The sequence below is a fragment of the Lytechinus pictus genome, chromosome 18, assembly GCF_037042905.1.
Source record: "Lytechinus pictus isolate F3 Inbred chromosome 18, Lp3.0, whole genome shotgun sequence".
NCBI lineage: Eukaryota > Metazoa > Echinodermata > Echinoidea > Temnopleuroida > Toxopneustidae > Lytechinus > Lytechinus pictus.
In genome coordinates, this window is record NC_087262.1 from 23,403,775 (window position 1) to 23,547,953 (window position 144,179).

The 144,179-nt window shown below is 36.5% G+C and overlaps 3 protein-coding genes and 1 long non-coding RNA gene across 5 annotated transcripts; 1 reads left to right on the forward strand and 3 right to left on the reverse strand.

Moving 5' to 3' along the window:
- Positions 1–18,053: 18,053 nt before the first annotated feature.
- Positions 18,054–27,474, reverse strand: LOC135157527 (FK506-binding protein 5-like). The gene is made up of 7 exons (XM_064113422.1): positions 27,297–27,474; positions 26,889–26,953; positions 25,576–25,762; positions 25,152–25,334; positions 24,865–24,906; positions 24,120–24,241; positions 18,054–21,647 (listed from the first exon to the last, which is right to left on the reverse strand). The coding sequence occupies exons 1-7, from the start codon at positions 27,429–27,431 to the stop codon at positions 20,348–20,350; spliced, it is 2,034 nt and encodes a 677-aa protein (XP_063969492.1). The 5' UTR covers positions 27,432–27,474; the 3' UTR covers positions 18,054–20,347.
- Positions 27,475–27,647: 173 nt separating this feature from the next.
- Positions 27,648–34,177, forward strand: LOC129283078 (uncharacterized). The gene is made up of 4 exons (XR_010296530.1): positions 27,648–27,843; positions 29,978–30,234; positions 30,732–31,032; positions 32,729–34,177. It is a non-coding gene; the product is annotated as an uncharacterized LOC129283078 (long non-coding RNA).
- Positions 34,178–40,667: 6,490 nt separating this feature from the next.
- On the reverse strand, positions 40,668–69,681 carry LOC129282076 (transient-receptor-potential-like protein). Its single transcript, XM_054918012.2, has 12 exons — positions 69,480–69,681; positions 59,946–60,082; positions 52,920–53,025; positions 52,087–52,211; positions 51,327–51,431; positions 47,098–47,198; positions 46,215–46,404; positions 44,923–45,012; positions 43,831–44,006; positions 42,515–42,642; positions 41,239–41,378; positions 40,668–40,847 (listed from the first exon to the last, which is right to left on the reverse strand). Exons 2-12 carry the CDS (start codon positions 60,072–60,074, stop codon positions 40,668–40,670), a joined length of 1,470 nt encoding a protein of 489 aa, XP_054773987.2. The 5' UTR covers positions 60,075–60,082; positions 69,480–69,681.
- Positions 69,682–82,259: 12,578 nt separating this feature from the next.
- Positions 82,260–110,684, reverse strand: LOC129282075 (transient-receptor-potential-like protein). 2 transcript variants are annotated; one of them, XM_064113176.1, is made up of 19 exons: positions 110,310–110,684; positions 107,121–107,257; positions 105,509–105,614; positions 104,666–104,790; positions 103,890–103,994; positions 102,823–102,923; positions 101,554–101,743; positions 99,790–99,879; positions 99,308–99,483; positions 98,576–98,703; positions 92,295–92,434; positions 91,740–91,911; positions 89,712–89,893; positions 89,289–89,353; positions 88,410–88,596; positions 87,981–88,165; positions 87,681–87,720; positions 86,964–87,085; positions 82,260–86,013 (listed from the first exon to the last, which is right to left on the reverse strand). In XM_064113176.1, the coding sequence occupies exons 2-19, from the start codon at positions 107,247–107,249 to the stop codon at positions 84,720–84,722; spliced, it is 3,537 nt and encodes a 1,178-aa protein (XP_063969246.1). In that variant the 5' UTR covers positions 107,250–107,257; positions 110,310–110,684; the 3' UTR covers positions 82,260–84,719. The 2 variants fall into 2 exon arrangements, with proteins under 2 accessions (XP_063969246.1, XP_063969247.1); XM_064113177.1 differs by having other exon boundaries at positions 110,327–110,418.
- Between the last annotated feature and the right edge of the window lie 33,495 nt (positions 110,685–144,179).

Sequence of the window (144,179 nt, forward strand, 5' to 3'; positions counted from 1 at the left end):
CTTTATATGCAGACGATACATGTATTTACTTTGCATCTAAAGAGCCCAATAATTTAGAAATGACTATTAACAGAGATTTAAAGTTAATTTCTAGATGGTTTTCTAATAATGAACTATTAATCAACATCGATAAGTGTCAATTTATGTTATTAGGATCTAAAGCAAAGCTCCGTCTATTTGATAATATAAAAATACAAATGCAAAATTATGAATTGCAAAGAGTAATCCAATGTAAATATCTTGGTGTAATAATAAACAGCTCCCTAACCTGGACCCCCCAAATTGACAGTGTTCGGAAAAAAGTTTTACAGACACTCTATTCTTTAAAACGCATTCGATGTTATATACCAAAAAACACAGCTCTTATGATGTATAAGGCTTTAATCCAACCGATATTTGACTATTGTTGTACAATCTGGAGAAATGGCAATAAAAGCCAACTAAATCGTCTCCAAGTTCTACAAAACAGGGCACTGAAATCTGTCTTAGAAGTAAACAGTAGATTTAGTACAGCGAATATATATGCCATTTTAAAGGTTGATCAACTCAACAAGAGATGGAACAATCAGTCAATTTTTACCATTTTTAAATTGGTCAATAATCTAGCTCCATCTGTCATTTGTACTCGAATCACACTTAAATCACGAGAATATCTTTTAAGAAACATAGACCGACAAATTCAATTGCCGAAGCCTCAATCTAATTATCTAAAAAACAGTCCCCTTTATTCAGCATCTAAATTATTCAATAACCTACCTGCAACAACCCGATCAGAAAAAAACCCGACTACATTTGCACGTCTCATATCACTTTCTTAATTTAATTGATACCGCATTATATACCTTCATTTTTTAATGTTTAATTTTGACTTAACTTTGTATATTATTTTAGTCTATTTATTTTTCATTTTTGTTTACTCCAATTTTACTTTTGCCAATTGCATTTTACCCATGCTTTGATATATTTTGTTTTTCGTTCTTATTTTTGTATGCTTATTTTATGTTGATATTATTTGTTATTATCATTTGTCCACGGCCTTGCTGAAAAGCAGCTCCTAGCTGAAAGCGGGCTTTTTAACCGTGATTAAATGAATAAAATACAAATACAAAATAGTATAATCTCTATTATTCAGATCTTATTGTACACCAGAAAAAGCTTCTGACTATAATCTTCATATTTTTCACTGATATAAGGATTTCTTCATCATTATGTAATGATGTTTGTGTTTAATAGATAACTCGTTTTTTTATCTTTATTGATATAGGTAATTATTTGAAATTGATATACGTAAAATTAAAACAAATTGGCAGTATACTAGCCGAATTATTAACACATACGCTACCCGCGTACATGCATGAATCATATAGTTTTATTTTATAATCTTTTATCATTTTATGTTTTCGTCATTTGAAATACCTTTTGCCAATTTGTTTAATGCTTCCGTTGATTTGTTAATTATTTCCGATTTTATTATTATATAGTTAATACTACAAAGGCATACACACTAGTCATTTCTAAGACACACAATTTACTTTCAGTTATCATTTCTTTCTAGAATTCCACAAAACAAGTAGTTTCAATACCATACGATATCCGTATTATTTCTTTTTTGATTATCTGTGTTATTGTTTGAACATTTTTTGTGTCATTATTATCATGTAAATACATCGAAATTCGGCCTTAGCCGCGATGTCTTGATTTTGATTGCTTGTTTTATTCTTTCTTTATCTGATTTTCTTATTCATGTCATCGTTTGGTAATTAAAATGATTTTACCTTCACGGTAATGTTTCTAATCCTGTTTTTCACGCTTTTCCTTCTCTCAGTTGTCCTTATTTTGTTACGTTATGTGAGGAATAGCCCTATCCCCCCTCTATCCCTCGTTTTCTCTATCTATCTATCTATCTATCTATTTACATATACATGTATTTATCTATCTATTTACCTATCTATATATCTACCTATCTATCTATCTATCTACCTACCTATACCTATCTATCTAATACGAAAATATTAAATGATTATGATTTTATGTAACAACATAAGAAAAAAGGAAAGTGGGGTGTGACATCATCAGCCCATCTAATGAATATTCATAACGACGCGCAAATAATTGTTTTCATGAAATATTTACAAACTTTAAAATTCAATTGCTTCGTTATTTGTTGTCAGATATCGATGAAATGTTTAGCATTTTGTCCAGTGAATTTTACTCTACTTATTTAGATATAATTATTTTCAGCCCTGAGTACTCCTATAAGATGTCTCCATGCATTACTGAACATCAGACATTTCGCATCAGGAGGCCGAACAAAGTCCTGAATTTTATTTAGGCTTGACAGCCCGTTTCACATAACTGGTGCCATTTTACTGAATATTCGACTATTCAATAGGACGATTCAATGAACGCATACAATTGAATTCGTCTTAAAGACCCCAACAAAAGGTAAAAAGTGAAATGACAAATTGAAACCTATAAGCTGCAAAGCACTGCCATGCAATATTTATCCATTTTCAAAACTTGTCAGCGTAGTAGTATATAGTATTTTGCCTTAAAAAAACCCTACATAATTAAGGACAAGTCCATCCCATTAAAAAGTTGATTTGAATAAAAAGAGAAAAATACAACAAGCATAACACTGAAAATTTTATAAAAATCGGATAAAAAAAAGAGAAAGGTATGACATTTGAAAGTTAAGCTGGATTTCACAAAACATAATGCACGTCCTGGTCAGTATGCAAATGGGGGAGCTGATGACATCACACACACTATTCATTTTGTATTTTATCATATGAAATATGGAATTTTTCAATTTTCTCCTCATTGTCATGTGAACAAAGTTTTATTCTCCCTGACCATTGGGTAGGTATTTGTATTACCATTGTTTTGGCATTTTGTCATTCAGTTAAGTTGGCCCTTATTGTCAAATCTGGAAATATTATATATTCTATGTTTCGAACAATAAAAACACAAGAACTATAGTGAGTGAAGGACATCATCGACTTTCTCATTTGCATAATCACTGAGATTTCCTAACTCTTTTGTGAAAAATAAGCGACACTTTGAAAAGTCGGAACTTTCTTATTTAACTACCGATTTTCTGATAAAATGTTCAGCTTTATGCTTGTTTGATTTTCTATATTCATTCAAACCAACACTTTTCTGGGGTGGACTTCACCTTTAACGGGTTTAGTTCAATACAATATATGTGTTTTACAGAGCTTCTCAACGGTCTGAATGATGTGACATTTGTCTTGAGTTTGGGGGAGGGGTTGCGATTTTATAGATTTGTCTTTAGAAGAGAATTATTTTCTTCATTTCAAGATTAAGAATATGGTTTCTTTTACTTTTTGCAGAGGAAAAAAAGACACCGGCATTATTTAGTCCTCAACGACTTACAGTTCTTGACCATGCTTTTAAAATTTCTTAGTTTGCTCTATTTTGCCAAGAATGCGATGTTAGGAAAAACTATTAATCTGAATGTGGATATATGCATGTATAGATATAAAGTTGACCCAAACGACAAATAAAACATCGTGGCAAAACTAGTCCAAAGCGGAGGACCGATCAAAAGAAATACTTTCCATGATATGACTCCATTTAATAATATTGAACAAAAATATTCAATTGAGTACTTTAGAACATGAAACATAATTCAGTACTTGGTAAATGTATGAGAATCCCACAAAGGTGTGTTTCCAGGGGAGGGGAGTATACGGGTTGGTACGCGATAAAAGAGGGATAAGAATGAAAAGAATAATTACGTTTTCAAGGTTTGCCTGCCTCCTGTAGTTATGGCATTTACAATGCGCAATGCTTAGCTGATTGGCAACAAAACATCATTTGGTAAACATAGTAAGTCCGACAGCAAGACCGGAAAAAAAAAACACGATTTACTAAAATAATTTAAATTAAAGCATTATTTTAAAGATAGGCCTACAAAACTACCTTGATTATTTTCATTGATTGAGGTATCTAATAGCAGATATTGAACTTTTGTAGAAATGTGATTTTCTTCTTAAAGGTCAAGTCAACTCGAGTAAAATGTTGACTTGAATAAAAATCAAACCAGCATAACACTGAAAATTTCATCAAAATCGGATGTAAAATAAGAAAGTTATGGCATTTTAAGGTATCACTTATTTTTCACAAAAAAGTGTTATTTTCAGTGTTATGCTTGTTTGATTTTTCTCTTTTTATTTAAATCAATTTTTTGTTTTGGTGGACTTCGTCCTTTAAGTTTTTTAAAATTCAGATAACGCCTGCCAAAATGACTGTATGAAATCCCGTCTTTCCAATGGTTTTGCTAAGTTATATTACATAATGACGGGTCATTTGTACATTATATTTGTAATTAAGTTACGATAAATCGATAATTTTCGGTTTCGTTTTTTATGGGGCGCACTGTATATATATATATATATATATATATATATATATATATATATATATATATATATATACATATGTGTGAAGTTATACATGTACTACAGCTTTGGCAACTCTTTTATATTTAAATATTGTGTGAAAGAAATGGATGAAGAGAACAATGGTAGGCGTAGCTTAAATCAAGGTTCCCCAGAGCTATCTACCCTTTTTGGAAAAATTGGTGATGCCGAAAAAATGTCTCTGCCGGGAATCGAACCCGGGCCCCCAGCTTTGAACGCCGGTGCCTTAACCAATAGACCACAAAGACGGGTTAGTGGCTAGGGCGACCCCGATCCAATTGACCGTCAGATCTGGGGAACCTTGATTTAAGCTACGCCTACCATTGTTCTCTTCATCCATTTCTTTCACACAATATTTAAATATAAAAGAGTTGCCAAAGCTGTAGTACATGTATAACTTCACACATTTGTATACTTTCTCCCATACGTGTACTGTATCAAAGCAATAGCTTTGATCCAGCTGAGGCATGGCGGCTTGTCATTGTTCAAAACCCTCCTTCACCCGACAAAGGAAATTATAATTGGTATGGTGTCGAAAATCTGTCTATCTGACGGTCAATTGGATCGGGGTCGCCCTAGCCACTAACCCGTCTCTGTGGTCTAGTGGTTAAGGCACCGGCGTTCAAAGCTGGGGCCCCGGGTTCGATTCCTGGCAGAGACATTTTTTCGGCATCACCAATTTTTCCAAAAAGGGTAGATAGCTCTGGGGAACCTTGATTTAAGCTACGCCTACCATTGTTCTCTTCATCCATTTCTTTCACACAATATATATATATATACATATATATATATATATATATATATATATATATATATATATATATATATATATATGTATATATATATATATATATACACATATACATATATATATAATATATAAATATATATATGTATATATATATAAAAAATGATATATAAAGTGATGAACTGCATAAGTAATCGCCATTTATCTGTTAAAAAAATTAATATGCCAATAATAAAATAAGCCATCCTTATTGATTAGTGGACCAAAGTCGTTCATATACTGATAACTCATTGTTTTTTAATGCAGCAATACTATACCTCTTTATGAAGCAAAATATTAATTGATATTTTTCTTTATTCTACTTCTAGATACATAGATATATAGTTATCTAATTTATTTTTCCAGTTCCAGAAAATTAATACAAATCAGAAAAAATACAAATCAATAGGAAACAAAATAGAAATGAACTTACAGTAATAAAGAATGATAATACCGACACAAACGAAACGATTAATTCATATCATCATTCTTCAAATAGAAAATTAAAGATATTGCAAAAAAAAACATGATGAGGGACAAGTCAAACCGAGCAGCAATTATATTTGAATAAATGAAGATAAGGTAAACCAACGCCACACTGATAATGATATAAAAAAAAACGGATGTAATATTGTTGATTCTCACAAAGCAAGATGTACGTAAAACATCGTCGATTAGTGAGAGTCGATGAGGTCATATATTATACGAAATATGTAAAATTCCAATTATAATACAGATTTCATAATAGATATTAATTATTAACCTTGGTTAAGATTTCGTTTTTAGTTCCCCCATCATAATCTAAAATCATTTACCCTAAATGACCATTGTTCTCAGTTATGTGACCTGAAACTCAGGCAGGGCGTTCAGTAATATTTGCTTACCCCTATGTCCAAGTTTCATGAACCAGATCCATAAACTTTAAGTTATGATGGATATTTACAAATATCCCAACATGGCCAAAGTTCATTGACCCTAAATGACATTTGACCTTGGTCATGTAACCTGGAAACTCGGGCAGGGAGTTTAGTAATACATGTACTTGATAACCATTATGTCCAATTTTCATGAACTAGGCCCATATGCATGTACTTTCTAAGTTATGATGGCTATATAAAAACTTAATCTTCGGATAAGATTTGATGTTGACGACGCCGCGGCTATAAGTCTCGCTCTACTATAGTGGTAGTGTGACTGAGTATTATTGAAAGGCATCGTCTGCAGGCACAGACCCTGATTGGAACTTTTTTTGTGTGTGTAAAATAACCATTGCTGGTCTTCTTTATTCATCAAACAAAATATATTCACAGTGCTAACATTTTGCCTCCATTTCTGGAGGGAAATACATGGTTTTCTGGATTTCACATTTTCTTCCATCTGTAAACGATATCTTAATAGGTAAAACAAAATATTAAGCAGCCTTTGAATCGTTATTTTCCTTTTAGATTCTTTTCCAGCGAAACATTTATAAATGGTATACAAAGCATAATTCAAATTATATCTACATCATTTTTTTCTTTTGATCTAAATGAAATTCCTGATAATATATGACATGGCTGGAAATGAAAATTTGGCAAAATATATTTCTGTACATTTTCTTCAAATATTATCATTATGTTACAAGAGAAAAACATATGACTGCAATCACCTTTTTGATCACAGTAAAAACATTGGTCATTTTATTTTAATTTCCATTTAAAAAGGTTAGCTGGTGTTGCCAAAATATTATACAGGAACTTAAAATTGAAATTGACCAATACATTGTCCCTAACAAACTTTAACTTAAATAACAAAAAATCTGTCCAAACTGGTAAACAATCAAATACTAAGGTATTACACCAACATTCCTCTGCTCTAGATTCTTCGGTTTTTACTTGGATCAATTCATAATATATTTTCCTAACTGTCAATTTACTTAATGAAATAATACTATCAACCAATCTAATATCATTATATACATTAACATTGGATCTAAATTCCGAATACTTCTTTGATAATTGTAACTTTGATCAACAAGTCAGTGTGCCTCCACGCAAAGACTAGCACATACAAAACTTGCTGAGAGAGCCTTCAGTACACAAGGAATGAGTAGGCTGCACATTCAGAACCTTAACTCGAGTGAAGGGTTTGCCCAGCAGAAGTCAGACCAGTGAGTGATGACAAAACAAGATTTAGAGTGTACTTTATATCCGATTGTGATGGGTTTTTGATTTTCTCTATTTTAATCAAATCATTTCGCTGTACTGTTGTATGGAGAAATCATAGCCATTGACTACGTTAATTACATACACATTCCATCGTGATGCATGGAATTCACATACTGCCTCCCTGATATCATGCATATTACAAAATATAACTCAAAGGCCCATATTCGGAACTCGGTTTTAATTCAAACTCTGGTCTAAAGTTGTGGTTTAACTATGGGGAACCAATTGTGACATCAATCTCTAACAGTAGAGGTTCAATGCAGGCGCGGATCCATGGGGGGGGGGGGGGGCCGAGGGGGCCTTGCCCCCCCCCCCTTTGGCAAAACAAAGAAGAGAGGGAAAGAAAGAGAAAAAAGAGGGGAAGAGGGGAAAGAAAAGAAGAAAAAGAAGAAAGGAAGAGGGGGAAGAAGGGAAGAAAAAAGAGAGAGGAAAAGGGGGGAAAGAAAAGAGGAAAGGAGAGAGGGAGAGGGGGAAGGAAAAGGAGGGAAAAAGAGAGATGAAGAAGGAGGAAAGAGGAGAAGAGAGAGAGAGGGGAAAAGAAGAGGGGAAAAGAGAGAGGAAGAGGGGGAAGGAAGAAGAGGAGAAAAAAGAGAGAGGAAAGGGGGAAAGAAAAGAAGAAAAAGGGAAGAGGGGGAAGGAATGGAAGGAAAAGGGAGAGGAAAAGGGGAAAGAAAGAAAAGGAAAAAAAAGAGAGAGAGGGGAAGAGGGGAAAGGAAGAGAAGAAAAAGAGAGAGAGGAAAAAGAGGAGAGAAAAGGGGAAAAAAAGAGGAAGAGAAGAAAAGGGAGGGGGGAGAGGGTTAAGAAAAAAAGAAGAAGAGGGGAAAGAAAAGGAGAGAGAGGAAGAGGGAGGAAAGAAGAGAATAAAAAGAGAGGGGAAAGAAAAGAAGAAAAAAGAAGAGGGGAAAAAAAAAGAAAAAAAGGAGAAGAAGAGGGGAAAGAAAGAGAAAAAAGAGGAAGAGGGGGAAGGAAGAGAAGGAAAGGGAGGGGGAGGGGGGATAAAAAAGAGGAAGAGGGGGGAAAGAGAGAGGAAGAGGGAAAAAGAAAAGGAGAAAAAAGGAGAAATAGGAAGAGGGAAGAAAGAAGAGAAGAAAAAAGAGAGAGATAGGGGGAAAGAAAAGAAGAAAAGGGGAGAGGAAGAGGGGGAAGGACGAGAAAAAAAAAGAGGAAGAGGAGGAAAGAAAATGATGTTGGAACTAGGGGGCGCCAAATTGATGTTGGAACTAGGGGGCGCCAAATTGATACTCGAGCTAGGGGCCGAAATGATATTCGAACTAGGGGCGCCGAATTGATGTTGGACCTACATGTAGGGGCGCCGAATTGATATTCGAACTAGGAGGGCGCCGAAATGATGTTCGAAGGGATGTTAAAATGATGTTCGAACTGCGGGCGCCAGATTGATACTCGAACTAGGGGGGCTCAGAATTGATATTAGAACTTGGGGGCGCCGAATTGATACTCGAACTATGGGGCGCCAAATTGATGTTGGACCTACATGTAGGGGCGCCGAATTGATATTCGATCTAGGAGGGCGCCACAATGATGTTCGAAGGGATGTTAAAATGATGTTCGAACTGGGGGCGCCAAATTGATACTCGAACTAGGGGGGCTCAGAATTGATGTTGGAACTTGGGGGCGCCAAATTGATACTCGAACTATGGGGCGCCAAATTGATGTTGGACCTACATGTAGGGGCGCCGAATTGATATTCGATCTAGGAGGGCGCCACAATGATGTTCGAAGGGATGTTAAAATGATGTTCGAACTGGGGGCGCCAAATTGATACTCGAACTAGGGGGGCGAAATGATATTCGAACTAGGGAAGCCAATTTGAGTTCGAAGGGATGCCAAAATGATGTTCGAACTAAGGGTCGAATTGATGTTCGAACGGGGAGGGGGGCGAATTGATGATCGACCTACATGTAGGGGCGCCGAATTGATACTCGAACCAGGGGGGGGGGGGAGGGGGGGGCGCCGAATTGATGTTCGAACTAGGGGCACCACATTGATGTTTGAACTAGGGGGCGCCGAATTGAACTAGGGGCGCCAATTTGATGTTCCAACTGGGGGTGCCAAATTGATGTTCGACCTAGGGAGGCCAAATAGATGTTCGACGTACGGGGGGGGGGGGTGCGCCGAATCGATGTTCGACGTAGGGGCGCAAACGTAGGGGCGCAACATTTATGTAAGACATCGGGGGCGCCGATTGAATGTTCGAACTAGGGGCGCCAAATTGATGTTCGAACTAGGGGGCGCCGAATTGCTATTCGAACTAGGGGGGGGGGGCGAATTGATGTTCGAGCTAGGGGGGCGCCAAACTGATACTCAAACTAGGGGGGCGCCGAATTGATGTTCGATGTAGGGGGCGCCAAATTGATACTCGAGCTAGGGCGGCGAAATGATATTCGAAATAGGGAAGCCAATTTGAGTTCGAAGGGATGCCAAAATGATGTTCGAACTGGGGGTCGAATTAATGTTCGAACGGGGGGGGGCGAATTGATCGACCTACATGTAGGGGCGCCGAATTGATACTCGAACTAGGGGGGGGGGCGCCGAATTGATGTTCGAACTAGGGGCACCACATTGATGTTTGAACTAGGGTGCGCCGAATTGATATTCGAACTAGGGGCGCCAATTTGATGTTCCAACTGGGGGCGCCAAATTGATGTTCGACCTAGGGAGGCCAAATAGATGTTCGGCGTAGGGGGGGTGCGCCGAATCGATGTTCGACGTAGGGGCGCAAAATTTATGTTCGACATCGGGGGCGCCGATTGAATGTTCGAACTAGGGGCGCAAAATTGATGTTCGAACTAGGGGGCGCCGAATTGCTATTCGAACTAGGGGAGCGCTAATTTTATGTTTGACCATAAGGCGACAAATACATGTTTCAGAAGGGGGAGGGCAAAGTGATATTTCACATGGCGACAAATTCATGTTCAACCGAGGGCACCAAATTGACCTTGAACTTAGGGGGCTCCATGCAAATTCATGTTCGACCGGGGGCGCAACATTGCTCGTATTGCCTGTTTATAGTGAAATTTATTTCCTGCCCAAAAAGGTTAAATTAATGCGGCTGATTTAAAATATCCCGTTTTTACGATAATAAACAAAAATCAATGTGCTCGAGTTTGAAGTTTGTTTGGCGAGATAGGTATCCTGTTCAGGGTCAGAAAAGGGGTTGATATCAAATTTAGCTGGCGCTACGCGCTCGCAATATTTGATTAGTGAGGTGTGTATCCTCTCCATTGATCACACGTACATAAGTCCTTGAAATGTTAGTGTTTTTCAAGTCAATATACATAGGCCGATCCAAGGGGCAAAGTCCCCCCCCCCCCCCCCATGGTGGCGCAAAAAAAAGGAAAGAAAAAAAAAGACGAAGAGAAAAAGTAAAAACTTTTAGAATAGGAATTACACCTTAAAAGAGTCCTTCTTAAGTCAGTTTATAAAATAATTGAGCTCGCATCACTGTTTAGTTATATACGCATCCCGACCTCACAGTTTTTTTTATGCGAACGAGAAGCACAAGCTGAAAATATTGTATATTCTAATCTAACTGAAAATGTCCTTTTCATTTCATCATTAAAAAAGTTTTCAGCTAGCGCTTCGCGCTCGCATTCATTTCTTAAAGGACAAGTCCACCCCCAAAAAAAATGTTGATTTGAATAAATAGAGAAAAATCAAACAAGCATTATGCTAAAAATTTCATCAAAATCGGATGTAAAATAAGAAAATTACGACATTTTAAAATTTTGATTATTTTTCACAAAACAGTGATATGCACAATTCAGTGACATGCAAATGAGACAGTCGATGATGTCCCTCACTCACTAATTCCTTTGTTTTTTATTGTTAGAATTATACAATATTTCATTTTTACAGATTTTACAATATGGACCAACTTGATTGAACCATTTAGTATTAAACAATGCTAATTGCTCATGTTCAGGGAGGAATTATTCATTGTTTCACACGACAACGGAGAAAAATTGAATATTTCATATTTCATATACTAAAATACAAAAAGAAGTAGTGAGTGAGTGATGTCATCAGTCTCCTCATTTGCATACCGACAAGGATGTGAATATAACTGGTTTGTGAAATTAAGCGAAACTTTAAAATGTTGTAGGCCTACCTATTATCTTTGTGTATTTCATATATAAGATTCTCAAAATATTCCTTTTCAGGTGTCTCGATTGTCAAAATTGAAGGCCTATGAGCTAGCGCTGTGCGCTCGCATTTTGATTGGTGAGTTCTGTATACCTATACAGTGGCGTAACTACCAGGGGGCATGGGGGGCACGTGCCCCCCCCCATCGGCTGCCCCCCCCCAAAAAAAAAAAAAGGAAGAGAAGCGTAATGGGGAAAGAAGAAATCATTGTTTATTATAATGTTATATTATATCATAATTATGTTACATAAGAAGCATTTTTTTTCATGACTTTATGAAACAGTTTGTTCAGGGCCTATGTCTTCATTGTCCCTGGTGCTCGCATAGACTGTTTAACGAGATATATAATCCTGTTGTACTAAAACCTCCCGTTTTCAAATCAATATACACCAAATATATTTACTCGCAATTCGAGTTATTATTGTTTTATGTAGTGACATTTGCTTCTTTTTCATGACTACTTAAAGTGATTGCCCAATTTTAAGGTCTTAATATAAAAAATTTCCTGTCCGTGCTAACGTTCGCATTAGTTGATTGGTGAGATGTCTGCTCTTCATGAAATCCTAAAATCAGTCCTTAAATTGTCAATTTTTCTGATCTGAATATCAAAAATCTTTAGCTCGCGCTTCGCGCTCGCATCATTTGGTTAGTGAAATACGTAAGGACTTGGTGAATTCCTACAAACAAGCCTTAGTATGCCCCTCTTCAGGTCTGAATTTCATTAATTTTCAGCTCGCACTTCGCGCTCGCAGTATTTGATTAGTGAGATGCGTATGATAATCATGATTACAATGACTACAAAAAGTGCTTAATTTGTTCAGATGTAATTCTAACAAAATCAGCAAAGGATTAAAGAAAAGTAATGTAAAGACAAGGAAGACGAGGAGACCTTTGGAAGCCAGGCTTGTTATACGGTCCCTCAGTATTGAAACAATACATTATTTGTTTAAAGCAAAACTTGATTCTAGCTAAACTGGTTGATAATACTAAAAAAAAAAGAAATACGTTGTACTAAGGTTATACAAGGATACATATGTGGTTAAAAACTATTTACAGATGAATAATGGATATGTTGTAAAAAAAAAGTAGGTATAAAAAACCCCAGATAGATAGATAGAATAACGGGGGGAGCACGAAGTTACAAGATAGAAAATGGCAAGAGATAAGAGATTTGTAACAAAAACTATAATTTCTCTATTAACAACCTTTTCTAAGCTTCTGGAAAAGCTAGTATACGTACGAACTGTAAAGTTTTTGAATGAGAGTAATGTGTTCTCTCAATTCCAATTCGGTTTCAGAGAAAAACATACCACAAGCCATGCTGTTTTGCATTTGGTTAATAAAATTGCAAATGCCCTTGATAACCACACCCACAGACCCATTTAACAAAGACAGGTTAAAGATGTGAATGAAACAATATAAAATATCCAGTTTTTCAGGCCTCATGCACTGTCAACAAATATTACGCACTCATTAGGCTTATTAGATTAATAAATATGAAATAATGTTTTTTTCATGAATTCATAACTAAATTGTCCCTTTTTCAGAAAAAAATATTGACAAGTTTTAGGAAGAGGAATAATAGGCATAATTTTTGTATAATGACAAAATGTCCTTAGGCCTAAAATGTCTCGATCCTAGTTTAAAATAATAATAAAATATCAGCTCGCGCTTCGCGCTCGCATCATTTATTAAGTGCTTTCCACATCCACTTCACAATTCACACTTCACAATTCCACATCCACTTCACTGTGTATATAGATACACAGTGCTTTAAATCATTGCTTAAATTGACCCATTTCATATCGGAATTTCAAATATTATTTCCAGCTCGCGATCCGCACTCGCATTATTGATTTTCATGATGAAAAATGAAATGTATTCAGAATGCCCAGATTCTGTCTAACTCTAAAACACGTGCACGCATGTTTATTGAGATAAGCATCTTGATCTTATTAAAACCGTGCTAAAATTATCCAGTTTCAGATCAGGATATCAATAATGTTCTGCTCGCGCTTTGCGCTCGCATTATTAATGTAGGAAGATACCAAAAACTACCCATCTTTTTTCATGAGTGACAAAACATGAATCGAGTGTCCCGTTGGGGTTTGAAATCTAATTTTTTAGGTTGGAATATCAAAAAGGTTCAGCTCGCGCTTCACGCTCAAATTATTAAATCGTTGAAATGTGTATCGTCTTAATGGCTAATTGCAAAACTTCCTTAACAGGTCCCTTTTCGACCAGGCCAGAACGCACATTAAAAATTTCTGCTCGCGCTTCGCGCTCGTAGTAATTATCTAGTTACATACGCATCTTGTTCAGGTTCACAAACATTGCCCAGAATGTTCAATTTTCAGGTCAAAATACATGAAATTTTATTATTTTTTTATCTCGCATAGTGCTTATGAGATTATTGCACATTAATGTTGTTTATAAAGTAAAGCTAGGAAATGACTGTTAGGACATGGGTGTTTCCCCCCCCCCCCAGAAAAAACAACAACATTATTTTCCAAATATTATGTCAAATATATCGCGCTTCGCGTTATCATTTTTTATTTAGGCCTTGTGAGATACCTCAATGTGTTTTTAAGAATAAAATTTCGGAATTTCTTTAACTTCTACCCCCCCCCCCATTTTATTATTATTTTTTTATCTTGGTGCCCTCTACAAAAGTTCAACAAGCCCCCCCCCCCCCCCCCCGTGCAACCCTGCTGAATAAATCACAGCTTCGCCTCTGATGAGGAGATTGAGTCGATTGCTTCGAGATTGCATTATTCCCAAGAGGTTATCATTGATATTATGGAAGGCTATTCTAAACAACTAGTAAAGAAACTACAGCTCCCGTTCACACAGTATTCTAGTAGGGCCTACTCTGGTGAAAAGTTAATAATAATGATAATAATAAACAGTTCTTTTTAGCGCATATCACAATTATGAATAATGTCTCTATGCGCTTCCAAAGGACTTGGATATTATTACCAAATTGAGACCCCCAAAAATCGCTCGCACTTCGCGCTCCCATTGCTATTACATTATATATTCATTGATTTTTTTTTCAAGAACACATTAAAAAAGTGGTCTTTAATTGCCTTTTTTATGTGATAATGTAATAAGATAATTCAAAATACATTTAAGTTACATTTAAGTTAGCCTGGCTGGGAGGGAGGGGGTGCCATTTTTAGAAAAGTACACATGGGCGCCAAAAATCAGGTCAAATTTGGGCCCCCCTCCCCACGAAATCTTGGATCCGCGCCTGGTTCAATGTATCAGCTCTTTTGACTCTCAAATCATTCTTCACTGTCTGGGAAAGATATCATCAAACAATTTGGAGAGAGCATAGTAGACATCAGAAACATACAATGTCGAAAGATTTTGACATAGCTGGCTTCCCATAATTTTATCACAGACTCGGATAATAGTCTAATTTAAACCCGACTTCAAAATACGGACCAAAGACTCTATACGTGAAATTCATGAATTTATTGTATGTATTGTGAAAACTATTGTTATTATCAGATTCTCTATCATTTTTTCCTTCATAAATTCTACAGTCCATAAAATTCATTAGACTTAAAGCAAAATGTTATAATGTATAAAAATTAGATGATTGTTAATAACCATGGCGGTTGGAAGTGGGGGTGTGAAGCACCCCACCATATTTCTGGAGATGCGCAGCACCCTTTGAAACTTAGTTAGTATTCATTCATTCATTCATTTATTTATTCATTTTTCCAACGAAATTTATAATGCAATAATTACAATAAATGAAACATAACGTCAGAAAATATAAATTACATAAATATTCAAATGTACCAAATATAAAGAGTATACACCTGATACAGAAGATAATATTTCCAATTTGATAATAACAATATGCAAGACATGTTGGAAAAATGGAGTGGCCCACTAAAAAGCAAAGCTTGTAAAGTGTGGACCACTCAAGAAAAACAAAAGTATAACACTTAAATCTATATGGGCCAAAAGCAAACAGCAATACAAAATAGTTAATGAAATAAAGATATAAAAAAATAATTATAATCAAGGAAATTAATATTAAAAGGTGAGCAGAGACAAAAAAAGACATGAAGACACAACCAAACAAAACAACAACAACAAAAAGTAAGACACACAACACAACAGAGTAAAAATAAACAAACATTGCTGCACAAACTGCGAAAATCAGAAGAAGGGAGAAATGGAGGAAGAGAAAGGCAAAGAGAGAGGGAGAGAGAGAGAGAGAATGAGAGAAGTGTAGTCAATCTAACACAATCACCGAGGGTAACCTGCGAAAGGTAAACAATAAATAAAGAAAGAGGTAAAGGAATCAATGTGAGGTTTTGTAAGACTGCAACAAAATGAATTTTAATTTTCTTTTAAATGAATTAGGAGAAGGGGAAAACTGGATATCAGGGTGAAGAGAGTTCCAAATTATTATATTCACTCGCGTCGCGTTGGTAATCACACGCGTTTTTTATTTTTGGCGATTTTTTTTTTTTCATTTCGGTGCGATTTTTTTTCTAACGGTGTCTTCAATGGGACAAACACGCTTGGAAAATAAAATGAAATTGAAATTCGAGTTTCGTTTTAAGCCGGCAAGTGCCTTAAATAAGATGTATTCGACTACTGTTTTAACATAACAAACAAGCAAATCAGCCATGTGGCTCAACTAACTTAGAATAGATCCGGACTTCTACTGTGTCTTATACGAGGACTCCGAGTCGGAACTTGCCATATCTGCCACATCGATATTACATCGTATCATTCCCATATGCGGACATGCCTGCATGCAATGGCCCCAAGGCGGCCGGACCCGGCCGCGGTCGGACACGACGTGCATCGGTAGCATGGAGCAAGCTAACGTGAGTCGAGCTGAGTTAGATCCCACGTTACATATGAGAGGCCGATTGTACCAATATTATATAGAACAATTACAATTATTTGTTACATAATCATTATTCATTAAATAATGAATATTATTTATATATAATTTACATTCAATTTGTAAATAATTACTATTATATAAAATAACATTTCTAATTATTTATATATAATTCCAAGTAATACTTCATTATTTGTAAATAATAATAGTTCGACATTCTATTATTTATAAATAATGATTATTTATAAATAATGGGAAACTCAACAAATTATTTATAAATAAAGAAATGTGCACTGGAATTGTTAATAGATAATTATCATTTACAAATAATAGAAAACTCGACAAACTTATTTATAAATAATAAAAAAACGAATTGCAATTATTCATAAATAATGAAGTATGCAGTGTCATTATTTATAAATAATGAAACACAAAAATTATTATTTATAGATAATGAAAAACAAATAATCATTATTTATAAATAATGGAATGTCGAACTATTATTATTTACAAGTAATGAAGTATTACTTGGAATTATATATAAATAATTAGAAATGTTATTTTATATAAGAGTAATTATTTACAAATAGAATGTAAATTATATATAAATAATTATATAATATTGACTGGTCTTGAGGGGAACATCAAATATATTGCCAGCAAAATAATCATATTGGCCCGAGTCTTTAGACGAGGGCAATATGGGTCTTTTAAGGGCAATATATTTGATGTTCCCCGAAAGAAGGGCAGTCAATATTTTTATTATCATCCAAATCAGATATCTAGAGCAAAAATCATGATAACAGTGATATCTTTTAAGAATAGAGTTCTGTTGTGTCATGATAATATCAGTGTCTAGGCTCTGCACTTTACCATTATGACGTACTTGCAAGCGCCCAGATCCAGCGTTGTCTTTATTATGACGTAGATCGTTGGTGCGCGGAACATTATGAAGCGTATCACTTCATTCGCATCCCCAAAGGCCCGGATGTGAGACCAGGGAAAATACAAAGGTATATTTTGCGTCGTCTATGCATGCAAAGTCAATACGCGCATTGAGACCGAGGAAAATACAAACAATATACCTATCCCTTCCTGATAACAATAAAATACAGGGAAATACGGTTTTGTAAAAGACCAGCTCAGATGTATGATACGGGTGATAATAGTTATTATTTAATGAATAATGATTATATAACAAATAATTGTTCTATATAATATTGGTACAATCGGCGTCTCATATATAACGTGGCATCTAACTCAGCTCGACTCACGTTAGCTTGCTCCATGCTATCGATGCACGTCGTGTCCGACCGCGGCCGGGTCCGGCCGCCTTGGGGCCATTGCACACAGGCATGTCCGCATATGGGAATGATACGATGTAATATCGATGTGGCAGATATGGCAAGTTCCGACTCGGAGTCCTCGTATAAGACACAGTAGAAGTCCGGATCTATTCTAAGTTAGTTGAGCCACATGGCTGATTTGCTTGTTTGTTATGTTAAAACAGTAGTCGTGTACATTTTATTTTAAGGCACTTAATTGCCGGCTTAAAACGAAACTCGAATTTCAATTTCATTTTATTTTCCCTGCATGTCTGTCCCATTGAAGACACCGTTAAAAAAAAATCGCACCGAAATAAAAAAATTCGCAAAAAATTCAAAACGCGAGTGATTACGAACCCGCACGCGACGCGAGTGATTATAAACTGCCTATATGAATGTATTTTGGGCGTTCTAAGCATAGGCAAATGAAGATCAACGCGACGTCTAGTAGGGTAATTGTGTGAGGAGCTGTTTTTTAAAAACATGTCATGAAAAATAAAAGGAAGCATATTATTATTGTATTGGTACATAAATTTGCCAAGCTGGAGTAGGTAAAGATCACTGATCTTCAAAATTTTGTTTTCGAAAAAATAGGATCAGTGTGGATACGTACGTGAGAAGAAAAAGCAATTCGAAGTGCTTTCTTTTGCAGCAATAAAATCCTGTTAAGTAAAGTTTGATGTGTGTTTCCCCATATAAGAAGACCGTAGTGAAGATATGGTAATACTAAAGAAGAGTAGAGTGTGAGTAAGGAAGTCGACGGGAGGAACATTCTTAATTTATTCATTCAGTATGATTAGGCTTCGTCACATAAGCCAGATTCACATATCTCTTTCGGGGAGGGGTTAACAAAAAAATACCTTCATTTGGTAGTGTAAACCTTGTGGGGTTTTTTTTGTGGGTGTCTTTTTTTGCTAGTCAAATTTCTCTTTAAAAAACTCCTTCACTCGGGAGCGAGAACGGTTCTGTTAGCATGGACCTATGAAGAGATGGACGATTAACGCGAGCATTTCTTTGATCCAATGATATTTATCGTCACCTGGTTATGTGCATCTTTACAAGAACATATAGATGTTGCGACAATAGTATGACTACCAAGACGTATCTGGTCACTTAAAGACGGATCAGTTTCCCCGCTGGTCTTAGTTTTGTTGACTGATACCCTGTTTCAGCACGTGCCTTTTAATCAACATGCTTCATATTTGGAGCAGCAAACTTGAGAAGCAGACGATTTCTGTGATATAAAATATGATATTATTCGATCCAGACACTTCTGGACGCAGGTAAGGTTTATTTCCAATGTCACTAATGCCAACTCGTCTACTATCATTTGGTCCACCATCAGTTCGCAGTTCGTCCACTCACCGCATGGTCTTCTTTCATTTAGTCTAATGCCATATTGTCTAATAACCAGTTGGTCCAATAGCTATTTAATTTAGTCCATATACCATTTTGGCTAATTAAACTAAAGTATTAATTGTGCAAAATGAATAAAAAGAAAATGGGTATTAGACCAACTGGTTATTAGACGAAATGGTAATAGGCGAACTGGTGATTAGACGAAGTGATGATTGGACCAAATGGTTATTGGACCAAATGGTTGTTAGACGAAATGTTGATGGACAGATTGGCATTAGACTAAATGAAGGTAGACCATGAGGTGAGTGGATGAGTTGGCAGCGGACGAATTGGCAATTTACAGCAGGTAAGGACCTCAATAACATTGAGAGATACACGATCTATATACATTATGTGCCACGTATATCTGGAATATTAGTGGAGAAACTTGTGGAAATGGAATTTTAAATGGTTAACAAGTAATGACAAATTTGCCTCCATATTAAAATATGCAGACATTTTCCCAGATAAAACTCAAGGAACTAAGATTAACAAAGGTAGACAAGAACTGCACATCGATTTTCCATGATTTAAGTGATTTGTTACTAACTGCGCATACAATCTGTGAAATATAAACTCGGTATAAACTTCCAATTACGAACTGCTTCAGGCCCTTCTCGCGATCATAGGACCAAAGTAGCCAAGTATGAAGAGAATGTTAATAAGATGACACCGACAGTCATCTGTTTGTAGTGAATTCATTATCTAAGCGATAAATCTCCATTTCTCCATAGGTCCATGCTTTTAGCTTGTCAAATTTTCCATGAAAATCAAAATCATTTGGGAGTGAAGACCTCCTTGTTGGTTTTTTTCTTTGTTTTCTTATCAAACAAACCAGCACCCCTCTAAGAAAGCATTCCCAGTCCCCAAAAGGTTTTAAGGAATGCTTGTTCCATTTATCTCCTAAAATTTGGGATAACACACAAGCGCAGGAAATCACAAGTCATGCCAGTCGTGCGTAAATTACAGACACAAAACACCCCATTGGCTTTTTTCGAAGTTTCGACGAATTTCGCTATCATTCCCTCTGATGAACCTTTGTATTTTAAATAATGTATTATGAAAATCACAGTTAATTGCTTTGATGGATGGAATTAAAAAGCTAAGCTGCTATTTTCACCCCGGTAACACTTCTTTGTTCACGTCTTGGTTTGATCCGAATTGAATATACTCGCAAACCTTCGGATTATAGATGGACTTCTTTCCCTTCCGGGAAATGGGCTCGCCGAGGCGTCAGGAAGGTATTCTTCGTCTATGCTCACTGTACTCGGATCTGGAGGTACCTCTGGATGATTGGTCTTTTCCTCAGCAACAGCCCTTGGACCCACTCCAATGAACCTTTGGATCTTAGTCAAGACATCCAAAGATTCCTCTGATGAAGTACGCCTAGGTTCTTCCCCTATTATGTTCGGTGAACTCTCTTCAAAACGTTTCTCGACTGGGATGTTATCGTAGTCATCAATGATCGCTGAACTCGGATCTGGAGGAACCTCTGGGGGGTTGGTCTTTTCCTCAGCAACTGCCATTTGACCCACTCCGATGAACCTTTGGATCGTAGTCACGACATTTAGAGATTCCTCTGATGAAGTACGCCTAGGTTCTTCCCCGTGTATGTTTGGTGGACTCGCTTCCAAACGTTCCCCAATTGGAATGTTCTCGTCTCCATCAATTATACATGGATTCGGCTGCAGGGGCACTTCTGGTGGATTTCTCTCTCCCTCAGTAACGTCATCTGAACTCACCCCAATAAACCTTTTAAATCTAGTAATTATATTCAAAGATTCCTCAGATGGAGTGCTCTCTTCGTTGGCAGTGATTGCTGGTCTCATTTCCCCGGTTGGAATATTCTCTTCTTCAGGATTAATCTCTGGATTCGGTTCCAGAGGCTCCTCGGGTACATTGATCTCTTCCTCGTTCAACCCAAGGAACCTTTGAATTCGAACCCACAAATCCATGTATTCCTCTGGTGGAACTACCACTTCCTCCTCCTCCTCCTCATCGGAAATTATCTCAAGACTCGAATCGAAATATTCTTCTTCATCAGAACTCGACTCGGGTGGGATGATCTCTTCCTCGACCGGCTCAGGACTTGTTGCGGAAAGTTCATCGGGTAGAATGACCTCTTTTTCGACAGGCTCCGGACTAGGTTCCGGATGTGGCTGGACAAGAACCGGAGGCTTCTTCAGCTCGAGCTCTGGAGTAGCATCGGGACGGTTGAGAATTCCTTCCACATATTTGACTACTGTCTGAATATTTTCAACATCGACATCGATGAGCGAGTAGTCATATCGATAGAGATCACCAAACTGTGATCCTGTAAAAGGTACCTTATCATTAAAAACGTCCATTCTAGGGTAGGTGTTCTTAATATTCTCAATGATCTTCCAGGAAGCGTTTATCGCCTTGTTGACTATCTGGAGATTGGTTTGCACGTTGAATCTGGGTTGGGTGAAAAGGAAAACGGGTGATGAAAACAAATTAAATAAGATAAAATTCGTTCTCTTCTAGTATTGATAAATTAGGGAGTATTTCCCCGCGATGCAGAACGATTTCAAGAACAAAGAAAATACATTGTCAAATCCCTTCATGACAAAGATCAACCAAGAAGTCTTTGACGAAAATAATTAAATCAAAACTGCAGTTTCGTCCTGGACTCTAAACAAACGACATACATGTATTTGCAATATTTCGTCAGCTTCTAAGCTTAGGACAAAACTGCTGTCCCTGTTCACCAATTTTCGACAAAGACCTTCCAGCTTTTCATTGTCATTCAACTTGCATTTTCATTACAGTTACTGTGTTGTTGAATTCGTTTTACATCACGGTGTTAACGCTCCCCAGTTTCATTCATCAAATGTATACATTGTGATGAAACTCAAAAGACGTGATAATGGCTATGAGTTTAATGAAACTTAAATGAATGGTACATGTATTGTATTTTGAGGTGCGAGTTTTCATCCATCAGAGCTCGCGGGAAATATATACTAGGGAACAGGTTATCTCCATTGCATATAGACATACATGTTAAAGGTCATCTAACATTTTGCTCAGGAATTCTGTCGAATTTCCTTATTGCACTTTTTTAAAATACACGTGTCTTTTCCAATATGGAAGCCCTACAGGTCAAGCTTGATTAATGCTATGAAAATTAGAGTCATATTTAAGCGAGTGTGATCTCTCAATGCTCATAAGGTACTTCACCTGTCTATAGGCCCTTATGAAATTAATTCTGGACATTAACTGCCATAAACGAGATTATTATTCACCCTTATTCACCTCCCGTTTGTTTCATCATTTATCTTTGCGCTAAAAATGAAAAAAAAAAAACTCCAGGGAGAGATTTCCTTTGTTTCGCGAAATATTAAAGCCATAAACGTAACTGTATAGCTCAGGAAAATTGGAACATAGATGAGACAGAGGTACCTGAAATAAAATACAGGGAGGTGGAAGTAGCCATCCACGAGATGAACAAAAATAGACCCCGGAACAGATGGCATCATAAGTGATAAAACTCGGTGGGGATGAAGTGATTCGGCAAATATCGACACTCGACAATCAAGTACTGAAGAAGAAAAAATACCAACGAGTTGGAAAGAGGCAAAAGATATTCTTCAGACATCAAGAATTATAGACCTATCAGCTTGCTTTCTCATATGTACATGATTTTCATAAGAATTTTGTTAAGGAGGATCAAAGACATATTGAACAAGAACCATCCAAGGGAGTAGGCAGGTTTCAGAAGTGACTTCTCAACAAGAGACCATCTTCAAGCACCATATCAAATAATTGAACAGGCAGATGAGTACAATATGAATCTCTGTGTAGGCTTCATCGACTATGTCGTGATCATCGAGGACAAAAACGCCACAGCCAGAATTCACCTAGAAAAGGATGTATCTTAGGTGGTAAAAATTGATAGAGGTGCAAGACAAGGAGACATGCTATCACCAAAGATATTTACAGCAGCAATTGAGGAAGCATTCCAAAATGCAAGCAGAATAGCAGAGGGGATAAATATTGATAGAGAACAGTTGACATATTTAATATTTGCCGATGTTGTAGCTCTCTTCTCGACATGAGTAAGGGACATGGATAAACAACTAAATAACCTGGACACAGAGAGTATTAAGAGTGGACTCAATCAACACAAGGGAAAAACAAAATACATGACAAACTTCAAGTCATACGAGAGGGTGATGACTGGTGGGGACACCATTGAAAGAATCAGCTAATAAAAATACTTGAGACGAACGTGGCAATTTCGGGGGACGAGCAAGTGGCGGGAAATATTTTCCAGAATTTAAAGCAGGGTGGAACTGCTTCGGGAGAAATAATCATACATGTATGCCATTGATGAAAAAATGCCTATTGGTACTGAGAAAGGCACTATTCGATTCCTGCACTATCCCAACAGTGAAATACGGATCGGAAACGTGGACAGCAACAAAATAACTAGAACGAAATATAAGTTCAGCACAGAGGACAATGGAGAGAAAAATGATGAACATCACACTAAGGTACAAAATAAGAAACATCGAAATTCGAAGACAAACACTAACCAGTGATATCAAGGAAAAGGTGAAAGAAGCAGTAGGAAAGATGATAGGTGGTCAAAAAGGGCCACAGAATGGATCCCAAGAGACAGGATAAGATCAAGAGGAAGACAGAAACGTCATTGGCGGGAACATAATCACAAAAGGCAGCACCTGGACTAGTTGGCTGAGAAAAGAAAGTCATGGAAGGCTCATGGAGTTGAGAGGAGAAGGATCATGAAGAGGGCTACATCCAATGATCCAAACTCCCTGATCCAACTGTTGATCGATGAACCAATCCTCGTGAGGTGAGGTAAACTCCAATATTAGGCTCTATTAGAGGTCTAAGTTTTAATGGTTTTGATAGCTTTAATCTTACTTGACTGCAACAAAATCTTCTTTGAGTTGACGGATGTCATCAATGTCGATTGATTCTTCCTGCTCTTCCGGTTTCTCTGTCTGTGATAGGTTGTATCGCTCCACCAACCTTTTAATTACTTTCTGCAAAAGGAACGGTAAAGAGGTATCACACAATGGCGTACTGATGGGGAGGGGGGGGGGGGGCTTTGGGCGCTTGCCCTCCCCCAAAAAAAGAAAGAGAGGAAATGAAATGAAAGAGAGAAGGATGAAATATATTTTTTTCTGAATATCATGTAACAATCTATGACAAAATTTGTTTTTTGTCAATATTGCCCGATACGCCAAAATGCGCCACCTTATTATTATCATTATTGTTATTTATATATATATATATATATATATATATATAATATTTTCCCCCTCTTTTTTTTTTTTTGGGGGGGGGGCTCATTACGCCACTGGTATATCACAATAGCAACGTCCAATCTTCATCAACAGTCATCAATATTGTGGTGTAAACTGCTGTGAATAAAATATATATGACTTGGCATATTCCGTTGTCTTAAATGTCGTAGAATCAAGGACCATAGATAACTATACACAAAGCTGTGGAAGAATACAGAGGCCGGAGAAGATCAAGGTACACTCTAACTTGGAGATCTGAAATAAAATTATACGGCCGTGCTGATGGGTAGTGTATGGCTGCTTTATCGACGGTCCAACACAGACTATACCAAGCAAAAGTGACCAAGCATGATACATACCTTTGCAGCACTTGCATCCTTTTTCGCTTTGTATTCTTTCTCCTATAGAAAAAAAATTGGAGGGAACATTGATCAACACTTGTCACCCACACACATTCCATTTGCCTGGATTGTGCGTATATCACCCCCCCCCCTTCTTTCTGTATCTCCCCCATCTTTTGTGCTGATTGGGCTACCCTTTTGTGAATAGATTAAATGAAAGAATGAATAAAGAAAGAAATACATACATAATATACATAAATAATCTCTATAGCTCTCTCTCTCTCTAAAAAGAAGGAAAAACTTACCTCGGACTGTCTTTGGTTCGTCTGTGTACATCCTGTACAAAACAAAGAACATTTCTTGAAGAGTCGGATAATGAACCCAGTTGTCGGTACGAGGTTGAATGGAGGTGGTAGATCGATATCGGTTCGGATAAACCGAAGCCACATCTTAGTTCGTCCGAACTTCCACTCGGTATCCGAATTTTCCTATATATAAAAAATGAAGAAAAAAGTTGATTTTTTTAAATCTATCGATTCTATAACAAAACAGCGGTGGAGGAGAATTGTTTATACTCTTTCGGATATTTACTGAACAATGAAGAAACCCTTTCTTCAGTATAATTTCTTCCTATGAACTTTTTGCACAGCTTTCCCCCAAATTGCAATGCTAGAACATTACCAAACATCTTCTTTTAATCAAATAGAAAATTGTTTTCCACACACAAACCTCGACTGCGTTGAATCGTGAACCTAGCATTGCGATAAGCGTGTTGATCAGGACCAGTACTCCAATATTGTAGAGACCCACAGCTAGGATGTAAACTACGTTGACGAAGCTTGTCGGATCGTCTATGATGGCCGGATCACCGAGTCCATTAAACGCCCACCACAGGGTCAGCAATGCAACCGGAAACCTATCCGGGTGAGAGTTGGAATCCGACACGATAGGGGAAAACCGATAAGGGTGTGTGTGTGTGGGGGGGGGGGGGGTCAACGTGAGAATTAGAGAAGAAATGATATTAGAAGGGGAGAAAGATAGATAGATAGAAGGGGGAACAGGAGCAATGTGAATGGAAAAGGAGGTGGTGAAAGCAGGAAAAATATATACAAAGAGGACAGGATAGATAGAATGAAAGAAAAACGGGAGATTGACAGTGGAGGGGGGGGGGGGACAAAATATAGGGGAGAGTGGGGGTAATCCCGAACGCGGGGTAATCCCGAACACCTTAATATCTATAGGAGATGTGAGGTTCTGCTGTCACGGCATAATAGCCGTAACACAGAATGTTGTCTGACTTCCCATGTAGGGATCTGTTGACTTGTCTTTTCCGATTAAAGAATAATCGAAAAGAATCAAAATTACATATCTTCACGTGTTTATGTTTCCACGAATGACGTTCGCGATTACCCTGTGGCCCGGAAGTGCGGGGTAATCCAGAAAATCTGCGTTTTGTACTATACATTCTAAAGGAATGCTTGGTGTTGAATAAAGACGTTGTTACAGTCAATATATGGTGTGTTTTTATCAAATTATGTACTAGTTTTGGAATAAGGCTCATTTTGATTCTTGCTATCGCTCTGATAAGAAAGGTGTTTGTCATTACCCCACTTCCCCCTAAGCACATTTCATTGAGATTTCAACCAGCTGGAAAGATGCAGCACATCCTTTCAAAGAGTACGGATGCAGTAAGTTTTTTTTTAATGTCCAATAACTAGTTACATCTAAAAACATAGATTACCGTTGTTGAAAATGATGAACAAACTATATCATTTCCGAAGCGATTAGGTTTAGCGATCTTCCCAAAGCAAAGCCGAGGAAGAATAACATTTTTATCGACTGTTTTGAATATTATCTCTCATTGATCTATCAGCAGTCTTTTTGTGTTTTGATTATTTTGTTCAAATATATTATCAATATACAATACATTTTATGATTTTCACTGACCGAATCCAGTATGCCACAGATAGCTAGATTAAAATCAAGAAAAATAAAACGTAACTGCATTCTAAAAGTGTACATATCAGGATTATTTTACTTACGTTCGATACCCCTCTTCAGGTAAATCACAATCCACGTCATGACATTCTTCTGATTGAATAAGTTTCTGGATTATTAAAATTAAAAAAAAAAAATTGTCAAATTGCGATTACGGGAAGTTTCTCCTGGCCCTGACATAGTCTAAGCTACTAATAAATCGTATAAGTTGTAAATCTGAAGTGGGGGCTTATCAACACAGAAAGTGAATTAAATTCTATATTGCCCCTGTTGTTCAACAAATATGACGTCACATTTTGCCCCATGCCCCATTAAAATATCCCGACACCGCCCCTACATTATAATTAGCTGTTAAAAATACCGAACGTAGAGGGCGTCAACACTTTGCAGTGTTATGCTGCCTTTGCTGCCCTCTACGTTCGCTATGTAATTATAAGAAAGTCGATTCTCACTTGAGGATAATGAAGACTCGACAACCCAAGAGCAAAGGAGAAATGAAAGATGGCGTAGATAGTCAAAAACCTGAGTATATCACTGACAGCGCCGACTGTTGATTCCCAAATAGCGTACAGCTCGAGGAATGTCATTAGGACCGTGTTGAAAGCGTGTATGACAACAAAGAGAATCACGAATGCTGCCATAAAGAAAATAAATATTGGTGATATTAGGATTAAAAGGTCAAAAGGTCATGCGTGCACAAAGATACACATTTTTTTCCTATTGCATGTGTGTGCGTGCACGCATCGCGCGTGGAGTACTTTACGCATTGGTATCACGGCTGTTTCACAGTGAAAATAAGCTTAGCGCCCCCTTGCGGCCCGAGTACGCATATGCATTTAACTTTGTTGTACCACGATCTCTTCAGATGCGATGAAAAAAACTTTGGCGAATGTTGTGGCATCTGGCGCTTATACGACCAACTCTCTCTGTCTATCCTCAACAGTTTCTTTATTTCGCAAAAATTCCGTGGAGAAAACATTTTTGTCCATGTTTAAAGTCGTAAGTATGGCAATGTGATTATATTTTTTCTGTTTTTTTCCATTTTGTCATGATGTGTGCGTTTGCATAATCCAATGTAAACTCGCGAATTTGGTCCTAATTATGGAACTTTTTAAAGTCCAAAATTTAAAAAGTCCGGTTTGTCAGTATTTCATATTTATTGTAGTTTTGTTTTCAAAGCACTGAAGATTCATCTGGCGCAATTTTTCGTTGGACCCATCAGTAGAATTTATTTTAGGTTGATTTTTCGATACTGCATATTCTGTTTGTATAGGATGTGCGTGCCGCTACCGCGGGTGAAGCCGGGCAGGGCCGGGGCGCGGGCCGCCTGGCTGTGTGGTCAGGCACCGCTCACAGTCAGCAGCTCAGCTGCGCTTGGTATGAGCTGAGCTAGCTGAGTGAGAGAGCATACCGCCTTACCGGTATGCTGCGCCTGCTGAGTGCTGCATACCGGTAGGCTAGTATACCGTATCTAACTTTGACTCGTGCATAAAGGTATTTCACGGTCTGTAGAGCTAGATCTAGACTCTATTGAAGTCTAACTAAGTCTAATTTTGACTATCATTATGACAACACTTGCAATGTGTTTTTTTTTCATACAAATTTACAATGTATCTGTGTTTAATAAGGGCTACACCACACTAGATTATATTTAAGTAGGCCCTATACATTCTACATACATCTGATTGAGGTTTATTTTCAGATACAATTGGGGGGGGGGGGGGGGATTGCATTAAAATTATGCTGTACTGCATAGAGTCTATATGGTGGGGCCAGGGGAGGGAAGGATTGGGTCTGAAATGAAGAAGGATTTTGGGTGTGGAAGTTTTTTTTCTTTCTTTATTTTCTCTATCATGTAATGATGTATTTCTAAATCTTCCAGTTTCAGTGAATCAATATTAATAATATCATGTATTGCTACATTTATGTACAACAATTTACTGTATCGTACTATGCATACATAGGTCAGGTAAATTCAAATTTTCTATTATATCAGACCAAAATATTCATTTATAATTATAATTCATACATAAATATATGATGGTTTATCTCTGCACTCGCTTCTTTGGTGGCATTTTGACTAGTGTCGCCATTAACATAATCTAAAAAATCTAATTTCTCACATAATGACATTATTACCAATATATTATAAGTTTTTTATTTTATGTATCCTTTCAACTAGTTCCACTAGTCTCAAAAATTGAAGGAAAAAAACATGTATGTTACATCAGAGGTTAAATCTGAATCATGCCTATATCACATCAGATACAACATCTATTTCACTTTTTATATATATGGCAAAAAGAAGCTGCTGAAAACTGCTCATTTTGCCTCCGAAGAAGATTCTGCTAGGATCGAAAGCTTAGGCCCCTTTTGACTTTCTAACTTTTTATATATGAAATATTAAAGGAGAATGAAACCCTTGAAACTAGCTCAATCCATATCAAAGAGAAAAATCAAAGAAACATATTGTTGAAAGTTTGAGGAAGATTGAATGAATAATAAGAAAGTTATGAGCATTTGAATATTGAGATCACTAGTGCCATGTAGATCCCCCCATCGGCAATGCGACCAAGATCTGTGATATCACACACGTACAACTCCCTCATTACTTTAGTACTTATTTCACTTATATTCTCACTTTTATAGAGTCAATCACAAGGTTAGGTGTTTTCTTTATGAGATGACAAGTACAGAGGTTTCACAACATTATATCATTGATGAATCGTTTGTCATATGATTAGAATGAGCAAAAAGAGATGTTTTGGGGTATATTTTCAGTGTCCGAATGGGAGAGTTGTACGTGTGTGACATCACAGATCTTGGTCGCATTGCCAATGGGAGGATCTCCATAGCATTAGTGATCTCGACATTCAAATGCTCATAACTCTTTTATTGCTAGTCCTATTTTACTCAAAGTTTTGTTGATCTTATTCTTTGATTTTTCTGCTTTCACAAAAGCTAACTTGCTCCAAGAGTTTCATTCTCCTTTAAAAAAAATAAAAATTTATGTCACACAATTTTCATTAATGATCTACACATGATACACATCTGTGATGTTACAAAATATAATAATTCGAAATTTATATCTCCAATATCCTGACTTCTTCATTTACTCTTCTTTATTTGTCAGTTGCCTTGCGATGGGATAAATCATTTTCTGAAGCGATGAGATGGAATTGGGACCTTCACAGCAGCCAACAAACAAGGATTTCTGTGAGGCATTGGGTTTTCCACATTGCAGACCTCTGTATCACCAACTTAAATGAGCCTCCACCTGTCCACCATGATCTCCCCCAAACTTAATCCACACCCCATCTTCAGGAATTGCCCCATCGTGAGTTGTGAGAAATCCATTCCTGTGGAAAGATGATGGAACATGAACATTGGGTAGGTTTTGATAATTTCTGCCAATTAATAGCTTTAGCTATTAAAAAAAGGCTGGCCTCCTTCAACACTTTTCAAGATATTTTATTACTTTTTTTTTGTTCGAGTCTACCGGTAATGCAAAATTTAAGGCCACATATTTGTGACAAATTGGCACATTTTTCCAAAATTATACAATTATGCAAGTGCATATCAGATCAAAATTTGCTCAAAAACTTGTTTTTAGTACAAGTCAAATGCTTTATTTTGTCTCCAGCTAAGATTTATGATTGTATTTATTATTTTCACTTTTGCTGAATTGAATCATGAATCTGGCAGCAGATTATTGTCATTTAGGGGTGCGAATGGTAAATTTGAATAATCCTTGGTGGCCAGGTCCCTGAGCTGAATTTATTGATTTTATGTTCTTTAAGATCATTATGATTATTAAAACTATTCAAAATAAAGCAATATTCCAGTACTAACTTTTCTTTCTATTTCTGTTGTCTAACCACCTCCAGTCTGTGACTCTGCTATGGACCTAGCGAATCACTGTCGACTATCCATGGTTCAAGTGAGGATTGGCCAACCTGGTCATTTCTTAATTACCTACAGACTGTAACTGCACCGTGCAAAGTCTTATGCAGGAATGGGGCTACAGCAGTGATGGAGAAACCACCTTTGACTGTGGAGAGATCAGATGATGCAATACCTTTGGTCTGCCCCCCCTTCCCCACCAGAGGAGCCATGCACTGCCAGAGATCTTGAGCCAGGTCTTCACTGGTCAGGACTTCAGTGGTTATCCATGGATAAGATAATGAGGTCAGTATGACATTAATTCTCAGTGAAATTTACCTATTCATTTGTCTGTACTGTGACCAAGTGAGGTGCAAATCATTCATCATGGCCAACATCTTTGCTGCATCAAATTTGTCTTCGTTATGTAAATCTCTTTGAATGACTTACAAGAAGAAGCTTTCTTCACATGTATACGCTGTAAAACATATATATATATAACAATTTTAATTTCATATTTTGATGGCCATTCACTAGAAGAATTTTTTCCCCAAAATTCAAATTTGGTGCTTTTAAATTCATCTGCCACTACACAGGTTGAAATAAAATACCCCCACTCACTTGCATAAAGATTGGGGTCATGGCTCCCCAAAATTTGCCCCACAAAGAAAAGGGGATTAAAAAAAGGAAAGTAAAAGGGGTGAAACATATTACTTTCTGAATATTATGTCAATTGCTATCACAGTTTTTGTCTCACCTGCATAGCAGAGTGAGACTATAGGCGCCGCTTTTCCGACGGCGACGGCGGCGGCGGCGGCGGCGGCGGCGACGGCGGCGTCAACACCAAATCTTAACCTGAGGTTAAGTTTTTGAAATGACAGCATAACTTAGAAAGTATATGGACCTAGTTCATGAAACTTGGCCATAAGGTTAATCAAGTATTACTGAACATCCTGCTTGAGTTTCATGTCACATGACCAAGGTCATAGGTCATTTAGGGTCAATGAACTTAGACCATGTTGGGGGAATCAACATCAAAATCTTAACCTAAGGTTAAGTTTTTGAAATGTCATCATAACTTAGAAAATATATGGACCTAGTTCATGAAACTTATACATAAGGTTAATCAAGTATCACTGAACATCCTGCATGAGTTTCACATCACATGACCAAGGTCAAAGGTCATTTAGGGTCAATGAACTTTGGCCGAATTGGGGGTATCTGTTGAATTACCATCATAACTTTGAAAGTTTATGGATCTGATTCATGAAACTTGGACATAATAGTAATCAAGTATTACTGAACATCCTGTGCAAGTTTCAGGTCACATGATCAAGGTCAAAGGTCATTTAGGGTCAATGAACTTTGGCCAAATTGGGGTATTTGTTGAATTACAGCCATAAATTTGAAAGTGTGTTGGTCTAGTTCATAAAACTTGGACATAATAGTAATCAAGTATCACTGAACATCTTGTGCGAGTTTCAGGTCACATGATCAAGGTCAAAGGTCATGTTAGGTCAAAGAACTTTGGCCACGTTGGGGGTATTTGTTGAATTGCCATCATATCTCTATAAGTGTATTGGTCTAGTTCATAAAACGTGGAAATAAGAGTAACCAAGTATCACTGAACATCTTGTGCGAGTTATAGTAGTTTTCAAAATCAGCGCTGCTGCTATATTGAATCGCGTGATGCAGGTGAGACGGCCAGAGGCATTCCACTTGTTATTATTTAAAAGGTCAGAAATAGTCAATATGGAAGAAAATGTTTAAAGATAAGAAATCAAAGTGATTTGGGTATCATAAGGAAGGGGATATATATTTTTTTCCAACTATAAGTAGATCAACATCTAAACTTGTAAACCATTCTTAAAAATATGTTTTACCTCTTTCAAAGAAATAAACGAGTAGTATATTGCATTTGTACAGGTGATGAGCTGTGAATTAAGATAATTCTCTCATTTAATTTCGCAGTGCTAAGAATTTTAGTTACTTACCCTTCCAGGTATCTCATTGATTTCGGCATGACCATCTTCCAAACGAATCTGGAGGCTCTTTCCACGGATCTTGGAATATCTACAATATATTGTATAGCTGGTTCAAGTGTGATTCCAGCTTTTTTAAGAGCTTCTTGACGTTCTACTTCTACTGGCCTTTATTGTTGTTAACATCTCCTGTGAATGTTTATAGGAGGCCAGTTTCGCCACAAACACAGTAAACCTCGAGTTCAGATATAGTTAAAAAACAGGAACTACTTGTAAAATCGTCTTATGTTCTTGCTACAAATTGGACACGGTGAAACATTACATTCATTATATCTTAAGTATTTACTGAGGTACTCACTACAAAAGGAAGTTGGGGTCAAAAGGTCAAGTTTTTGTTCAACTTGGTCACATTTGTTTATTTCTGCATCAATTATGTGCACACTTACATCTGATCCTTGGGTAATACTACATGTACGTTCATTAGGATAATGAAAATTGCTTAGTCAGGAAAAGTGGCTTATTGGATCCTCTATCTTTTGCTTATAATTATTTTTTTTCAAATTTAATATTTCTCCATCAAATCTGACAAATTCATTATTTTTTTATCAGTAATTATTAAACAACGTCAGTAATAAGAGCAATTGACGCAAATATTCAATGACGAACTAAAAAATGTTTCTAATTGGATAAAAGCTAACAAACTCTCTCTTAACCTAGAAAAAACTAGCTACATGCTATTTAGCAACAAGATTACGACTGTACCAAAAGATGTAATTTTAAATGATACTGTCATTCAAAGAGTGTGATCTACTAAATTTTTGGGACTGATCATTGACAAAAAACTTTCTTGGAAAGCACATATTGATAATATTTGTAAAATCATTGCTCGCAACATTGGTGTCATTAGAAAATTAAGTTACTTCTTACCCCATTATATTTTGTTATTGTATTCAACGTTTATTTTACCTTACTTGAATTACGGAGTTGTTGCATGGGGTAACGCAGCGAATTCTCAAATTAATAGACTTTTTATTCTACAAAAAAGAGTGATTCGTATTATAAGTCATGCAGAATTCAGGGGACATACAAATATTCTGTTTTTGAGAAATAAAGTCTTGAACGTTAAAGATTTATATTCTTTTCAACTCGGACAGTTAATGTACAAGTTAATCAATACACAATTACCGTTACCTTTTAATTTGTAAAAAATGATACAATTCATAAGCACTTCACTCGCCAGGCGAGTTCCTTTTATTTCATTTACCTCTGAATAGAACATCGTTTGCACAAAAGACATTTGATTTTACTGGTCCAAAATTATGGAATTCTTTTTCAAAGGTAATTCAATACAAAATTTCAAAGGAAAACTTAAAAAATATCTTCTGAAGTCATATTAGATTATCATTTTTTCCCAAAGTAATGTAATTCAGAACTTAATAATTATGTAAATGTGTTTATTAATTTCTCTTTGTATATATGTTTGATCGTGTTATGATTTCTGTATACAGTGTACCGGTATACTGAATCATTTATTTTTATTATTATTTATTTTTATTTGTTTATTTGTTTTATTCATTATATATATATATTGTTTATTTTATCTTATTTTTTATTCATAAAATTTACTTATAAAAGGGGGCCTTCACCCTACAAGCTCTGCTTTTTAGTTGGTCTCCTTCCCTTTCGATTTCATGGTATTATTGTATTATAAAAATGATTTAAATGTTATATTTTGTAAATATGTATATTGAACTATCATTGTAAATATAAAAAGATTGAAAGAGAAAATAAATGAATTGAATCAGAGTTTTGATAAACATTTGCAAGTATATGTACCACCATCAATGTGCAGAATATTTGCTGGAAGGGTACATGCTACAGAGAAATTTTAAAGTGTGCAACCATAGGATACGGGAAAAAAATTATTGCAGTCTTTGATGTACTTTTGAAGATCAAGATAGAATTCACCCCAAACATCTACCGGGTGTAAGTATGCCAAAAATATCCAAGATAAGTTCAGCACCATTCATCTGGAAGAAGAGACGAGTCAAAGCATTTTAAACAATTTTAAAAATTGCCTGCGCTTTATTTGTTTGAATTGATATGCAGTTAGAATTGATCAAATTCTGAATGCAAGCTGACAAATTTATTTAGAAGGAGGGTATTAACATGAATGGATTTTTAATGTAAGTAAGACGTCTCTGGCAGTCTTGGCTGCATTATTATGCATTCAATATGGTCGCATTTCAGAAGTTTGGTATGGAAATGGGTGGATGATGAACAAAGTATTTGTCGAGTTAAATGCCACTAATTGAATAAGATTAAATTCAAATATTATATTAAAAAAACAGACTTCTGGAATGTCCCTCTACAGTTACTATTCATGACATGTCTAATTATACTTGACTAGTAGGAAAATGTCAGCCAATATAATATACATTAAACTTTTTAATTTTTTTTGGTTCCAATAATTTAGATATATTTCACTTCAAACTTATTCAAAGACTACAGGCATCACTTTTTCAATTTGGAGTATATTGATAAAGAAGTTATAGCATGTATTATAATTATAGTAGGTTAAAAGACGACTTAAATGTGTATTATAATGGCAATGTATTATATTGTGTAATAATATGAATTATGACTAAGGTTTACATTTCTAGTCAGTTAAAATGCAAAGAACAACTAGATTAAGATAATTTTTACAAATTCAACAATTTTGAAAATATACAGGAATGAGCTACATGTGCATGTTATATTCAAACTAATCAATTACCAGTAGTCACTTATCTGATTTGTAAATTATATTTATAGTATTTTTAAGTCTTGTATCATTGCAAAAAAAAACTTTTATCCACGGTGTACTGAATTTGCCGGGCATGTGAGGATGACAGTCCGGCATTTTTCAGTTTTTTTTTAAACATTGTTAAAATTAAATGTACACTGTAATAGACATACAACAATAGATAACCAATTTTTGTGGCTGTGTGAGTGGTAAATCACATGAAATCTGCAAATATTATATTTTCAAATGACTGATTATTTCATATATATATATTTATTCTTTTTTTTTTTGGGGGGGGGGTATATAATGCAGACCCAACAAGTGACCAGGGTTTTTATTCAGGGGTTCAATCCCTTCTCCTTTCCTCTATATTTTATAGCTTTTATAAAGTTAAGAGGGTTTCATTGACCCCTCCAACTGCAGACATGTAGACATTGAATTTTACCTCCTGGAATCTTATCCAAACAGAAAATGACGGGTATCCATATCATGTAATGGTAAATGATTATGTCTGAAACACATTTTTTTCCAAACACATATAAAGTATTCTAATCTTGGGCTATCATGAATTAAGTTTTAGGCTATTTCTCCCATATTCATCACGTTAGTCCATAATTCATTTCCATATCAGTTGTTATACATGCTTATTAAAATATTTTATTGGTAGGTTTCATTCAAGTAAAATTAATGTCTGGATGTTTATTTATATATTGTATATCTTTGTGCATGTAATGTCACTGGAGGGCAAATTTTCAAATGTTCAATAAATAGATGAATGTGAATGAATCTCTATCTGTATCTAAACTTCCTAAAGTATGTAGTAATTCACTGCAATTTTATTGTAAATTTTGAATAAATTTGTTTATATAATCTTACTCTTTTTTATAAGCAAGGGATGGCCTACAATGACTACTTGCGAATCTAATATAATCAATGATAAAGGCACAAGGGTGAGGTACATGTACGTGTATGCTGCCCTTCCATGCTATATTTTGAGAATGACTCCTTGATTAGCATCTTTATCCAAATGAAAGAACATTGTCATCAGTATGCCACCCCCTTCCTCAATTTTGTCTACCCCAGTGCCCCATTGCATAAAAGTTAGTATTATGGTAACCTTGTTATCAAATGGTATCTACCACGTTAACACGTATCAACAGCCAATCAAGATCAAGGACTCCATACAAGTTGTATTTGCATGGTAAATCATGATAATGGTAACTTTTTATGCAATGGGGCCCAAGTATATTAAAATCCTTGATCACTGACAACAAACAATTAATGAAACAGGATAAAGGCAGTGTTGATGAAACTATGAAAAACCAGAGTCAAAGGCAGGGTTGGAATGGACACATCCCCCTTCATTTTGAAAAAAAAATCACAATTGACATACTATAACTATATAGCCAAGTTTTAGGAAATTGCATAGAAAATTGTCATCTGCATCCACTCAATTTTCGATTTTGCCCTTTGCACCCTCTTGATTTTAAAAATGCTGGACCTGCCTCTGAGAAATTGTGGGTTGGATCTGCTTGGGTATTTATGACGGGGGGGGGGGTAATATTTCACCTCCACTCTTAGAAGAAACATAGTTTCCATTAAAAAAAATAAACAAATAAAGTGATTTAAAAAAATCAGTGACAATAATACTAGTCAACACCAGGGGCAGTGGAAATGGGGGGGGGGGGGCTTTCTAAAACCATGCACAAAAACGTAGAAATTACCATATAAATATGATTATTGCATGGTCAGCCCCCACTTTCAAAACTGTTCCGCGGCCCGAACACCACTTTCCAGAAGGTGGGGGGGGGGCTGCCTTATCCTCAAAAGGTGGCCCCGGGGCCGGTCCCCCTTTCTGGATCTGTGCCTGAAATCTGGTCCAACTGTTCAGTTCTAACAAGTCAGTGGCGTACACAGGGGAGGGGGGCTACAGGGGTTCAACCCCCCTTAAATTTTTTTTGAAACCCCCCCAACAATAAAAAAAAAACCACTAAATTTTTTTGGAAGACCTTTTTTATTATTATTATTATTTTTTTTTTTTGGGGGGGGGGTAGGAAACGACCGAAAATTGGAGGTGAAGACTTTTTTTTTTTTGGGGGGGGGTCGTCAACATTTCATTCAGCTTGACCCCCCCCCCCCCCCCTTAAATATTCATGCGTATGCTACTGTAACAAGTTATATATTTTTTATTTCTGAATGAGAAAGAGTTTGCCTATTTTTTTTTTAGGACCGCCAACTTAAGCAATTCATGCAAATTAAAAAAAATAGGCCAATACATTCTCACACCTTATATGATATGACAGCCAGAGGCAACAATTATTTTCCATGATCGATCATGATCCTTGGTTCTTGGTATCGTCGATTCGATCTCCCATTCTAAAATACTAGTAGACTCTCGGCATGATCAAGTCGATCTGAAAAGGATCACAAAATGCGGTCAGACGAACGTGAATCGTTTTAGTTGCAACATTTCTCTCAAATTTTGGTTATGAGAAGAGCAATTAAATAATTCATGTAGAATTTTCCTCTAAAACAAATGCTTTTGTCTATGTGCTGGTCTCGCTGTGTTTGGTCCGGTCTTGGACCTAACGTTAGATCTAGACCCATTTCCCCATTCAACGTGTGATCGATGACGTCCAGTTAGTTTTGTTTACAAATAAATCGTATTTTGCGGTGAGAGATTGCCAATTTGGATTTATAAATTTCAAGGATTCAAATCTAGATAAAGTAAATTCAACATATCGTAATAATTTTTCTGATAAAACTTAACACAAAATATCTAAAACATGTAACAAACTTTTTTTTATTTATATTTGTTACTTTATTCATGAAATATACACCTTACAAATCTTAAAATGAAACAATGATCGTGCTTTAAGTTTCCAGAAGAAATTTGGCAACGTCAAAGACCAAATATGGTATTTGACGTGCATTAGAAGTACTGGATAGCAAAAGTAGAATTAAAAGAAAACTAGTGATGGGTTTGTGATGCCAATCGGATATGTTATTTAACAAGACATTATATCTTTTGAGACGTTGAGAACACCAAAATCGGTAAAGTGGTTTTCAAGATATTGAGCCTGAAATGGACGCTCTCTGCAAGTCCCAGGGGCCAGGCTCATTCGCGATTGCACTGAAAATGTCTCTAATTAAGGGTGGAACTTTTCAGGATTTATGTGAATATCATAAAAATGATAAGGATTTTCGAAATTTGGAATGTGATTTCTCGTGATATTTTGGAGATGCCATATGACGATGGAAAGGAATAACCTTAAAAGGTAAGGCAAACTACCAAAAATGTGTAGCTTTCTAACACATGTCGAATGAAAATTTTACAGTTCATCGTCGAGTAGTGTAAAAGTTGAAATTGCATATCAGCTGGTTAGGCAGCGCGCGCGGATTTCGTGCGCGCGTACTTGAAAGGGCTTATTTTGTACATAGCCTATGGGAGTGAAACAGCCGTGGTATAGCCCCATGTACTATAAATTGTGTACTTGGAGTATACCTTTCCTTTGCTCGATCCAAAGTCGCACGTGCAGCAGTGCACAATGAGCTCCATCCAGTGTCTTTTGGAACCAGATATGAATAACATATGTTGCGTTTGGTGAGCTGAAAGGGGGCTAATATAGTATGTGTAGGGTGTAGAATTTGTGGCGCACATGGGGTGGGGGTGATGGTTTTGAACATGTCCAAATCCTTTATGCGTGGATATCTTATCAATCATAAAAGATGTCAATGGATACACAGGCTTTTTGGTTTTGTTTTGTGTTGAAATTGTGCTTATTTCATGGATTGTATTGTGGTTGATAATGGGCGTTCTTTAGAGAGAGGTAATGGTTTGAAGCTATGTTAGGTTGCTGAGGATAAGATCAGGTTTCACTGCCCATGTTTATCATTAATTAAAGAGCAGAGAACGTTTCGCTGGAAAAAGGACAGTTGTTGATCAAAAATTTGGGTGGTGAGAGGATGCATTGCCCATACAGGGAATACATTATCTCACCTTGTGTTTTTTTTAGATTGGAAGTGAATGTTGGGGTAGTAAGTGTACTCACTTCAGTTGGAGATGTTTATGTGTGGTTGTGTCCGAAGTCCTACCCTGCCTGCTAAGTGCTAAGTTAGTGGTGGGCGCATGGGCGAGGATCGGCCGAGGCAGGTGCGCGCGCCTGCCCAATCGCCTAGCCCTATAGCTTAAAAAAATTCAAATCTTATCAACTAGAAACTTTCACTACAGGAAAATTTTTGACCGCTTTTTCTGGTAGTGATATCAGATTTTCACGATATTAAGTACTTTCTGAGATATACGACCGTCCACGAAATATGGTCACGCGCGAGGTAAGGTCACACGACCATACTTTTCACTAACCCATCACCCTGAATAATACGGCGAACAATGTCAATGATGACCCACATATGCGATATGCAGTGTGCACATATGTGATGCACTAAATATAGCTGCGTTTTCTTTTCCGAGTATTTCCGAATAAAAAACGTGTACGATGATCATTGAACGAACAAGATAATTCTCAAATCGGAAAGTACCCGAGAGCAACAAAACCTCTGTACCCGGGGGACATTGTTTAAACTATGAGAAAACCTACTAAAAACAACAACGCCTGAGTATTCATTAAAAATAAAGAATAATAAATTAGTTGCTATTGATACCCTTTCTTTTGTAAGCACATATATCGCCCGACGATGAAACTTAAACCGGCTTTGCGAGTTTTCTTGGACAATCATGTTGTGCATCTTTGAAAGGAAGTGGCTCCCCCCGAACGTATTATGGTACAGGGGTTAAAAAAACGTCATCAATCACGTGACATATAATAAAAAACCGTATTTTCTTTGTAATCAGTTTCAACCTTTTTTTTTTTCAAGTCAGTGATATGTAAGTTAAACCATTATGTGTTGTATCCATGTATTTTCCCCAAAAAATGAAAAATGCCAACATAAAAAAGGAGTGTTATTTAGTGACGACAAAGATTCTGCTAACGAAAGTTAATGAAATGTTCCGAAAAAGCTTAAGATGTGAAGAGCGCCACACACGGCGTTCCAGGAACAGGGCGTCCAGCTATGGTGGTTTCACCAGGCACGGGATTTGCGAGACGTGCCTACTCCTAAACGACATACTAATGATATCAAAGAAGCTGGTAGGACTTGGAATGTAGGATGATAAATTACTCACCTAACAAATTAAATCGAATGATGAATGGATCATTCCAGTCCGACGATACATAATCCTCAAGACTATCCGTCACAGTGGCATCTGATTGGTTGAAATTTGATGCTATTGTGACGTTATTCACCATTGTCATCCGTTCATCGTGACGTTGTTGCGCACGGGCTTCGTAAACATCCTATGTAAGGAGTGACAATTTTGAGTTCATTATCATCGTCAGTCATCATCGATACTTGTTTATCGCAGCCATATTTCTACATGTATATCGTTTTGGCTGTATGTATTTCAAAATTAGGCCCATATTTTAATTATTTTTTTAATAATGATAACAATGATAACAACAACAATAATAATTGAAGTAATAATAAATGACGATAACAACAAGAATGAAAATATATATAATAAAGTGGTAATTATTAAGGATGATAAGGATAATGATGAAATTGTGAACCATAACATTAAGACATTGAACGATACATAGTGATCACGATGATAATACGAAAAAAATATTATTCGAATGAGAAAAAAACTGTTGCATGAATGAACCAAACAAAGTGACTAGTATTTACCGTAAGATCCTCGATCCAGTTTAACATCAATACTGTATAGAGTATGATGAGTATGATTATTTCCACGATATTCATGGAATATTTCACAAAGTCTCTGATCCCATATTCCATTATCTCACAAACGTGCTTCCAAGAGAACGCTGAAAATAAAACAAATGATTTGCTCGTTTAAACATGAAAATAAAATACCTTGTAATAAACGAAAATGATTTGACTTTATGTCAAGTGTTGAATTCTTGAGTCGTTTTTTATTGTGTTTAAGTATTACACAAGTAGACCCCAAAGAAACTTTGGATTTAAGTAAAACGATAAAACTTAAATGATGTTGAAAATTTAATAACGTTTTACTTTCCCCAGAAATGGGGATTAGATTCAAATTCCCGGGGGACCACTTCCATTGATAAGTGGATACCAGGCGCGACCATGGGGTTTCGAAAATCACCCTTAACAAGGGAAGAAGTCTTTTCCAGAATATGAAAATGCATCTCTTAACAAGTATTTAGCTTGTAAAACCCTACAAGTATTGGAAATATATCCCCCTTTTTCAGTATTTTAAACATCGTTTTTGACACCCTTATAACGTTACATAGGCCTATACGTAACATACTTGCCCACTCTTTCCCTTTTACGCGTGGTCGCGCCTGGTATCCACTCTTCAATGGAAGTGGCCCCCCCGGGCGGCCTCTCGAGCTCTGGGCGGAATCAAATGTGGCTCTGGAAAGTCGTCCTAAATCGGATATATCGCTGTTACCATAGTAGCAACCAGAATTTTGCACACTGAACGCAGATTGAATGTTTCCGTTCCAGATGCGAAACGAAAAAAAATATCATGTCACACAATTTGCATTGCAGGACAGAGTTTTACGACCATGACGACGGGCCCAAAAGTCTCTTCCAAAATCAACTACCGTTGTAAATAAGCGTTCGCGTTCTCGAACGAAAGGTCTGGAATATTATGCACAACACGGCTCATATGCAAATGAGAGAGTCGATGATGTCCAACACTCACTATATATTTTGTATCTTATATCAAATACAGTATCTGCAGATATGACAATATTGAAAACATCTTCAGTATTGAATAACAGAAGGCTACAATAATGACAAGCCCATACATTAAAGGAGAACTTGAAACAAATTTTGTTTCACATTATAATGAGGAAAAATTAAGATATTTCACATTTTCAAGATATATCAATCTATTCAATATCAATCAGGATAAAATCCGCATCGTCGATTGGTCCGATGGATGTCACGTGATTGGGGGTTTTCTTACCGAAACAAAATATTGCAATGACGATCATCATGATATCAATTATCCTTTGTTCGTTGACTAGACATATAGCAGCACAGCAGGCGAAGAATGCAAGATCAGAACCAAACATAAGACATAACTTGATGTGCCTGAAATTGCGAAGAAAATAAAAGAACAATAAAGTGATAAATAGCCTTAATTTATCAGACATGGGATCCTACTCGGCTAAAATTTTACCATGCATGGACTAAAATTCTAAAGATATTTCTCTTTTCCCGACCAGGACAGAGGCTGTTGTAGTCGGAGGAAAGGTTGGTATGTAGTGCCCGTCTGGACAGAGTTACTCCGACTTCTCTCCGACCAAGATACACCTGGAAACCAATAGAATGTGCCACTTGCGGTTTTGTTTTTACTTTGACCGATAATTCCTCATCTGTTTTAGTGAATATCAATGTGTAATTAATATCAATAAATAGATAATTTAATTTTCTTTAAAATGATACCCTATATGATATGATTATCATTCACATGGAGGTGCAGTGCCTTGAAATGTGGGGCAAGGTCAAAATTCAAAAGTTGCAAAATGACGCAATATTGAAAGTCACTGTTCTTTTTTCCGTGGTGATGAGTGAGTTTTTTTCAGTAATTTCTTTTGTTTTCATGCACCTTAACATCAACATTAACATGGAATCAAACACACCTCTGCACAAGCAAAAACATAACAAACAAACATGCATGGGTATTTCAAACAACGACACAAACCATGTTATCTCACAGAACCATCACTACAGAAGCAGGGGCTTGGTTTAAATGGATTTCCATTTCTACTGACACAGACAAAATAACCATGTTCTGTATTGACCCTTCATGACTATTTCTGCTCGTTTTGCAGCTTTTCAATTCAGACCTCATCCAACACTTTTGAATCCTGCTCTTTTCGTGATGGCATGATCATAACAAGCATGGTATCATCTTAAAGAGAATTAAATTATCTTTTTAATGATATCAAATATGCATTGTGTAAAATTGGGAGTTGGGAGAAAGGAATGGTCAAACTCAGATTTCCAAACCCTTTTTGCTCGTTTTGCAGCTTTTCAATTCAGACCTCTTCCAACACTTTTGAATCCTGCTCTTTTCGTGATGACATGATCATAACAAGCATGGTATCATTTTAAAGAGAAATTAAATTATCTTTCGAATGATGTAAAATATGCATTGTTAAAAATTGGGCATAGGGAGAAATTAATGGCCAAACACAGATTTCCAAACTTTTTTTGAGAGGTTTATATACTTGCACTGCATGTGTTGTCGTTATTGATTTTAACATGAATACTTACGGTGTTGAGAGGAAAGACTTTAATCTCGGATGCTGTATGAGGATATAAGCAAGACAGATGACCGGATATCCGAACATTGTAAGTAGACTCATGACCGGGAACATCATGGAGTGAATGTCGATGTTTCGATAAAAGTTGACCGACATGCTCTTCTGGGTGTACGCGTGAGCTACGAACTGAATATGCAAGAATGTGTTTTTAACGTCAAAAAAATTATTTCTCCAAACTAAAATATTTACTTCTATGTGCTCTAGTCAAAGTCATCATGTAACACAATAATCCCAATGCCGGACAAGTATAACGCGTCATGTTAGTTTTCCAACAAAATGACTTATTTTGGCCAATCCCTTTTTTAGCGTAGAGTAACTGATAAACAAAAATAGCTATTCTATATATTTTTCATGGGTAGTTATGAAGGAAGTTTACTGACAGAGAAAAACGGTTACTGTTTTCACCGTCAAGGAATTTATTATGGTCGAGTAAATGATATTACAACTTAGAGAGGGAATATCCTTAAAGTTCAACAGAAAAAAATCAAACAATCATAGCACTGAAAATTTCATCAAAATCGGATGTAAAATTAAAAAAAGTTATGACATTTTAAACTTTCGCTTATTTTTCACAAAATAATTATATGCACAACTCACATGCAAATGAGAGAGTCGATGATGTCCCTCACTCACTATTTCGTTTGTTTTTTATTGTTTGAAATATAGAATATTTCAATTTTTACAGATTTGACAATAAGGACCAACTTGACTGAACCATAAAATGTTAAGGCGATGGTAATTCCACGTATTCAGGGAGGAATGAAACCTTCTTTCAAGGACAATGAGGAGAAAATGGAAATATTTAATATAATAAAATGCAAAAGAAATAGTGAGTGGATGACGTCATCAGTCTCCTCATTTGCATACCGAACCGGATGTGCATATAACTGTTTTGTTAATTAGGCGAAACTTCAAAATGTCATAACTTTCGTATTTTACATCCGATTCTGATGAAATTTGCAGTGTTATTCTTGTTGTATTTTTTCTTCTCTTTATTAAATTCAACTCTTTGCGGGGGTGGACTTGTCCTTTAAAAACTTACTGCTTTCTGTTGAAAATCGACGGCCTTCTGCACCTGCGCAACGGCATGAGCTACTTCCGGGTTATCGCTCTGACTGAGCAGCGTCGAAAGCTGAAACAAGATGATTATTATACAGGGACATTAAACGTAAACGTTTATATGCACACTACTTGCTGTCACACCTGGAGGGGGGGGGGGTGTTTCACAAAGATTTAAGTATGACTTGGTGCCGACGCGTAAGTGATATGCAACGTACAATCTTATTGATCAATACACAGTCAGGCGTGTCCTTTTGGCATGATCTCACCAATGCGGCATGGGCGGAAATCTGTCCCCAAAAAAGGGAGACCAGGGCCTGGAAAATTCAACAACAAAAAAAGGTTATCACCAAAAATGTATGGTCATTTTAACCCAAACAACATTTGACAAGCCAAAAAGAAAAAAGAAAGAAAAAAAAGGTTTTCACCAAAAATGTAAGGTCATTTAGTCCAAAATACATGTATTGTTTCAATTGTGAAGGGATGTATTTTTCTGCATCATAAGATACCAAAAATGTTAGGGGGACATTTGATATTTGATATTGTGCCCCACTATTTTTTGGTAGGGGGGACACAACCCCCCCCCCCCTGGGATTTCCTCCCATGCAATGCGGTAATGCCTTTTTTTAACGCACGCAAAAAGGCATTCAAGTGCGACTATATAAATCATACTTAAATATTTGTAAAACACCCCCATCACTTTTCAGCCAGCGTATGCCGGCGTACTGTCCGTGGAAAGTAATTTTCTCCTTTAATCCCATTTCTTTGTATCATGGACCCTACCATGTTTTTATCAAGTATTCCAGAATAGCACAATGTTAACAATGCAACATATCAAAATTTCAAATTCTTTACTGGAGAATTAGAAAAAATAAGTAATCCAAGCTATCAAGACATTTGATTGAGTAAACTGTTTGCCAAGGCCCAACATACGTCTTCTAAACGTTCAGGGGTGATACCTGCATATGGACCCTTTATACAGCTTTGTAAAAAAAAGCTATTATGTCATAAAAAAAGGGGGATAGAGACGAAGTTATACAGAGGAAGGTTGACATCGTCATAAACATCATCATCACCACTACACCACCCTCATCATCAGCCGATCATCACCAGCATGATCGCCATTACAATCGTCGTCATCATCAGTGTCGTCATCATTACCATCGTCTTCGTCGTAAACACTGTCGCCGCCACCATCATTATAATCATCATCATGTGAACTAATGCAAAAATTCAATATTTCCCATTGAGCCAATGCAAATCATTTTTACTTACTTCGACAGAATTTGAGATATGATCAAGGAGTGATGCACAGAACTTTTCTACTTGGTCGGCGAGACCAAAGAACTCTTTGTTGACAGCCTCCCACGATCTACCAATGTTCCTCAATCTACCGGTGAGTGTGAAGGCATCACTCAATGCATTACGATGGGCCAGACAAAGGTATGCTGGGCTTGACAACGCTCTGTATTGCAATAAGGCAAATACATTATAAATTATTATTCTTTGATAGTTTCTCCTCTATCCTAATGCAAAATCCAATGAAAGTTTAGAAAGTGTATTATCCTAAATAGGAGTTAGACAAAATTGTAAGTATACAAGTGACAATTTTATCAGAAGGTAATTAGACGAAAATGTTTGCAGACAAAATAGGATTACATTACTGATTATCTGAGATGAGATGAACCAGAGAGTCGACAAATGGGTGTTGACCAATCGACAATTAACCAACGAAATTTATATTTTTAACCAACTACTCTTGGTCCGGAATCCTGCATGGTTGTCTGTGATTAGTTACCAGGGGCCAGTCTAAAAAAAATGTTTGAATAATAAATTTGCAATGATAGTTCCTCGTGATTATCCAAGCGTTAACAAAAACAGCGTAAGTATGGTATCAATTTATTTTGGAGAAGGTACTCGTTCAAGCTATTATAATAATTATGTGTTCATGAATATTTTTTTTCCTTAAATTGTGTCAAGGTTTTTTGTTACTCTCACGGTAGGATGAAGTAGAAATTGATAAAAGGTATAAAATCAGTTAAAAAGCACTTTAATTGGATCAACTATACCAAAATTCTCTCTCAAATATGCAATAAATTCAGATGTTATGTTAACTTAAAAATGGCAAAATCAAAAGCCAATAACTCTATTGGTTTACCTATAGATATCTAGATACTCGACAACCTCTTTCAGAGTAGCTTCAGCTAGCCTCTCCAGTTTCGGTTCTTCAATCCTTTCAGCTCCTGCTTTCAGTAAAAGCTTGATATAGAGAACAAAAAAGTGGAGACAAGGAAGATGACTTTTTTTAAAGCGGAAATAATATTGGACTGTTTAAAATCATTTCACACACTTCCAACAAGCCTAGTAATACCAAGGTCACATTTGCTCTACGGCGGCCGTCGGCGAGTCGAATACAGCCGTTTTATTCATTTTTTACTAGAACCACCTATGTAGCTGCTGGCACAAACAAATGTTAAAACGGCTGTTTTCGACTCGCCGTACGGCCGCCGTAGAACAAATGTGACCAAGGTATAAGTATAACTACCATTTCAGCATGGAAGATATATAGAAACGAGGCTTTTATTAAAAGGAAACATCATTATAGACTATACGAATATTTCCCCGCTCATTTTTATCTATCTCAGTTATATACATTATGGACTCTAAAGGGGGCAAAGCTACACCTTTTGAGATGCAAAGTTACTTCTCTCAGTATGCAAATTAGCATTTTTCAGTAGCAAGCCCCCAAAACAATGCATTTAGCACCCTTTTCTCACTTACAGTGAATTGCATGAATACAGCAAACATAAAGCCGGAATTAGTAAAGCCCATCTATTATGACAGTGAGTTGCGAGATGTATTTAGCTTTACTTTCTTATAAAAAATATTGTTTTTTTTATCCACATCAATTATCTTGCTAAACCCAATAGTATTGTTCACGTTCCATTGACTATCAACCCTCTGTGTCACCATAGTCATTATAATTCTTTAATCATTTTTTTTTTTTTGAATAATATTTTATTTTCTTCCTCTTTCAAATCAATAAGTTGACAATCACAATTCATATAAATAAATATTCTTTGCATCTATACAATCAATAAACAATCAAACAAATAAATATATCAATATCAATGAGATTACAAATATTTTTAAAAATTATTACAAATGAAATTAAACTGCCAAATTTCTCTTCTATGACAATGTGAACCATTTTTTTTCCCCAAAAAGTACATAATATAGCATAAAATTATTTCAATATTTTTTATTTCAAAATTATGTCAAATCAAATAAACTACTTTTTTCATGAAACTCTATGCTCCTTTAAGAGGAAGATTAAATATATATGATCTTTCACTCACCCACGCACCCTCACACACATACACGCACACAAAAACCCTCACGCACACACATCATACAACAGGTAGCACATCCGTTCTGGTCTGTCGATCTGTAACTTTGTATCATTGAGAAGAAAAAAAATAATAAAATAAAATAGAATACGATAAATGATAAGTCAAAGAAATGCACCAATTTGTTCCCATTTTCTTAAGTGTACTCCCAAATTCCCTGTTTTCTTGGCTATATTATATTCTTCTTTTCTGTAACCTTTAATCATATGTGTTGTTTTTTGTACGGACGGTGGTTCGCCCTTTTCTCTGGAAATAAAAATTATATGTTTTAGCAGAAAGATTATACAGTTTATTGCATGTATTCTCACACATTTACCAGATAGACCGATGAAAATTGTTTTCCAATCATCAATCCTAACTTCCTTTAAATGAAGCTTTTTGATGACCTCCTTCCATAACTGTTTAACCTTTAAACAATCTAAAAATAAATGTTGGTATGTTTCTACCTGTTGTTTACAAAAAGAACAAAAATTGTCTGACTCAAAACCAAATTGGAAGAGCTTTTCTTTTGTATACACTACCCCGTGTAATAGTTTGTACTGAAACTCCCTTTGTTTACTACATATAAAAGCATTCTTCAATCTTGTAAAGGTTTCTTTCAACTCCCCTATTCCAAGATCATATTCACAATGTCCATCATAAACCTTTAGAGTGTACTCTTTTTGAAATTGCTCAATAAAGTAATTATATATATATCTGGCTTTTAAATCCATAAATTTATGTAGGTAACCAAAGATCTTCAGTTCTATTTGAAAATTTTCACTATCTATAACTATAAAATCACTTTGTATCCATTCTTTTTTAATCACAGAAAAAATTCTTTGAATCATCAGCAGATTATCAGCAGTGTAACCCCGGTTATGGAAATATGAGACTGGTCTTAGTTGACCTCCTACAATAATATCTGATGCTTGAAATATACCTTTCCGAAAGAGTTCAACATCAAAAAACGGTTTATTATGAAGACATATAAATCTGTTGTTAAAAATCACAGGATTGATCTTGTTTTCCTCAAAGTTTCTACATTGATCCAAATCTTGCCATGCTTTCAACATATCTTTATAAAATATTGGTATACCTTGTAAGTCCATTTTATTTGCATCATAATTACAAAGAAATATACTCCGGCCTCCCAATGATCTAAAAAAGTAGTCAAAGGTTACTTTCCAACCTAAATATTTCTCACCGTACAGCAGCCTTTTAATCCACATAATTCTCTGAGTTTTAATGAAAACTTCAAAATTAGTTACTTTGAGTCCCCCTGCACAATAATCTTGATATAGAATTTTCCGTTTTATTCTGTCATTTCCACCCCAAATGAAATTAAAAGAAATCTTTTCAATTTCTTTAAAGATATTTTGAGGAACTGAAATAAGAGAAGAAACATAATTTAATTTTGAAAATACATGCATTTTTAACAATCTAATTTTACCAAACATTGTCAGATCTCGTTGCATCCACCATCCGATTAATCTTTTGATTTTACTCAAAATTTCTTTATAATTTAGGTCATCTTTTATTTTGGAGTCTCGTGAAAAATATACCCCTAAAATTTGTATATATTGCATTCTATGTCCAAACAGAGGTAAAACCGGCCTATCACATTCTTCCCCCAACCACATAAAATTTGTCTTATCCATGTTTATTTTCAAACCACTCAATTTCTCAAACTCTCCGAAGACTTTCTTCACCCTATTAAGTGAGTACGTGTCTTTAAGAAACAATGTAAAATCATCTGCGTACAATACTTGTTTTATTTTTCTTTCACCAAACCCAATCCCTTCAATACCCGGATCATTTCGAATAGAATTAGCAAGTAATTCAATAGCTATAATAAATAAATAAGGAGAGAGGGGATCTCCTTGTCTTACTCCTCTTTTAACCTCAAAATATCCAGTTGAGTGTCCCCCATTCATCACACAGCTACTAACGTCATTATAAAGAATTCTAACCCAAGAGCACAATACTTTACCAAAACCAAAAGATTCCAATGCTTTAAATAGAAGTCTATGTGATATACAATCAAATGCTTTTTCGAAATCTACAGCAATTACAAATCCTACTGGCTGATATAAGTATTGAAAGAATACATCGTCTATTAACCTCACTGCCTCTCCAATATTCCTATCTTTAACATACCCTACTTGGTCATAATGAATAATGTCCCCTAGTACCTCTTTTACCCTTTTAGCTAAAACTTTTGACAATATTTTGTAGTCTACATTAAGAAGTGTTATTGGTCTGTAGTTTTTCATGCTAGTAGCAATTCGGATATACCGCCACCTACGGCGCACAACGGGATGGGCCGAAGTGGTGAATATGTAAAAGTGGTTCTATGACATTTGCTCTGGCGACAATTGCTCCGATGTGAAAACTGCATGTTAAGCCAAACCTAAATCCTAGCCTCCAAAACTAAATAAACCCTTATCCTAATCTTTACATTACTCTGACCCCAAAACTCTATTACTATCGTAACTCTAACTAAATTCCATCCGAGATATTCAGACCCGAGCAAATGTCGCAGGAGCATCCGTCGTGTCACCAGGCAGGTTCTTCCAAAATAAGGATTAAACTGGCAGGATGCAAGCAAAACAACCATCAAACTGTCAAAGAGTTTAAGATGTAGTGTATATTAAGAGATGCAAAGGGTCGAAAAAACATTAAAGTATTCTGAACACTCTCGAGACAAACGGCCATGAAATAAAAAAAAAAATGTTGCTTTGGCCTTTCCATCTCATATACCTCTCAAAGCTTCCTAAAGTGACTTCTGAAATAATGGCCAGGAATAAAGGGACCAAAGAACGGGTTTTAAAGTTTGGGGACTGACAAAGCAACAAACACAACATACACATGGCCGTTTTTAGGGATTATTTTTCACCTTTCATTGAAGAAAGTTTGGGGCGTGGCGGAGCCCCACCCCCACCCCGGCAGTTTCGCTGCCCCTGAAATGTATACTAGAGGGGGATAAGGTACTTACCGAAACCACGTTAAAGTTGTTTCTCATAGCAGCCATCTTTAGAGGTGTCAATGATTTGATATAGTCATCATTATCACAGTGGCATTCGATGATAGCTTTTCTCTCCTAAAATAAAACGCATATCAGTTCAATTTCATCACAAACATTAATTACTTGGATAATTACAACACACATTTTTACTGTAACACAGTCATGTAAATACCGTCAATCAACTAAGATAACCAAAATATAACAAAATTCAATTTCTTGAAAATATTACTTCCATGAAAGTTTCATCAAACGGAAATGAGTTTCACTAATTGCCTACGGTTGCAATGGCATTGTTAGCGATATATTTTATACATGGCCGACCTACAGCATGCAGAACAGGGCGTATAGTCAGACAGCTAGCCTGTAAATCGCCTTCGTTTAATAAACTTATGGATATTCAAGCTTTATTTTTTTATGAAACACGGTTTTGTAAATTCTTGGTCATTTGCTTTGTTTCAGATACCATAGTAAAGAGCAGATATGAAACTTTTGAGACTTATACCGTTCGTCAAATGATTTTGGAATCCTTCTCTTCGGATTGTTTTTACTCACTCATCCTTGAAGTAACTTTCATCTGACTTCCTCCGGATGAAAGAAGAGACTATAAACTTTCCCCCCCCCCCCCTTCTGTGACGCGTTGTATAATCCTCCAAATCTAAATTTCACGCGTTAGAAAAAAATCCTTCCTCTACCTTAGACCATGTCAAATGTATTCCAAGTTAACTCTAACCTTATCTGGCAGTTTCATAGCGTGTCTGATGATAATCTTGGCTGCTTCATCATAAGATGCAACACATGCCCGCAAGAGGGCATCCCCCAGAGGCACATTGTAACGTAACAATATCTCGACAGCAGCTAGATAAATAAACGTAAAGAAAAAGAGGCATTTCAAATAAAAATAATTACATCTGATACTTTTTTAAAATGATCTGATCGTCCCTTATCCATTTTGTGATATGATCATGTATATTCGACGCACTAAGAATATTGATATATGATTGGTAAAATGGAAAAGATATAACGTTATTCGATAGAATACTCAAACAGCCGCATTATCTAAGTTATCTAACTCTCTCTAATAGTGAGTAGGACCTATAGTCATTGGGAGAGATAGCGCCCAGCGCAAATATCCCCCTTCCTGCCCCAACATTTGGAAGCGAGTACCACATTAACATACACTTAAAAGAAATGCTTTTCAAGTATCGAGGGGGGGGGGGCTTGGAATTATCACTCCTTCCCTTCCAACTTATAAAACCAATAGATCCTTAAAATTACCCCTTCAGCAGTTCAGAGGGGTTTTCCATACCCTCTTTCTCTTTTTTTTTTCTATTCGTGTCGATTCTTTATACGTTTTGTCTTTTGTGCTCCCCTGAAATTGGGGCCCGTGGACAAGCCCACTAATCCCCATGGCCTGGGGGAGAGAGGGTACAAGGGGTGACCGTAATCACTTTCAATTGGGAGGGTTTTTTTTTTGCTTGTCAATTTTCTTTTTTACAAACTGGCACCCCCTATTCAAAATCTCATACCATGCATCCTAGATAAACCATTAAGTATTATTCTTACGAGATACTCCTGCACTGATGGCATATGCATAAGTATTCGTGCCTGCTTTATCTCTGATGTCCAACGTTGCCCCGTTAGCTAGTATTTCTCTCAATAAACGCTGAACCTGTAACCATGGGAACACACAATGAACAAAATATTAATTACATGAAATAAAATGAATAAAAACAAATTTTAAGCAGCAAAAACAAACAGAAAGACAATATGATTGATGAACATGAAGTCAAAGAGCATTTAAAATAACTTAATCATGCTAGTTTCATTAAACATTATGTAATTTTCATAATCATATAGAAAAGTCCTTGTTTTTTCCTCATACATGTTATATGAATATTATGTTTGATGATTTTCATTATGAATATTTCCAATGTTTTTGTTTATTTATTATATAGCGCCTTGAGTAATGATTCATTAGAAAGTGCGCATTAGAAATACTTATTATTATTATTATTTATTTTTTTTTTTTTTTAATTTGTATGTTCTCATTTACATCGTCACTGTATATTGAACAAAAATAATAAACAACAGCATGATATACATTAGAATTCAACATAAAAATTGACAACATTATACAAATATAGCAAGAAAAATGTTTAGATACATGTTCAATAGTAAGCAAACATAATGCCTAAATTGACTTTTCAATCTTTGTTTTACAATTTTTCCAAAAAATACTTTTTTTTATATTTGCTCTCCATTTTATTTCTTCTAAGAAAATTTCAAATATTTCTTTAAAATTTGATTTTCTTTTTTGTTGAAAAATTGTATAAGAAGCTAAATTGATTAATACATTAAAGAAAGATATAACGTTGTGTCCATTACCACCGTGTCTACCAATCACAATGTCTTCATAACTAATATCCACATTTTTAATATTCAGATTAATGTTAACACAAAAGTTACTGAATTTTAACCAAAAGAGTCTAGAATAATGGCAATCATAAAATAAGTGATAATAGTTTTCAATAGTTTTACATTTAAAACAGAGTGGAGATTCTGCCAATTTAAATCGAAACAAATATTCATTTGACATCAAAAGTTTATACAAAAATTTAAAGTTGAATTCAGCTAAACGAAATTCTTCAATGAAAGTAACTTTTTCTTTCCAGATATTGTTCCAAATCAAATTTTCTTTGAAATAAAGTGACCAATATTGTTCAACATTTGGGGTTATAAACTTTTTATCCACAAGAAAATTGTATAATCTTTTAGAAAGTTTAACAGATAAATGTTTACTTTGTTTTATATGTAAAACAGGATCATGGCTTTTTTTAAGATGGCCGACTGTGACGGACGCCACGGTTCCGAATAGCCGTCTTATTTTTTCTTGGATTTTGGTGAGTTTTCTTACATCTGTGATATACTTTTCGAACTATATGGAACTTTAAATCCTGTTTGTCTGGATATCAGCCTTTTGCAGATTTTTGAGACCATTTCTATGATAGAAAAGACACTTAGTGGTGAGTTTGCTGTGAGTTTTAAAACGAAACGGGTTCTCTTGATTGATACACCCGGGAGTTCACCGCTGCGATACTCTTCGAACACTGTATCTAGTTAAGCTATCCGGCATATTATGGCTAATGTGAACGCCCAACCAAAACCCGGGGGTACTACACCTAGAGTTTTGCCTGTTTTTTTCAAAAACAGTGACTTATTAGATGGTGTGAATGAAGTGTCTGTTTATGAAGTGTGTCTTGCTGCAGAGAGAGTTTGTGGTGATTCCACCATTGATAAAGCTCAGAGAATCAGGAATCTATGGCGTATCTATCCACTTGATAAAAAGTCTAGACAAAAACTACTTGTCACTGGTTTATCCATCAGAAGTCAGCAGATAGATCTTATGGACGCTAACCCATACCTTCACACTAGTGAGAAGCCTACCACTAAAGTGTTCATTAGTGACGTACCACTATCTGTTGCCAACAGTGACATAAAGTCTACTTTCATAAAAAGAGGACTGAAACCAGTAACTGAAGTGAAATATGAGTGTGCGAGAGATTCTGACGGAAAGCTTACTCGTTTCAAAACGGGGAGGAGGTTTATCTTCATGGAAATACCGACGTCCCCGTTACCTAATACGGTTGAAATCGTAGGATTTCGTGCAAAAATCTACCATAAAGAGCAAAAGGAATCGAGTGACAGAAACAAAATGAAAGAAAACATCAGATGTAACAAATGTTTGAAAGAAGGTCATTACGCTCGCGAGTGTCGAGAAAATCAGATTACATGTTACGATTGCTCCCTTCCAGGGCATAAGAGAGGCGACCCCCGGTGCACTGCCTTTACGGAAGGTTCTTCCCAACCAGACGACAGTGACCATGTGATCGTGAATGAACGCAATGCGCAGATGGCGCCCACTTCAAAATATGCCAGCGAAGATGTTTGCGACGTACAGGTAGCAACTCCGCAAGGATCGATAGAGGAATTAGCATATACACGCACTAGTAGTCTCGTTGGTGAAAGGTCAGGCACGGTCAAGCAAATAACGCTCGACGAAGTCATTAAACAAGCGCGTGCCCGTAGCAACGAAAATCAACATCGAGTAAAACAGAAGAAAAAGAGAAAAAGAAGGCATTCTAAAAACACGCCAGAGAAGGAAGAATTTATTCGACTGAGTTCTGAAGAAGATTATGAAGATGCATATAACACAGCTTAAGAATCATGAAAACGATGGAATTAAGTATCTTGACAATTAATTGTCAAGGATTAAGAGAAAGGAAAAAGAGACTAAAACTGTATAAATGGGCAAAAGATAAGAAGATTCAAATTCTTTTTCTTCAAGAAACTCATTTTACAAAAGAAATTATTCAGGTTCATGACAAATTTGATTGGAAAGGTCTGTCTTACCACTCTATTGGAACTTCAAACAGTTGTGGTACGAGTATCCTAATAAATTGTCACTCAGTTGAAGTTCTTAATCATATATCCTTCCATGAAGGTCGATCAAATGCTGTTAACATATTATATGGTGGTGAGTCGCTATGGCTACTTAATATTTATGCTCCGAATATTTTGACAAATAGAAGGATTTTTTTCAAATCTTGTTTTGCCTTCTTAGATGACAATATCCTTCCTAGTGATTGTGTTATTTTTGGTGGCGATTTCAATACTGTTTTAAACTATAGATCTGACAAAAGAGGAGGGATTTCGAAAGATTTTTCGGATGCAAAGTACCTAAGAGAACAGTCTGAGTTAAGAGATTTCGTTGATATCTGGAGACTCAAACATCCCAACTCTATCGAATTTACTCATCAACTAATACGACAGTCTCCTATTGAGACAAGAATAGATTTTTTCTTAGTTTCTGATAGACTTAAGAATAATATTATCAATTGCAATATAATAGGGAGATTTTTATCTGATCATAATCCAGTTCTTATAAAAATTGAATTCAATAAATTCAGAAAGGGCAAAGGTCTATGGAAACTTAATAACTCTTTGTTACAAGACTCTGAATACAAAAAAATCATTATTGCTCTAATAAAAGACCTTGGGGAAAATATTAATAATCAAGTAGCTGATATAAGATTACTTTGGGATTTATTTAAAAAAGAGGTTAAACAAAAATCAATATATTTTTGTATAGATAAATCTAACAATACAAAATGTAAACAATTAAATTTACAACAAAGACTTGACCATCTTACCAAGCAGAAATTTATATCTACTAAACAGAATCAAGAAATTAAAGAAATACGAAGAGAACTAAATAATCTCTATGATTATAAAGTGCATGGAGCTTTGGTGAGATCCAAAATAAAGTGGTACGAAGAGGGGGAACGTAATAAAAAAAATTTTCTAGGTCTTGAAAAAAGAAATTATCAACAGAAGAATTTGTTTAAAGTGGAACACAATGGTAAAGTTTGTATAAGTCAAAACGATATCTTGACTGCTGAGGTGGATTACTTCTCAGAACTTTTTTCAAAATCGGAAAATATAGAAAGTAAGGATATAAATGATTATTTTGAAAATATTCACATAGAAAATTCATTAAACGAAAAACAGAAATTAATGTGTGATAGCACACTTACGATTCATGAATGTAATAAAGCTATCCAAAATTCAAAACTTGGTAAAAGTCCAGGTCCAGATGGTTTAACGTTTGAATTTTTCAAATGTTTTTGGGATCATTTAAAAACTATATTATTAAATTTATTTAACCATTCGTTATCAGTTGGGAATTTATCAGTTAGCCAAAATAAAGCTGTTATTACACTTTTGCATAAAAAGGGACGAAAAGATATACTATCCAACTGGAGGCCTATCAGTCTTTTAAACACTGATTACAAAATACTGGCATCAGTTTTGGCAGATAGATTGAAACTAGTATTAAGTTCATGTATTTCGCTTGATCAAAATGCCTACTTAAAAGGCCGTTTTATTGGAAACAATATAAGACTTATTGATGATGTGATAAATTATATGACAAAACATGAAAAATCAGGGGCTATTTTATTTTTGGACCTAGAAAAGGCCTTTGATAAAGTTAATAGGAATTTTCTTTATAGAGCCCTTGAGAAATTTAATTTTGGTAATAATTTCATAAGTTATATAAAAGCCTTATATGCTGATGCAGAGAGTTGTATAATGAATTTAAATTGGCAGTCAGTTTATTTCCCTCTAACTAGAGGGGTAAGACAAGATTGTCCAGTGTCTGCCCTGTTATTTTTAGTAGTTGTATAATTTTTATCAGTTGATTTGAACGAGAATGATAACATTAAAGGTATTATTTTGACGAATAATGTAAACAATTCAGTTGAGATCAAGATAAGTCAATTCGCTGATGACACCACAGTATTTGTAGCGGATGAACTGTCTTTAAAAACTGTAATGGAAAGAGTCCAAAGGTTTTGCAAAGTTGCTGGACCATCGTTAAATGTTTCGAAAAGCTCGGGTTTTAGCTTTGGAAATTTTAACAGCAATCTTTTTCAAAAGGTTGATTGGAAAAGTGTGTTTATAAAAACTCTAGGGGTGTATTTCAGTAAAAATATGTTTGATGCTTATGAAAAAACTTGGAAAGAAAAAGTAACAAAAATTGAAAACCAAGTATTATTGTGGAAATGCCGATATTTAACATTTTTCGGAAAAGTTACTGTACTAAAATCTTTAATTCTTTCAAATATAACTTATTTAATGACTGTATTTCCCATGCTTGATCACATTAATAAAAAAGTTGAACAAATCATATTTAAATTTATATGGAAAGGGCGTGATAAAATAAAAAGAAAAACAATGATTGGTAGAACTGAAAAAGGAGGAATAAACATGCCTGATTTTGTTTTACAATGTAATGCCCTAAAAACAGTTTGGCTAAAAAATCTATTTGAAACCAAGGATCACAATTTTAGATGGAAGTTCCTTCCTGAACTACACCTCAATTACTTTGGACCGAATTCACTTGTTCTTAAAATGTCTTTTGAAAAAGAATGTCAAATGCCTGAAATGAAACAACTTCCATTATTTTATCGTCAATGTATAATTGCTTGGAAAATGTGTAATAACAAACCCTCTTTTGAGAATACAGGTGAAGATATTAGGCAACAGTTATTATGGGGTAATAAAAACATTTTGTATAAGAATAAGTGTTTGTTTTGGAAGCATTGGGTATGCTCAGACATTCTTGTTATTGGAGATATTGTTAACAACGATGGACTATTGGATATACTGTGTATTCATGCAAAATTAAAGAAAAAAGGAAATTATTTATGTGAATCGAAATTAATTTGGAGTTGTATACCAGAAAAATGGAAAAACATTTTGGTTAATGATAAACATTGCTCAAATCATTCAATTGTTAGCTACTTTCAATTGAAGGACCATGATCCTGTTTTACATATTATTATTATTATTATTATCATTATTATTATTATTACTGCTTCTCATTCAAATATTCTTAGTTACAAAGACCATAGTAACTTTTAATCGGTATATTGTTGGTATTGTTCCACGAGATCATTATCATAATGTGATTTTAAGGGCTATAATATTTCTTCAAATTTTTGCTTTATGCCGACATCTAATGGACCACGAACAATCGAAAGTGACACGGACACATCACCCATGTACACCGCACGGGCGACCTGGAGTATTTCACTAAAAACTTATTACTTCATGAACTTATAACTTGTGTATGGCACTGTACCAATACGCATCATCATAATCGCAATTATAGCAATACAGATCACGCTGACAGTAAATGTGATCATATACCTAGACTCGTGTTAGAGAAAAGAGTTTTGATACAAAACCTCTAATTTTTCTGATCCTCAAAAGCTTTCAAGTTCCATCTTTTAGAGATTAACAGGTGGCCTTTTAACGTGAATAGATAGCGTAATAGTAGACCCGAAAATGGCATTTAAATTATGGTTTTTCGCAACTCTTAAGTTTAAGTTCATGTTCATTTTCCTTCATAAAAAAGATACTACATGAATACATAAATACTTTTCACCTATAAAAATATACTATATGAATACAAAAAACAATTTTACGATGTAATATACAATTAATGAATAAGTTTGACACAAAAGAGAAGATGTTATATAAATTACATTATAAATGACGTGAAATTAAACAACAATAATAACAATAATACTCCGCTTTGAATACATGTATAGCGCTTAATACATCGGAACGACGTGTCAAAGCGCTTTACAAATATATTATTACCCCGGTCATCGGATTCAATCAGTCATTCCCGCACACAATGTGTGCACATCCTCCACTCCTTGGGGAGCATTCCAGTCAGTCGCCGGTGAGGCGCACACAGTACTGGACAAGCTGCAATGACTTTCCTATGCTACCGGGTACCCATTTAGCACCTGGGTCGAGAGTGGCAAAATGTGGATTTAAACCTTGCCAAAGGACGCCAGACCTTGGTGGGATTCGAACACACGACCCTCTGTTTACAAGGCAAGAGTCGGATTCACTACACCACGGCTCCTCGAAACAGCTGCTTGAATAAAGAATAACATTGATTAAAGGAAATATAAGAGAAATTAGGAGATTGAAGATAAAGACTGACGATACCTTAATAAGATTTCCACGATCAATCGCCTTAAAAAGTTTCTTTACTCTGGTAATATCCTCTACTAAACCCAAAGCGATTCTTTTGAAGGTAGGCTTGGCCACTCTTGACGTTTTCCGATGGTTGGACATCTTCCGATCTGTAATACAATTGGATATCGTTAGGTTGTTTTTTGTTTAAATTCGAAATGCCCAGAGTCATTATTGGTGCTGACAGGTATGCGATGAATATTACGGTTCTAGGACAACTACCCCCTGGACAATCACCCCCCGGACAACTACCCCCCGGACAATTACCCCCCGAGGACAATTACCCCCCGGACAATTACCCCCCGGACAATTACCCCCCGAGGACAACTACCCCCCGAGGACAATTACCCCCCCGGACAATTACCCCCGGACAACTACCCCCGGACAACTACCCCCCGGATAATTACCTTCAGAAAATCCCCCTTTCTCTCCAGCATCAATTTTAGAATTAAGCGGGACCCATTGTAAGTTTTGGTCGGTGGCACAGGTTTCCGAAGTATTTTCTACTTTATCTTACGTTAATAACTTTTTCTTTCTCTTTTATATTGCTCTTTCTCCTGTTCTCTCACTTTCTTCTTTTTTCCTTTTTTGTTTTTGTTTAGCGGCGCCTTCTGCATCATGAAAAATGAGGGGGGGGGGTGTTGCACCCACAAATGTAATAACGCCCACAAATGTAATAACGCCCACAAATGTAATAACACTTTACCCACAAATGTAATAACGCCCACAAATGTAATAACACTTTACCCACAAATGTAATAATTTCACCCACAAATGTAATAATGCACTTTACCCACAAATGTAATAATTTTTGATCGCCCACAAATGTAATAATGACTTTACCCACAAATGTAATAAATAAAAATCTTATAGTAATGCCTTCATAAAGCACAAATGTGCAAAGTCTTTTTTCCAGACCCGGTTAATAAGACATTATAGTACAAGTCCAAAGTCTTTTTCCAAACCCGGTTGTTTCAAAATTAAAATATACATCCAAAGTCTTTCTTCCAGACCCACTTGTTACAAAAATTACAATATAAGTCCAAAGTCTTTTTTTCAGACCCGGTTGTTTCAATAATTAAAATATAAGTCCAAAGTGTTTTTTCAGACCCGGTTGTTTAAAAAATTATAATATATGTCCAAAGTCTTTTTTTCCAGACCCGGTTGTTTCAAAAATAATAACATAAGTCCAAAGTCTTTTTTTTAGACCCGGTTGTTTAAAAAATTATTATAAGTCCAAAGTCTTTTTCCAGACCCGGTTGTTAAAAAAATTATAATATATGTCCAAAGTCTTTTTTTCCAGACCCGGTTGTTTCAAAAATAATAATATAAGTCCAAAGTCTTTTTCCAGACCCGGTTGTTTCAAAAATTATAATATATGTCCAAAGTCTTTTTTTCCAGACCCGGTTGTTTCAAAAATAATAATATAAGTCCAAAGTCTTTTTTCCAGACCCGGTTGTTTCCAAAATTATAATATAAGTCCAAAGTCTTTTTTTCAGACCTGGTTGTTTCAAAAATCTTAATATAAGTCCAAACTAAGATACAATAATGATATTCCAGTGGGGAAAAAAATGAGAATCGAGCTTAGTCTTTTCTCCAGACCTAGTTAATTAAAACTGGTGGAATTAATGTCTTTGTTGTTCTTTCAACTTATATGGCATATATTGTGAATATATGCGCTAAGAGTAAATTGAGAATCAAGCATAGTCTTTTCTCCAGACCCAGTTACTTAAAATTAAAACTAAACCCTATAGCACTGCGTTTACATAGCACAAAAGTGCAGTCTTTTTTCCAGACCTGGATAATTAAACAATTACAATACAAGTCCAAAGTCTTTTTTCCAGACCCGGTTGTTAAAAAAATTATAATATAAGTCCAAAGTCTTTTTCCAGACCCGGTTGTTTCAAAAATTATAATATATGTCCAAAGTCTTTTTTTCCAGACCCGGTTGTTTCAAAAATAATAATATAAGTCCAAAGTCTTTTTTCCAGACCCGGTTGTTTCAAAAATTATAATATAAGTCCAAAGTCTTTTTTTCAGACCTGGTTGTTTCAAAAATTATAATATAAGTCCAAAGTCTTTTTTTCAGACCTGGTTGTTTCAAAAATCTTAATATAAGTCGAAACTAAGATACAATAATGATATTCCAGTGGGAAAAAAAATGAGAATCGAGCTTAGTCTTTTCTCCAGACCTAGTTAATTAAAACTGGTGGAATTAATGTCTTTGTTGTTCTTTCAACTTATATGGCATATATTGTGAATATATGCGCTAAGAGTAAATTGAGAATCAAGCATAGTCTTTTCTCCAGACCCGGTTACTTAAAATTAAAACTAAACCCTATAGCACTGCGTTCATATAGCACAAAAGTGCAGTCTTTTTTCCAGACCTGGATAATTAAACAATTACAATACAAGTCCAAAGTCTTTTTTCCAGACCCGGTTGTTTAAAAAATGTTAATATAAGTCCAAAGTCTTTTTCCAGACCTGTTTATTTCAAAAATTTTTATATAAGTCCATACTAAGATACGATAATGATATTCCAGTGGAATAAAAAATGAGAATCGAGCTTAGTCTTTTCTCCAGACCCAGTTAATTAAAACTAGTGGAATTAATGTCTTTGTTGTTGTTTTAACTTATACGGCGTATATTGTGAATATATGCGCTAAGGGTAAATTGAGAATCAAGCGTACTCTTTCCTCCAGACCCGGCTATTCAAAAAATGAATTAAAAAACTTCAAATCTAAGACCAATTTTCCAAAGTTTCACCCAGTAAAAAAATATGTCTTTACCCCACACCCATTTTTTTTAAAATAATACTACGACCAGGGCCGAAAATTTCTCCCAAAAGGTAGGGGGACAAGGGTCTGGAAAATTTGACAAGCAAAAAAAAAAAAAGGGTTATCACCCGAAAGTAAGGTCATCTCGTCCTAAAATACATGTTTTATTTCGATTTTGAATGATGAATTTCTTACCATCATAGAAGACCAGAAATAGTAGGGGGAACATTTGATAGTGTGTCCCCCTACTATTTTGAGTAGGGGGGACACGTCCCCCTGTCCCCCTGGGATTTCCGCCCATGACTACGACCCCTACAAAACATTGTAATAATGCATGGGTTAAGCAAACATCCTTTCTCCAGACTTGGTTATTATTTAAAACAAATAAAATAGTTTTTACAAATATTCTAAAACGAATACCCAATAATAAAATTACTGTGGAATAACATGAAGGCCGACTGTCGAAGATCGACTTTCCTCCAGACACAATTATTTCAAGAATAAAAAATCAATAAAACCCAACCCCCAACAACTAATCTGAGAACCAACAATCCTCCAAATTAAGACCATGCATGTAGAAAAGCACATGTTTAGAGCGTTGTCTTTATTCCAGACCCAGTAATTTAAAATTGATTTTAACAATCTTAAAAACAGAAGACTTTGTCATATTCTTATTCTTGTGGAATAACACGAGTATTATGCTTAGTCTTTCGTCTAGACTCGGTTATTTAAAAGATAAACAAATATTGAAAAAAAATCGCAGCTAAGACCAATCTTCAAAATTAAACCCACTTAAAATGCTTGGACTTAGAATGTTGTCTTAAACCATCACGCAGTTCTCTTAAAAATACAAATTAAGCGAAACATTAATCTTAAAACTTAGACCCCAGCATCTTCCAAACTATAAAACCCTTGTGATAACGCATACTTAATTTGACCAGACCAGTTTATTAAAAAAAGAACCAAAAAAAATTATCCCTCTTCCAGCCTAACATCCTGTATTAAATGATGTAATTAAACATTCACTTTTTTTTCCAGGCAAAGAAATTTATAATAAAAAAACAACATCAAAACTTAGAGCCCGGGGAGCATTTCATGAAAGGAGTTGTCTGACGTTTTATCCGACACTTACCATGGTAGCACTGCTTCTTAGCCAATCAACATCAAGGACAGTTGTCAGATCTGACAACTTGTCGGACATAAATGTTGATGAAATACTCCCCCAATCATCTAATTCATGTTGAACAGGCACAAGAATATGATTGTGTCTTAGTTATGAGGATTTCATTTATCTTATTTTTTGAAAATGACAAGGTCTTGAATAAAGAAAACTCTCTAAACTTTTATTTATTGAAGGTTCTTAGTTTGAAGGATAGTTGGTCCATAGATTCTGTTATTCTGTTTTAATGATTTTGGTTATTTTGAAATAATTGGGTCTGGAGGAAAGACTACGCTATATTTCCATGTTTTTCAACATAAAGAGGATCGTGGGTCTTTGTTTGCTTTTTTATTATTACTAATTTATTATTATTATTCATCATTTCTTATTCGAAAGATCTGGGTTTGGAGGAAAGACTACGCTATATTTCCATGTTATTCAACATAAATAGGATCGTGGGTCTTTTTTGGCTTTTTTTTATTACTAATTCATTATTATTATTATTATTCATTTGTTATTTGAAAGATCTGGGTCTTGAGGAAAGACTGCGCTATACTTCCATGTTATTCTACATAAATAGGATCGTGGGTCTTTGTTTGCTTTTTTATTATTACTAATTTATTATTATTATTATTCATTTGTTATCTGAAAGATCTGGGTCTGGATGAAAGACTACACTATATTTCTATGTTATTTAACATTAATAAGAGAGTTGGGGTCTTTGTTACTTTTCCACCAGTTTTAATTAACTGGGTCTGGAGAAAAGACTAAGCTTGATTCTCATTTTATTCCACTCGAATATCATTATCGTATCTTAGTTTGGACTTATATAATAATTTTTCAAACAACCGGGTCTGGAAAAAAGTCTTTGGACGTATATTATAATTTTTTTAAAAACCGGGTCTGGAAGAAAGACTTTGGACTTATATTATAATTTTTGAGACAACCGGGTCTGGAAGAAAGACTTTGGACTTATATTATAATTTTTGAAACAACCGGGTCTGAAAAAAAGACGTTGGACTTGCGTTATAATTTTTTTATTAACCGGGTCTGGAATAAAGACTTTGGACGTATATTATAATTTTTGAATTTAAACGGGTCTGGAAAAAAGACTTTGGATGTATATTATAATTCTTGAAACAACCGGGTCTGGAAAAAAGACTTTGGACTTCTATTATAATTTTTGAATTAACCTGGTCTTGAAAAAAGACTTTAATTTTTTAATTAACCGGGTCTGGGAAAAAGACTTTGGACTTGCATTATAATTTTTTAAACAACGGGGTCTGGAAAAAAAGACTTTGGACTTGCATTATAATTTTTTAATTAACCGGGTCAGGATTAAAGACTTTGGACGTATATTATAATTTTTGAAACAACCGGGTCTGGAAAAAAGACTTTGGACTTACATTTATAATTTTTTAATTAACCGGGTCTGGAAAAAAGACTTTGGACGTATATTATCATTTTTGAAACAACCGGGTCTGGAAAAAAGACTTTGGACTTACATCATAATTTTTTAATTAACCGGGTCTGGAAAAAAGACTTTGGACGTATATTATAACTTTTGAATTAACCGGGTCTGGAAAAAAGACTTTGGACTTGCGTTATAATTTTTGAAACAACCGGGTCTGGAAAAAAGACTTTGGACTTATATTACAATTTTTGAAACAACCGGGTCTGGAAAAAAGACTTTGGACGTATATTATAATTTTGAAACAACCGGGTCTGGAAAAAGACCTTGGACTTGTACTATAATGTTTTATTAACCGGGTCTGGAAAAAAGACTTTGCACTTTTGTGCTATATGAACGCATTACTATAGGATTTTAGTTTAGAACGGATTCGCCCAAAATCCCTTCAAATTTATTACATTTGTGGGTAAAGTCATTATTACATTTGTGGGCGATCAAAAATTATTACATTTGTGGGTAAAGTGCATTATTACATTTGTGGGCGTTATTACATTTGTGGGTAAAGTGTTATTACATTTGTGGGCGTTATTACATTTGTGGGTAAAGTGTTATTACATTTGTGGGCGTTATTACATTTGTGGGCGATTATTACATTTGTGGGTGTAACAGGGGGGGGGGGGGCTTGCACCCGAAACCTCCCGTTTGGCTATGCATATATACATCAGAAAATTTGTAAACTGGCACTCATTCTAAGTTTTCATAGAACAATTGAACACGATTAGTCATAATAATCACAAATGCTGAATATCTCTGATTCAAACTGATCTGATTTTTTTAAATATCTATTTTGGGTTTAATTTCAGGAATGAAATCAGGCAAATAGATAAAACGTAAAAAAGACACCTTCATAGGTAGAAATATTGAAAGTCGATAACGCAACTATCAACACTAACACTGTCAAGTAGACCTATAAATCTGTTATTTTAAAACAGTTCAACTAACAAGAAGCTAAGAATTATGAAACAATTGGTGCACATTCCCGATTAAGATGTGGCTTTATTAATACAGTAAGCTAAAAAAAGTTATGCAAATATAATACACACAAGAACACCTTGTAACTTACAAAGGTGTTTTTGTGTGTATTATTCTTGGGTGAAAGCAATTAAACATTAAAGAAGGAAATTAAGTACCAAATTTACTAAATTGTAAACAGTATGACATAATCAAATACAGTGTTTTTTCTATACAAATTGGCAGTCATGATAGTATACAATTCGTTTAAGGAGCATTTTAAGGACGGTTTGTAAAAATTTATAAAGAAGTAGGCCTATGCAAATCAAATAATGCGACCGAGCAGCGTGAGCTAAAAATATTAATATTTAGACCATAAAACGGACATTTTACAGAGCACTTGAAAAATCAATTTGTAAATTTAAAAATAATGAAAGCTCGATATCCGAGATGAAATATGTTTTGTATATTGACTCCGAAACTTGATATTTTAAGCTCCATATCAGCCTATATTGAGCAAGATATTAATCTCATCGAAAAAGCAATTTCCCCCTTTTTTTTCATTTTTTTGCTCTGCCGATAGGGGAGGGGGGCCGGGCCCCTCAGCACCCCCTGGATCCGCCTATGGATGGAGCTCAATTCTACAGCTTTCTTACGGCGTACGTTTGATTTCAAGATACTCGAGAATGCCTTGAGTACTTCTTACGTCAAACGTACGGCCGACATATGACTCTGTGCACTCCCTTTGTCTAGGGGGTAATTGTCCGGGGGTAGTTGTCCGGAGGGTAATTGTCCGGGGGGTAATTGTCCGGGGGGTAATTGTCCTCGGGGGGTAGTTGACCTCAGGGGGTAATTGTCCGGGGGGTAATTGTCCTCGGGGGGTAATTGTCCGGGGGGTAGTTGTCCGGGGGGTGATTGTGCAGGGGGTAGTTGTCCTGATACCGAATATTACCTATACTACATATTATACTTCTACTAAACTAATGACAATAATAGTAACAATAGTGCTACTACTACTACTACTACTACTACTACTACTACTACTACTACTACTACTACTACTACTACTACTACTACTACTAATACTACTACTACTACTGTTGATGATGATGACGATGATGATAATAATAACAATAATAATAATAACAATAACAATAATAATAATAATGATAGTAATAATTGCTGGAATCATATAGTGCTTTTGGCCAGAGGACACAATCGCACTTATAATTACCCCGACTAATAACGCTACACGATGTATTATTGTTTTGTATGTGTGTGTTTTTCAACTAAACCTGCGTCATCCTTTGAGTTGACCCTTATTATATATTATATATACAGTACGTCCCATAAAAAAGGAAACTGGAATAAAGTGTGATGTTTTGCCATCATAATCATTAAAGGACAAGTCCATCCCAACAAAAAGTTGATTTGAATAAAAAGAGAAAAATCCAACAAGAATAACACTGAAATTTTCATCAAAATCAGATGTAAAATAAGAAAGTTATGACATTTTTAAGTTTCGCTTAATAAACAAAATAGTTATATGCACATCCTGGCTGGTATGCAAATGAGGAGACTGATGACGTCATCCACTCACTATTTCTTTTGCATTTTATTATATGAAATATTATAATTTGCTCCTCATTGTCAAGTGAAACAACGATTAATTCCTCCCTGAACATGTGGAATTAGCACTGTTTAATACTATTATATATGATTCAGTCATGTTGGTCCTCATTGTCAAATCTGTAAAAATTGAAATAATTGTATAATTCAAACAATAAAAAGCAAAGGAAATTGTGAGTGATGGACATCATCGACTGACTCATTTGCATGTCACTGAGTTGTGTATATCACTGTTTTGTGAAAAATGAGCAAAACTTTGAAATGCTATAACTTTCTTATTTTACATCCGATTTTGATGAAATTTTCAGCACTATGCTAGTTTGATTTTAATTTCCCCTCTTTCATTTAAGCCCATCTAAATATTCATGATGCATTCATGATACATCCATGATGCATTCATGATGCACGCATGACGGAGTTAGAAGTTAGAACAATGAAAGGTGGTGTTAGCAAATTTCCATTTGCACGAGCAAATTATGGTTTTGAGTGAGTTTTTCTGGCTTTTATTGCTATGTATTCGGAAAACAAAGTTCATAACTTTCATATTCATTTTTCATCTTTCATTATGAGACCTCGTGCATAAAATAGGATTCTTTTCATCGTTTCTTCTGAGTGGATGCCTATATGAACTCAACATTTACGATGGGCAAATGAGGCCACCCGGATTAATACATAACTAACACTGTATGGTACCTCTGTTAAAGCTTTTAAATGCAATGTAGACATCACCACATTTGATTATATAATAATGTGTCCACTACCAATAAAACATGATATACACAATAATAAATAATTGTGACAGTAGAAAACGCAATTCGAGAAACGTTTTTTTTCCCCATAATATTGGATAGGATTAACGAATCAATCCTAAAAAAGGAGTGGTTTGGTAAATAACTAATTTATGATTGTTACTAGTAAATGTTTAGTGATTGTATCAAGCTATTTTTACTCTGAATACAGCAACATATATATGTTTTAATCAGGCGACCTCTTTTGCCAATTTCGGAGGGGCAAATAAGGCCACCCGACAAAAATAGTAATGGTTAATTAATATGCAAATTAGGCTGATAGGTTCTTACATATCTAATGGATAATGTCGGTCTACACTAGATCTATTAATAGATATCTAATTATGTTTCTACTGCTTTACATTAAACAAGTGGAGCGCCTCTGGCAGTCTCACCTGCATTACGCGATATAGCAGCAGTGCTGACTTTGAAAACTACTATAAAATAATTATTCACAAAAAACATTAACCCTAAATGACATTTGACCTTTATCATGTGACCTAAGACTTGGCAGTAATACTTGATTACCCCTATGTCCACAATTCATAAACTATATCCATAAACTTTGAAAGTTATGACAGCAATTTAATAATTACCTCCAACATGTCCAAAGTTAATTGACCTTAATGACCTTTGACCTCAATCATATGACTTGAAACTCAGGCAGGATCTTCAATAATATTTATTAATATTTATTAATAATATATCATTATTCAAAGAACATAAACTCACCCTAGTTCACGGTAATCCTCCATAAAACATGTAATCCATTGATACACACGGCCTTGCTTGGATATCATCCGAGACCAAGGAGATATCACTCTTCTAGACCAGATTCAGTAAATTAAGGCATCTTCTCCAAAGGGTATTTAAGCCCCTATGTGCTGTTTTGATACTATTTGGTACAGTTCGGCGATCTGATTACATAATCCTTGATTATCCATTCCGTATCTCCTCTTTATCCACATCGAGGTTAGTGGAATATCATAAGACGGCATCAAAAGAGTTTTGAAGAATAAAATGAATAGAAAACATAAACACTACGAATTCCATAGGACCTGGTTTAAAGGGGCACTCCAGGCTTGAAATGATATGATTGGAGCAGATAAAGATAAATCAGACAAACAAAACACTGAAAATATCATCAAAATCGGTCAAGGAATGATGAAGTTATGATATTTTAAAGATTGGCATTACTCCAGTAATGATGATGCCATATCATTACTTATTCTTTTGTATTTTATTATATGAAATTATGTTTATTCAAATTTTGTCCCCCAAGAACTAAAAAAAAAAAAAAAAAAAAAAACAAGTGGAGCTCCTCTGGCAGTCTCACCTGCATTACGCGATTCAATACAGCAGCAGTGCTGACTTTGAAAACTACTATAAAATAATTATTCACAAAATACACCATTCATATAATGATACGACACTACGTTCATTGACCAAAACGACATTTGACCTTGATCGAGAGTTCTATGACTTGTCAGTGATACTTGATTAATGATTACCCTTATGTCCACATCTAATAAACTATATGCATAAACTTTGAAAGTTATGACAGCAATTTAATAATTACCTCTAACATGGCCAAAGTTCATTGACCTTAAATGACCTTTGACTTTGGTCATGTGACCTGAAAATCGAACGAGATGTTCAGTGATACTTGATTACTCTGATGTCGAAGTTTTATGAATCAGATCCATAAACTTTCAAGTTTATGATAGTAATTCAACAAATACCCCCAACTTGGCCGAAGTTCATTGACCTTAAATGACCTTTGACCTTGGTCATGTGACCTGAAACTCGCACAGGATGTTCAGTGATACTTGATTGCTCTTATGTCTAAGTTATATTTATGAATCAGATCCATAAACTTTCAAGTTTATGATGGTAATTCAACACATCTTGGCCACAGTTAATTGACCCTAAATGACCTTTGACCTTGATCATGTGACTTAAAACTCAGGCAGGATGTTGAGTCATGTTTGATTTACCTTTATGGTCAAGTTACATGAACTAGGTCCATATACATTCGAAGTTATGATGACATTTCAAAATCTTAGGTTTCGATTTTAATGTTGATTCCCCCAACAAGGTCTAAGTCCATTGACCATAAATGACGTTTGACCTTGATCAAGTGACCTGAAACTCAAGTAGGATATTTAGTAATCCTTGATTAACATTATGTCTTAGTTTCATGAACTAGGTATATATACTTTCTAAGTTATGCTGTCATTTCAAAAACTTAACATTCGGTTACGACTTGATGTGCCACCGCACAGTGGGCCAGAATGAATTGAAAGTGTGCCAAAATTATATTCCAGGTTATATTTTTACTTTAACATGTTGATTAAGGTTAATTTTGAGCGTAGAATCGACTGAACATAATTTAAAGCCGATTCGACGTCACTTTGATACCAAATTTTGATTGGCTACTTAAAACCTATCTGTGAAAAGACAAATTACGCTAAACAATGTGCAGTATATAAATTTTGTGTTATGTGTTACTTTAAGATTGACCAGAGTGAATGTTGGTTTATGCTTCTCACATGCCTAAAAAGTGTGTATGAGATCCTGAAAATAATTTTATGGCATAAAAATTATCATTAGATTAAAAAAAATACTTAAAGCTCTAAAAATTATTAAGCGTGCTTTATCAAGCGGTGTAGACTTATGGGTAAAACGCAGATTATATAACACCACGAATGTTTTACTATGAGGAGGATTTTTGGCTGAAATTATTCTACAAGTAACTTTTCTCTCTGGAAGAGGGGCGGGTAGCCCTTATATGCGTTATCAACCTCTATTTTGTTTGCATTATGCCCGAAATTCATGTCATTTTCATGGAATGGAAGGGGAATCGTCCTCGCCGTGCAAAAATGAACGGCAATGTACACCCCATAAGGTGCGCTGCGATGACTGCGCGGTATAAAATGACCGTTTTTTAACAGGTTTTGGGGTGTTGTGTCAAGTAAAATCGACTCAAACATGAAAATGGGCAAAAACGGGCAGCTAAATTTGAAATCGAATTAAAGCTTAGACATTTGGCAAAATGATGATGATAGAATTTAAACAGAAATCCACGGAAATCTAAAATTTTCTAATGTAAATGCAAAAAACATGGATTATCCGCCTATTTCGAGGAATAATTATCCTATAAACCTCCTGAAATGTGTCTTTTATCTACTTTGAACCCTTTCACGAGAAAAAAGAATATATCAGAATTATGTGGGTGCCATTTCAGATTCCTACATGAAAAACCTCTTGTGAAATGGCTTGTTTTTCAACTAAGTTGTCATATACACGGCATTTCGCAAAATGTCACATTTTGCGATTTGAGGTAGGAAATTAACAATCTTTATGCAAATTCCCGAATGAAATATTTTGCTGAAGTATTCTTCAAAGTGTTGTCTTTCAGCTGGGCATGACAAAAATTACAAATCTGAAATTGCCCAAAACGACTTTTGGCGCACTTTTGTTTCGCCCCGGCCCACTGTGCACCGTCGGAAAAGCGGCGCCTATATTCTCACTCTGTTATATATGCAGGTGAGACAAAAATGGATTTAAAACTGATGTAGTGCATTAGATATTCATCGCTGCAAAATGTTTTATTATAAGGGAAACATAATTATCATACGCACGCAAAAACGTCAGATCCCTTAGACACAGTGACAAACTGAAAGAACCAAAATGCAGGACTCTACGGTATCGTTGTAGTGCCCTATCATTTCTCGTCCGACTACTGAATAAGAATGGACTGTGTTAGTTCGGTCGGCCAAAATAGATTTGAATTATCATAATTAATTATTATCTGCACATTAACTGTACATATACAATGTCATGACTTAATCAGTTTTTAATTCGTAATATTTGTTAATAAATTCTTATTTTAATGTAATATTCATAGTCCTTAAAAGAAATGGTTTATAGTTTCTGAGTAATCCTAATGATGTTTTATTTACCATAATTTACCGCCAGTTTTTGATTTGTTTGAGAAGTTACTTGAATCTATTGAATCTTTGTCTAAAGATGTCATTCTTTTAGGAGATCTGAATTGTGACATCTGCAACACTTATTGATGTTATATTTTCCTCAAATCATAACAAAATAACTTTGTTTGATGTCATTCCACTAGGCATGAGCGATCACTATACGGTGATCTGCTCATTAGGAAAGCACAAATCTCCATCTGTGTGTCATAAATATGTGTATTCAAGGAATCTAAAGAAAATGAATATAAGCGATTTTAAGAACGATTTAAGCGATGTATGTTGGCAAGATGTTCTCTCTGAAACAGACGCTAATATTGCCTATGAAATTTGGTCCAGTAAATTTTGTTCAGTTTTGAATAAACACGCACCTCTTAGGAAAAAAAGAGTGCGACAAAAAGAAACTCCATGGATCAATAGTGACATATTGGCCAAGATAAAGGAAAGGAATGAAATAAAAATCCGTGCTAAATCTTCGAAATCTGACAGTGACTGGACATTATACAGAAAACTTAAAAATACTGTTACAGATATGATACGTAAGGCAAAAAAGCAATATATTTCAGAGATAATCTTGAACAACAAAGGGAATTGTTCTGCTATGTGGAAATCTTTACGATGTATGCTTCCTAATAAAAAACACAAGAAGTTAATTAAAAAACTGTTTTTTAATGGTAAAGATATTTTGGGATTTAAGGAAATTGCCACACGCTTAAATGATCACTTCGTTGACCTGGCAGCTGAACGCAAAGAAAGGTTTACCTTTGAAGACAATATGGATCAATACTTAAACAAAGTTTTAAGCCGATCTCAAGTCGAGATGTTAAAAAACACATCAATGAAATTGCAAGTAATAAGGCCACTGGCCTGGATCAAATTACAGCACATGTAATTAAAGAAGTTATTGACTACATCATTACGCCATTGACACATATTGTCAATACTTCACTGTCCACAGGGAGGATTCCTGATGCATGGAAAAGGGCTCGTTTAACGTCAATCTTCAAAAGTGGTGACAATACTAATCCGTCAAACTATAGACCAATCTCAGTACTCCCGGTTTTGTCTAAAGTCTTAGAAAAGATTGTGTTTAATCAAGTGTATAACTACCTGTCAAACAATAGTTTGCTTGATCCATGCCAGCATGGATTTCGTCCAGGCCTTGTTAAATATTACTGATGATTTTGCTAACAAAATTGATCAAGGTTACGTTATTGGTATGGTCACTATAGACCTGGAGAAGGCATTAGATTTAATATCGTCTGAATTATTGTTAAAGAAATTATCTTACTTTGGATTTGATCAGGATGCAGTAAAATGGTTTCGCTATTATTTCTATGGTAGGCAGCAATCAACGGTTGTCAATGGTAATTCATGTCAGGTTTTCGTACTGTTGAAAGTGGAGTGCCTCAGGGGAGTATTCTAGGCCCCCTCCTCTTTATAATCACTCTAAATGATTTGGTCAGATCTGTAGAACAATGCTCCCTCTCTTTATATGCAGACGATACATGTATTTACTTTGCATCTAAAGAGCCCAATAATTTAGAAATGACTATTAACAGAGATTTAAAGTTAATTTCTAGATGGTTTTCTAATAATGAACTATTAATCAACATCGATAAGTGTCAATTTATGTTATTAGGATCTAAAGCAAAGCTCCGTCTATTTGATAATATAAAAATACAAATGCAAAATTATGAATTGCAAAGAGTAATCCAATGTAAATATCTTGGTGTAATAATAGACAGCTCCCTAACCTGGACCCCCCAAATTGACAGTGTTCGGAAAAAAGTTTTACAGACACTTTATTCTTTAAAACGCATTCGATGTTATATACCAAAAAACACAGCTCTTATGATGTATAAGGCTTTAATCCAACCGATATTTGACTATTGTTGTACAATCTGGAGAAATGGCAATAAAAGCCAACTAAATCGTCTCCAAGTTCTACAAAACAGGGCACTGAAATCTGTCTTAGAAGTAAACAGTAGATTTAGTACAGCGAATATATATGCCATTTTAAAGGTTGATCAACTCAACAAGAGATGGAACAATCAGTCAATTTTTACCATTTTTAAATTGGTCAATAATCTAGCTCCATCTGTCCTTTGTACTCGAATCACACTTAAATCACGATAATATCTTTTAAGAAACATAGACCGACAAATTCAATTGCCGAAGCCTCATTCTAATTATCTAAAAAACATTCCCCTTTATTCAGCATCTAAATTATTCAATAACCTACCCGCAACAACCCGATCAGAAAAAAACCCGACTACATTTGCACGTCTCATATCACTTTTTTAATTTAATTGATACCGCATTATATACCTTCATTTTTTAATGTTTAATTTTGACTTAACTTTGTATATTATTTTCGTCTATTTATTTTTCATTTTTGTTTACTCCAATTTTACTTTTGCCAATTGCATTTTACCCATGCTTTGATATATTTTGTTTTTCGTTCTTATTTTTGTATGCTTATTTTATGTTGATATTATTTGTTATTATCATTTGTCCACGGCCTTGCTGAAAAGCAGCTCCTAGCTGAAAGCGGGCTTTTTAACCGTGATTAAATGAATAAAATACAAATACAAAATAGTATAATCTCTATTATTCAGATCTTATTGTACACCAGAAAAAGCTTCTGACTATAATCTTCACATTTTTTACTGATATAAGGATTTCTTCATCATTATGTAATGATGTTTGTGTTTAATAGATAACTCGTTTTTTAATCTTTATTGATATAGGTAATTATTTGAAATTGATATACGTAAAGTTTAAACAAATTGGCAGTATACTAGCCAAATTATTAACACATACGCTACCCGCGTACATGCATGAGTCATATAGTTTTTTTTAATATCTTTTATCATTTTATGTTTTCGTCATTTGAAATACCTTTTGCCAATTTGTTTAATGCTCCGTTGATTTGTTAATTATTTCCGATTTTATTATTATATAGTTAATACTACAAAGGCATACACACTAGTCATTTCTAAGACACACAATTTACTTTCAGTTATCATTTCTTTCTAGAATTCCACAACACCATACGATATCCGTATTATTTCTTTTTTGATTATCTGTGTTATTGTTATGAACATTTTTTGTGTCATTATCATCATGTAAATACATCGAAATTCGGCCTTAGCCGCGATGTCTTGATTTTGATTGCTTGTTTATTCTTTATTTATCTGATTTTCTTACTCATTGCATCGTTTGGTTATTATAATGGTTTTACCTTCACGGTTATGTTTCTAATCATGTTTTTCACGCTTTTCCTTCTCTCAGTTGTCCTTATTTTGTTACGTTATGTGAGGAATAGCCCTATCCCCCCTCTATCCCTCGTTTTCTCTATCTATCTATCTATTTACATATACATGTATTTACCTATCTATCTTCCTATCTATCTATCTTCCTACTATACCTATTTATCTATCTAATACGAAAATATTAAATGATTATGATTTTATGTAACAACATAAGAAAAAAGGAAAGTGGGGTGTGAAATCATCAGCCCATCTAATGAATATTCATAACGACGTGCAAATAATTGTTTTCATGAAATATTTACAAACTTTAAAATTCAATTGCTTCGTTATTTGTTGTCAGATTTCGATGAAATGTTTAGCATTTTGTCCAGTGAATTTTACTCTACTTATTTAGATATAATTATTTTCAGCCCTGAGTACCCCTATAAGATGTCTCCATGCATTACTGAACATCAGACATTTCGCATCAGGAACCCGGAAGAAACAAAGTTCTGAATTTTATTTAGGCTTGACAGCCCGTTTCACATGACTGGTGCCATATTACTGAATATTCGACTATTCAATAGGACGATTCAATGAACACATACAATTGCATTCGTCTTAAAGACCCCAACAAAAGGTAAGTAGTGAAATGACAAATTGAAACCTATAAGCTGCAAAGCACTGCCATGCAATATTTATCAATTTTCAACACTTGTCATCGTAGTAGTATATAGTATTTTGCCTTAACCCCCCCCCCACATAATTAAGGACAAGTCCATCCCATTAAAAACTTGATTTGAATAAAAAGAGAAAAATCTAACAAGCTTAACACTGAAAATTTGATAAAAATCGGATATAAAAAAAGAGAAAGGTATGACATTTGTATTTTATCATATGAAATATGGAATATTTCAATTTTCTCCTCATTGTCATGTGGGGTAGGTATTTGTATTACCATTGTTTTGACATTTTGTCATTCAGTTAAGTTGGCCCTTATTGTCAAATCTGGAAATATTATATATTGTATGTTTCGAACAATAAAAACACAAGAACTAGTGAGTGAAGGACATCATCGACTTTCTCATTTGCATAATCACTGAGATGTCCTAACTCTTTTGTGAAAAATAAGCGACACTTTGAAAAGTCGGAACTTTCTTATTTAATTACCGATTTTGATAAACTGTTCAGCTTTAAGCTTGTTTGATTGTCTATATTCATTCAAACCAACACTTTTCTGGGGTGGACTTGACCTTTAACGGGTTTTAGTTAAATACAATATATGTGTTTCACAGAGATTCTCATCGGTCTGAATGATGTTACATTTATCTTGTGTTTGGGGGTGGGGTTGTGATTTTATAGATTTGTCTTTAGAAGAGAATTATTTTCTTCATTTCAAGATTAAGGATATGGTTTCTTTTACTTTTTGCAGAGGAAAAAAAGACACCGGCAGTATTTAGTCCTCAACGACTTACAGGCCTTGACCATGCTTTTAAAATTTATTAGTTTACTCTTATCTTGCCAAGAATGCGATGTTAGGAAAAACTGTTACACACAATCTGCATGTGGATATATACATGTATAGATAGAAAGTTGACCCAAACAACAAATAAAACATCGTGGCAAAACTAGTCCAAAGCGGAGGACCGATCAAAAGAAATACTTTCCATAATATGTCTCCATTTAATAATATTGAACAAAAATATTCAATTGAGTACTTTAGAACATGAAACATAATTCAGTACTTGGTAAATGTATGAGAATTCTACAAAAAGGTGTGTTTCCAGGGGAGGGGAGTATACGGGTTGGTACGCGATAAAAGAGGGATAAGAATGAAAAGAATAATTACGTTTTCAAGGCTTGCCTGCCTCCTGTAGTTATGTCATTAACAATGCGTAATGCTTAGCTGATTGTCAACAAAACAAATCATTTGGTAAACATGGTAAGCCCGACAGCAAGACCGGAAAAAAAACACGATTTACTAAAATAATTTAAATTAAAGCATTATTTTAAAGATAGGCCTACGAAACTTCCTTGATTATTTTCATTGATTGAGGTATCATAATAGCAGATATTGAACTTTGTAGAAATGTGATTTTCTTCTTAGGTTTTTAAATTCAGATTAGGCCTGCCAAAATGACTGTATGGAATCCCGTTTTTCAAATGGTTTTGCTAAGTTATGCGTGAATGAATTCTCATCTTAGTTTTATCAGACAAAAGAGGGGACTCTCAGTTTAATAATGACGGGTCATTTGTATATTATATTTGTGATTAAGATACGATAAATCGATAATTCTCAGTTTCGTTTTTATGAGGCGAACTGTATTAGAAATCACCATTTATCTGTAAAAAAATCATATGCCAATAATAAAATAAGCCATCCTTATTGATTAGTGGACTAAAGTAGTTCATATATCCAATTACTCATTTTAAAAAATGCAGCAATACTATCTCTTTATAAAGCAAAATATTAATTGATATTTGCTTTATTCTACATGTTCTTCTTCTAGATATATGAAGAGCTCACTTGCAAAAGGGGTTAGGTCCATTTTTCATCAAATTTGATTTTTATGTCTTAATGTATAGATTTTAGTAGCTCTATTAGATAATACACTGCAAAAACTCCGGTGTTGATTTAATACCAGCCCGGAATCTATATATGTCCACACCAGATAAGTGTTAAACAGCACCAGTTTCGTTTTGGTCTAACACCAGAAAGGTGTGTATACAACACCAATTAGTATTAAAACAGCATCGTAATTCCGAAGGTTCGTTAATCCGTAAACGAAATAAGGTTCGTAATTCCGAAGGTTCGTTAGTCCGAAAACGAAATGAGTCGTAATTCCGAAGGATCGTTAATCCGAAAACGAAATGAGGTTCGTAATTCCGAAGGTTCGTTAGTCCGAAAACGAAATGATTAAGTAAACGAACCTTATTTCGTTTTCGGACTAACGAACCTTCGGAACAACGAACCTTATTTCGTTTTCGGATTAACGAACCTTCGGAACAACGAACCTTATTTCGTTTTCGGATTAACGATCCTTCGGAACATCGAACCTTATTTCGTTTTCGGAATAACGAACCTTCGGAATAACCCACAAATGTTCGGATTAACGAACCCTTTTTCGTTTTAACGAACATCGAGGTATAGGCAATTTACGTGTTTCGGAATTACGAACCTTCGGAATAAAGAACCTTCGGAATTACGAAGTGTAACCGAAAAGAAAACCTTTATAATTTATTCACCCTAGCCTGGAAGATGACTTCCTCTTGCATGCTAATATGAACTTATTATAAAATGTAAAAAAATATATTTACCTATCAATCATCTACTTGGACTTCCCTTGATGATCACTAATTGTTTTATAAACAGTATTGAAACTCCTTACTTTTTTCCAAGTTGTAAAAAAAATATGGAAAATAAGACAAACCATGTTGTTTAAAAAATCTGGAAAATAAGACAAACCATATGGTTTCATGAAATGCAGAAAGGTTTGAAAAAGTAGAATCGCATTTCTTTAGAAAAAAAATATTTTGTGGAATTTCAAGTGACAGTTGTGACATATCATGTATATATACATTTTATATGAAAAATCATAACATTTTAGCCCCATAATTTACACAAACAGTTTCATTCATTCATTGTTTAAATAGTGTATTGGAAATCATCAATTAATTCACTAATATATAACTTTACACAAAACCAAGTTTTTAAGCTCGTAAAAATGCTGTGAACCATTGTACATTTCCCATCATGATAGAAATGATAATATATTGCTCCCGATTGTATATATCGAGGTTACCTAATTTTATTGTCCTGAATGACTACTTATTAAAAGGCTTTTCATTATTGAAGGAAGAATTTAGGGGCAATGCTCCCCTTCTGATTGATAAAAAGTTCATTGTTTTATTCAGGCTGTCCAGTACAACACGCAAGTGTCTGTTCACCACACAAGCGTCCCGTACGACGCACAAGTGTCCCGTACGACACATTATTTTGTTTATGATATATTGACATAAATATTCAGCCAAAAGCGGTTTCTAACATAATGAATGTATTTAGTTTGATAGGATTATCATTATCATCAGCCAAATAAAGTGATCGAAGAAGTCAAAGAGACATAAAGTAAGAAAGTTTGGCTTCAATTTAGAGATGTCCCGTACGACACATTTTGAGTGTCCTGTACGCCACAATGTTCTCGAAAATTGTAATTTGCTGTATTTATTCATGAATGTTTATTTTGCTTTCTTTCATAGATGTGTTTGTTTTGGGGTAATTGAATATCAATTTGAGTTCAGTTTCTATGTAAATTATCTGTCCAACTCACAGACTTTAGAGTACAAACTTGAGGTTTCTAAAAAAGCCACTTTTTCTGCGTCCGTACGACACATTACTATTTTAAATCTGTATTATACAGGATGTGAATTCAAGTCATGTTAAGTCTTGGTTTTCCTAACACTCTGGGAGTACTTGATGATCACCTTTAGTTACTGGAATATTTTTTGTTTTTCTTGTAAAAAAACTGTCAAATGTTCTCTAAATGTCCCGTACGACACGTATGGAATCACCCAATTCAAGGAATTACAAGGAAAAATGAAAAAAAGTCAAGGAATATTTAGGAATATTTAAGGAAATCTGAGAATTCAAGGAAATTGATTGAATTCGAGGAAAATAAAGAAAAAAAATAATGATGAATCTTAAAAATGTTAGTCATTTCGCACACAATAAACGACTGGATGTCAGACCTAGAGATACATCTCTATGATGTCAGACTACTTTAAATCCACATTTATTTAAATTTTCTTATATGCTAGCTGATGTGCTATACTTTCTTTTTCCTTGGCATGCTGAGACGTGTATTTTATGTGCGCACAGTGATAACTATAGCTCTGGACTAAGCTATTGCGCTCGCAATACTTGAGTAGTCAGATATTTTGGGTCATACAAAAAATTTCAGCTCGCGGTTCGCGCTCGCATTGTTTGTTTTGTGAGAGAGATACGTATCATGATTACAAAACTTTGCTCATGATATAATTTCTTAGGTCTGAATATAAAATAATTTTCAGCTCGCGCTTCGCGCTCGCATTATTTGATAAGTGAGATACATAACCGTTCAATGACAGTACCGTCCTTAAAATATCTCTATTAGGTTATACGTGGCAATTGAGCGCGCTTCGCGCGGCCACTAAGTGACTCAACATTTTTGCTGGTGCCCCCCCCCCATGCAATGACCCACGGCGCGCCACTGACTACCATACTGTGCATAAGACGTTTCTGTTCTGTTTCTTTACTTTCTTCTCTGTGCCTGATCATACCGTACAGCAAATATTAAAGGCTTAGCATTTGATCTGTTGATACATTATGCAACATTCTACATGATCAGTGAAACAACTAGGCTTGTAACTCAAAAATATAGACAGGTTTTCTCCAGACACTAATTCAAGGAATTTTGTCCAAATTTAAGGACATTTTGAAGCTCAAACAAGGAATTCCAGTTTTAAGTTGTGGAAGCACTGTGGAGTCGAGTTAGTGCTTGCCCTTGATTCGAGTCTGACCAGGCCGATCTCCCGGGAAGTTCCGGGGGCGCTGATGGGTCTGTTACGGCTCGCACTACTAGTAGTAGTACCACTACTTGTAGCATTTTGCTGGTTATATCCCCTTTAGTGTCCCGCAATTAAATGAACCCCCTGCAGAATAGTGGACTACTAGTATTCCGAACCCCGGACGAAACAGCTTTGACATTTTATTGGTTTACTAGGACTGGTGACCGGTAATATTCATGACTCATGTATATTCATTAGGAAGACGTTCCTCATGAATACAGCTCAGATGTCAAGAGGCCCTGGCTCGCTGCGCTCGCCAGGCCTAATTCGCTTCGCTCGGCAAGCAGCTGCCAGGGCCTCGACAAGAGGCTAAAGGCATCATCGCCTCCTTCATTTGTATATTGTCAGTATTGTGCTTCTACCGTCACACACATCCTCACACACACACACACACACAATATATATATATATATATATATACATCTTAATACAACCGGGTATATAATCATGATAATTTTAAAAAGAACGGTTTTGCATCAGTCACTCACTGGAATTCCTAGCTACATCCTGATGGGGGCTGGTGCCCTCGTACTTGCTGCTCCGTTCACCTGCAAGCCCGGGGTCAGCTCAGTACACACAGGAGCTCTAGCATAATAAGGGCACCAGCCCCCATAGGAAGCCAGTCAGACCAGTGATTGATGAAAAAACAAGATTTAGAGTGTACTTAACATCCGATTGTGATTGATTTTTTATTTTCTCTTTTTTAATCAATACATTTCGCTGTACTGTTGTAGGGAGAAAACATAGCCTTTGACTACGTTGATTACATACACATTCCTTCGTGATGCATGGAGTCCACATTTAACATACTGCCTCCCTGATATCATGCATATTACAAAATATAACTCAAGGCCCGTATTGTGAACTCAGCTTTTAATTTAAACTTTGGTGTAAAGTTGAGTTTTAACTATGGGTAGCCAATTGTGATATACCAATCTCTAACAGTAAAGGTTCAGTGTTTCAGCTCTTTTGACTCTCAAATCATTCTTCACTGTCTGGGAAGGATATCATCAAATAATTTGGAGAGAGCATTGTAGACCTCAGAAACATACAATGTCGACAGATTTTGACATTGCTGGCTTCCCGTAATTTTATCACAGACTCGGACGATAGTCTAATCAAAGCCCGACTTCAGAATACGGACCAAAGACTCAATACGTCAAATTCATAAATAAATGTATTGTGAAAACTATTGTCATCAGATTCTCAATCATTTTTTCCTTCATAAGTTCATACAGGCCATAACATTCATGAGACTTAAAGCAAAATTGTATAATGCATCAAAATTAGATGATGTTAATAACCGTGGCGGTGGGAAGTGGGGGTGCTGAAGCACCCCACCATATTTCTGGAAATGCGCAGCACCCTTTGAAACTTAGTATGATTAGGCTTCGTTTACCTAATTGTCACATAAGCCAGATTCACATATCTCTTTTGGGGAGGGTTAACAAAAAATTACCTTAATTCGGTAGTGTAAACCTTGTGGGGTGTTCTGTGTGTCTTTTTTTTTTGCTAGTCAAAGTTCTCTGTAAAAAACTCCTTCATTCGGGAGCGAGGACCTTTCTTTTAGCATGGACCTATGAAGAGATGGACGATTAACGCGAGCATTTCTTTGATCCAATGATATATATCGTCACCTGGTTATGTGCATCTTAATAAGAACATATAGGTGTTGTGACAATAGCAATTACCATGACTACCAAGACATATCTTATCACATAAAGACGATCAGTTTCCCCGGTCTTAGTCTTGACTGGTACCCTGTTTTATAAGCACGTGCCCTTCAGTTAACATACTTCATAGTTGGAGCAGCAAACTTGAGAAGCAGACGATTTCTGTGATATAAAATATGATATTATTCGATCCGGACACTTCTGGACGCAGGTAAGGTTTATTTCCAATGTCACTAATGCCAACTCGTCTACTATCATTTGGTCCACAATCAGTTCGCAGTTCGTCCACTCACCGCAAAGTCTACTTTCATTTAGTCAATGCCATTCTGTCTAATAAGCAGTTGGTTCAATAGCTATTTAGTCCATATACCATTTTGTGTAATTAAACTAAAATTAATGAATGAAAAGAAAATGGGTATTAGACCAACTTGTTATTAGACGAAATGGTAATAGGCGAACTGGTGATTAGAAGAAGTGATGATTGGACCAAATGGTTATTGGACCAAATGGTTGTTAGACGAAATGTTGATGGACAGATTGGCATTAGACTAAATGAAGGTAGACCATGAGGTGAGTGGATGAGTTGGCAGTGGACGAATTGACAATTTACCGCAGGTAAGGACCTCAATAACATTGAGAGATACACGATCTATACACATTATGTGCTACGTATATCTGGAAAATTAGTGGAGAAACTTGTGAAAATGGAATTTTAAATGGTTAAAAATTATTGACAAATTTGCGTCCATATTAATATATGCAGACATTTTCCCAAATAAAACTCGAGTAACTAAGATTACCAAAGGTAAACAAGAACTGCACATCGATTTTCCATGATGATTTGTTACCAACTGCGCATACAATCTGTAAAATATAAACTCGGTATAAACTTCCAATCACGAACTGCTTCAGCAGGCCCTTCTCGCGATCATAGGACCAAAGTAGCCAAGTATGAAGAGAATGTTATTCAGATGACACTAACAGTCATCTGTTTGTAGTGAATTCATTATCTAAGCGATGAATGTCCATCTCTCCATAGGTCCATGCTTTTAGCTTGTCAAATTTTCCATGAAAATCAAAATCATTTGGGAGTGAAGACCTCCTTGTTGTTTTTTTTTTCTTTGTTTTCTTATCAAACAAACCAGCACCCCTCTAAGATAGCATTCCCAGTCCCCAAAAGGTTTTAAGGAATGCTTGTTCCATTTTTCTCCTAAAATTTTGGATAACACACAAGCACAGGAAATCACAAGTCATGCCAGTCGTGCGTAAATTACAGACACAAAACACCCCATTGGTTTTTTACGAAGTTTCGACGAATTTCGCTATCATTCCCTCTGATGAACCTTTGTATTTTAAATAATGTATTATGAAAATTACAGTTAATTGCTTTGATGGATAGAATTAAAAAGCTAAGCTGCTATTTTCACCCCGGTAACACTTCTTTGTTCACGTCTTGGTTTGATCCGAATTGAATATACTCGCCAACCTTCGGATTATAGAGGGACTTCTTTCCCTTCCGGGAAATGGGCTCGCCGAGGCGTCAGGAAGGTATTCTTTGTCTATGCTCACTGTACTCGGATCTGGAGGTACCTCTGGATGATTGGTCTTTTCCTCAGCAACAGTCCTTGGACCCACTCCAATGAACCTTTGGATCTTAGTCAAGACATCCAAAGATTCCTCTGATGAAGTACGCCTTGGTTCTTCCCCTATTATGTTCGGTGAACTCTCTTCAAAACGTTTCTCGACTGGGATGTTATCGTAGTCATCAATGATCGCTGAACTCGGATCTGGAGGAACCTCAGGGGGATTGGTCTTTTCATCAGCAACTGTCGTTTGACCCACTCCGATGAACCTTTGGATCCTAGTCACGACATTTAGAGATTCCTCTGATGAAGTACGCCTAGGTTCTTCCCCGTGTATGTTTGGTGGACTCGCTTGCAAACGTTCCCCAATTGGAATGTTCTCGTCTCCATCAATTATATATGGATTCGGCTGCAGGGGCATTTCTGGTGGATTTATCTCTTCCTCAGTAACGTCATCTGAACTCACCCCAATCAACCTTTTAAATCTAGTAATTAGATTCAAAGATTCCTCAGATGGAGTGCTCTCTTCGTTGGCAGTGATTGCTGGTCTCATTTCCCCGGTTGGAATGTTCTCTTCTTCAGGATTAATCTCTGGATTCGGTTCCAGAGGCTCCTCGGGTACATTGATCTCTTCCTCGTTCAACCCAAGGAACCTTTGAATTCGAGCCCATAAATCCATGTATTCCTCTGGTGGAACTACCACTTCCTCCTCCTCATCGGAAATTATCTCAAGACTCGAATATAAATATTCTTCTTCATCAGAACTCGACTCGGGTGGGATGATCTCTTCCTCGATCGGCTCAGGACTTGTTGCGGAAAGTTCCTCGGGTAGAATGACCTCTTCTTCGACAGGCTCCGGACTAGGTTCCGGAGGTGGCTGGACAAGAACCGGAGGCTTCTTCAGCTCGAGCTCTGGAGTAGCATCGGGACGGTTGAGAATTTCTTCCACATATTTGACTAACGTCTGAATATTTTCAACATCGACATCGATGAGCGAGTAGTCATATCGATAGAGATCACCAAACTGTGATCCTGTAAAAGGTACCTTATCATTAAAAACGTCCATTCTAGGGTAGGTGTTCTTAATATTCTCAATGATCTTCCAGGAAGCGTTTATCGCCTTGTTAACTATCTGGAGATTGGTTTGCACGTTGAATCTGGGTTGGGTGAAAGGGAAAACGGGTGATGAAAAAAAATTAAATAAGATAAAATTCGTTTCTCTTCTAGTTTTGATAAATTAGGGAGTATTCCCCCGCGATGCAGAGCGATTTCAAGAACATAAAAAATACATTGTCAAATCCCTTCATGACAAAAATCAACCAAGAAGTCTTTGACGAAAATTATTAAATCAAAACTGCAATTTCGTCCTGGACTCTAAACAAACGACACATTTGCAATATTTCGTCAGGTTCTAAGCTTGTGACAAAGCTGCTGACCCTGTTCACCAGTTTTCGACAAAGACCTTCCAGCTTTTCATTGTCATTTAACTTGCATTTTCATTACAGTTACTGTGTTGTTGAATTTGTTTTACATCACGTTGTGAAAGCTCCCTATTTTCATTCATCAAAGAAATACCCTTAATTTTTTGGTTGGAAACCTTTTTCTTTTTTTTTCCTTTTCAAATGTTTTCGGGAAGAAATATCCTTAATTTCTGGTTGAAAACTCATTTTTGGGGGTTTGTCAAATTTTCCTCCGAAAAATTTGCCCCCCCCCCCATTTGGAAAATCCTGGATCCGCCCCTGAAAGAAGGAAAATGGAGATGGTCATGCAGGACACCTAATGAGAAGGAAAGATGTTAGGTGGTCAAAAAGGGCCACAGAATGGATCCCAAGAGAAAGGATAAGATCGAGAAGAAGACAGAAACGTCATTGGCGGGACCATAATCACAAAAGGCAGAAACTGGACTAGATTGGCTCAGAACAGAAAGTCATAGAAGGATCATGGAGTTGAGAGGAGAAGGATCATGAAGAGGGCTACATCCAATCTCCCTGATCCAACTGTGGATCGATGAACTCAGCCTGGTGAGGTGAAGTGAGGTGAGGTAATCTCCAATATTAGACTTTATTAGAGGTCTGGATTTCAATGTTTTTGATAGCTTTAATCTTACTTGACTGCAACGAAATCTTCTTTGAGCTGACGGATGTCATCAATGTCGATTGATTCTCCCTGCTCTTCCGGTTTCTCTGTCTGTGATAGGTTGTATCGCTCCACTAACCTTTTCATTACTTTCTGCAAAAGGAACGGTAAAGAGGTATCACACAATGGCGTACAGATGGGGGGGGGGCTTTGGGCGCTTGCCCCCCCCCAAAAAAAAAAAAAGGAAAGGAAATGAAATGAAATGAAAGAGAGAAGGGTGAAATATCTTTTTTTCTGAATATCATGTACCAATCTATGACAAATGTGTTTTTTGTAAATTTTGCCTGATACGCCATATTGCGCCACCTTATTAATATTATTATTATTGTTATTTATATAAATATATATATATATATATATATATATGGGGGGCTCATTAAGCAACTTGTAACACAATAGCAACGTCCTATCTTCATCGACAGTCATTAATATTGTGGTGTAAACTGACGTGAATAAAATATATATGACTTAGCATATTCCGTTGTCTTAAATGTCGTAGAATCAAGGACCATAGATAACTATACACAAAGCTGTGGTAGAATACAGAGGCCAGAGAAGATCAAAATACACTCTAACTTGGAGATCTGAAATAAAATTCTACGGCCATGCTGATGGGTAGTGTATGGCTGCTTTATCGACGGTCCAACACAGACTATACCAAGCAAAAGTGACCAAGCATGATACATACCTTTGCAGCACTTGCATCCTTTTTCGATTTGTATTCTTTCTCCTATAGAAAAAAAAATGGAGGGAACTTTGATCAACACTTGCCACCTACACACATATCATTTTTGCCTGGATTGTGCGTATATCACCCCCCCCCCCCCTTCTTACTGTATCTCCCCCATCTTTTGTGCTGATTGGGCTACCCTTTTGTGAATAGATTAAAGGAATGAATGAATAAAGAAAGAAATACATACATAGTATACATAAATAATCTCTCTAGCTCACTTTCCCTCTCTCTCTCTCTAAATAAAAGGACAAACTTTCCTCGGACTGTCTTTGGTTCGTATGTGTACATCCTGTACAAAACAAAGAACATTTCTTGAAGAGTCGGATAATGAACCCGGTTGTCGGTACGAGGTTGAATGGAGGTGGTAGATCGATATCGGTTCGGATAAACCGAAGCCACATCTTAGTTCGTCCGAACTTCCACTCGGTATCCGAATTTTCCTACATATAAAAACAATGAAAAAAGTTGATTTTTTAAATCTATCGATTGGATAACAAAACAGCGGTGGAGAGAGAATTGTTTATACTCTTTCGGATATTTACTAAACAATGAAGAAACTCTTTTTCAGTACAATTTCTTCTAATGAACTTTTTTCACAGCTTTTCCCCAAATTGCAATGCTAGAACATTATTTACCAAACATCTTCTGTTGAATCAAATAGAAAATTGATTTCCACACACAAACCTCGACTGCGTTGAATCGTGAACCTAGCATTGCGATAAGCGTGTTGATCAGGACCAGTACTCCAATATTGTAGAGACCCACAGCTAGGATGTAAACTACGTTGACGAAGCTTGTCGGATCGTCTATGATGGCTGGATCACCGAGTCCATTAAACGCCCACCACAGGGTCAGCAATGCAACCGGAAACCTATCCGGGTGAGAGTTGGAATCCGACACGATAGGGGAAAACCGATAAGGGTGTGTGTGTGGGGGGGGGGGGGGATAAAAATGAGATTTAGAGAAGGGAGGATATTAGAAGGGGAGATAGATAGATAGATAGATAGATAGATAGATAGATAGATAGAAGGGGGAACGGGAGCAAGGTGAATGGAAAAGGAGGTGGTGAAAGCAGGAAAGATAGATACAGAGAGGACAGGATAGATATAATGAAAGAAAAGCGGGAGATTGAGGGTGGAGGGGGGGGGGAGACAAAATATAAGCACATTTCATTGAGATTTCAACTAGCTGGAAAGATGCAGCACATCCTTTCAAAATGTACGGATGCAGTAAGTTTTTTTTAAATGTCCAATAACTAGTTACCGTTGTTGAAAATGATGAACAAACTATATCATTTCCAAAGCAATTAGGTGTAGCTATCTTCCCAAAGCGAAGTCGAGGAAGAATAACATTTTATCGACTGTTTTTAATATAATCTCTCATGGATCTATCACCATTCTTTTTGTGTTTTAATTATTTTGTTCAAATATATTATCAATATACAATACATTTTATGATTTTCACCGACCGAATCCAGTATGCCACAGATAGCTAGATCAAAATCTAGAAAAATAAAACGTAACTGCATTCTAAAAGTGTACATATCACGATGATTTTACTTACGTTCGATACCCCTCTTCAGGTAAATCACATTCCACGTCATGACATTCTTCTGATTGAATAAGTGTCTGGATTATTAAAATTTGAAAAGAAAATTGTCAAATTGCGATTATGGGAAGTTTCTCCTGGCCCTGACATATAGTCTAAGCTACTAATAAATCGTATAAGTTGTAAATCTTACGTGGGGGCTTATCAACACAGAAAGTGAAATAAATGTTTAGTCATGTTATTCTATATTGCCCCTGTTGTTCAACAATATGACGTCACAGTTTGCCCCATGCCCCTTTAAAATATCCCGACGCCGCCCCTACATTATAATTAGCTGTTAAAAATAACGAACGTAGAGGGTGTCAACACTTTGCAGTGTTATGCTGCCTTTGCTGCCCTCTACGTTCGCTATGTAATGATAAGAAAGTCGATTCTCACTTGAGGATAATGAAGACTCGACAACCCAAGAGCAAAGGAGAAATGAAAGATGGCGTAGATAGTCAAAAACCTGAGTATATCACTGACAGCACCGACTGTTGATTCCCAAATAGCGTACAGCTCGAGGAATGTCATTAGGACCGTGTTGAAAGCGTGTATGACAACAAAGAGAATCACGAACGCTGCCATAAAAAAAATAAATATTGGTGATATTAGGATTAAAAGGTCAAGCGTGCACAAAGATGCACATTTTTTTCTATTGCATGTGTGTGCGTGCATGCATCGCGCGTGGAGTACTTTACGCATTGGTATAGCCCCATGTACTGTAAATTGTGTACTTGGAGTATACCTTTCCTTTGCTCGATCCAAAGTCACACGTGCAGCAGTGCACAATGAGCTCCATCCAGTGTCTTTTGGAACCAGATATGAATAACATATGTTGCGTTTGGTGAGCTGAGAGGGGGATATTATAGTATGTGTAGGGTGTAGAATTTGTGGCGCACATGGGGTGGGGTGATGGTTTTGAACATGTCCAAATCCTTTATGCGTGGATATCTTATCAATCATAAAAGATGTCAATGGATACACAGGCTTTTTGGTTTTGTTTTGTGTTGAAATTGTGCCTATTTCATGGATTGTATTGTGGTTGATAATAGGCGTTTTTTAGAGATTAGTGGTTTGAAGCTATGTTAGGATGCTGAGGATAAGATCAGGTTTCACTGCCCATGTTTATTATTAATTTAAGAGCAGAGAACGTTTGGCTGGAAAAAGGACAGTTGTTGATCAAAAAATTTGGGTGGTGAGAGGATGCATTGCCCATACAGGGAATACATTATCTCACCTTGTGTTTTTTTAGATTGGAAGTGAATGTTGGGGTAGTTAGTGTACTCACTTCAGTTGGAGATGTTTATGTGTGGATGTGTCCGAAGTCCTACCCTGCCTGCTAAGTGCTAAGTTAGTGGTGGGCGCATGGGCGAGGATCGGCCGAGGCATGTGCGCGCGCCTGCCCAATCGCCTAGCCCTTTAGCTTAAACAAATTCCAATCTTTTCAACTATAAACTTTCACTACAGGATAATTTTTGACCACTTTTTTTGGTAGTGATATCAGATTTTCACGATATTAAGTACTTTCTGAGATATACGACCGTCCACGAAATATGGTCACGCGCAAAGTAAGGTCACACGACCATACTTTTCACTTACCCATCACCCTGAATAATACGGCGAACAATGTCAATGATGACCCACATATGCGATATGCAGTGTGCACATATGTGATTCACTAAATATAGCTGCGTTTTCTTTTCCGAATATTTCCGAATAAAAAACGTGTACGATGATCAAAACGAACAAGATAATTCTCAAATCGGAAAGTACCCGAGAGCAACAAAACCTCTGTACCCGGGGGACGTTGTTTAAACTATGAGAAAACCTACTAAAAACAACAACGCCTGAGTATTCATTAAAAATAAAGAATAATAAATTTGTTGCTATTGATACCCATTCTTTTGTACGCACAGATATCGCCCGACGATGAAACTTAAACCGGCTTTGCGAGTTTTCTTGGAAAATTATGTTGTGCATCTTTGAAAGGAAGTGGCTCCCCCCGAACGTATTATGGAACAGGGGTAAAAAAACGTCATCAATCACGTGACATATGATAAAAAACCGTATTTTCTTTGTAATCAGTTTCAACTTTTTTTTATTTCAAGTCAGTGATATGTAAGTTAAACCATTAAGTGTTGTATCCATGTATTTTCCCCAAAAAATGAAAAATGCCAACATAAAAAAGGAGTGTTATTTAGTGACGACAAAGATTCTGCTAACGAAAGTTAATGAAATGTTCCGAAAAAGCTTAAGATGTGAAGAGCGCCGCACACGGCGTTCCAGGAACAGGGCGTCCAGCTATGGTGGTTGCACCAGGCACGGGATTTGCGGGATTTGCGAGACGTGCCTACTCCTAAACGACATACTAGTGATATCAAAGAAGCTGGTAGGACTTGGAATGTAGGATGATAAATTACTCACCTAACAAATTAAATCGAATGATGAATGGATCATTCCAGTCCGACGATACGTAATCCTCAAGACTATCCGTCACAGTGGCATCTGATTGGTTGAAATTTGATGCTATTGTGACGTTATTCACCATTGTCATCCGTTCATCGTGACGTTGTTGCGCACGGGCTTCGTAAACATCCTATGTAAGGAGTGACAATTTTGAGTTCATTATCATCATCAGTCATCATCGATACTTGTTTATCGCAGCCATATTTCTACATGTATATCGTTTTGGCTGTATGTATTTCAAAATTAGGCCCATATTTTTAAAGTTTTTTTAAATAATGATAACAACAACAATAATAATTGAAGTAATAATAAATGACAATAACAACAAGAATGAAAATATTAATAATAAAGTGGTAATTATTAAGGATGATAAAGATAATGATGAAATTGTGAACCATAACATTAAGACATTGAACGATACATAGTGATCACGATGATAATACGAAAAAAATATTATTCGAATGAGAAAAAAACTGTTGCATGAATGAACCAAACAAAGTGACTAGTATTTACCGTAAGATCCTCGATCCAGTTTAACATCAATACTGTATAGAGTATGATGAGTATGATTATTTCCACGATATTCATGGAATAATTCACAAAGTCTCTGATCCCATATTCCATTATCTCACAAACGTGCTTCCAAGAGAACGCTGAAAATAAAACAAACGATTTGCTCGTTTAAACATGAAAATAAAATACCTTGTAATAAACGAAAATGATTTGACTTTCTGTCAAGTGTTGAATTCTTGAGTCGTTTTATATTGTGTTTAAGTATTACACAAGTAGACCCCAAAGAAACTTGGGATTTATTAATTAAAACGATAAAATTAAAATGATGTTGAAAATGTAATCACGACCGGATTTTGAATAAGAAAGTCGTAAAATTTTAAATTGGGACCTTTCGCAAACCTCACGGACGCTAATATTAGGGTCCTCTAATTCAAAAGTTGACGCTTAATCATACACTTGATTTTTAAGATTGATTGTACATTATATTCAATAGAATCAAACGTACAAAACTGCTCTACAATCAATTCTAAGCTTTGTGTTACAGGGGGGTTTAACAGGCCCTACAGATCTGCTTTTCGTGTGCAAAATTCTTTCCCGCGACACCCGCACCATACATGCATGTACATTACGACTGATAGTCATCATCGTATAGATTATGACATATGGATAAGAAAGTGGTTTTTCAAACAAATCGAGTACATATTGTGTGAGGAAAAAGTTACTGAATTAAGGCTTATATATAGATCATTACAGTCCATCGAATCGATATTGCATTTAATGTGGATTATTGGTGGATCACTCGCAATTGATTCCATGGGTCAGATCACCTCTCCAGCCGAAACAATTTCGCATGCGTTGATATGTACACAGCATGCAGTAGGCCAAATTCGTCTGAACTTCAGTCGATTTTGCGGGTTTTTTTCTTTTGTTTACTCCTTCTACACAAACGATATGCCTCTAGCACACAATGTAATGGGCATTACGTTTTACTTTCCCCAGAAATGGGGATTAGATTCAAATTCCCGGGGGACCACTTTCATTGATATGTGGATACCAGGCGCGACCATGGGGTTTCGAAAATCACCCTAAACAAGGGAAGCAAGTCTTTTCCAGATTATGAAAATGCATCTCTTTACAAGTATTTAGCTTGTAAAACCCTACAAGTATTGGAAATATATCCCCCTTTTCAGTATTTTAAACATCGTTATTGACATCTTTCTCGCGGCATCATGCATGCACATTCATTTTCCGAACCAACAATATAGTTATTATCCATTATAAAACGGGACAAATTTGAAAAGTCTATAAAATTATTGTTTCAAATCATCTCCATATTTTGGTGTCAATAGGTGCTCTAAGGTCTTACCCTTCAAATGCCATTAAAATAATTTAGTTTAGTTCATGCTTGAGCGAACACGGAATGTTTTTGTCTGGGGTTTAAAAGGAGGCTTGCGCCAAAATGGCATAAAATGATAAATATGACGGTCGGACTTCTTGCTATAATCAGCAGACTTCATTATCTTTGCCATAATTTCGAATTATGCGGTCAAAATTCATTTCCAAATCTAGTTATTTATTGAATAGTTCTGTTGTTGTTCCTTTTCAGTATGCTCTCTTTCAGCTTTGAATATTCCTTTAGGCAAGAAAATTTTTTTTTAACCGAAGTATGGGAAATTGTCTATTTTTCTTTCAAATCCTTTCATTGTGTGCTAATAAGGTTATGGTGCCTTTGAACAATGGCATACTGATGGGTGGGGGATCGGGGTGCCCCCCCCCCCAAAAAAAAAAGAGAAAACATAGAAAGTGAAATATGATATAATATTTCTGAATATTATGTCAAAATCACAAAGTTGGATGTTTTAATAAAAAGGTGGAATTTTTTTGCTTGCTCGCTTCACAACTTTTTAATACATTTTACCAGATCTGCCATATCTTGCTCCTTCAAAATATACTCAATAGCTACACCATTGCCCTTGAAAGACATGAATCCATTCCTAGGCTGCTAACCACATAATTAAACTTGGTGAAGGATTCATGTCTTTTATAGGTACCATAACATAATTTGTTTCACATAATAAAAGTTTTGAATGATTACGAATTCTTCCCAATTAATAATACAAATCTTCTTACTTGGTTGACCAAAAGTCTTCTTACTTATAAAGGAAAATTCAAGCATTAACAAAAAATATTTTTTTCAAATTGCATTTCAAAGATAAGATGTCAGAGCATCTATTAACATCAAAATATAGGTATAATAATTTGAAACAAATTGTTTATATACTTTTCAAAACTGTCCCGTTTTTTAGACGCATGACCAAGCGGAACGAGAGATGAGAAAAAAATGGTGGTGCGACTTGCCTAATAATTTATAGGACCAACGTCATCCACCTTCAAGTACACCATGTTCATGCAAAAAGGCTAATCATGCATGGTCTTTTGCTTTCCAATAGTTTGCTCTCATATTATCCATAGACCTGGGAATTTTATTTATTCATTTTTATTCGAGAGTAGAAATATTTTTATTCATATTTTTCATTTTATGTTGGTCATTTTTTCTTATCAGACTAGCAACGCTTTGATTGAGCCCAGCGATGCACTTGAGATTGTTCACTACAAGAAAAACGGATTCCGTATGTGTGCCGCTGCTCCTTCCGGGGGGGGGCGTCCCATTTTCCTGTGTTATATATCGCAATTATTTTGAGCATAGGCGGCGGAAGCCAACATTTCACCAACATTTCAGGTGGACCCCCTCTAAATTTTTTGGCTTCCGCCGCCAATGATTTTTAAGTCATTTTATTTTGTATTTTGATACGGCGTCAACTCATCGGATCACTCAAAGTTTCGTGTCTTAAAAAGACATCATGATTCGGCGTAAATTCGAAATGATCAATTTTCATCACATTACATCTTCCCCAACCGTTTCCATTTCAACAAAAGGGGCAACGTATAGCGGGGGGCAGGGAGTACCCCCCCCCCCCAAAAAAAAAAAAAAAAAAAAAAAATCTCGTAGAAGAAATATGCCATTTTTCAAAATGAAATATGCGTGTTTTCCAAATGAAATCCCGTATTTTTAATAAAGCATAATAGTTTTTTATTCATAAATTCGCGCTCGCATCGATTGTTGAAGATCACAATTTTTCATCTCGCGCTTGCTTCGTGAGATATTATGTATCCTGCATATGTCACAAAATGCATTCCTTTGCAGGTTTCTTTTCTAGTCAATATTATTTAAAAAATATATAGCTCGCTCTCGCGATGATTCTTTAGTTAGATACACATTTTATTCATGATAAAACGATCTCACTCAGTGCTCTGCATGTATAATTTTCACGTCTTATTACATGAAATGTCAAAAGGTTTGTACTCGCAATATCTCGCATGCAAGGATACCCTTTTAACAGCGCCATACATGAACATTTTATCCAAATTGCGTCCGTTATTGCGTGAAATTTATTAATTTGATTACATTAATTCCACGATCCAGTAACAAAATTAAAGCGAAGTGTATTTTTTCTCAGCATAACATAACAATAAACTAATAACATAATGGATAATATAGTCTAATTCATACAATCTGACATTTTTTCTTAATATTTGAAACATAATCAGATTACATTATATCGACATAATTCATTTCAAAATGTGGGAGACCTCCATTTAGCAAGCTGTAATAGACTTCATGGCACATAATACGCTTTCACATTATTCCTTTTGTTCTTCCTCCTATTGTTTTATTCCTCGTCATATTCCAATTCCAAGCTTTTTAATTCAGTTTACCCCACATTCCAACTCATTTCTTAGTTCCTTTTGCCCCCTCGCGATTAAAGGGGTGTTTTATTTCAGTATTGGACGCGGGTGGCTTATCAAAGCACCAAGTTACTGGTCACTTTGTGGGGACAAAACTATTTAGGGTATTTTTTCCAAAGCTATTTTTTAGACGAGCCAAACCAAACCATTTTACGATATGTTTTTTTCCAGGGGCCTTTCCTCCTCGTTTTTGAAGTGTTCGGGTTCGTCCCGATGGTAAAAAATCGTTTATTGTAGAGATCATGGCGACAACTAGTTTAGTAGCCCAAATTAATGTGTAAATGAAGCCAGCGAAAAATTTGTAGGTGGATAAATATTATTATGCACACAGAGAAAAACTCGTTTAGGGGGTACTTAGAAATAATTTGGTCACGCATGTGTACGGCAATAGGCCTACAATTTTCTGCCGCCCCCGGGCACTTGCCTCTTTTAATTCTTTCCTTTTCCCGCCATAAATTACCGTTGCATTCTCTTATCTCTAATATTCTTTATATGTTAATTTCGCTATTATCTGTTCTTTCTCACTAGTCCTGTCCTCGTCCTGTCTTCCTTTCTCTCTTTTCTTCCCCATCAATCTTTCCACTCTCTTTCTCTATTTCCCTTCACTTTTTTTCCTTTTCTTTCCCTTTCTCTCTTTTCTCCCTTTCCCCATTTCACACATTCCTGCCACCCCCCCCCCATGAGCTCCGCCAGGGTGGCAGACTAGTACCCCCCCCCCTTTCGCAAATGGAAAAAATATACTTTTGAGCAGAGGGGGCGGTGATTGGCGTTGTGATGTGCGCTTGTAATCGAAGTTATGTGGGGAGGTTCCAAATTGATGCAGAGGTTCGAGCCCTAGTCACGTCTTTCGGATGGTGACGTTAAAGGTCGATCCCAGACGTAAATAATCATTATATGATTGATACAGATCTGACAAACTCCAATACACACACAACGGTAATGGTAAAATTGCATTTTAGCATTCGCTGGTCGTAATTTTCAAGCCAAGCGCCATGCATTACATGGAGCTCGGAGGTGGATAGCGCTGAGGCGAGCGTGCGCTGAGAGATATCCATTGCATGCATGCAGTGTTTGCATAATACGTACATACATATCACACATCCCGCCAATTCAAGCAATCCCTTGATCTGTGCATGGTCGTTCGACCAATTTTGCCGTTCAAGCTTGGCATTTGTAGCCGTTTAAACTCTATAAAATGTTCACAGAAACCTCTCCAGTACGTCATGAACGTCAAAACAAACTACAGTAAACAAAAGCTGTTAACTATAGGGAAAGCATAAGGGTAAGTAAGTCCACATATTTTTGTCTTATTTTTATCTATTCTAACCATGCCATAACGACGACCTGCGATCCTCGCGCCGCTCTCGCTACGGGAGAGGATCGGCGGATGCCATGCTCGTCACATCACAATGATCGACCAGCGTACACACGTAAATAGCAGACTACGCTCGCAACGATATTTTTGGCTTGGTAGAGCGCATCGGCCAACAATCAACGACTGGGGGGAACCAAATCAGCCGTGGACGAGAGTGGGCGCTATTTAAATTGACTATTCTCGAATATACGAGTGCCGAAATTCAGCAAAATATCGGAGAAATTCAGTCCAGGAGAATGATTTTATTTCTCAGTCTTTATATCAAAATTTGACATTTTCAAGAAGCAATTTTGTCAATTTCAATTCCAGTTGTTACCAGTAATTGCTATTCAATGGTAAAGACTCATGCAACTGGAATTTTCTAAACCTTTACCAACACTATCCACGAGCTTTAAAACGTAACATAGGCCTATACGTAACGTACTTGCCCACTCTTTCCCTTTTTACGCTTGGTCGCGCCTGGTATCCACTCTTCAATGGAAGTGGGCCCCTCGGGCGGCCTCTCGAGCTCTGATGGGCGGAATCAAATGTGGCTCTGGAAAGTCGTCCTAAATCGGATATATCGCTGAAGACGCTGTTACCATAGTAGCAACCAGAATTTTGCACACGAAACGCAGATTGAATGTTTCCGTTCCAGATGCGAAACGAAAAAAATCTCATGTCACACAATTTGCATTGCAGGACAGAGTTTTACGACCTTGACGACGGGCCCAAAAGTCTCTTCCAAAATCAACTACCGTTGTAAATAAGCGTTCGCGTTCTCGAACGAAAGGTCTGGAATATTATGCACAACACGGCTCATGTGCAAATGAGAGAGTCGATGATGTCCCACACTCACTATATATTTTGTATCTTATATCAAATACAGTATCTGCAGATATGACAATATTGAAAACATCTTCAGTATTGAATTACAGTAGGCTACAATAATTACAAGCCCATACATTAAAGGAGAAAACAAATCTTGTTTCACATTATAATGAGGAAATATTAAGATATTTCACATTTTCAATATATATCATCCATTCAATATCAATCAGGATAAAATCTGCATCGTCGATTGGTCCGATGGATGTCACGTGATTGGGGGTTTTCTTACCGAAACAAAAGATCGCAATGACGATCATCATGATATCAATTATCCTTTGTTCGTTGACTAGACATATAGCAGCACAGCAGGCGAAGAAAGCAAGATCAGAACCAAACAAAAGACATAACTTGATGTGCCTGAAATTGCGAAGAAAATGAAACAACAATAAAGTGATAAATAGCCTTTATCAGACGTTGGATCCTATTCGGAGTAAAATTCTAAAGATATTTCTCTTTTCCCGACCAGGACAAAGGCTGTTGTAGTCGGAGGAAAGTTCGGTGTGTAGTGCCCGTCTGGACGACCTTTCTCCGACCAAGATACACCTCGAAACCAATAGAATCTGCCACTTCTATGTGCGGTTTTTTGTTTGTTTTTGTTTTTTGGGGGGAGCGGGGATATTAGCTGTCGTGGCCCAACCCTAACTTATTCTAATTGAACAGTATCATTAAAATGTCACTGTAGGGACTGACACTATTATTCTTTTAAATAAAAATTTAATCTGATTGAAATAACCACGATGTCCGCATATTAATACAGATTAAAATGAATACGATGTCGAGATGAGAGTTTTTTATGCGTGGATGCTGTACAAGGGAAATAAGCGATCATTCCATCTCAGATGAGGTGTTCATTACGGTTCCGTTGCAGGGACTCTCTTATTCACCCTCTCCTGACGCTAGTGCGAAGGTATATACTTGCACTGCATGTGTTGTCGTTATTGATTTTAACATAAATACTTACGGTGTTGAGAGGAAAGACTTTAATCTCGGATGCTGGATGAGGATATAAGCAAGACAGATGACCGGATATCCGAACATTGTAAGTAGACTCAGGACCGGGAACATCATGGAGTGAATGTCGATGTTTCGATAAAAGTTGACCGACAAGCTCTTCTGGGTGTACGCATGAGCTACGAACTGAATAGGAAAGAATGTGTTTTTAATGTCATAAAATCATTTCTCCAAACTAAAATATTCACTTCTATGTGCTCTAGTCAAAGTCATCATGTAACACAATAATCCTAAAGTTATGTTCGTTCTCCAACAAAATGACTTATTTGGGCCAATCCTTTCTTAGCGTAAAGTAAGTGATAAAAAATATGTATTCTATCGATATTTTCTGGGTAGTTTAAATGGAAATTTACTGACAGAGAAATTCGGTCACTGTTTTTATCGTCAAGGAATTTACTATGGTCGAGAAAATGAGAATCCATAAAAACTTACTGCTTTCTGATGAAAATCGACGGCCTTCTGCACCTGCGCAACAGCATGAATTACTTCCGGGTTATCACTCTGACTGAGCAGCGTCGAAAGCTGAAACAAGATGATAATTATACAAAGACAATAAACGTAAACGTTTATATGCACACTACTTGCTGTCACACCTGGAGGGGGGGGGTGTTTCACAAGAAATTAAGTATGACTTGGTGCCGACGCGTAAGTGATATGCAACGTGCAATCTTATTGACCACTACACAGTAGTGCGTGTCCTTTTGGCATGATCTCACCAATGCGGCATGGGCGGAAATCTGTTCCCAAAGGTAAGGAGACCAGGGCCTGGAAAATTTAACAAAAAGAAAGGTTATCACCAAAAATGTTAGGTCATTTCAACCCAAACAACATTTGACAGGCCAAAAAGAAAAAAGAAAGAAAAAAAAGGTTTTCACCAAAAATGTAAGGTCATTTAGTCCAAAATACATGTATCGTTTCGATTGTAAAGAGATGTATTTTTCTGCATCATAAAAGACCAAAAATGTTAGGGGGACATTTGATATTTTATATTGTGCCCCCTACTATTTTTGGTAGGGGGGACACGACCCCCCTGGTATTTCCGCCCATGCAATGTGGTAAGCCTTTTATACCGCACACAAAAAAGGCATTCAGGTGCGACTCTATAAATCATACTTACATCTTTGTGAAACACCCCCATCACTTTTTAGCCAGCGTATGCCGGCGTATTGTCCGTGGAAAGTAATTTTCTCCTGTAATCCCATTTCTTTGTATCAAGGACCCTACCATGTTTGTATCAAGTATTCCAGAATAGCATAATGCTAACAATGCAACATATCAACATTTCAAATTCTTTACTGGAGAATTACCAAGAAAAGTAATCCAAGCTATCAAGATATTTGATTGAGTAAACTGTTTGCCAAGGCCTAAGTATGCCAACATACGTGTTCTTAACGTTCAGGGGTGAAACCTGCATATGGACCCTTTATACAGCTTTGTAAAAAAAAGTTATTATGTCATGAAAAAAGGGGATAGAGACGAAGTTATACAGAGACGAAGTTATACACGAACACGAACAAGGATTTTTTTTATATACAGACCTTAAAATGGGGCTATCACTTTAAGTAGTCATGAAAAGAAGCATATGTCACTACATAAAACAATAATAACTCGAAGTGCGATGATATATATTTGGTGCATATTGACTTGAAAACAGGACGTTTTGGTACAACATGATTGTACATGTATATCTCGTTAAACAGACAATGCTAGTACCAGGAATAATGAAAAAATAGGACCTGAGCACATTATGTTTCATAAAGTTATGAAAAAAAAATAATTCCTATGTAATATAACACAACATATAATATAATATAACATTATGATGTTCAATAAATTCTTCTTTCCCACTACGTTTCTTTCTTCTCCCTCTTTTTCTCCCTTTTCTCCCGTTTTTTTTTTTTTTTTTTGCCAGCCGATTGGGGGGGCACGTGCCCCCCCATGCCCCCCCGTAGTTACGCCACTGACCATCACCATCACCACCACACCACCATCATCATCAGCCGATCATCACCAGCATTGTCGCCATTACAATCGTCGTCATCATCAGTGTCGTCGTCGTCATCATCAGTGTCGTCATCATTACCATCGTCTTCGTCGTAAACACTGTCGCCGCCATCATTATATAATCATCATCATGTGAACTAATACAAAAATTCTATATTTGCCATTGAGCCAATGCAAATCATTTTTACTTACTTCGACAGAATTTGAGATATGATCAAGGAGAGATGCACAGAACTTTTCAACTTGGTCGGCGAGACCAAAGAACTCTTTGTTGACAGCCTCCCACGATCTACCAATGTTCCTCAATCTACCGGTGAGTGTGAAGGCATCACTCAATGCATTACGATGGGCCAGACAAAGGTATGCTGGGCTTGACAATGCTCTGTATTGCAACAAGGCAAATATCATTATAGATTATTCTTTGATAAGGGCCCTCTATCCTAATGCAAAATCTAATGAGAGATTACAAAATGTTATACCCTAAATAGGAGTTAGACGAAATTGTTAGTATACAAGTGACAATTTTACCCGAAGGTAATTAGACGAAATGTTTTCAGACAAAATGGGATTATAACTGATCATCTGAGATGAGACGAACCGGAGAGTCGACAAAATGGTGTTGACCAATCAAAAATTAACCAACAAGAGTTATATTTTTATCCAACTACTCTTGGTCCGGAATCATACATTGTTGTCTGTGATTAGTAACCAGGGGCCAATCTAAAAAAATCGTTCAAATAATAAATTTGCAATAACAGTCTTAAGCTACTGAAAATCATTCGACTTGATTGACTGATAGTGAAAATGTTATAGAAATTGTACAGTTTTGTTATTGTTACAAGTCCTGACCAAACGGGTCCCATGGTGTGGACCTGTTTTATATAACTTCGGTTTAGAGAGTCGCCCTAATTTTTGGCTACCCCCATAATAATAAAAACATGTCTGATATATCATTCAATGAATGAGAAAGTGAAGATAACAAAATTAACCGAAACAACATTAAACGAAGTAAATCCATTCTCAAGTTAATTTACTAACTCATTATGCTCATGTATAGGATTATGACATCACTGGCATATGGATTCATTCATTGCAGTCATACCTTACTTTGGCGCAAATGAAACTTTAAATCACAGTTTAAAAAATATATCGTGATTATCCAGGTGTTAACACTAAATATTGTATCAAATTATCTTGGAGAAGATACTCGTTCAGGCCCTATATAATAAGTATGTGTTCATGGATATTTGCTTCCTTAAATTGGGGTTTGTGAGATGTCAAGTTTTTTTTACTCACACGGTAGAACGAAGTAGAAATTATAAAGGAATAAAATTAGTTAAACATGCAGCACTTCAATTGGATCAACTCTACCAAAATTCTCTCTGAAATATGCAATCAATTCATATATTGTGTTAACTTAATAGATGGCAAAATCAAAAGCTAATAAGTATATTGGTTTACCTATAGATATCTAGATACTCGACAACCTCTTTCAGAGTAGCTTCAGCTAGCCTCTCCAGTTTCGGTTCTTCAATCCTTTCAGCTCCTGCTTTCAGTAAAAGCTTGATATAGAGAACAAAAAAGTGGAGACAAGGAATATGACTTTTTTTCAAGTGGAAATAATATTGGACTGTTTAAATCATATCACACACTTCAAACAAGCCTAGTATAACTACCATTATAGCATGGAAGATAATAGAAACAGGCTTTTATCAAAATGAAACATATATACTAAAGGGGGCAAAGTTACACCTCAAATTTACTTTTCTCGGAATGCAACTAAGCTTTTTCAGCAGCAGCCCCAAAAATGATTTTTTGCACCTTCTTTTTTTCACTTAGAGTGCATGAATACAGCAAACATAAAGCCGCAATTAGTAAAGTCCATCTATTATGACAGTGAGTTGCTAGATGTATTTAGCTTCACTTTGTTATACATTTTTTTATACACGTCAGTCAATTATCTTGCTAAACCCAATAATATTGTTCACGTTCTATTGACTATCAACCCTGTGTCACCATCTGACCATGGTCACTGTAATTCTTTAATCATGCTAGTAGCAATTCGGATATACCGCCACCTATGGCGCACAACGGGATGGGCCAAAGTGGTGAGTATGTAAAAGTGGTTCTTTCAAAATAAGGATTTAACTGACAGCCCTGACAGGAGGCAAGCAAAACAATTTTCAAAGAGTTTGATATATAGTGTACATCAAGGGATGCAACGAATAAACATTTAAGCATTCTTATTTCTCGGTGTGAACACTCTCGAGACAAAACGGCTCTTCCATCTCATATACCTCTGAGCTTCTTAAAGTGACTTCTGAAATAATGGCCAGGAATAAAGGGACCAAAGAATGGGTTTTAAAGTTGGGGCTGACAAAGCAACAAACACAACATACACATGGCCGTTTTTAGGGGATTATATTTCACCTTTCATTAAAGAAAAATGGGGGCGTGGCGGAGCCCCACCCCCACCCCGGCAGTTTCACTGCCCCTGAAATGTATACTAGAGGGGATAAGGTACTTACCGAAACCACGTTAAAGTTGTTTCTCATAGCAGCCATCTTTAGAGGTGTCAATGATTTGATGTAGTCATCATTATCACAGTGGCATTCGATGATAGCTTTTCTCTCCTAAAATAAAACGCATATCAGTTCAATTTCATCACAAATATTAATTACTTGGATAATTACAACACACATTTTTACTGTAACACAGTCCTGTAGATACCGTCAATCAAATAAGATAACCAAGATATAACAAAATTCAATTTCTTGAAAATATTACTTCCATGAAAGTTTCATCAAACAAAAATGAGTGTCACTAATTGCCTACGGTTGCAATGTCATTGTTAGCGATATGTTTTATACATGGTCGACCTACAGCATGCAGAACAGGGCGTATAGTCAGACAGCTAGCTTGTAAATCGCCTTCGTTTAATAAACTTATGGATATTCAAGCTTTATTTTTTAAGAAACACGGTCTTGTAATTCCTTGGTCATTTGCTTTGTTTCAGATACCATAGTAAAGAGCAGATATGAAATTTTTGAGACTTATAAATTCCCTTTTTAATTCTGATACCGTTCGTCAAATGATTTTGGAATCCTTCTCTTCGGATTGTTTTTACTCACTCATCCTTAAAGTAACTTTCATTTGACTTACCCCGGATGAAAGAAGAGACTATAAACTTTAGTTTACCCCCCTGTGACGCGTTGTATAATCCTCCAAATCTAAATTTCACGCGTTAGAAAAAAATCCTTCCTCTACCTCGACCATGTCAAATGTATTCCAAGTTAACTCTAACCTTATCTGGCAGTTTCATAGCGTGTCTGATGATAATCTTGGCTGCTTCATCATAAGATGCAACACATGCCCGCAAGAGGGCATCCCCCAGAGGCACATTGTAATGTAACAATATATCGACAGCAGCTAGATAAATAAACGTAAAAAAGAGAGGCATTTCAATAAAAATAATTACATCTGATACTTTTTTGAAATAATCTGATCGTCCCGATCCATTTTGTGATATGATCATGTATATTCGACGCACTAAGAATATTGATATATGGTTGGTAAAATGTAAAAGATATAACGTTATTCGATAGAATACTCAAACAGCCGCATTATCTCACTTATCTAACTCTCTCTAATAGTGAGCAGGTGAGTATGACCTATAGTCATTGGGAGAGATAGCGCCCAGCGCAAATACCCCCCCCCCTTCCTGCCCCAACATTTGGAAGTGAGTACCACGTTAACATACACTTAAATAAAATGCTTTTCAAGTATATCATATCCAGGGGGGGGGCTTGGAATTATCACTCCTTCCCTTCCAACTTATAAAACCAATAGATCCTTAAAATTAACCCTTCAGAGGGGTTTTCCATACCCTCTTTCTCTTTTTTTTTTCTATTCGTGTCGATTCTTTATACAATTTGTCTTTTGTGCTCCCCTGAAATTGGGGCCCGTGGACAAGCCGACTAATCTCCATTCCCCGGGAGAGAGAGGGTGCAAGGGGTGACCGTAATCACTTTCAATTGGGAGGATTTTTTTTTTTGCTTGTAAATTTTCTTTTTTACAAACTGACACACCCTATTCAAAAATGGTTTCTCATACCCTGCACCCTAGATAAACCAAGTATTATTCTTACGAGATACTCCTGCACTAATGGCATATGCATAGGTATTCGTGCCCGCTTTATCTCTGATGTCCAACGTTGCCCCGTTAGCTAGTATTTCTCTCAATAAACGCTGAACCTGTAACCATGGCAACACACAATGAACAAAATATTAATTACGTGAAATAAAATGAATGAAAACAAATTTCAAGCAGCAAAAACAAACAGAAAGACGATATGATTGATGAACATTAAGTCAAAGAGCATTTAAAATAACTTAATTATGCTAGTTTCATTAAACATTATGTAGTTTCCATAATCATATAGAAAAGTCCCTGTTTTTTCCTCAAACATGTCATATGAATATTATGATTGATGATTTTCATCATGAATATTTCCAATGTTTTTGTTTATTTAATATATAGCGCCTTGAGTAATGATTCATTAGAAAGTGCGCATTAGAAATACTTATTATTATTATTATTATTATTATTATTATTATTACTGCTTCTCATTCAAATATTCTTAGTTACAAAGACCATAGTAACTTTTACTCGGTATAGTGTTGGTATTGTTCCACGAGATCATTATCATAATGTAATTTTAAGGGTTATAATATTTCTTCAAATGTTTGCTTTATGCCGACATTTAATGGACCACGAACAATCGAAAGTGACACGGACACATCACCCATGTACACCGCACGGGCGACCTGGAGTATTTCACTAAAAACTTATTACTTCATGAACTTATAACTTGTGTATGGCACTGTACCAATACGCATCATCATAATCGCAATTATAGCAATACAGATCACGCTGACAGTAAATCTGATCATATACCTAGACTCGTGTTAGAGAAAAGAGTTTTGATAAAAAACCTCTCATTTTTCTGATCCTCAAAAGCTTTCAAGTTCCATCTTTTAGAGATTAACAGGTGGCCTTTTAACGTGAATATATAGCGTAATAGTAGACCCGAAAATGGCATTTAAATTATGGTTTTTCGCAACTCTTAAGTTTAAGTTCATGTTCATTTTCCTTCATAAAAAAGATACTACATGAATACATAAATACTTTTCACCTATAAAAATATACTATATGAATACATAAAACAATTTTACGATGTAATATACAATCAATGAATAAGTTTGACACAAAAGAGAAGATATTATATAAATTACATCATAAATGACGTGAAATTAAACAATAATACTCCGCTTTGATACATGTATAGCGCTTAATACATCGGAACGACGTGTCAAAGCGCTTTACAGATATATTATTACCCCGGTCATCGGATTCAATCAGTCATTCCCGCACACAATGTGTGCACATCCTCCACTCCTTGGGGAGCATTCCAGTCAGTCGCCGGTGAGGCGCACACAGTACTGGACAAGCTACAATGACTTTCCTATGCTACCGGGTACCCATTTAGCACCTGGGTCGAGAGTGGCAAAATGTGGATTTTAACCTTGCCAAAGGACGCCATACCTTGGTGGGATTCGAACACACGACCCTCTGTTTACAAGGCAAGAATCGGGTTCACTACACCACGGCTCCTCGAAACAGCTGCTTGAATAAAGAATAACATTGATTAAAGGAAATATAAGAGAAATTAGGAGATTGAAGATAAAGACTGACGATACCTTAATAAGATTTCCACGATCAATCGCCTTAAAAAGTTTCTTTACTCTGGTAATATCCTCTACTAAACCTAAAGCGACTCTTTTGAAGGTAGGCTTGGCCACTCTTGATGTTTTCCGATGGTTGGACATCTTCCGATCTGTAATACAATTGGATATCGTTAGGTTGTTTTTTGTTTAAATTCGAAATGCCCAGAGTCATTATTGGTGCTGACAGGTATGCGATGAATATTACCTATACTATATATTATACTTCTACTAAAATAATGACAATAATAGTAACAATAGTGCTACTACTATACTACTACTACTAATACTACTACTACTACTGTTGATGATGATGATGACGATGATGATAATAATAACAATAATAATAATAACAATAATAATATTAATAATGATAATAATAATTGCTGGAATCATATAGTGCTTTTGGCCAGAGGACACAATCGCACTTATAATTACCCCGACTAATAACGCTACACGATATATTATTGTTTTGTATGTGTGTGTTTTTCAACTAAACCTGCGTCATCCTTTGAGTTGACCCTTATTATATATTATATATACAGTGCGTCCGATAAAAAAGGAAACTGGAATAAAGTGTAATGTTTTGCCATCATAATCATTAAAGGACAAGTCTATCCCAACAAAAAAGTTGATTTGAATAAAAAGAGAAAAATCCAACAAGAATAACACTGAAATTTTCATCAAAATCAGATGTAAAATAAGAAAGTTATGACATTTTTAAGTTTCGCTTAATTAACAAAATAGTTAAATGCACATCCTGGCTGGTATGCAAATGAGGAGACTGATGACGTCATCCACTCACTATTTCTTTTGCATTTTATTATATGAAATATTATAATTTGCTCCTCATTGTCAAGTGAAACAACGATTAATTCCTCCCTGAACATGTGGAATTAGCACTGTTTAATACTATTATATATGGTTCAGTCACGTTGGTCCTCATTGTCAAATCTGTGAAAATTAAAATAATTGTATAATTCAAACAATAAAAAGCAAAGGAAATTGTGAGTGATGGACATCATCGACTGACTCATTTGCATGTCACTGAGTTGTGTATATCACTGTTTTGTGAAAAATAAGCAAAACTTTGAAATGCTATAACTTTCTTATTTTACATCCGATTTTGATGAAATTTTCAGCACTATGCTAGTTTGATGTTAATTTCCCCTCTTCCATTTAAGCCCATCTGAATATTCATGATGCATTCATGATACATTCATGATGCATTCATGATGCACGCATGACGGAGTTTGACGGAGTTAGAAGTTAGAACAATGAAAGGTGGTGTTAGCAAATTTCCATTTGCACGAGCAAATTACGGTTTTGAGTGAGTTTTTATGGCTTTTATTGCTATGTATTCGGAAAACAAAGTTCATAACTTTCATATTCATTTTTCATCTTTTCTTCTGACTGGATGCCTATATGAACTCAACATTTACGATGGGCAAATGAGGCCACCCGGATTGATATATAATTAATACTGTATGGTTACCTCTGTTAGAGCTTTTAAATGCAGTGTAGACATCACCACACTTGATTATATAATAATGTGTCCACTAGCAATAAAACATTACATAGACAACAATAAATAACTGTGACAGTAGAAAACACAATCCGAGAATTTTTTCCCATAATTGGCTTAAATTGATTAGGATTAATGAATCAATCCTAAAAAAGGGGTGTTTTGGGTAAATTATGATTGTTACTAGTAAATGTTCAGTGATTGTATCAAAGCAACATATATATGTTTTAATCAGGCGACCTCTTTCGCTAATTTCAGAGGGGAAAATAAGGCCACCCGACAAAAAATATTGATGTTTAATTAATATGCAAATTAGGCTGATAAGTTCTTACATATCTAATGGATAATGTCGGGCTACACTAATTATCTAATTATGTTTCTACTTCTTTACATTAAACAAGTGGAGCACCTCTGGCAGTCTCACCTGCATTACGCGATGCAATATAGCAGCAGTGCCGACTTTGAAAACTACTATAAAATAATCATTCACAAAAAACACCATTCATATGATGATACAATACGACGTTCATTGACCCTAAATGACATTTGACCTTGATCATGTGACCTAAGACTTGGCAGTAATACTTGATTACCCCTATGTCCACAATTCATAAACTATATCCATAAACTTTGAAAGTTATGACATCAATTTAATAATTACCTCCAACATGTCCAAAGTTCATTGACCTTAATGACCTTTTACCTTGGTCATGTGATCTGAAACTCACACAGGATGTTCAGTGATACTTGATTACTCTTATGTCCAAGTGTTATGGATCAGATCCATTAACTATCTAAGTTATGAAGGTAATTCAACAAATACCCCCAACTTGGCCAAAGTTCATTGACCCTAAATGACATTTGACCTTAATCATGTGACTTGAAACTCGGGCAGGATCTTCAATGATATTTGATACCCTTATAGCCAAGTTTCATGAACTAGGTCCATATACTTTCTAAGTTATGACGACATTTCAAAAACTTACCCTGAGGTTAAGATTTCGATATTGACTCCCCCAACATGGTCTAAGTTCATTGACCCTAAATGACCTTTGACCTTTGTCATGTGACCTGAAACTCAAGTAGGATTTTTAGTAATACTTAATTAATCCTATGTACAAGTTTCATGAACTAGGTCTATATACTTTTTAAGTTATGCTGTCATTTCAAAAACTTAACCTTCGGTTAAGATTTGATGTTGCCGTCGCCGCCGCTGCCGTCGGAAAAGCGGCGCCTATATAGTCTCACTCTGCTTTGCAGGTGAGAAAATAATATCATTGGAATTATAAAAAATGGGTGGCTTATTTTCCCCACTCACCTCGGTAAGAGTTCCATATGCACCCCCCACTAAAATTGAAAATAAACTACGATTCTCGGCTTTTACCATGCACCTTGTCAACGAGTACATTGCACAACACATGCAACAAACAATGCAGATTGAGTTTCTTTTTGTGCTTTCTTGCTTGGAAATTGAAAGTTTTTTTTTCTAAACATTTGTAACCATCTTTAAATCCAGCCATAAAATCTTCTTGTAGTGACCAGCTAGTACACCGCGGTGTACTAGCTGGTCACACTCAGAAAATCGGTACACCGGGCTTCGAAGCAGAAATATTATATATTTTTTAAAGTTGTGAACTTACCATATAGATTCACTTACACTAATGCGAGGTTCGTTTACAGATTATGCTTCTTCCTCTTCCTCTCCTTCTAACCATCAAGATCCACCCAGGTGTTAATTAAAGTAGAGTATATCTCACACAAGGAATCGTATATCGAAGCATAGACTTATCAATAGGTCCAGGGTCGAGGCAAGGAGTTTACGTCTTCACGAACGAGTGTTCTCTGTATAATGTAGATCAATCTGGTTCGAACACTCTTTCTCAGGGAGGGGGCTTCAAGTTTTATACCTAACAAAAGATAGCGTATGCATTGACCATAGAGCTTTGACGTAGTGACTCACCTAGCTCATTGCATAACCCACTGAATGTGCTTTCATTCTTCTTTGGAAGCTCTCCAATTATAGTTACAAGTCGGATTCATCTATATAATAAGCTGTTGAGATACGGTTGGGTGATACTCCATGTCCGTAGCTCATTGTTTTTAAGCCAGGGTTACACCAAGACCGAATTCTCCCGAATAAATTCGGACTGATTCTGCCCGAAAATGGCCTAATTCGATGGATTCGGACCCTATATTCATCTCTGATTCGTGAGCTCTCCGAATCGGGCTCCGAATCAAGTCGGGAGAATTCGGGAATATTCTGTTTACCCTCCCAGAATGCGCAAAAATTCGGGAGGGATTTGGGAACACTTTTTTATTTCGTGGAGGGATTCGGCTCATTTTGAAATGTAAAACCAGCCGAATACACTACAAAATACTCCCGAATGTAGCCACGACAAATTTCATTCGAGCCACATTCGAGATGTATTTGGATGGAATTCGGTTGGATTCTGGGAGGCATTTGGGCAATTCTTGGAAGTCAATTATTGGCAATTGTGCTCCGATTCTGGACGTATTCCGGACCGATTCGCCTCTGATTCGGTCAAAAATTGGGAGAATCCCGTTTTCGGTGTAACCTAAGCTTTAAAGACCCGGTCACACTTATTCGGAATCAGCAGATATTAAGCAGAATCAACTGGAATGGATAAAATAATACAAGAAATCGGGGGATTCAAATAAATGGAGTTGAAGTAAATTGGCCGGCAACTCACATTTATTCGGAATTGGCAGACAGCAGATATTAAGCAGAATCAACGGGAATTGAAAAATGAAAAATAAATCGGAGAAATTTATGGGGACGGGTTCGAATTTACCTTTCTGGACTTCAAGTACATTGGCTGGCGACTCATCACACACTAGTTTACACGAGACATGCTAGAGTCAAAATGATCCGCAATAATGATTACAACTTAGTGATACGTGATTGGGTATTCGAGGGGCGCTCTAAAGCTAGGGTTACACCAAAACCGAATTCTCCCGAATAAATTCGCACTGATTCTGCCCGAACAATGCCTGATGCCTGATTGAGATGGTTTAATTGATTGGATTCGGATTTCTCTGATTCGAGGAGCTCCCGAATAGAGACGAATGGGACCCGAATAGGTCCTGATTCAGCGCAGAATCGCCATTAATTGACCCGAATCAATTTTGGTCATCCAAACTGCCGTCCCAATAGTGGCAAGAATCGATGTGGCTCGATTGCTCAGATTACAGCCAAATAACAACCCGAATAGGAAAAAATATGGCCGAATGCGACAGGCTCGGACCGCTACGCCCCGAATGATGCGAATGGGCCCGAATCTGCCCAGAATACTCCAAATGCCTCCCCTAATCCAACCGAATGTCATCCGAATACATCCCAAATATGTCCCGAATGAAATTTGCTGTGGCCACATTCGGGAGTATTTTGGAGGGTATTCGGCTGGTTTTGACCATTTCAAAGCGAGCCGAATCCCTCCCGAATTTTCTCATTCGCAGATGAACATCGGAATACTCCCGAAAACACCAGAATGCGTGTAATGGGATGGATTCACAGCTGATTCGGTACCGGTGTAACCCTAGCCTAAAACATGCTCATGGCCTTCCCGGATGGTTTAGTCATTTTATATATTTGTTCATTTTTTGGGAGGTGCATTCGAAGCGGAAAGAACATCGTACGGTGTTCAAAGTTCATTCTTACAATGTTCCAGAATCATTCGAAACATATTGAACGCATTGTGAGAGCTTAACTATAGCCTGTTGGTCGAACAACACTGATTTTATTCCGACCGATTCTGCTTGAATGACTCCGAAGAAGTGTGGCAGGGCTGTGTGATAATCGGTTCAATTATAATTTCCCACTGCAATAATCTTATTAAAAGATTAACGATGGAGTGTGAAAAGAATTTGACCCAAACAAATGGCACAATAAAATACGCTTATGTTGAGTCGTGTTATACAAAACACAGTCACGCGTTGGTCATGTTGGTCATGTTGGTCCTTTTCCACACTTTTTCGCCTTTCGTGTATTTAGATTGTACGGCCGGGGAAGGATAATTTAGATTTATGCAAAGTAATAAATAAAGGGGCGGGGAGCAAAGCGATGAAACGATGTAGAATGGGTAGCTACATCCACTTGGGGGACCGTTTCATGAAAGTTGTCAGCACTGACAAGTTGCTTTTCTCTGACAGTTACCATAGTAACAGTCAGAGGCCAGTGCCTCTCGGCCAATCAAAACCAAGGATTTCACTGAAATTGTCAGAACTGACTATTTAGTCAGTGCTGATCACTTTCATGAAACACCCACCTGGCCGGGCCACCTGGTAATGAGAACATTCAACATTCGTGCATTGGGGATTTCTGCTCGCTAAACATGTTAAGGCCCGGTCCCACTGGCCGACGGACACAAAACCGTATTCATAACGGATCATACAGCGAACAAGCAAACTTTCGGGGGTGGCTCACCCGTTTTCATCCGCTCCAGATAATGGACAAAATGGGCGAACAATGAAATCAAAATGGACGGATGCTCGTTAGATATAGAGCGTATGAAACACGTATGCAAAGAATACACAAGGGATACATAACGTTTTCCAACGGATGGAAAATTCTTTTCCGTTTTACATCCTCTCTGCATCCGCAAGTGCAGTGGGACCAACATGACCAAGTCTTTAATGTAGAATTGTTGGGATACAAGATTGGGGACCAGAACCAGCATCCCATGAAACATACGAGAGAGCGTAACATCCAAGCGAGAAAACTTGCTATTTTTTCCACCTGTGAAAATTTGTACATGATTGTATTTAGAGTTTAAGGTACTTTGACATGGAGCGTATATGATCGCATCGAGCGAGATATATTTTCCACTCTCTACGTAAACCAAGCGTATTGAAATAACAATGGTAACAGCGGAGTATGAAATAGGGTACTGGAGTAGAAAAAAAACGAAACGAAAAAAAAAACCGATTTGTATGTAAATCTTTTCATTTTTACCTGAATATGTTAGGCCTTTACATGTAGGCCCTACAATAAGACATTAAAAAAGTATTTTTGTGTGTACGAGGGAAAATAGCTACTATAAGCAAACATTTTAGTCGTCAAAATAAAATGAGGAATTTGCTCGATGCGGGAACCCAGTGATTTGTATTTATCATGGAACTATGAAGAGATGGACATTCATCGCTTAGATAATGAATTTACAAACAGGTGACTGTTATTGTCATCTGAATAACATTCTCTTCATACTAGTCTTCTTTGGTCCTATGATCGTTACCATGAGAAGGGCCTGAAGCAGTTCGTGATTGGAACTTTATATTTGTATGCGCAGTTGATAACAATATTTAAACCATGGAAAATCGATGTGCAGTTTTTGGTTTAGTTTTCTTAGTTCCACGTGTTTTATTTGGGAAAATGTCTGCTTATTTTAATAAAGAGGCAAATTTGTCATTGATTGTTAACCATTTAAAATTCCATTTTCCCACGTTTCTCCCATGATATTCCAGATACACGTGGTACATAACATGTCGTGTATCGTGTATCTCTCAATGTTATTGAGGTCCTTACGTGCGTCCGGAAGTATCCGGATCGAATAATATAATATTTTATATCAGGGAAATCGTCTGCTTCTCGAGTTTGCTACTCCAAATATGAAGCATGTTGATTAAAAGCACATGCTGAAACAGGGTATCAGTCAACAAAACTTTAAAAACGTGATCAGATACGTCTTGCATGGGCCGCGGAACGGTTTTCAAAGTGGGGGGGGGGGGCTGACCATGCAAACAAATCATAATCGTTGCGGAAAAAAGTGGGGGGCTGAAGCCCCCCTCCCCCGCTCTTCAGCGGCCCCTGTCTTGGTATTCATGGTAATTGCTATTGTCACAACACCATCATTATTGGACCGCCCTTTCAAACGGTAAAAAAAAATCGTAATTTGAATGATTCCAGTGAAAACCATTTAAACCAAAACTAAACCAAAACTAGAACATGATTAGAATCACGAACGCTAAGTACAGTCACGATAACAATAGCAATCATCATTACAATGATGATTCAAGATTCACGTGTAAAAAAGGCCTTAAGATGCACATAACCAGGTGACGGTGACTATCATTGGATCAAAGAAATGCTCGAGCTAATCGTCCTTCCGCCTTTCACACGGTAAAGAAATCTTATTTTGAATGATGATTCAAGTGAAAAACAAGGCTAATTACGAATTTTTTTTGCACGTTTGAAACCAAATTAGAACATGATTAGAATCACGAACGCCTGCAATCATCATTACAATGATGATTCAAGATTCACGTGTGAAAAGACCCCTTCTCTTCATCGGTCCATGATATTGATTGATGTGATGTGTTTGTAATTCTTACTTTGTTAGAATATTTTCACGATGAACATCGTGTACCTGATTGTCCTCTTTTGTCTTTTTAACACACATATTCAACAGCGTTCAACAGCTAATTTACACAAATAAGCGAGGCATATTTCAAATCAAAATGATTATACAACAGGGGGGGGGGGTCCGTGTATGAGCAGGTCTCATCATCGATGAAACAAAAGTTGACGATCATTTACATGTTTGCAAGCACCTGCACCTTGCCACTCATCTCGGGTGTCCCGCCTGCGGTAGAAGGTCTTGACCGCACAAGCCGCCAAAATGAAATGCGTCCTCCGGTTCGCGGGAAACCCGACAAGCAAAAATTCGCCGCTCTTGATAAATCATCTTTCTTTTCACGCCGTTGGTTAGTGAAATTTGAAACACTGATATGTGATTGAAACAAAGTTGTTGTAACTTTAAAAGGCAAGAAGGTCCCTTCTCTATGTCGGTTTTCTGGAGTCTATTCGAAAAAGTACGGAAATTAAAATAAAGTTTTATTGATTGGTTTTGTTTTAATACAGAAGGCTGACGTTTACCTCTCATCTCTAAGACGGATCATAATAATCGATAGTATTATCATGCAGCATCTGCATGCTTAGTATATAAAGAAAAACCTGACATGGATGCCTTATATTGCATCCAAAATACAATTACAATATGAATAATAATAGTAATTCGGACTATATTGCTGAATTACATTATCATCGATAACTATACCTGTTTACATATTTGTTCCAAAAAACATATACAAATAACACAAACAAAAAAGTTCTGATAGAGCTTGATTGAATACAATCAATGTATACTTTGATTCTGATTATGTCACAATGAAGATATGTCATGCATTGCAGATAATCTAGGGTATTTTTTTCACTTTAAATCCAGATCATTTACCTGTGATGAACTCTTCTTGGATCCTTGGAAATAAGGAGGCCCTAGTTGGAGGTAGAGCAATCTTAAATTAATGTTGAAGCGTAATCCATGGCACATATAAACAAAGCAGCAGTATGATTATCCTTTTAGTTCTAGATTTAAATATCTCTGAAACAACCATTTTTTTAGTTGAGAAACGTTGATGCTTGCCAGACCTAGCAACAAGTAATGGATTTGCTGTAGATTGTTTTTCACTAACATCAGTGGCGTAAAAACGCTGCTAGCGAGAGAAGTGAGCGATACTTTTTTTGCTCTTTTGAATTAAAAAATCTGATTCTGTGATAGGTTTAGACATTAAAAAGTCATAAAAATCATAAGAAAATAATATCATATTTAACTCTTTTCCCTCCCCTTTTCCTTTCTTTTTCTCTCTTTTTTTTACTCCGTCGTGAAACTGTGGGGGAATTCATGAGTGTAGACGAAGTGGATGTGGACAAGGTGTAGACTAAGTGGATGTGGACAAGGTGTAGACCAAGTGGATGTGGACAAGGTGTAGACCAAGTGGGTGCGGACAAGGTGTAGACCAAGTGGGTGTGGACAAGGTGTAGACCAAGTGGATGTGGACAAGGTGTAGACCAAGTGGGTGCGGACAAGGTGTAGACCAAGTGGGTGTGGACAAGGTGTAGACCAAGTGGGTGTGGACAAGGTATAGACCAAGTGGATGTGGACAAGGTATAGACCAAGTGGGTGTGGACAAGGTGTAGACCAAGTGGGTGTGGACAAGGTGTAGACCAAGTGGATGTGGACAAGGTGTAGACCAAGTGGGTGCGGACAAGGTGTAGACCAAGTGGGTGTGGACAAGGTGTAGACCAAGTGGATGTGGACAAGGTGTAGACCAAGTGGGTGCGGACAAGGTGTAGACCAAGTGGGTGTGGACAAGGTGTAGACCAAGTGGGTGTGGACAAGGTATAGACCAAGTGGATGTGGACAAGGTATAGACCAAGTGGGTGTGGACAAGGTGTAGACCAAGTGGGTGTGGACAAGGTGTAGACCAAGTGGATGTGGACAAGGTGTAGACCAAGTGGGTGCGGACAAGGTGTAGACCAAGTGTGTGTGGACAAGGTGTAGACCAAGTGGGTGTGGACAAGACGTAGACCAAGTGGGTGTGGACAAGGTGTAGACCAAGTGGGTGTGGACAAGGTGTAGACCAAGTGGGTGTGGACAAGGTGTAGACCAAGTGGGTGTGGACAAGGTGTAGACCAAGTGGGTGTGGACAAGGTGTAGACCAAGTGGGTGCAGACAAGGTGTAGACCAAGTGGGTGCAGACAAGGTGTAGACCAAGTGGGTGTGGACAAGGTGTAGACCAAGTGGGTGTATACAAGACGTAGACCAAGTGGCATTCTACCCGTCTTACGTCTATACATTGATCGAGTTTTTTCTGTTTTACACGAAACTAGATCCGCCTCTCTTCCACCATCTTTACAATCCAGACACCCATCAGAGTTGGTTTTAAGTGTCCCTTGGTGGAGGCTGTAGCACGCAAAGACACTTGAAGATAGAGGAATAAAAACCGGACTGGTTTTGATTAAATGTGAGCATTGAGAGTTAGAAACGATACGAAACGAGAACACGTAAAGAATGGTTAAAGGGGTAATAAGAACCGAAAGGGGTGAAGGGAGTTAAGAAAGATTAGGGAGTTTTATCTTATTACCTATATTTCTTCAAAGAGAACTATATACTTTATAATTATTGTTTTATTTTTTTTCATCGCGACTTTATCTTAAATGTTATTAGTACTTTATGAATGTATTGTTTTTGCAAGCATTATGTTATCCGTGTGTTGTATGATTATTCGAACACAGAAATAAAAGCAACCACGCAAACTAACCATGCAGAGAGCTAACACTGGAAAATTGATACATTGAGCATATTTCGGGAAATGCAATATTCACAAGATGAGAAAGGGGGTTTGGCACCCCCCCCTTCCCCCCTCCCGAAAGTTTTGGTCACCATTCCATTTTATAAATGAATGTAACATTCTAAAAACGGAGCACCATTCTTAAAAAAAGAACAGTAATCCAGTCTGCAGGGGCCGCGGAAGCGGGGGGCTGGAGGGCTTTAGCCCCCCCCCCCCCTTTTTTTCCAAAACCGTGTTCAAAAACGTAAAAATGTCCATAGGATTGTGATTTGTTTTGCATGTTACCCATCCCCCCCCCCTCCCCCCACTTTGAAAACCGTTCCGCGGCCCCTGGTCTGTATGCATAATTCACATTTGAATCGTTACGAAAAAGCTACCGTAAAAAGAATTTGATAAGAAAGGAATGAGACTGAGCAAAGGAAAGGGGGAAATAGGGGAGGGGGAGCAAAGAGAACGGGAATGTGTACGTGAAACAGAGACAATAGTAGATGCACTGGCGTAAATCTGAGCGATGAACGTATTATCCAGGGGGTGAACTATTTTTTCATCTCCCAACTGAATAGCATGACGTCACGGATTTACGACAATGAGTAGATGCATTATTTATGTTAATAGTTTAATCAAAATTGTTGTAATAAGTAATTACGAATTACCTAGGCCTATATACAGAGAGTATATACACATCCTATGGCGTTATGAGCCCCCCTCCCGAAAAAAAGGTGCCCGGTCCCATCTATACTTCAGTGTAGCCACCTTTTAAATCTTTACTTCATATAACCATGTACCTGCGACTAATTCCTTTCACGGTCACGAACCCTTTATGTAACTAACCACGTGATAACACGATCTATTTTCCGAGACAGAGGCACGTTACTCGCAAAGGTTTCGTCTCCAATCACCCATTTTGCATGAACAATGGCAAGACTAAAAATGTCAGAGGAAGTCAGATGGAACGAGATCTTCCGTTACGCCAAAGAAGCAATTAGGTTAATGGTTCAATTTACGTATACTCTGCATGTCAGGGAAAAGTAAACTGAAATGTTGTATTTCGTCAAGTGGCGTAGCTAATGGAGGGGAGAGGGGGGGCTATTACATATATTTGTTGTACCTTTTCTTATGTGGCAGCCTAATGGAGAGCACGGGTAGTATGTCACCCCCAGTATCATCATTATACAAGCAGATGGATATATAAGCAGCCAAAGAAAAGTAAGTTTCGTATTATCTTTAGTTTGTATTCAGATACTTGTAAACAACAATAACAAGACCAGGGCCCCGTCTTACAAAAGTTACCATTGATCCAATCAACCTCAACTATATGGAAACCCATCAATGTCATATTTTTTTCTCCAGGAAATTTGCAAAATGTCCTTGGTTAACAAGAATAAGCACACTGAATTTTTAAGAAAAAGATGTATGTATGAATATATATACATCATATCTAGAAAATATTTTGAACAGACATACATTTAAGTTGTTGATGTTGCTGGCTTGCTTTAGTTAAAGTTGATAAGATCAATAGTTCTTCTTGTGAGACCGGGCTCCGAATTCAACGTTAGCTGATGGATGAATCAAAATCATTGAGAATCTAAGCTACTTGTATCTCTGAATGCTTTAATCCTTAACGCTTTATAAAGCACCACTGTAGACATGGCAAAATGTTCAGTATAAGCACTAAGTCTTGTTCATTGCAACACACTGCCTATGGCGAATCTACATGTAGACCTATGCAGTACACAACACACAGTTAGAAATTCTTTGAAATATCATTTTTGCAACAAAAATTACTTAAATCCATACAGTTGTGATTTATTTTGCATTAGTAACTTGGGGATCATTTTCTTTATTCACCAGAGTGCTCAAAAACTTTTAATTTGAGCATATTTTTGTATAGGCCATCTAATGGTGGAAAGTAAAATTGCAAGAAATTAGCCATTTAACAATCTCTATTTTTGATTTAGAAAAAAATGTTAAAAAGAATTTGATTTACTTAAGAGCCAAGCTATGTGATGAATAGCTGTAGTGAAAACTGACAGTGTAAAAAGATCAAGCATTTGTCCCCAAGAACAATAGAAATTAGCCAAACATTGCAAACATTTTTTACCACACAGGGAGTCTTAACAGAGAACAAGGTTATGTCATAAAGTCTTGTCCTTTAATGAGTGGGTATCATTCAATTCAATTCAATGTAGACATGTGAGCCCTACTCACCATGCTCATATTGATCAATGTTTTAAAGGCCTTCGAATTGCGCTTACATCCTTTTGAATATTTCTTCTTTGCTTTTTCTGGTATGATTATGATTACTTTCAAATAAATTGTTGTGATGGAATCGTAACAGCTCAAAGTTTCATTATCAAATATTAAACTTAGACAAAGAAATTCGAACATCCACGGTCATGATAGTTAGACCACGTTGACCTTTACGCAAACATGCAAACATAGATGGTGACGCGATAAATGCTCCTGCGACTTTTGCTCTAGTCAAGGGTTAGAGCTGGCATTGTAATGGTGTTTTTAATTTAGAATAACATGAAGACATGGATTAGGGTTTATTTAGTTATGAAGGTTATGTTTTGTGTGCAGATCTTCCATCGGAGCAATTGTCGCCGGAGCAAATATCATGAAACCACCCAGATAGCTTCTCCATTTTTATTGAACTCACTCCGCCCTATTCCCTCTCAGCTGAGGCGCCAGTGCGATTCAAGCTTTTCAGTCAAACCCATCTCAGGTATCATCGCAGGAAAGGCTTTGTTTACAATCCGCCTTCAGAAAAAATAGTGTTAAAAGTTAGTGTAAAGGGTTCGGGATCAATTAGGAAAGTCGGGTGAACTAACATCTTAAATTACAAGAATCCTACCTCTAGAAACATCCGTTGCACCCATTTCTTCGTGTTTTTGAGATGGGTCAGGTTTCGGGTTATCTTCCGAGATGGTTGATTTCTTCATAGAGTTGGTGTTTGTGTGTTTGAGGTGGCGCCGGAAGGAAATCGGTGGAATAAATATATATCATAAGTTAAGAGTGGTTCAACGGTTCATGCCGATTTAGGTTTAGACGAATTACAAAAAAAAACATTGCTCAGAGAAGAGGTAGTAAGAAAAGAATGTATGTTTTCTGATGTAATTTCTCGCTGACAAGCGACCGATTTGCATCAGTGTAATATGCTCTGCAATGAAGTTCAAAATCCTAAGGTGGTATGTTTGTTAACTTCCCACAATGTCGGGTTAGGGGCAGCTAATCGGGGGCAAATTAGATACTTTCGATCGCACGCATTGTGTCGGGATGATATTAAAAATAAAGTGGCAGAGACGAAAACATTGATGTTTTCATTAAAAAATACAAGATAACATAAAACTAAAAAGTATAAAAGAAAAGGAATATCTAGGGAAAGGAATTACCGAGGGCAGGTATATAAGTAACTTTAATAAAATGGAGTATGTGTGTTTAGGAGACTCGTAGGACCAGAAAAGGGAATAGGAAGGTAACATGTCTTGATACACACTCCAAAACTTGTTTCTGGGTCGCTTTACAACGTGTAATTAAACAATAAATTCCTTAGAAAGTAAAATAATACAATCTTGCTGCCAATATAATACTAGATTTATGCATAGTACATGCATGTCCTCTCGTTTACTATACCCAAAATATAATAAAATGATAAAAAGGGGAGAATATATACCGCATGGAAATGTACAATAAAACAAGCTGAAAGTAAACAAAAAGGTACAGAAAATCATTCAAACAATATCTCCCGATATGTTCACATCTTACAAAGATGTCCGTTATCACGTGCTGCAGCGGGCTCGTGTAGTTCGAACTACAAACACTATCCATTACAAAAAAATAATCACCTGGCTTTCAATAAAGTGATCACGTGTTGCCGCGGGCACTTCGAGTTCGCACTGCGGACACTGTCCGATCATGAAAATTCATGGTCCAATATAAAGTGTTATTCAGTCATATTTAACACTAATCTATTTTCATTGAAGAAATTATCATGATTTCATTCATCTAACCATCCCCGAAAGTTAGCTATATAGATTCTAGAGGGGGTATTTTTTTTGCTTCAAACACTGAACAGTTTAAATAGGACCTCGAGAGTAAGCTTGGAATATCATGAATGGCCAGTCGCTTACTTAAGGTAAAAAATGAAGTGCTAATTTAGCACTTACAGTGCTTGTCTAGTGACTGCACTGCGAGTGTTGATTTGCTGGTTCAAATTTAAACTAGAAAAACAGCACTCGTAGTGCAGTCACTATACAAGCACTGTAAGTGCTAAATTAGCACTTAATTTTTTACAGTGTATAAGAACAAGCAAATAGTCTAACATTTTATAGGGATCGACTGGTACTTTAAAACAGGTTAGGACTATTTATTCACCGGACCATTTTTGTTCTTTTTTTTTAAGCAGAGTCGCATGCCCAATTCAATTTTTGTTAAGACTTAGGTAGAGAGAGAGGGGAGGGTGGTCCTAATGCAAATATGTTTGGTATAAATCAGGTATTTGTATAAAGTGAAGACTCTGAGATCTTGAATGTTAAATCTCCATACACTCTAAAAAAGGTTTACACAATATTGGGTTAATTGGGAACGTGCATGCTGGTTGGGTAGAAAGATACCCAATATTTGGTAAATTTTACGCAATGTTGTGTTGAAATAGCCCAATATGGGGTGAAAAAATACCCAGCTAGCATGCGTGTTCCCTTTTTACTCAGTATTGGGTAGAATTTTACTCAGTGTTTTTAGAGTGTAAACTGGCCGAGGAGCGACGACCTTTTTCAAAATTTGATTATGCCTGATTCAACACGATAATGGTGGGATTTAGCGTTTAATATACAGTTGTTTTCAGCACATACAATATTCGCAATACTGTATAACTTTTGAAAACATGGTCTCTACTCGGCCTTTTTTATTAATGGTGACTTAGAATTGTCGAATTTAGACCGTATCTTTAAACTGGGTCGAAGAAACAAGACAGTGTAAAATTACCCTTCAGCTGCACAGAATGTTCGAGTTAAAAGCAGCAAACACGCCAAACGAAAATAAAACCATCCAATTACTCGATATAATATAGTCAAAACACCCATGAGCATTTCACCTGTTCGGGAAATAGATGGTGTCCCCCTTCTCGGACCTTGAGATTGTCACTTTGCTTCTAACATATCGCGTGGTCATTTTTTTTTTCGAATGAATAAAAAACGTTTACACATCCATGTAACATGTAAAGATAGTTTGTTAGATCAAAATGTGAATAAACAAAATTATAAATCTTTATAATTACAAGATTATGATGAAATTAAGAGTTCCATGAGGGATACAAGAAATGGAGAGAGGGATAAAAAGAGGGAGAGAGATAAAAAAAAAAAAAGAGGGGAGAGAGAGGGAGAAGACGAAAGTTGAATAATATTTTAACCTGGTTATATAAAACTATACAAATAATCGTGTATCAAAATAACCAATCTGCTTAACAATCATCTAATGTATCATTTTGTCTCGCCTGCATTGCAGAGCGAGACTATATAATAGGCGCCGCTTTTCCTACGTCGTCAACATTGAAATCTTAACCTAGGGTTAAGTTTTGAAATGTCATCATAACGTAGAAAGTCTATGGACCTAGTTCATGAAACTTAGACATAAGTGTAATCAAGTATTATTATTATTATTAAACATTCTGCCTGAGTTTAATGTTACATGATCAAGGTCAAATGTAATTTTGGGTCAATGAACTTAGATTACGTTGGGAGAATCAAAACGACATCTTAAACAAGGTTAAGTTTGTGAATTGTCATAACTTTGAAAGTATATGGATCTAGTTCATGCAACTTAGACTTAAAATAAAACTCTACATAAAAAGGTTTACCCTATATTGGATAAAATGGGAACATGCATGTAGGGTAAAACAGATACCGAATGTTTTACGCAATGTTGAAATAGCCCAATATGGGATTAAGAAAAATGCTCAGCAAACATGCATGTTCCCTTTCTACCCAATATTGGGTAAAATTTGACTCAGTGTTTTAGAGTGTATTCACGAATCTTCCCTGAAGAATGTAGATGTCTACCGAAAATTTTGAGAGTGAATAAAAGAACTTAATTGTTGGCACTTCAAAAACTGCATTACTCGTGAATTTGTTTCGCATTTCTGATGTCTTATATATATATAAATATATATACATATGCTTTTTGTGCATGTTCTGATATATTTCCTGTCAAAATTCTCATGTAATGCAATCTATTTGCTGTCATATACAGCGCATATGATTCAGGAACAGGTGACATACATGTAAATTTCCCCCTTTTTGAATATTTTCTAGGCATTCTTTTCTCGTAAAAGACAGAGAATTAGATTTCATTGTTTTTTAGCTGAAGGTCAATCTAGTTGACGGGGGCTTGTTTAAACTTTTCGGTAAGACGAAATGTTTGGATAAGATTTATATTAGACGAAGAGTAGACACACGACGAGCGCCAGAATAAAACAGAATAGAATATATTGAAAGCGGTGATGGTAAAGAAATAGATAGTAGATAACGATGTCCATTCATTGGCAAGAAAAAAAGCAAGGATAATAGATTCGCAACGATATCAAATTTCACAAAGAAAAATATGTGTGGCTAATGCCTTCAAAGTAATAGACTTCTCTGATTCTCTATCATGGACCTGGCCACGGAGGATTATTTATTGTTACTGGGGGCGCTTAGACCATGCTCAGCACCCCCATAGATTAATCCTCCGTGGACAGGTCCCTGTTCTCTATCCATAATTATTAGGTTTTCCCTTTTTGTGTTTCCCCTTTATTTTTAGCGTGGATTAAAAGGAAAAGGCGAAGCATATCATATCGATATATTCATTGTCATTGACTAAAACATCCGGGAAAAATAACAGTTTTAGGGGTAACTTATCTGATAATACCACATATACTGGAATCACTTTCACGGATAATATTCTCTGAAACAATGTGATAAACAACGCACACCGACCATGCCAATAAAATGCTTTCAAGATAAATTTTCTTGGCCAGGAACGACTTTGAACGAGGTGGTGTTGGTTTACGAGCAAAACACTAAAAAGGGGAAAAATGAACATCAGACACACACCCACACACCCGCACACGCTCCCACACCCTCACACTTACTCACAAGCGTTGTCACTCCAAAATGAAGAAGACTTGGGTTACCAACCTAATTTCCAGGGGTGTATAACATACGCAGCACCCCAAGAAAAAAAAATTAGGGGTGGGGTGGTTCAGCACCCCCCCCCCTTCAATAATAGAATGCCATGCTGCAGCTGTCCATAAAGTCAGTGCGACAAAATGTCGGTAGCCGAAGATGTTATGTGCAAGTATATTGAAATGATTGTGATATTAATTATGTCGGTAAGAAACGTTACGTTACAATGAAAAATAACATTAAGTCAGAATGACGTAAAAAAACCTTCGATGATACGCATTCCTCTCCCCCCCCCCCCCCCCCCCACAAAAAAATGTTGGTTCGAATTATCGTGAAAATTATTGAAACACTCCATCATTCTACCATGTCTACCAACTCAGTTAGAGGTATCACGCATTATATTATACTGAATAACTTGTCACGGATGGACAAATGTATTATTCATATATATATATATATATATATATGTTATATTGTATTGTTTTAACTCTGTGAGTTTTCTTGAGCTCGCATTATACACTCTTCCAAAAGAAGTCAGTACATAGTTTTGTATTTTTTTTACTAGAAAGTTGCATCCATGTCTGAATGTGTGTCTGATAACCAAAAAAGAATAAATAGGGTGACACGTCTAGACTATAAATATGTGCTCAAAACTTGAAAATTCTTCCGAGAAAATTTGATGAAAATTTTCTCACCTTGCCATTGTCGGATTTTTATTCCTGGACACGGCATAGGGCAAGAGACCCATGCATGTCATGAAATTCGATTTCAATTCAGAGGTAAACTAGAAGGCACAATCGAGAGGCAATCATTCTTGCAATCGTGATTTGAAATTCTAGACGGTTTTAGGCTTTTCAATTCTCCCGCTCGACGGGTCCCTCGATGCATATCGGCTGATATCAGACTAGGTCATCGTGTCATGCTGTATGACAAGAGGGCGAGACCGTAGTCGGTGGCCGAGATCTGATTTGTAAAGACGATAGAGAGGAAGAGAGGAGGGAGGGGAGAGAGCGGAGAGGTATAAAAAGAAAATGCAGAGACGTTAAAACAAGAAAATAAAATATTTATGAAAGAAAGAAAGAAAGGAAAAAAGAATAAAAAGAAAGAAAGAAAGAGAGAAAGGAAGAAAGAAAGAAAGAAATGATGATGGCATTATACATGCAAATTAAGAGGAGAGAAAAGACAGATGGGAGAGGGAGAGAAAGACAAAGAGAAAGAGAGAGACAGAAAATTACAGAGAAAGGTGGAGAGTGGGAGAGGGAGAGAGAGGGGAATTAAGGATGGGAAGAGATAAAGAACATTGCATGATTCCTTTCTTTTTTTATTGTTTCTTTATCCTTTATTTGATCGTCTTCCTTGTGCTGAAGGTGCATGCTCTATGCTGTATTGCTTGGTTCGGATGGTTCAATTATTTAAGAAGTGATGACGCACACTTAAAAAAAACTTCTGAAGAGGAGTCATGATTTGGGTTATTGATATCAAAGCTAATAATGTTTGTTGAGTGATGGGTTTCATCGAATTTCATGAGAACTAAAGGAGTGTAAATGTTATTTTGAGAATGCACAAATGTTTTTGCGTTGAGGACTACAGGGTGGCCGGTGAAAAGAAGGTGACGAAGAATAGGTAAAATAGGGTTAATAAATCACAACATTTGAATCAGCTATTGAGATGATCTGATTTAACGGTTGAATATTCAAAGTAAAGGGGTGAAGGGGTTTTAGTTGAAGAGGGTGACGTGTGGCGGGTTATATAAAGTAGAATAATATGAACGATGATAATTGTTAGGGAATGCGGTCGAATTTAAATGTTTATCTCATTTTTCCAAATTATTACTAGATTATTGGAATGTGCCCTTGAACAGGTATATATGGAAGATATAAGATAAATGTGTTGTATTGGACTGATTTTGCGATTTTAGATGATTTTTTGGTCGGATACCCTATCAAAATAAAAATAAATTATATGCGCATGTTGCCCTACGTATGCAAAAAAACACGATATAATCTTCATAATTATGTAAGCTTTTTAATATACAATCTCTGAGTAAGACAAGTGTTCAAAAAGGCGTTCTTTAAAAAGATCCCCACGGAGAGGGGGCGCTGGTTATACAAAAAAAATCAATATATGTTTTAAAACAAAGAATCAAGAAATGACTAAAACAAATTTTCAACGGCCGCTATACTTTGTAAGATATTCATGTTTAACGAAACTCGACTACATTCATATTTATGTTAGATTGGATCAGAGTGAGATATCAGAACTAATGCACGAGTTAAGTTCAGTATTGCGGGAATCGTAGAGGAGTGCAATATTGAGCCCAAAATGAATGGAATGTTTCAGGTATACCATGTCCGGGACGTCATCCAATATAATTATGATTATTACATTTGGAGATCTGTAATAGCTCTATGGTTAGACTGTGCATCGCACATACAAGACATGCAGACCAAAATAGGTTCCATGCACCGCTAAAACGCCACTGTATAGATAATCATTCGCATCATTTTTTTAACCAATGAAAGCTCTTGAAAAGGCTTTTATTCCATGGTTTCTTGAAGTCCATAGGAAAATGACAGCTTGGTCAATCGATAGAATATGTAGGCCTATTATGGGATGAAGTTTGTCGACTTGTGTACGTCCGGTGTAATGTTACAGTCAAACGAAAGAAACCGATTCTAACCGACCGGTAATAGCTTTGGCCGATTCGGTGTCGGTTTCGATCCGGTGTAACTGTAAATTAATGGGGAGGATGAGGATAAGAGTATGAAGGACAAACGAGACAAGAAATGAGAAAGGATGGAAAAATGGAAAGAAGAATTTAAAAAAAATTGTAGATCAGATAGTCATTGAGACCCAAAGAGTGCAATCTACTATCTTGGGACTGTAACCAATCCCGTTAAAAACAAAGAATTTTGCATGTTTCCGTCGGAAAAACTTGGAAATTAGAGCGGCGCAGAATTTATCTTCTTTCTGTTTTGTTCCATTGAAGGACGGAGGATGAAGAGAAGAGATGATGCGCCACGCCGTGACGGTCCCAGAGGAACAGGGCAGGATATGCAATATTTTCACTAATGAACTACGGGAGAAATCGATCGAAGGCGATAATAAGAATGACGATATGGGAGAAGAGTGAATTAGAGAAATGGAGAAGGGTCTGACGTCCGAGATGAAGGCGAGGGTAGAATGGATAAGAAATGGGGGAGGGGTGAATGAATAAATTAAATCTACTCCCCACCTAATCAAAACTAAAAATAATGATAATTTCGATGTCCAAACTAAATTACGTGCAAAATATTAGAGTGAAAAAGGGAAAGATGTAAAATATGATTTTAATGAAAAATTAGTATTGAATAAAACACATATGGTGGATTTCACCAAAAAGACAGCATAATCTCAATGATACAATTGGCGAACTGCTTTCCTTAAAGTCGCCTGTTAAAATTTGATTTCATTAGTTTACAATTAATCGATAGATTTTTGTTTCTTTATTTCAGAGAAGTATGTATGAATTGCGTATATCTGGACATATTGTTATGCACCGGTATAGCAATACGGAAATTTTTCTGAAAGCTGTGTTATTGAGGTCATACCCATCTAACAAATGGCTTCATAAAAGTTAACTAGAATATATCACACTTTTCTGTCAATGGACCAGATGACGTCAAACACTCACTATTTGTTTTCGTTCCATTTCATTTCATTATTTTGTACCGTATATGAACAAAAACATTCTTTCTTTATCATGTAATAGAAAGGACACGTTTGAGTCCACCTTGGGCATGTCGGATTATTGTTATTTCTAACTAATTGTTATTCAATCTGCCTTTTCAATTGTTTATCGACTCAACTAGGTGTATTGCTGCACCGTGCACAATAAGCATAACTTATAAGTTCATATCTTTACAATTTTACATCCGATATTGATGAATTTTCAGTGTTATTAAATTCTGATTTTTCACTCATCTTGTTTTCCTTCAAATCAATAGTGGGATGGACTTGACATTTGATATGTATCTCCTAGTATTAAGAAATAATAATCCGAGTGTGGATTCCACCCTTACATCGCTAAAAGCGCTCAAGTTGCAATTATCAAGATCAGAGTCTCTGATTTTAGCTTGAACTTTCATTAACCCATTCCTTATTGAGATTTCTCCGTTAATGGGGGTCAAATCTAGTAGAACGCGTCTCGAATATCTTTGATGAAACCGACTATCTAAAAAGTGATCAGATATAGAGTTCGAGAAAGGGTTATTTTACGAGTTACTATCCCAAAGCCCCGACGACAACAGTAGGTAACTGAGAGTTAGTACACTGCAAAAACACCAGCGATGATTTAACACCAGTCTGGTATTTATTTTGGAAAACACCAGAAAGGTGTTGAAACAACACCAGTTTAGAATCAAACCGATATTGGTTTAACATTATTGGTGTTGCTTAAAAGCCAAATTGGTGTTAGCCTAGCGCCAAACCGGTGTTGTTTCAACACCTCTCTGGTGTTTTCTGTTTTCCGATATAGATACCAGGCTGGTGTTCAATTAACACCGGTGATTTTGGAGTGTATGTGTAATCTGGAAAACTAGCACTAAACTTGACAGCTGAAATCTGTCTGTTTGGAGAAGTTTTTAAACATTTATTTCTTTTTACTTTTTTAAATTTCTCTATGTAATTGGTAAGTGGAGCCAACATAGCACAGCGGAACAACCAATGAACAGAGATCGAAGCTTTTGGTCTAGCTCTAAACTAGCATTAAATACATTATCTATAATGGATAATGAATAAATACATTTTGGAATAGTATCTTTTGCACTTTTTATTTTTTTCATGTTGATGAGTAAAATGTTTTTTTTTAATAATGAAGAAAGGGAAGAAATGGAAATGGAAATAATGAAAGTAATAACCGGAAGTTGCCGGAGATCAAGGAGCTTGACGTTCCGTGCGGAGATGATAATGGGGAAGAAGGTGATGGTAATGGTAAGTCAAACCAACGAAACCTATACTCCAATCCTACCGATCGTATATGTTCCTTGCTTTGATCGATCTGGGGTCCGTTGCAGAAAGAGATGCAACCAATCGCAACTAAAAAAAATCAAACACAACATGATTTTCAACCAATCAGAAGCAAGCATCCGGGACTTGCGCTTGATTTTTTGACTTGCGTTAAAATCAACTATTTCTGAAACCAGCCCCACACTGCAAAAACCCCGGTGTTGATTTAACACCAGCCCGGAATCTATATATGTCCACACCAGAGAAGTGTTAAACAACACCAGTGTGGTTTTGGTCTAACACCAGGTGGGTGTTTCATGAAAGTTGTCAGCACATTGTCAGTGCTGACAATTTCAGTGAAATCCTTTGTTTTGATTGGCTGAAAGGCACTGGCTCTGACTGTTACTATTGTAACTGTCGGAGAAAGACAACTTGTCAGTGCTGAAAACTTTCATGAAACGGTCCCCAGATATGTGTTTATACAACACCAATTAGTATTTAAACAGCATCGGTTTGATTACAAACTGGTGTTATTTCAATACTTTTCTGGTGTGGACATATATATAGATTCCGGGTTGGTGTTAAATCAACACAGTGGCGTAGCTACGGGGGGGGGGGGGCCTGGGGGGGCACGTGCCCCCCTGAGATTTGGTGTGCCCCCCCCCCCCAGGTGCCCCCCCCCCTGAAAAAAATGGCAGAGCAAAAAAAAAAGGTAGAAAGAAGAAAAGAAAAAAAGAAAAGGAAAATAAGAGGAGGAAGACGAGTGAATGAAATAATGTGAAGGGAAGACTTGCAAAAAACAAATCTTTCATGTTACTATATAAACCTTAAGCTTGCGCTCAGTGCCAGAATTGCCTGTTCGATGAGATTCATATCTTGCTCACTAATAGGCTGATATGGAGCAAGTTTTGAAGTCAATATACAAAAAATATTCAAAGCTCGGACATCGAGCTTTCATCAATTTTTTTTCATTAACAAATTTAAGTGCAACAGAATACATGAAAGTAACCACACAAAAAATCGCTCGCGCTTCGCGCTCGCACTTTTTATAATATAAGGCTTATGAGATTATTTCATGTTTATGTTGTTTTACAAGAATAAAACTAAGAAGTGATTGATCGGGGGAAATATAGGTGAAGATTATTTCGGGCCCCGTCCCCTATTGGCGAAAGTCGGATCCGCCCTTGTGATACATACACACACAACGGAAAAAATGGTGCCCCCCCCCCTGAAAAAGCAAGGACCCCCCAGTGCCCCCCCCCCCCAGGAAAAAAATCCTAGCTACGCCACTGAATCAACACCGGAGTTTTTGCAGTGCAGGAGTGAGTTTCGCTGGTGTGACTGAGGCAATGGAAATGATAAAGATAGAAAAAGAAAGAGGATAAAAAATGGCTAAGATGGCGAAAATATGTGGGAGATAGAGAGAGAGAGAGGGGGGTGGGAGAAAAGAGGTGAATATAATCTGCATCTTTTCTACAGCTTTTGAATGGTACGTTGATCCTGCCATACCACTGAATCTTTACATCTAAGGTCATGATCAGTTATCGCCTGTGGAGCAAGGCAAATCAATTTCCGATCGTTTTGACTTGGAATCGATTGTACACGAAGGAGTAAAGTAGGCTGACACGAAGTGAACTTTATGTAGTCTGCACTCATCTGAAGTGAAATGGGGCCAAGTTGGAAATAAATTTTCCCTTAAAGAAAATAGTTTATTCATTTCTGACAGTGTCGTACAATATCCAAACATGACGTATTGAAATCATCACGGTATATTGATTTTTTTTAAAGCACTTGAATGATAAAACTTCACCAAACACTGCCCGATTAAAAGGAATATAATGTACAATCCAAGAAGAAAAAAACTGTGCAATTATATTGACTTGTAAATAATTCTGAATCTAAATTTGCTTTCAGTATCAAAGAGAAAGACCCATGGTTGTGATGACCCGAGAGAGTGACAAATGAAAGGAAGGGGGAAAATGAAAAAGAAAAGGGGATGCTTACCATCCCCCTCTTTCACCCTTCCATAATACAAGCAACTACGTGGTATACCACCACGTACTCTTCTGAGAGTGAAAATCACTCCTTTTCCAAGCAATGGAGCGAACGCACGCCTTACGCGCGCAGACGATTTTTACAACTTCCAAAAAGGCGCCGCGAAATGATATCGTTCCATCGTCGATACGTTCGATCATCACACTCGATAGCGACCAACAGATGATAACAGTCGCACTTCTAACGCTGCTCTGCAATATTGTACTGACATAGGTCCGGCGAGCATATATGACACCAGCTACCAGCTTACCAAGTTGTTACTGTTTTTAATTGGCGCCTTTTTCCCCACGGTGGATTTTACTTGCGTCTTTCAGGGTGAGTACGTCGACACGATTTGTTTTTGTTCCTTGGTTTTTGTTGGGATTCGCCACCGTGTTTTCTTTTCATTTCCAAGTTCTTATTAAAGCATTTTCAGGTTTCGTTCTAAAAGCCTTGCAAAGCATGTTTAAACAAGGTTGATCTCACTGAGCTTGGTGTGTATTTAATGTTTCGGGATTTCCTTGTTTTACTTGCTTTTTTTAATGAAAGAACATGACAAAAGGACAGTTGAAGGTGGGAAAGAGGTAGGAAGGGATGGAATCCACATTAGAATTTAATCACTAAAACGTGATATCAAGTAACTTACCAAAATACGATGTGATGGCGATATTTTAACTCTAAACCTGTATCAAGTTTTATAAATCAAAGATTATGTATTTGCAAAGATTGAATTTATTGTCGGATAATATCAAAGAGTGTATCCTCAAACACACGTTTGTGGATGAGTTATTGGTGAAAATTTGCAATATATACTGTTTAATTCTAAGGATAATTCTGATTAGATTATAGAATAAAACATTTGATTTTTAGGGCCATGTGAACGATTTTTGTTTAATAGGGGGTGCTGGGCTTTTGTTTAATGGGATTACCGTTAGAAAAAAATGACAAGCAAAAAAAAATACCACTCCCAAATCGCCATTTTGGAGCAAATAAACTTTTATAACTTTTTTTTTTGCTTGTCATCCTGATTTCCAGAGGGTGATGTCTGTGGTAATTAAAACTCGCATTACCCCCTTCAGCCGCTTCTTAGGGCCATGTTGATTATATCTGAATATGAAAGAACCACTCGTCAGCTTTTTCGAATACTGAATATCTACTCATGACCATGCTGACGTCACACGTGGCTCAATATATTCGTAACAAAGAACGGGTGAAATTTATTATTTGAGAGGTCGTGACAATGATTACACAACAAAAACTGTGGTGTTAACCGGTGTACATAGAGGGCCGCACCAGTTATTTTACACCGGTGTTAGTTTAACACCTATAGGTGTTATTACAACACCTTGGGTTGTTGCATTTACACTCTTTGGGGTTATGTTCAATCTATAGGGTGTAATTCTAACACCTCAGGGTGTGGTCCTCTATTAACACCAACTGGTGTCAGTTTTTAGTGTATGATGAAACTTTCTCTGATTACCCCCATTAACGTGATTATTTTGTATCACTGAACAAGTTACTTGTAAGAAGCCATGCATAATTATGGACTCTGCTAATAAAATAAATAGATGTTACCTTTTCCGAATGAGCAAATATGAGACACCATTTAAATTGACTTCACGCAAAAGTGACACCATTCCGAGTCAAATTAGAGTCTAGAGTGTACTATTTTTTCTTCATCTTCTTATTTTTCTTCATATCATATCATTTTTCCTTTTATTCATCATCATGTTCTTCTTCATCATCATCGTCATCATCATCTACTCCTTCTTCTTCTTCTTCTATACTACTACTTCTTCTTCTCCTTCGTCTTCTCCTCTTTCTTCTTCGTTTTTTCTTCTTCTTTTTTATTTACTTCTTCATAATTATGCTCTTCTTCTTCTTAATTTACTTCTTCATAATTATTTTCTTTTTCTTCGTCGTCGTCGTTTTCATCTTTTCATTATTTCCCAATTACACCCAATTCAATACGGGCAGCGACCAAAGTGATATACAAAAATGACGCATCAACACCGCACTTTACACATTTACCAGATTTAACATCATCCTGCACTCCAACACCTCCCCCTTCTCTTAACCACCTCAATGACTGATACAATACGATGAACTCAAATACCAAGAGATGAATCTTCTCATCTTTAAAGCGATCCGTGACATTTTCATCTCAAGTATTTATAGCCAAGTGACTGACAATTCCACCCACATGAACATGGTGAGGGGAAGGGAAATCACGCATAATAAATCGACATTTAAAGAGTTTAAAAAAATCTTCACCAGAGGACACAGCCATTTCAAAGTAAAATACTGGACAAAGTACACTGGAAAACGCCGGTGTTAATTTAACACCAGCCTGGTATCTATATCGGTCCACACCAGAAAGGTGTTGAAACAACACCCGTTTGTCGTTAGGCTAACACCAATTTGGCATTTAAGCAACACGAATTAGTGTTAAACCAATATCGGTTTGATACTTAACTGGTCTTGTTCCAACACCTATATGGTGTGGATCGATATAGATACCGGACTGGTGTTAAATCAACACCGGTGTTTTGTAGTACAAAAAGTATATAAGAGAAGCAAATCAAGTAGTGAAAATGAACTTGAAAATGTAATCATCATTATTTTGATGAAAAAAAATCATATAAAATTGATTAATTAAATGGATCTATTACTGCTAATACACTTGATTTAAGTTTAATTTCAACCTTTTTCAACTACTGAGAATGGCACATAGTGTGTGTATAGACCCCTTTGCCCTTTATACAAGTCGCACGTGGTCTCCTCGACTTGCCCCCCCCCCCCCCTTCCAACTAAAAAGTAATATCCCGGAAAAAACACCGTCGTGCAAAAGAATTTGATTAATCGTAACGCTGATCAAGAAGATATTGCCAAGTCGCAAATCAACCCATTGAAATTTCCACCGGTGCTCTTCAACTACTTGCAATTGGCTGTCTCCCCGAGTCAGAAAAGGATATATCATATTTGAGAGGTAAATAGCCATAGAGAAAAGAAATGATTATATTGAAATTCGTGCCGAGATGGTCATATATTTGCGGGCAGAGTACGAGGGTATCAGATATTAAACGATGTGATTGGGTGGGTCCGAGAGCATTGACTTAGGGCCGGTGCAGGGCATTTTGATATTGAGAGTAAGAGGGTCAATATGTGACGTCATTATTTATCAATGAAAAAATAGGGGGTGTTGTATAGTTCTATAACCAAGCTTTTCTCTGTCGCCTTTGTTATTATACCCTTCTTTGTATTCTAACTTGCCCACTCTTTTTCTTCTCCCGTCTCCATTCTGATAACTCAGAAAAAGCGTAGGGCGGTTGTCACCCCCGAGGCGCCGGCCCTAGCATTCACCAAAGTTGCATGAGTTTGATCATGGACCTACTACATGGAGAATGAGAGAAACGGATTAAACGAATTTTTGTGCACACAGTTCTGCGAAGTCAACGGTTTGGTTATTTGGGTGTGGGGGCGAAATCTGACAAAAATTATCAAATGAACGTTGGATACCCCGCCCTAGCTGATGATGTTATTTAGGATGGGTATCACGTCATTTATCTCGCGTATGGTTTCCATATAGCGATGTGCGCCTCGATAAATACTCCTCCATATCAATGGTCATCGTACTTTTGAGACGTGTATGGCATGCTGGCTATTTAAAAATATCAAAGGTTTAAAAATATGATTCAACACAATGGATCCAATGAATGAACGACATGAATACAGTTTCAAGAGTGTCATAATTTTACATTATATTTCAATGAGCAGACGAATAGATTATTTTGGTTGTTAAAAACAACTCTTGAGTCTGGATGGATTCCAGTGACACAGTGAATGCTTGTCGAGAAATCTAAGTTTTTTTTTAAGGTTACGAGCAAAATTTGAACCAATGGTATCGCTTGAATGGAGTTAACCAAAACACATTCCACTCTTTCACTTTTTAAGGCTTGGTCCCACTGCGCTTACGGATGTAGAGAGGATGTAAAACGGAAAAGAATCTTGCCATCCGTTGGAAAACGTTATGTATCCGTTGTATACTTTTTGCACACGCGTTTCTTATCCATCCAGCATCCGTCCACTGTCATGACTGTCATTTCATTTTCGCCCATTTTGTCCATTGTCTGGAGCGGATGAAAACGGATGGAGCCATCTAGAAATTGTGCTTGTCCGCTGTATCCGTCAGTACGTTTTGTGTCCGTCGGCCAGTGGGACCAGGCCTTTAAGCCCTTTCAATCTGTCCGACGGGTCTGTTGCCGAGTCTTAGATGACACCGTTTCTAAATGTAATCATTACTCAGTCAATAGTCATGCTCGATGTTGACGATGAAAGCCATTTCTGAATAATATGCAATTTTCCCACATCAAGACACTATTATTTTATCGCCGTATCGAGGATATCTTATAGGAGATCATTTTAAGACGTAAGAGCAAGGAAAGTGAAAGGGAACGAGTTTCATTATCAACCTGTCACGGGAAGGGAAAACTAGGCCTAAGAAGCGACGAGCTTTGAAGAATGGGTGAAATAGGACGATGTTTGAGAAGTAAATATGGACACTGGCAAAGAAGTTGCGTTCGATCGATGCATTACTCGTAGTCCTGAATTCATCAGGGAATGTTTAAGATGGAGAAAGGGAGAGAGCGAGTGGACATATAGCTTTTTCTGGCGATCGCAAGCGAGGCAGGCAATTACATTATCCCCTGAGAGCCCGGGTGTAATTAACAGTTATTCTCGCTCTACTTTGCGCTCAGGCTAACATACACGTTCCATCCATAACTGCCGGGACTGCCATAATAAGGCGGTGAGAGTAATCAGCTCTTGAATGTCGGGATGAGGATCGATGGGGGTATTGTGGGGGTGATCTTACGAGGAGATGGCGGAGATTTCGAGTATAGGGGTAGCAAAGCATTGCGTTTCCCGGCAGGTACAATGAGCAATTATCAAATAGGCCTACTTAAAAGTGGATTGACACACTTCTTTGTAGAAAAATGAGAGAGATTTAAATTCAAATTAAAGCGGGAAAAGTTAAAACTCAAAGAAAAAGTAAGAATAAATCCCATTTTCAAAATTGTCGAGATTATCAAATTTTTACAGATGTTCGTTCTTTCTATCTCCGACCCTTTATCTCCTATTTCTCCTCTTCCATCGTCTCTCTTGAAAGTTCCCACAAATCGATATGCGCATTCTAATAATTGTAAACTTCAACACGCTTGATAAGTGTTTGAACTCGTGATGCGCAAATGCACCAATATTATTATACCAACAATATTTTATCGAAGGTTTCCCACCTAGCACATTAGTGATTAATATATTTTGCTCCGACGCAAAACATGATCATATTTATTAATGAGTTTAACGCCATGCAAGTCATGTTCACGAAATATCAACAGCTTACACAACATCTTGATACCCGGCATAATGTGGTATATAGTTGGCTAAGGTTAATCCAACCACATCAATGATGTTTGAACCGTGCTTAGGTCAAACCGAGCACGATGGAAAACATAACATCAACTCTGGGTATCTGCTGACGTAATTACCTGTTTTGATTGATAACATAAATCTAGTGTGTATTCATTCTATTTGCTTTAATAGATTCAGACCCTAAATAATTATGCTAGATGATGTTTCATGAAACCACAAAAACCAGTCATGAAATGCCAGTTTGAGAAATCGTCAAAATTATACGCCGGGTCTGAACATTGGAAGTCAGATTCATATGAAATTAAGAATAATGCAAAATAAACTATTCATATCAAAATTTATCGTATTACTAATCATTTTAGACCGATTGACAGCGCTTATTGGTTCGATGAACCATTCCCCCGATTAATAACACAAGACTCGCAAGGGTGAGAATGTTTTCAAATCTACTGAAGATAGTACCAATTTATCACCTATTATAGTAAACAAATTTTATGGCGCCATTTTAACCCTTACTCATCACGTTTAATGAATATCGTTACGAAATAAGACACCGTGAAAAGAATCACTAAGACAAGCAAAGTGTCGAAGGGTGTGATAGCCAGTAAAAAATCAACGCAAGTCTCTAAATGCGTGGTTTTCACTGGTTGAAAAGGGTTTACGTTTAAAATTGATTTCGAAGTTGATGGAGAGTAGACATTTCGTGTTATGAAACGTATCATAATCCTTAATATTCTGATGCATAAATGCATAGCGGTCATTAAAACATTCTTTCTTTGAAACCCATCACTTCTCAATAAAAGCATCACTCCGGCTGTTCTGCTTCTCTTTCGCTGTACCCTTATCTAGCTTCCTTCCACTCTCTCTTCATCTTTCTAGTACCACCCCCCTCTCTCTCCCTCTTTCTCTAAATTCTGTCTTCTCCCCATCGTTCTTTCTTTCTTTCTTTCTCTCTCTCTCTCTCTCTCTCTCTCTGTCTCTTGTCCGACTTCTTTTCGCCTTCTCTTCAATAATGTTATGCGCTGTCGCGTTTCGATCCGAGTAGGGTGTAGCCGAATGCTTGTCACGCTTGTGAAACAGTTAAGCGATAAATACTGGCACAAATACTCGTTACGTGTAATGTACTTTTGCATTTTGGCGCCACGTGGTGGGGCATCAGGGGAAATCCCTTTAGCTTACATCAACGCAGGCAAGTTACATTATGAGAGTGTCCCTTTTCAATGTTACCGTTTATTTGAGGGAAGACATTGCGTCGACTTATGCCTCTGAAATCGTTCAAAGACAAGATTGTATATTGATCAAATCGTAACATCGCACGGCAACGAAATGAAAATTGCACCACCCCGAAGGAAGGCCCTTTCTGGTGATTGGATTGAATGTGGTTTAAGCCTTCCAAGATATTACATATTCAGACTTCGTGTAGGGATGGTGATATAATAATATAGCAAGCAAGCATCGAATGTAAAACGGATAAAGAATCATACCTGATCTTTGAGATAGCCAACCAGAAATTACGTTTCAACTGCTCCAACGTAATTTTTACAGTTTGTCGTAATTTCGTTGGGATTTTTCATAGCCAAATTTTGGCCTAGCATGAACATTTTTTTATCACACAATGTCCAACAATTATGACAATCTGCAATCTTCTTGAAAGGTAAAGAAGACAGAAGTTGTAATATACCAGTATCGAAGTGGTTAATGAACGTTCTGCGATTAGCTATCCGAGTGGTTACTGGCCAGGAGAGATCGTTGCGTGCCTAGATCGCGAGACAATGGGAGGCTACACTGTAACATATAAAGTGTTAAAATTTACACCTGTTGTTCTCCTTATAGAGAACCACACCCTTAGGTGTTTAAATTACACCCTAGAGTTTAAAATAACAATCAAGGGTGTAAAAAAGAACAAAGGTGATGTAATTACACCTATATGTGTTACACTAACACCAAACAATTAACACCGGAGTCAAAATAGACAGGTGTGGTACGGTATTTACTCCAACTAACACCAAAATTTTTGCTGAGTAGTATCATGACACCTAGATCCTTGACCACACCGGGTACCCCTTTTCAATCTCCCTTTCATTTTGAAAGGTATTGACAGAGTGTCGTTAAAGGAGAATGAAACGATCAAACACCTGACTTCATGCCATCCCCTGGGATCCCCCTAGTTTGCATGCCTGTACGTCTAATCAATGGATGGACGTGATACTCATGAACACCATACAGTGTCTGTTCGTACTGTTCATTAGTCTTTACACCTTTAGGGGCCAATGCAGACACAGGTGAACATCCCAGAGAACGGGGGGGGGGGGTAGGCTATCCCCACTTACATTTTTTTTAGGGGGTCGTCCCCATTCTCTTTGAATCATAAATCTCAAGGATGCCAAATTTAGATTAATCACTTAAAGGAGAATGAAACCCTTGAAACCAGCTGAATCCATATCAAAGAGAAAAATCAAAGAAACATATTGTTGAAAGTTTGAGGAAGATTGAATGAATAATAAGAAAGTTATGAGCATTTGAATATTGAGATCACTAATGCCATGTAGATCCTCCCATTGGCAATGCGACTAAGATCTGTGATGTCACACACGTACAACTCCCTCACTACTTTAGTACTTATTTCACTTATATTCTCACTTTTATAGAGTCTATCACAAGGTGAGGTGTTCTCTTTATGAGAGGACAAGTACAGAAGTTTCACAACATTATATCATTGATGAATCGTTTGTCATATGATTAGAATGAGCAAAAAGAGATGTTTTGGGGTATATTTTCAGTGTCCAAAAGGGGAGAGTTGTTCATCTGTGACATCATAGATCTTGGTCGCATTGCCAATTGAAGGATCTCCATAGCATTAGTGATCTCGACATTCAAATGCTCATAACTCTTCTATTGCTAGTCCTATTTTACTCAAACTTTTGTTGATCTTATTCTTTGATTTTTCTGCTTTCACAAAAGCTAACTTGCTCTAAGAGTTTCATTCTCCTTTAAACATTACATACCAATACCTGATTTTGATGGCAAAATTATTTATCTTCATTTATTTTTGCGAGATTTAGCAATCCTCATTCAATTGTCTAGTTTGGCTATTGTGTGCTTGGATGGGTGAGATCGTGAGTGTGGACATAAGTCAGAAGACATTTGAGAACTTGTTTTACTTGATGAATTGGGTATGATTTAATCCTCGTTCAGACAATCCTGTTCCGGGAATTTTTCGTTACTTAAAAACCGTCATTCATCTATAGTAGTGTCATCTCCATGCTCGAGGGGCCCGAATGGGACCACCTGTCAATAATTCTGTCTCGCTATTTCTGTAGAACGCAAGAACGAGGCAATGTACTCTATATAGGAGAAACTAAATGTACGGGTGAATGAAAATTACGCTATGATAATGAAAATATCATGATTTTTGGGGGGTCATTTTTATCAAAATTGTAGAGACTTCTAGAACCAACAACATAAAATATGCGTTCCATCACGTCCTTTGATATCACCTGCGGTACGTACATACGATTTTACATCAGTACCCCCCCCCCCATTCATTTACCTCCCTCACCCACGTTATATATAGAATAGAAAGGATTCACTACATTTCCACCCCCTCTCTCTCTCCCTCTTGATTTGTTTTATCATCCGTCCCTCCCATTCCATTGCCCTTCTTTTTTCTTGTATAATTTCTTTACCAAGTTATATGATCAGTTTGGGAGATGAGAGTTTGTGAGGTGAGACCCTGACTCGAAACAAAAAGAAATTAACAGGGCAAATTTGCCAAACCCATCTCCCCATCTATCTCATTTCTTCTTCCACGGATTCTTCCTTTTCCCCATCTCTTTTCGAACTGTTTCTTTCATCTCGACCTCATTACCGTGCCATTTTCATAGTGTGACAATCGGATGCAAACACGGCGCTGTCACGATGCTCTTCGGCTGATGAAGGCAGAAATGGGTTTATGATTATGCGCTCATTGTGTCTTGTGAATACGACGGTCACACCGTTGCGAAACCGGCTCTACACCGATCAAAGTTATATACGTCATTTCCTATGAGATTTCATTGATAGGTTTGGAGTCGGTTTCGTCGGTGTGCCTATAGCATTATACGAAATGAGATAATGCTTTCCTCAGCTGCGAGGATGAGCTGGTCCTAGAATGGTATTTAGTGTGTACACGTAATGGTGGGATTTGATTATGATGGTGTGCTTAGAAAGACGGTTTCATCCTGCTCATAGTTTACTGAAAGCAAGAAATGGGGTTGACCTGATTGGCAAAATAAATAACATATTGAGTTCTCATTGTATATCAGTCATCTTGATCAAGACCGATCATTCCCGTGTTTGGTGGGTGTTTCATAGAGCTGTTGGTTAGTTACGAGCCATTTTTTACGACGAATGGTGATCCTTTCCTAGAAACTGCATCAACATCAATGAAAAATCTGGTGTGTGTATCATTTACCACAAGAAAGGGGATCACCAATCGTTCGTAAAGTCGCTCGTAACTTACGAACATCTTTACGAAACACCCACTTGGTTTATTTACACCGGCAATGTGCTTGTATGAATAATGAGGAGAATAATTATATGAATATCATGATCATGAACCATATTGAAGCTTATTTTTGTCTGTGTTTTAATTTTTCGGACTTCGCAGAATCTACCATGTTTAATGTGATTTTTTTATCTCCCGAAAAGTAACGGAAAAACGTCTCTATTTCAATGAATTGGGTTAATACGGAAATTATGATATTATGGAAGCATTGTTCTAGATACAGCTCACTCGTGTCAGTCAGTGTTACCATTCCTCCAACCTGTCCAGTATTAGTTACGTTGTTCATCGTGTTGTCTTAGCTATCACGAGATTATGTGCAGACATGTAAAGTACATGTGTCGAAAATGATCTAATGATTATTCAATTGCGCATGTTGAATTGTGTTCAGGTTTCAGGGGTCCACGACACCCAAGGTAAATAATGGCTACAACATTAATCTATAAAGGCAGACCCAGCTTAAGCAGAGGGAATATTGTCTGTTCAGGTAATTGAGGACTGGGAGTAGCGCAGTTTATATTGTTCAAGGATGACGTAACAGGTCCGGGGCGCATGGCCGTCCCCCGCCCTTACGATATTTTTTAGGGATTACTAAAACAAACTCTTTAAAAAGAGAAAATGTTGGGATAAAACGGAAACAAAAATTATTCATCGAAAAGAAAGGGCTGGGTCGTCAGATATTGTGAACATTGCGCTGTCATGTCTGTCGTAGAGGCAGTTTAAACTATGCAATTTTCGATTAATATCGTTAGATTAACCATAAGAGTTCTGATTAAAATCGTTATGTTTGACCAACGTTTTTTTTTCAGTAAAGTGTTATTCTATAACCAGCAAAAGTTATCATAGAATTTGAGAACGTTGTAACCAAACCTATACATTTAAACATGTTATTGAAGTAACAAGCATCAATGGCATAATGATTCAAATTATGAGAGGACAGGCGGTGGCGCACGGGAAAAAAATATAACTAGTCACCTAGTCACGAGAAAGCGAAGCGAGTTAGCAGATAAAATTATGACTGACGAAATGAAAATCAATTTTTTTAAATAGAATTCAGCATTATATCCAGGATATAATATCATCTTGTACATTTTCCCCTTCATTTTCCTTCTTTTCTCTTAATTTTTTCGGTCGAGGATTTTTTTAAATAAAATCTCCCCAATCTGTACGCCAATGACGAATATCTGTCAAACAGGCGTCTTCTTTACTTATTTACTACAGAGAAAATCCAGTATGTTGTGACAACCAGCTTCTGAATGTCCACAATCTACAGTGAATACGGGGTAGATCCTGTATACGCAATGACCATCAGACTCCAATAAGCATGTACATGTATCTACATTGAGAGTGGGTGTATGTCTGACTGCAGTCACACCCATGTAACAAACTCCAAACCGATCGATGGTATGTCAATGTTAAATAACGTTATAGCGTTGATCGTCTGTTGTCGGTTTCGTCGGTGTGACTGTGTCTTAAGGCCAAGGAGGGCTGCGTTGAACACCTGCGGATTGGCGCCTGTTACTTCCCGTTCAAACCCGTCGTATCCCAAGCTTACAATTATCCCCTTCTCATCATTTATTCATTCTCTTCAACAACACCCCATCCATCATGTCATCCGGTGTGTTTGCTCTCCTCTGCAACATGTTCAGTTGTTAAGATGAATAATGGTCGAAATATTAAGACAATTTCGAAGCTTTCGAATCACATTAATGGATTACTTTTCAAGTTATGCAGCATTAGTTTGGCTTAAAATCTAAGGTTATTCAACTTGCATTCTCCCCTTCCTTCATCTTTCACTTTATCTCTTCTCTCCCACTCCTCTCTTGAATCTTGAATCGTTCGTATCCACTGGCCACCCCTCCCCCCCCCCCCTTCTCCCAATCAATCTCTCCCTCTCTCACTCCCTCTCTCTCTCTCTCTCTCTCTCTCCCTCTCTCTTCATCTACCTACTTCTTTCTTTCTTTTAGTTCTGTAGACATGGAAGAAGAATTGGCAAGATTAAATACAAATAGACGAAAATGCATTAGATGTAAACATTATTTATCTTTGCGTTGGTGCCTCGATCACTCCGATCGAGGTATGGATAGATTTACTCCGATCAAAGAAAATATCTTGTTCGAGCTTGATGAAGTAGATCAGGGCCCGTTTCATAATACTTGATATGATAGCAAATTTGCAATAGCAGTTTAATGCTACTAAAATCCTTT

What these genes read in the sequence shown, in the direction of transcription:
- LOC135157527 (XM_064113422.1), bottom strand. Translation starts at nt 27,431, where the DNA reads ATGACATTCCTCGAGCTGTACGCTATTTGGGAATCAACAGTCGGCGCT. An exon ending in CGAACCAAAGACAGTCCGAG is followed by an intron (nt 24,907 to 25,151) that starts GTAAGTTTTTCC and finishes TTTTTTCTATAG; the next exon opens with GAGAAAGAATACAAAGCGAA. An exon ending in AGGATGCAAGTGCTGCAAAG is followed by an intron (nt 24,242 to 24,864) that starts GTATGTATCATG and finishes TTCCTTTTGCAG; the next exon opens with AAAGTAATTAAAAGGTTGGT.
- LOC129282076 (XM_054918012.2), bottom strand. Translation starts at nt 60,074, where the DNA reads ATGTCCAACCATCGGAAAACGTCAAGAGTGGCCAAGCCTACCTTCAAA. An exon ending in CTATGAAACTGCCAGATAAG is followed by an intron (nt 51,432 to 52,086) that starts GTTAGAGTTAAC and finishes GTTTTATTTTAG; the next exon opens with GAGAGAAAAGCTATCATCGA. An exon ending in ACTGGATCGAGGATCTTACG is followed by an intron (nt 40,848 to 41,238) that starts GTAAATACTAGT and finishes CTCCTTACATAG; the next exon opens with GATGTTTACGAAGCCCGTGC.
- LOC129282075 (XM_064113176.1), bottom strand. Translation starts at nt 107,249, where the DNA reads ATGTCCAACCATCGGAAAACATCAAGAGTGGCCAAGCCTACCTTCAAA. An exon ending in CCTGAAGAGGGGTATCGAAC is followed by an intron (nt 88,597 to 89,288) that starts GTAAGTAAAATC and finishes TCACCCGGATAG; the next exon opens with GTTTCCGGTTGCATTGCTGA. An exon ending in GAAGATTTCGTTGCAGTCAA is followed by an intron (nt 86,014 to 86,963) that starts GTAAGATTAAAG and finishes CACCCAACCCAG; the next exon opens with ATTCAACGTGCAAACCAATC.